The sequence below is a fragment of the Theropithecus gelada genome, chromosome 12 (assembly GCF_003255815.1).
Source record: "Theropithecus gelada isolate Dixy chromosome 12, Tgel_1.0, whole genome shotgun sequence".
Taxonomy (NCBI): Eukaryota; Metazoa; Chordata; class Mammalia; order Primates; family Cercopithecidae; genus Theropithecus; species Theropithecus gelada.
The window spans coordinates 63083890-63209686 of NC_037680.1; the positions used below are offsets into that span (position 1 = coordinate 63083890).

Below are 125797 nucleotides of genomic sequence, written 5' to 3' on the forward strand. Positions count from 1 at the left end.
ATACAAACACATGGAAATTAAACAATATGCTTCCAAATGATCAGTGGGTCAGTGAAGAAATTAAGAAGGAAATTTAAAAATTTCTTGAAGGCTGGGCAACATACTGAGGCCTCATCTCTACTAAAATAAAATAAAGTAGGTGGGCATGCTGGTTTGTTCCTGCAGTCCCAGCTACTTGGGAGGCTGGGGAGGGAGGATTACTTGAGCTCAGGAGAGTGAGACCACAGTGAACCATAATCTTGCCACTTATTGCATTCCAGCATGGGCAAGATCCTGTCTCAATTTTTTTTTTTCCTTGAAAAAATGATAATGGTAACAAAGCATACAAAAACCTATGGGATACAGTGAAAGCAGTACTAAGAGGAAAGTTTATAGCTATAAGCACCCACATCAATAAAGCAGAAAAATGTCAAATAACCTCATTATACATCTTTAAGAATGAAAAATGCAAGAGCAAACCAAACCCTAAAAGTAGAAGAAAAATAATAGTAAAGATCAGAGCAGAAATAAATGAAATTGAAATGAAGAAAACAATAGAAAATACCAACGAAGTGAACGAAGTTCACCAACGAAGTTGGTTTTTTGAAAAGATAAACAGTTGACAAACCTTTAGCCAGACTAAGAAAAAGAGAGAGAAGACCCAAATACATAAATTCAGAGAAGAAAAAGAAGATATTACAACTAATACTGCAGAAATTCAAAGAATCATTAGAAGCTACTATGAACAACTATATGCCAATGAAATGGAAAACCTAAAAGAAATGGATAAATTTCTAGACACACACAACCTACCAATATTGAACCACAAAGAAATCCAAAACCTGAACAAAACGATAACAAGTAATGAGATTGAAGCTGTAATAAAAGTTTCCTAGCAAAGAAAAGTCCAGGATTCAGTGGCTTCACTGCTGAATTTTATCAAACATTTAAAGAAGAACTAATACCGATACTACTCAAACTATCCTGAAATATAGAGGAGGAGGGAATATTTCCAAATTCATTTATGAGGTCAATGTTACCATGATACCAAAACCAAACACACAACCAAAAAAGGAAACTTGCAAGCTAATATCTTTATGAACATTAATGCAAAAATCCTCAGAAAATACTAGCAAACTGAATTCAACAACACATTAAAAAAAGATGGTTCATCATGACCAAATGGGATTTATTCCAGGGATCCAAGGATGGTTCGACATATACAAATCAATCAATGTGATACATCATATCAACAGAATGAAGGGCAAAAATCACATGATCATTTCCATTGATGCTGAAAAAGCATTTGATAAAATTCAACTTCTCTTCATGATAAAAACCCTCAAAAAACTGGTTATAGAAGAAGATACTTCAACACAAAAAGCTGTATATGACAGACCCACAACTAATATTATACTAATTGGGGAAAAAATTAAAAGCTTTTCCTCTAAAATCTGGAACAAGAAAAGAGTGCTTACTGTCATCATTGGTATTCAAAACTGGAAGTCCTAACTGGAACAATCAGAAAAGAGAAAGATATAAAGGGCATCCAAATTGGAAAGCAAGAAGTCAAATTATCCTTGTTTGTAGATGATATGATCTTTACATTTGGAAAAACCTAAAGACTCCACCAAAAACTATTAGAATTTGATAAACAAATTTAGGAAAGTTGCAGGGCACAAAATCAACATACCAAAATCAGTAGCATTTCTATATGCCAACAGAAAACATTCTGAAGAACAAATCAAGAAAATAATCTCATTTACAATAGCTACAAATAAAATAAAATACCTAAGAATAAACTTAACCAAAGAAGTTAAAGATTTCTACAATAAAAACTATAAAACATTGACATAAGAAATTGAAGAGGACCCATAAAAATTGGAAATATATTCCACATTCATGAATTGGAAGAATCAATGTTATGAAAATGTCCATACTACCTAAAGCAATCTACAGATTTAGTGCAATCTCTATCAAAATACCAATGATAGTCTTCATAAAAATAGAAAAAATCATTCTAAAATTTATATGGAACCACAAAAGACCCAGAATAGCCAAAGCCATCCTGAGCAAAAAAAAAAAACAAAAAAACAAAAAACAAAAAAACAAAACCCGGAGGAATCACATTACCTGGCTTCAAATTATATTACATAGCAACCCAAACAGCATAAGACTGATGTAGTAGCAGACATACAGACCAATGGAACAGGATAGAGAAAAAAAAAGAACCCGGAAATAAGTCCATTCATCTACACTGATCTCATTTTCAACAAAGGTACCAAGAACATACATTGGGGAAAGGACAGTCTCTTCAGTAAATGGTGCTGGAAAAACTGTATATCCTTATACAGAAGAATTAAACTAGACCCCTATTTCTCACCATATAAAAATCAAATCCAAATGGATTAACGATTTAAATCTTTTTTTTTTTTTTTTTTTTTTTTGAGAGGGCATCTCACTCTGTCACCCAGGGTGGAGTACAGTGGCCCGATCTCGACTCACTGAAACTTCCACCTCTGGGTTCAAGTGATTCTCCTGTCTCAGCCTCCCGAGTAGCTGAATCACAGGTGCCCGCCACCACGCTTGGCTAATTTTTTTTGTATTTTTAGTAGAGATGGTGTTTCACCATATTGGCCAGGCTGGTTTCAAACTCCTGACCACAAATGATCCACCTGCCTTGGCCTCCTGAAATGCTGGGATTACAGGCATAAGCCACCACGCCCGGCCTAAAGACTTAAATCTAAGACCTCAAACTATAAAACCACTAAAAGAAAACACTGGGGAGAGTCTCCAGGACATCGGTCTGGGCAAAGATTTTTTGAGTAATACTCCCAAAATATAGGCAACTAAAGCACAATTGGGCAAGTGGGATCACATCAAGTTGAAAAGCTTCTGCACAGCAAAAGACAGAATAAAGTGAAGAGAAAACACACAGAATGGGAAAAAATATTTGCAAACTACTCATCGTTCCAGGAATTAATAACCAGAATATATAAGGAGCTCAAACAACTCTGTAGGGAAAAAATCTAATAACTCCGTCAAAAATAGACAAGACATCTAAATAGACATTTCTCAAAAGAAGACATACAAATGGCAAACAGGTGTATAAAGAGGTGCTCAATATCTTTAATCATCAGAGAAATGAAAAGCAAAACTACAATAAGATATCATTTCACCACAGTTAAAATGGCTTTTATCCAAAAGAGGCCGATGAGGATGTGGAGAAAAAGGACACTTGTACACTGTTGGTAGGGGTGAAAATTAACACGGCCACTATGGAGAACAGTTTAGAGGTTCCTCAGAAAACTAAAAATAAAATACCATATGATCCAGCAATTTCACTACTACCTATATACACAGAAGAAAGCAAATATATTGAAGAGATATCTGCAATCCCATGTTTATTGAAGCACTATTCACAATAGCCAAGATTTGGAAGCAACCTAAGTGTCCATCAATAGATAAGCAGATAAAGAAAATGAGGCACATACACAATGGAGTACTATTCAGCCATAATAAAGAATAAGATCCCGTCATTTGCAGCAACATGAACAGAACTGGAGGACATTATGTTAAGTGAACTAATCCAGGCACAGAAAGACAAATTTTGCATGTTTCCATTGATTTCTGGGAGCTAAAAATTAAAAAAATTGAACTCATGGAGATAGATTGATGGTTACCAGAGGCTGGGAAGGATAGCGTGTATGGTGGGGGTAGTGGGGATGGTTAATGGGTACAAAAATATAGTTAGAATTAATAAGGTCTAGTATTTGATTGCACAAAAGGGTCACTAAAGTCCACAATAATTTATTATACATTTTTAAATAACTATAGGAGAGTATAATTGGAATGATTATAATACAAGGAAATGATAGATGATTGAGGGGATAAATACCCTATTTGTCCTGATGTGATTATTACATATTGTATGCCTATATCAAAATATCTCGGCCGGGCGCGGTGGCTCAAGCCTGTAATCCCAGCACTTTGGGAGGCCGAGACGGGCGGATCACGAGGTCAGGAGATCGAGACCATCCTGGCTAACACAGTGAAACCCCGTCTCTACTAAAAATACAAAAAAAATTAGCCGGGCGTAGTGGCGGCGCCTGTAGTCCCAGCTACTCGGGAGGCTGAGGCAGGAGAATGGCCTAAACCCGGGAGGCGGAGCTTGCAGTGAGCCGAGATCGCGCCACTGCACTCCAGCCTGGGGGCAACAGAGCGAGACTCCGCCACAAAAAAAAAAAAAAAAATATCTCACATATCACATAAGTATATACATCTACTATGTACTCATGAAAATTGAAAATTAAAAAAAATTTAAATAAATGTGAGAAAAAAATTACATGAATGTCTTCTTTTGAGAAGTGTCTGTTCATGTCATTTACCCACTTTTTAATGGGGTTTTTTTTTTCTTGAAAATTTGATTAAGTTACTTGTAGATTCTGGATATTAGAACTTTGTCAGATGGATAGATTGCAAGAATTTTCTCCTACTCTATAGGTTGCCTGTTCATTCTGATGATAGTTTCTTTTGCTGCGCAGAAGCTCTTTAGTTTAATTAGATCCCATTTGTCAATTTTTGCTTTTGTTGCGATTGCTTTGGGTGATTTCATCATGAAATCTTTGCCCATTCCTATGTCCTGAATGGCATTGCCTAGATTTTCTCCTAGGGTTTTTAGAAACAAAACTAAACATCACTGATGATTAGAGAAATGCAAATCAAAACCAAATGAGATACTATCCCATGCCATCAGAATGGTAATTATTAAAAAGTCAGGAAATAACAGATGCTGGCAAGGTTGTGGAGAAAAGGGAACACTTATACACTGCTGGTGGGAGTGTAAATTAGTTCAACCATAGTGGAAGATGGTGTGGTGATTCCTCAGACATCTAGAACCAGAAATACTATTTGACTCAGCAGTCCCATTACGGGGTATATAACCAAAGGAACAGAAATCATTCTATTACAAAGATACATGCATGTGTATGCTCATTGCAGCACTATTCACAATTGCAATGACATGAAATCAACTCAAATGCCCATCAATGATAGACTGGATAAAGAAAATATGGTACATATACACCACGGAATACTATGCAGTCATAAAAAGGAACAAGATCATGTCCTTTGCAGGAACATGGATGGAGCTAGAAGTCATTATCCTCAGCAAACTAACTCAGGAACAGAAAACCAAACACCACATGTTCTTGCTTATCTGTAGGAAATAAGCAATGATAACATACAGACCCAAGGAAGGGAACAACAAACACTGGGGCCTCTCGGGGGGTGGGGTGGGGTGGGGGGAGGGAAAGCATTAGGAAAAATAGCTAATGGATGCTGGGCTTAATACCTAGGTGATGAGTTGATAGGTGCAGCAAACCACCATGGCACACGTTTACCTATGTGACAATCCTGCACGTCCTGCACAGGTACCCCCAAAAGTTAAAAATTAAAATAAAAAAAAAGAGAAAATAACCACGAAACTAGGAGTTTAAATGATCTTATACAGCAAATGAAACCTGTGGTCTCGTGTTTTCTGCTTTTGTGTTTTCACTGTCTAATTTAGTTTTTCTTTTTGTGAAGCCCAGATCCAGGAAAATTTAAGAACACTAACTAAAAGTGGGCCATCTATTTATCCAGGCTGTGCTCAGCAATAGCGCTGAGCTGATCATTTACTCAAGCAGCTCTGGAAAAGGGTCTCTGCAGATATAGTCACTCAACAAGAGAAAGCAGTTTGGTCATCCTTTCAGGCCATAATTATATTCTAGTTCAGTGAGCAGTGGTAATTAATTGTACTTTGTGCCCAATGTTAAAGCAAACAAACACACACAATGGGGAAGTGCAGTGTCGGGTAAATGCCACAGGCATCCTTGGAATTTAAGCTAGTTTCTTTGAATGGTGTAAAGGAAGTTAATGTCTCACCTTCTCCCAGAACAAAAGCAGGTTTTAATGGGCAGCTGACCTATAACAGCACTTTCACCCCACCCCCAAGGACTTTAAATTTGATAGCTTTTGATAACAAAACAGAAGCTTTACAAAATAAAGCATTAGCGTTGTTTATATTATCTCAAAACCTATACAAAGCTTCTCCTAGGTAAGCACTTTGGAAGAAAGGCAAATAAATGGAAATAGGTACAGTTTTGTTTTTTTTTTAACTCTAAGTGAGAAGGTTGTCAAAGGAGATTTAACCCACACAGTTCCATACTGATGTGACTAGGAAAAAATGTACAAACCATTGAGGATACATTGAGTGTGGAATCATAGACTAAACGGCTAGAATAAACTATTTAATTTGTTTTTTGTTGTTGTTGTTGTTGTTGTTGTTTGAGACAGGGTCTGACTTTGTCACCCAGGCTGGAGTGCAGTGGCACAGTTACAGCTCACTACAGCCACGACATTCTGGGCTCAAGCAATCCTCTCACTTCAGCCTCCAGAGTAGCTGGGACTACAGGCGTGTATCACCATGGCTGGCTAATTTTTGTATTTTCTGTAGAGAAGGGTTTTCGCCATGTTTCCCCAAGCTAGTCTTGAACTCCTGGGCTTAAGCAAACAGCCCATTTTAGCCTTCCAGAGAGCTGGGATTACAGGCATGAGTCACTGAGCCTGGCCAGAAACTAATTTATCTTTATTTCTTGATGGAGAAACTCAATTCAAGGAATGTATGAGAACCTGCCTAGGGTTAGTCAGTGGCAGAGTTAGGATCCGACCTTTAGCCTGTGAAATTGTGTCAACAGCTCTTTCTACAACATAATAACGCCTCACAGGAGTGAATGAGGAGTAATTGTTTTATACTCTAGAAGCCCTAGAACAGAATTCAATGGCAGCTAATATTCTGTTCTCTTCAGGATTAAATTGTTTATTTCTTCCTTAATTCCAACATTTTCATGCAGCTAGTAGAAATAGGACTGCAAAGTCTTTTTGTTTTGTTTTTGTTGTGTTGTTTAAAGTAGTCTAGACTGCAACCATTGCCATATTACCGGCATGATTTTTGACACATCTGCATGTCAACTCTACCATGTACTTTTTTAAAAAAGTATATACATGTGAATTTTATTTAAAGAGGACATATATTCATGCCTAAATAAACAAGCCAAAATCATTTGCCACAAATATAAAATAATCTTAGAAATGAACAGAAAATAATGTTACTCTTGCCTACCAGAACTTCTCAGCCTAAGGCCTGCCTTTCTTTGTTAAAAGATTAGCAAATATGAGTAGAGTTGCCAACGCAAGTTAGCACCAATCTGAGCCTTTTTTTTTTTTTTTCTTGAGGCGAAGTTTTCACTCTTATTGCCCAGGCTGGAGTGCAATGGCACGATCTTGGCTCACTGCACCCTCCACCTCCCAGGTTCAAGTGATTCTCCTGTCTTGACCTCCCAAGTAGCTGGGATTAGCTCCCAAGTAGCTGGGATTAGAGGCATGCCTCCACACCTGGCTAATTTTGTATTTTTAGTAGAGATGGGGTTTCTCCATGTTGCTCAGGCTGGTGTCAAACTCCCAACCTCAGGTGTTCCACCCACTTTGGCCTCCCAAAGTGCTAGGATTAAAGGCGTGAGCCACCGTGCCCGGCCCAATCTGAGCCTTTTGTAGTAATCAGAAAGACTAAAAGAATATGAAAGGGGAATAAAATTCTTACTGTGATTAACCTTTATGTAATATCAAGCTTGTGTAACACTTCAAATAACATTTTTAATCAGCTTGGAGAAAACTACTACAGTTAATGCATTTATCAACATTAATATCTAAAATCAGGGTCCTTTAGAATCCTGTTATTCTCCAAGAGAACTATAAAAGGCAATACAGCATAGTGGAGGCCCTAGATATATTCAAATGTACAGCAGCTAAGCTCTCTAACTCGATTTGTTTGGATTCACATTCTGTCTTTACCACCTGATTACCAGTGTGACCATGGGCAACTCATTATTCTCTAACCCTCATTTTCTAAAATGGGGGTTGTTTTCAAGATTTAAACGTCTAATTGCATATAAAAATTTACAATGTTGAATAAACATTAGTTTAGTTATTGTTCTGTCACCATATTGTACACTGTTCCGAGTTTTAAGAAACTGCGTATAATGGGCATGGTGGCATGCGCCTGTAGTCCCAGCTGCTACTCCAGAGGCTGAGATGGGAGAATCGCTTGAGCCTGGAAGGTTGAGGCTGCAGTGAGCAGTGATTGTGTCACTGCACTCCAGCCTGGGCAACAAAGCAAGACTCTGTCTCAAAATGAAATGAAATGAAATGAAATGAAATAAAATAAAATAAAATGGAAACTGTGTATGAGCCTCCCATGATGGCAGGAAAGGTAAACTACCATTATTTAGAACAAAAACATTTTTAGGCAGCTGACTTTGTGTGAAGGTTAACTTTTCCTCCTCATTGTGGGAGGCTCATGTTGCATAAGAGATGCATTCCACTTTGCCCTAGCTCACCTCCAAGCCAAAAATTTTCCAAAAGGGCACACTACAGAAGGGACCCATAGTTAAATGTTTGCAAAACAATTTGCCACCCACCCTCTTCTGAGTCACCTCTTCAAGCTGGCAACCTTTCAACCTGCTGATGTTGCCACCCAGTATCAGGGGCATGTGTGGACTCCTTAAGGTTTTTTCCCAAGGCATGGTAGCAGCTGCTGGAGTTGGTGAGGGGGACAGGTCAAGTAAAAGACCTGGTCACAGATTCTAGATTGTTAGGACACTAAAGTAGAAGACTGGCCGACCGCAGTGGCTCACGCCTGTAATCCCAGCACTCTGGGAGGCCAAAGCAAGTGGATCACTTGAGGCCAGGAGTTCGAGATCAGCCTGGCCAATGTGGTAAAACCCCATCTCCACAAAAATACAAAAATTATCCAGGCATGGTGGTGTGCGTGCACACACACACACCCCCCAAACAATGTAGAAACTTAAAAAAAAAAAAAAGTACAGGACTGAGCGGAGAAGAGATAGAGGGAGCAGGCTAGGCACACATGAATAAAGAGAATACATGATGAATGAAGTGGACAAAGAAAAACCAAGATAAATAAAAAAGAAAAGAAAGAGAAAGAGTCCATGGGACAGCACTCCAGCATAAAGTACAAGGTACCCTAAAGGCATTTCTCAGTCTAAACAAGACTACAAAAAGAAGATTGTGATTTAGGGAAGATGGTAAAAAAATGGATGGCACCAAAGTGACAATAATTAGAGGAAAAATGAGGAAGGTGTTTGGTTAAGAAACAAGGCTTCTATAGACATTTCTTTTTATATTTTGTGTAAGTATGTGTTTTGTATATGTTATGTTCATATCAGTAGCTTTGAAAGCATACTTTTATGTTATCGACATGTCTTTATGTGAAAAACGACAAGACTTAAAGATTTGATTTTCTACCGTAAACCACATTCCTTGACTCTAGTCAAGCCTCCCAGAGTAACAGACAATAAAAACTAGTCTTTTCCAAGCCAGTCTAACTCTGAGGTGGTGGCTATTAGGTTTCTATTAGAAACATTAAGAAAAATAAATGATTTTAGAATCATGGAAAAAGTACTTTCCAACAATCTTGGTGCCACAGATATAAAATTTCTGAATTTGGAAAATATTTAGTGAGAGATATTTATTATAACAGTTGAAATAATAAAAATCTATTGCTTTCTTGCCACTGAGCTTAAGCAAAGAAAAAAAAAAACTATTGCTTTTCTCAATTGCTTAGAAAGTATAACTGAAAGTGGACACACTGAAAAGACTGCAGTGGAGATCCTTCAATTTCAGCCTCTGGAGATTATAGTTACTTACCCCATAAATATATATATCTACTATGTATCCATGAAAGTTAAAAATAAAAAAAAAAATTAAAACAAAGATTACAGTTACTATGTAACAACCAGAGTTCCCTTTTTTTTTTTTTTTTTTTTTTTTAAGTGATTGCCTTCCACTAAGGATATAAAGATAAATATTAACCAGTGTTGCAGTGAACTGGTTGGCCAAAGATAGCAGGTCTTAACATTGGTTGTGCATAGGAAACAACTGAGGTGCTTAAAAAAAAAAATACTGACACCTGGCTCCCACTCCCAGAGATTTGGATTTTAATAGGTGAGATGCAGCCTGGGCATCAAGAGTTTTAAAAGCTCCCCAGATTTTTCTAATATACAGCAAAATTTGAGAAACACTAAAAACCTTGCTACTGACCAGTATGGTCCATGGACCAGCAGCATTGCTATTACCTGAGAGCTTTTTACAGATGCAGAATGTCAGGCCTCACGTCGGGCTGATGAATTAGAATCTGGATTTTTCCAAGGTTCTCATGTGGTTTGGTTTGTATGTACATGACTGTCTGAGAAGCACTGCTCTAAGGAATTCTTGTCACTAATCATTTTTTCTTTCTCAGATGTTAGATAGTAATTCCCTAGTTAATAAAAGATGAAAGAAAAATAACTCAAATTTCATTCTCTAAAACTCAGGAAAAAAAGACTTTCATCTGTGACATTCTGTAGCATGATAAAAGGTGATTGCTGTGAGTTGAGATCCATATATGTAGGGTTGCCAGATAAAATATAGGATAGTCAATTAAATGTGAATTTCAGACAAGTGATTTTTTTTATTTTTAGTGAAAGTATGTTCCAAATATTGCACAGGGCATATGTATACTAAAAAACTATTCATTGTTGATTTGAAATACAAATTTAACTGGACATCCTGTATTTTCATCTGCTAAATTTGGCAACCCTGCATATATTCCCAGGAGCCTCTCTTTGCTCTCTAGGCTCTCTTAGTTAAAAAAAAAAAAAAAAAAAGGAAATGATACCATAAATGGCCAAGTGACTGCCCCCTAAGCTGTCTAGACTGATTGCCTGTAATGTTGTTTCTCATCCAGTCCAGACACAGGACTCTGACTTAGGGAAGCCAGGCTGGTGACTCATCTAAGTGGGAAATTTACTTGCTGACTCAGGAGGACATAGTTCTTGGCAAACTTTTGCCTTAGTATAAACCAAAAGGGGAAAAAAATATATAAGCAAATGTTAAATACAGGAGAATGAATTCAAACACTTTAACTGAAGGCAGCAGGCAAATTAATGGCATATTTTCTTTCAGTTGATTAAATGAGATTTTCGTGGTTTCCTCTTTTACCAGAGCTTATCCTAAAAAGTGATTTTTGAAAACAGCAAAAGGTTTTATTTAAATATGAAAATGGTAGAGAGAATAAAGATGGACTGAAGTCAGTTAGGTACAGAGCATAAAATTCATTGCTCACTTTAGGAGAAACACTGAGATAGCTGACTTGCCCATGGTTGCACTCAGGGTTTGGCATTTTTCTTAAGAATTAACTGCTAGTTAAGTCCTCTCAGAGGCCACTTTCCAAGAATACGTTTTAAATCAGTTTTCTCAATATTTCATGTAACTTGTGTATACACTAGCAAATTCTTGGAGCAGAGATGTAGGTGTGGCTTGGGTGGAAGCTCTCCCTTTGCAAGCCTGGTAGAAGAGGAAATTAAATTTACTTAACCAGTTCTGATTTTTTTCATATTTGAAAAGGTTTTGATGGGGAAAAACCTGAATAAAATAATTGTGGATATGTGCAATTCTGTTGTATTAATAATTTTTTTCTTAAATAAGCCCATAGTTGTTTTTCAGTAGGTCCAAAATGGAAGTTAGATACCAACTTTTTTTTTTTTTCTTTTGAGCTTCTGAATCTTTTCGACTGAAGTTGGACCCTTATATTTAATGACTATTAGCTATGATTTTAACAATCCTGGTTTTAGGACTAGAAAGCAAAACAACCTGTTTCCAGCAAGTACCTATAGAAATTATCATTTCAAAGCAAAGCCCATAAAAAACATACCATAGAAGTTTCATAAACACAACAATCCCTGCAGACATGATGGAGAAGGGACTAAGTATTAAGAACTATGGTGTACAGGAAAAATAAATACAGTCACAAAATGCTTTGTGACTGAATCTATCAAGAAATGAAACCTATTTTTTCTCTGCTTTGAACTTGGTCTGGCCATCTCACTTGCTCTGGCCCAACAAAATGTGGCAGAAATGATGTTGCACAAGCAAGCCTAGGCCTCAGGAAAGCTTGCAGCTTCCACCTTTGCTGTCTTGGAGCATTGCCCTGAGGAGCTTCAGCTGACTGGAGGATGAGAGGTCACAAGAAGAACTGAGATGCTCTGCTGCTAACAGCCAGCAGCATTGCCAAATACATGTATGAGGCCATTTTGGACCTTCCAGTCTAGCCATACCTTTACCAGAATGATGCTGCTTGAGTGAGCCCAGGAGATGCCAAAACAGAAACTACTAGTGAACCTACACAGAATCATGAGAAATAAGAAATCATTGTCTAAAGCTACTGGGGTTGTCAGGGGGAAGAGTTGCTATGTAGCAATAGGTAACTAAAAAGATGGAATGCTCAAATTTCACTAAGTTTAGTTTCACTAAAACTCCCCAAAAGAAGTTCTTAAAAAAAAAAAAAAAAATCAGGTCTCATCATCTCCACCCCAGAAATCCTGATTTAGCTAGGCCTGGCATCCCACTTTTAGTACAAAGACCCCGGATGGCAGTGGTCCTCAGACCGCCTTTTGAGATACACCCCCTAGCAAGATTTTCTTCAGCACAGAGGAGGCTTGAGGTAGGTGGCCATATAGCTGTGTATTGCTCCTGCAAATGATGCCACTGGAGCACGTGCACATTTGTATCATCGTCATCATACGCAGTGTCCCAGGTACCAACAGAGCGTTTTTGTTTATATATATCTAATTATAAAATGGAAATTGAAAAGATTATTTCTATTCTTCCTCACGTATCTAATATGGATTATTGGAGAGGGGGTTGAATGGGAGCAAAATAGCACCGTCCCCTGCGGAAATGGGCTTGGTGGAGACTTTGACTGATATGGGTTAAAGTCTTGATATGGGCTACACAGCAAAAATGCAGCTGAGTTGAGGCAGAAGTGGGATAAAAAGTGTGCAGATGTTTTTGAGCATTATGAAAGGGAGAGGAGAATAGGGAAGGTAGATGCTCAGGGAGGTTTATTTGAGTGGAGAACCATATAAATTGTAGGTGAATATGCTGAAACCACTATAAAAAAATGAAAATGAACGTGCCTGAGGGAAATGACTGAGTCTTTTATTTATTTGTATGCTCTCATCATAGCTACAGCATAATAGGTGTATCATAAAACAAAGGTGGTGTGAAGTGTTGAAAGCTGTAGTTTTCAGGTGTACTTGACGGTGGTCCTCTGGCAGCGTCTGGGTCCTGCTTTTTCTTAGTCTTACATATGTAAATTCAGTTGGTGTGCCATTTGAAGGGTTCCGCTGCTAAGAAACGTTTGAAAACCAATGAGTTAAAGCATGAAGGAAATGCTATTTAATTGAAGAGAAGGATTGATTATTAGACAAGTGATATTGACATTTCTGAGATGGCTGCTTTTCAGTGGCAGGTGAAAGATTCAAATGTAATCTTCCTGGGGTTCTCTTTTACCCTCAGGAGGTGAGGAGAACCCAAGAAAACTCAATAGTAGCCACTTCCCAAGGACATTTAGGGAGATCAACCTGCATTTCTTTTGCTACAGTGAAAGTGAAAGAACTTGTGGTGAAAACACACATTTCTAGTATAGTAACAGAACTTCTACTCAGAATTTTTTTAAAAAGTTATTTGTGAAATTTTAGTTGCTGAAATAAAGAGATACGTACAGATAGTTGGCATAGTAGATCCCTTCTGACTCTTCTGAGCCTGAACTCACCAAAGAAATATTTTGAACTCTGATACTCATTAAATAAGGATTGTTTTCCCTTTTTCTTGGGAAAAAGGTGAAATCAACTGTTATTTGTAGGTATCACACAAATATATGTATGTTTTTGTCTAGAATAGAAATTATATATGTTGTAGTAAGAGAAAATATATAACATTTCATAATTACCGTGAGAATCCTTTTTGTTTATAAATTATGCCTACATGTAATTTAATGTATCCGTATTCCTCAGGATTGACTAGGCGGTATTATAGTATCAAATTAACACAGAGATCTTGGCAGCTTAATGCAATAAAACCTGTATTTCACTCTATTGCATGTGAGACACATTTAGTAAAAATATGTAATGGAAACATCAGGCATTTAATTTCACTCCATACACCAGGCAGCATGAGTATAAAATAATACAAATGATGCTTTCTAGCAAATGAAATTTCTCTAAAAATAATGGTAAGTTTTGTTGTCAAGGTTAAAATACATTGTCTCCAAATACAGTACCAACCAAGGTGTAGCAAGGTTTACAGTTTTCAAATCATCCCAACCACAGAAGTAGGGTTAACTGAGGAAATGGCTTGTTAGCTGACATAGTTCCCGCAATATCTGAAGATAAATGTATAATTTATAATACAAAAAGTTTTAAGCCAACATTGTATTTTAACCACAAAAATATTATGCCAATGATTACATAATTTTCATACTTGGTTTAAAACTAACAAAAACAGATTTAATTAACAGTAAGAAGGGCTAGGGTAATATTTTTCAAGTTTCATAATCAGGATAACTGATTAATATTGAAACAAAAAAGTCGGGGCACATGTGGGAATTATTTTCCTCTTACATAAGTACCAAGAGTTATATGTGGAAAACTCCTTGAGGACAGGACATGTTACTTACGAGTCTGCAGTAGCCAAATGTTGTATTTGTATGCCTGGTTACATCTCTATCTTTGTGGAACTGCCCTTCCTCCATCTTAAGTAATAACAACATTCATCGACCACAGTGCTGTGCCACATTCTTCCCACAGGAGTTATCACCTGACCTGTAGCCAACCATAGTATCTCACTCTCTGAATACAGTGATTGGTTCAGGGGTGAGCAGTTATTATAAACACAGTCAATATAAATCATTCCCTTGAGTTGAGATACTTACTTGAGAAGAGGGAAGCTTTATCATCTATGGATTGCTAAACTAGGACGTATAACTATTTTCCCTGGTCAACTGTACAGCCTGATGCAGTCGGAGAGGGTAAGGCCAACATAAAGAAGAAAGCAGAGCTGGAAAAAGAATTGTGTTGTGTTTGAAGTCAGAACCAACGCTGCACTTCTGGGTTATGTGAATCAATCCAGTCTCTCTTTCACTTTAGCTAATATGAACTGGGATATTGTCACTTGTAATTGAAAGAGTCCTGACAAATACTTCATTTCATTCCTTTTTTTTTTTTTTTTAAAGAGAGAGGCTCTCACTATGTTGCCCAGGCTGGAGTGCAGTGACATGATCATAGCTCACTGCATCTTCAAACTCTTGGGCTCCTGCTTAAGTCTCCTGAGTAGCTAGGACTACAGGCATGGGGCACCACTCCTGACTAACATTTTTTTATTTTTTGTAGATAGTGTTGCCCAGGCTGGTCTTCAGCTCCTGGCCTCTAGCAGTCCACCTGCCTCAGCCTCTTCATTCTTGAAAGTGCTGTAGGATGTACCACAATATGCTATAGCATCTTGTATGTAGCACTGAGTCAGTAAAGGTTTTCTAATTCAATAAGCATTGGTAAATCTATCTTCTGGCATCCTCAAAAGGTATTGTTTGTGATCATGGCATAATTTTGTCAAAATAATTATCATTGTCTACTTGCTTCTCTAACTCAACTCCAAGAGGAAAAAATTTTCTCTCTCTTTTTTTTTTGGTTAAAATTTCTGCTTCCTATATGTAACACTGGATTTTCAAAGTATTGGCTACTGTACATTCTTAACTAATGTACCTATGTGAAATACCATTTAAAAATACATATGTACATCAAGCTATGTTCAATCACTTTTTTACCTATGCATTTTTCATTTTTATTTGATTTATTTTTCAAATGTTTGTTATGCCATTTTTGGTAGTCAAGAAAGATTTCCTATTGGATATAATATGTAAGTAATTATAAGATTCTCAGACATGTTTATAAAATCTTATCTAACTCACATTGTTTATGGTGATAATATAATAGAAAGATAAATGCCTTTCAAGAGACCTGTATTCTAGTCCCAGTAACACCTTTTATTGATTTTATGACAATGGCCAAGTCCTCTCTGAGGCATCTTTTTCTCGTAACAATATATACTTATATAGCATATATAGTCATATGAAAAAGAAAATTGTATTTCAAACTCGGGAACGAGATCCTTTTTAGAGTAAGAACATTTTCAACTTAGTTTTTCATTCAAAATTTTGAGACTTGCAATGTACATCCCAAACATGGTCTGAAAAAAATAGGGCAAAACAAAGAGAAGTCTTAGTTGCTCAGTACGAAATCTGAGAAAGATTTAGACATGACCTTGGCCCAGAAGGAAGACACAGGGGCCTAGGAATGAGGACAAGGGAAAAAAAAGAAGGTCTGGTGGCAAGGAGTGCACACAACACAATGGCAGGCCAGAAGGCTGAGAAGGAGACACAGTCAACGCGATGTTCCCATGGTAGGAATGGCTGAGGGCTGTAAATATGTCTACTATTCAACTGTAAGTGGTTAGCTGGTCTCCACTGCATTACTCTCAAATACTACCCTCCACCATCACTATCAGACTTTCTACAGAATTCTACTACATGCAACCACCATGCATTCAGATTCCTTTGTGGAATAAATGTAAAAGGGGCGATATTCCATTTTTCAGTTTGGATGAAGTATGTGTAAGTTTGAGTAAATAAACCAGATGCAGAAGGTGAGGTACCAGTGAGATTGGGAACCTAATGTTGGCTTAAGCCCCTTTGAGAATTCTTGGAACACTGGCAAGAATCCTGGCAACAGTGGGAATTATGTACAGCCCACACGCAATCTCACATGTGCAAGTAACATCACATTATTTACATTAAAATCAATCTGATCTGACTCAGTGTCCTTATTATTCCTGCATAACCCCATATATTTTTGTGGGTTTGCTCCTTCCAAGCAGAGAAATATCTGCTGAATCTGGAAGTCCCTGCATTTAGGGTTTGGTGTCCATAGCCTGGTACCCTGCTATCACATTTGACAATGAGACATGCGTCCCAAAGGAGAAGAGATATTGAAGGCAGTGAAAGGGAAAAGCAAGGTCAAAAATGTTGATGCCAGAGCAGCTTTTTTTTTTTCCCACTGCACTTGGCACACTAATTCTATGATGATTAAATTAATGAATAAATGAATTCCTAATATTAAAGACAGAAAAATTTGGTTAAGAGTGGAGCAGTAATGGAGAAAAAGTTTTACCATTTATTTTTGCAGCTATGGCAGTATAAAGTTAGAAGAGACTTTAGAATCTATGAAATCTGATTCTTTAACCTCTGCATCAATACCATCTATAACTATGCTATCCAGTTTGGAAGCCATTAGATACATGTGGCAATGAAAATATTTTTTAAGTTGAAATTTAATTTTTCCATCATACTAGTCAATTTTAAGAGCTCAAGAGCCATATATGGGTAACGCAAGTATTCAGACAATATAGATATGGAATATTTTCATCATTTCAGAAAGTTATAGTAGACAACACATATTTATTACATCCTTATCAAATGATCATCTAGCCTTAGTTTTCATACGTCTTAACAAGTGTTCTTTATTATTGCATTAAAGGCCAGTCATATTGTTAGGTTGTCCTTGAAGTTTCTTCCATATATATATCCTAGATATTTTAGATGTATGAACAAGATTTATTCTGTATAGAGAGTACTTCACTAAACTACGGTTTAGAAATTTTGTTAACAATAAAGGTAGTCTAAACTGAAATAGTTAGAACAACTAGACAGAATAAGAAAGTTTCTTAAGTACTCTCTTATAACTAAAGAATAGAATTAATTCATGTAACCATCTCCATACTAGTAATTTAGTCAAAACTTAGAAGAAAAGAAATCCAATTGTAGAACCCTTTATGCTTCACAAAATGCTGAAATGCATAAAACCTTTAATTTTTTTTTGTTTCTATGTGCTAAATCTAATGTTTTTATGCAATTAAGAGTTCTGTATCTAACATCTTAGTGAATATCATCGTTTTCTATTAAATCCAAATATATCCATAAAGACTGAAAGGTGAAAATCTTTCACTAGTTTTCAAGTTTTAGAGGAAGTAAGGGTGGAGATTTTAGGAAACCTCCCAGAAGGAACAAAATTAGTGATGGCACCAGACCATCTGAAAATTAGAGTATTGCTCACAATGACTTAATTCATACTTGTTTTATTAATGTCAACAATTAGAAGAGCTTCCATGGGGGCATATAAACTTTTAAAGACCCTAAACAGTGAGCTGACACATCTTTCTGTACATAATAATAACCTTGTATCATCAAAAATACTACCTGACAATGTTTCTCTTTTAGCTACTCTTCTCTTTTAGAGTGGTCAGTATATTTAGAATAGTTTTTGTCCAAATAGCTTAAGAATAAAGATTTTTGGCACTCAAAATTTAAATCTCTGTTTGAGGAATTAAGGTGAGTATATCAGTTAAGATTAGGTTAGTCAAGGTATAACTGAAAATCCAAGTCATAACAGCTTAACAAAGATAAAGGTACATTTTTCCATTGCATAATACAGGTTTACAGTTCGAAACCAGTATGATGGGTCCATGGTTACCAGAAACACAAACTTTCTGTTCCATAATTCTTAGGTCATGACCTATATTACCAAGTAGGGCTTCATGTTCACAATGTGGCTGCTGCAGCTCCGACTATCACATCCATGTCTTAGGCAGCAGCTACACAGAAATTGAAGCACAAAAAAGGTTCCTTGTGATAGTTAAGATAGCCCCCCTAAAAGAAATTTCCTATAAGCTCCACCTGACAACATCTACTGGCATATCTTGTTCATCTGAAGGAAGCTGGAAATGGTTTCTTTTTTTCTAGCTAGACCACTGTTGCCACCACACAGTATAGGGATTTTGTTACCAAACAAGAAGCAGACAATGAATATTGGATAGCTAGCTAGCAGTCTCTGTCTGAATAAGTGAATTATCGTTTCTTTGTGCTAAACTTACATTGTTGCACAGGCCATACTGTATATACTTACTTACATTGAAAACAGAATTGTGTAGCAATAGAGAGCATAGGATGTAATTAGGATGATCCTATGTTCCAGTTTGCCCTGGAGAGTTCCAGTGTATAGCTGTTGTATCAATATAATTATTATTAGTGTTTCTATTAGTCTCTAAAGCGCCTCAGTTCAACAATAAATTGCATGGTCACCTTAGCTATTATAAACTGGCTAGATCATCTCTAATACTTCCTAGCTCTGTGACCTTAGCAAATTACTTTTATAAACTCACTGTATTAGTTATCTATTGCTGAATAACAAATTTTACACCCCAATTACATTGGCTCAAAACAACAAACATTATCTCAGTTTCCATGGGTCAGTAATTAAAGAGCTACTTAGATGGATGGTCCTGGCTCAGGGTCTCACTTGAGATTTATAGGCTGGCAGGAGTTGCTATCATCTAAAGGCCTGATTGGGAAGCAGAATCCAGTCTGAAAATTATTTGTTCACATTGCGGTTGGGAGGAGGCCTCAGGTCCTCACCATGCGGGTTTCTCCATAAGGCAGCTTGTGTGTCCTCACAACATGGCAGCTGGCTTCCCCTCCAAGAGAGAACAAAAGGAAGCTTCAGTGCCTTTTATGCCCTAGTCAACAAACTCCCACAGTCACTTTCTCTTTATTCTCTTCACTAAAAGCAGTTCACTAAGTCCAGCTCACACTCCAGGGGGGACTATAGGCACATGGCAACATGTCTGGGTAATTTTTTTATTTTTTGTAGAGATGGGGATTTGTCATATTGACCAGGCTGGTCTCAAACTCCTTGGCTCAAGCGATCTGCACACCTTGGCCTCCCAAAGGGCTGGATTACAGGTGTGAGCCAACGCACCTGGTCATGATTTCTATTTTGGTGCTTTGAATCTCAGTTTTATGTATCTTCTATCATAGATTGTACCAACTCTGAAAGATAAGTATGAAAAAGGAGGCTTATGGAAATAGGACCACAAGGAAGGTGCTCAATAAATGTATAACTCCAGGAGGAAATATGACTTGATATTTACAATGTAAGTTTGACTCTAGTAGAAACAATAAATTTTAATATATATTTATGACATATATGTATATGTATACATATATGTATAGAGAGATAGCAAGAGACAGAGTATTGCTCTATTGCCCAGACTTGAGTGCAGTGGTGTGATCGCAGTTCACTACAACCTCAAGCTTCTGGGCTCAAGCGATCCTCCTGCCTCAGCCTCCCAAGTTTGTAGAAATCGGGTCTCGTTATGTTGCCCTGGTTGGTCTCAAACGTCTGGCCTCATGCTATCCTCTTGCCATGGCTTCCTAGAGTGTTGTGATTACAGGCATGATCTTCCTTGCTTGGCCAATGTATGTTTTCTTAATCTACTCATTAACTTTCTCTTCATACTTGAGTTTATATAGTAATGTCATTGAGTTCTTGCTATGCTGCCCAGGCTGGTCTCAATCTCCTGGGCTCAGGTGATCCTCCCACTTCAACCTTGCAAAGAACTAGAAATATGTTAGTTATTATTAAGTCTCTGGACAATGGAATTAATTCCTAAGGTCCTGTAAGCTCTGAGAATACAAAGACAATAAAGTATGGTTCCCAATGAGTCTTCCTAGGAGACATGGGTTCTGATATGCTGCCTAGGTTGGTCCCAATCTCCTGGGCTCAGGTGATTCTCCCACTTCAGCCTTGCAAAACAGTGGGGATATGTTAGTTATTAAGTTCCTGGACAACGGAATTAATTCCTAAGGTCTGTAAGCTCCAAGGATACAAAGACAATCGGGTGTGGTTCCTAAGAGAAGTCTTTCTAGGGGACAGGATGATGCCTAATACAAGCAATGAAAGAAGAGTAAGAAGCAGTCACTTTGAGGACATTGTGTATGTTTGTATATAACAGAAGGATGGGAGCTTGTGGAAAATGTTTGCAGGGAGAACTAATGTTGCCCAGGAAGATGGAGCCCTTTGAGCAAAGATGGCACTCTGGAGAAATGTTAAGTAATTTAATATGGCTAAGGCTCCTTTGTGAGGTGGGAGGTGGTAAGAAGTGAGACTTGAGAGCATGACAATGCATAAGATCACCCTGAGGAGAAATGCAGTGACTCAAGAACTGAGACTTGGGGAATCCTAGCATTGAAGGGGTAGTTTAGGAAACATGGCCCAGAAAGATGACACGTTTACTGCCTGCCTTCTCTTCTTTCCCATTCACCCAAAGAGCAGAAGTGCTGGCCAGAATCTTTTCTGTTAGAGATCAGATAGGAAAGGGCAGCACTGGGAGTGGAGGTGGTTATGGGGGTGAAAAGAGAACAAGTCAATCTCCCTAATAAACAGCCAAGAGAGGAGAGACAGGAGTGAGTTAGACAAAAACAGCAACAAAAATTCTAGGGCAGGGTTTAGTGGGTTAAAGCCTCCAGAGAAATGGAGAGTAGAAGAAGCAGATTTCTGAAGTTCCCATGGGTTATGATCTGAATCTCCTTTGAGGTTCTTTGAGAGAGATAAAATTTGAAATTCCTCTTAAATTACGGACTAAGTTCCTTTGTTTGCAGAGACAGAGCTGCGTGAAGCCCTGGTTTGATTACGGTTATTGAAGGACCTGTTGGATAGGCACTAGGGGAACTAAGAGAGTGTAATAATAGTCATAAAAATTTACAGCAGGAGAATTGCTTGAACCCAAGAGGCCGAGGTTGCCGTGAGCTGAGATGGCATCACTGCACTCCAGTCTGATGACAGAGTGAGACTCCGTCTCAAAAAAAAAAAAAAAAAAAAAAAAAATTTGCTATTGCTACCATGGTAAACTATTAGTCGTAAAAGTATTAATGGCAACAATAACTTTTGTTGTTGAGATAGACATAGTATTATTTCCCTTTCCCTTTCACAGATAAGAAAACCGAGGCACAGACTGGTTGGATTGATTTGCCCAGGGTCACACAACTGGTAGTTGGCAAAGCCAGGAATGGAACCCTGGCGCTTTATTTTACAGAAACCACTGGAATCAATATTTTTACTAAAGTATAGGGTAGTAGAGAATAAAATTCAAAGTACAAATTCTTTCTACTATCTAATATTTTATTTTCTAAGAAAAGGATTATATTCAATGAATACTTAATGTATACACAGAAGTTCTCCTTTTAAGTTGGAAAACTGTTATAATGTACTTTAAAGAGTAGTGTCATGGGGTGGGGGAGGGGCATCACCATTCTTTCATAGACTAAAACATTCTTTTCTCTCTCCCATGCACATAGCACCAGGTGGAATGTGGATTTTGAATCAGCATTAGCTGAATTGACATGTTCTATAATACAATTTGCAAGGCACTGTGTGAGTGGCTGCTCAAGTATGGTCACACAAAGACATGCCTGCATTTATAACCCCAAGTTTCTAAAGCCACTAGGTTAGTCTGCTTCATAGTTTCCTAATTGAAATGTATGTTTCCTTTTTTTTGTTGTTAGACAAATTCTCGCTCTGTCACCCAGGCTGGAGTGCAGTGGCCCACAATACCACAATATCTTAGCTCACTGCAGCCTCCACCTCCTGGGTTCAAGCGATTCTCCTGCCTCAGTCTCCTGAGTAGCTGAGATTACAGGGGCACACCAGCACACCTGTTTTTTTTTTTTTCTCTGAGACAGAGTCTTATTCTGTCATCCAGGCTAAAGTTCAGTGGTGCGATCTTGGCTCACTGCAACCTCCACTCCCCAGGTTCAAGTGACTCTCCTGCCTCAGCCTCCTGAGTAGCTGCGATTACAGGTGTCTGTCACTGCACCCAGCTAATTTTTGTATTTTTAGTAGAGACAGGGTTTCACTATCTTGGCCAGGCTGGTCTTGAACCCCTGACCTTGTGATCCACCCACTTCGGCCTCCCACAGTGCTGGGATTACAGGTGTGAGTAAGCCACTGCGCCTGGCTAATTTTTGTATTTTTAGTAGAGATGGGGTTTCACTGTGTTGGCCAAGCTGGTCTTGATCTCCTGACCTCAGGTGATCCACCTACCTTGGCCTCCCAAAATGCTGGCATTACAGGCATGAGCTATAGTCCATGGCCTGTTTGCCTTTTTTAAAAAAACAAATTCCTTGATTTTCAAGACTGCTCATTCAAAATAAACTCATAAAGAATGGCTCAAGAATAAGTGCTTTCAGTAATTTGTAGACCTATTTGGGGGTGTGTTGTTCACTCAAGTTTTGGTGGGTGTACATGTGTCGTCATTTCGTTGGCTTCTTCCTTTCCCTGGTCCTCTCACATTTCTTCACTCCACCCTGGTCTGTTGGACCCCTGTCCTGGAATCAGAAGTTGAGGAGTGGGAGACTTACTGGATCTAGCCAGAGTTTAAACTCTTCTGTCTTCCTCACCTGGATGGATTTCCAGGTAGACTGGTTCTCATGTTTTTAAGACATAAAAGACCCTTTGGGTTTATGCATACATATCCGTAGCCTCTTTGGTGTATTAGGAAAGAAGGTGAGAAATAAGCTCGCCTTACACATATTTGCATTTATGTGTAAGGATTTGTGTTGGATTTCCTCTCTCAATCAGTAATTTAGGCAGATGCTAGACCATGCCTTGTAAAACATGCCAAAGGTTTTGCTGCATATCTTTTAGTCAAATTAAAAAATGGAAATATTTAATACTTTTTTTTTTTTTTTTTTTTTTGAGATGGAATCTCACTCTGTGGCCTGGGCTGGAGTGCAGTGGCACCATCTCAGCTCACTGCAGCCTCCGCCTCCTGGGTTCAAGCAATTCTCCTGCCTCAGTCTCCTGAGTAGCTGGGACTGCAGGCACATGCTGCCACCCTTGGCTAATTTTTTGTATTTTAGTAGAGATGGGGTTTCACCGTGTTGCCCAGGCTGGTCTCGAACTCCTGAGCTCAGGCAATTCGCCTGCTTCAGCCTCCCAAAGTGCTAGGACTACAGGCATGAGCCACCACGCCCGGCTTTTTTTTTTTTTTTTTTAACGCAGGGTCTTGTTCTGTCACTCAGGCTGGAGTGCAGTGGCAGGCTCATGACTCATTGTAACCTGGAACTCCTGGGCCTAAGCGATCTATCTACCTGCCTTACCCCCGGCATAGCTAGGACTACAGGCATGCACCACACTCCCAGCTAATTTTTAAATTTTTGTGGAAATGAGGTCTCCCTATGTTCCCCTGGAACTCCTGGTCTCAAACAATCCTCCTGCCTCAGTCTCCCAAAGTGCTGAGATTACCAGCATGAGCACCTGGACCTGGTCCAATAAATATTATAAATTCAAATTAGGCATTTCACTTCCATCCTTTTACAGGATTATTTGATAGTTATTAATGTATATTGTGATTGAGTTTTAATAGTTACTTTGGGAAAACAGAAATTACTGTTCCAGTACTTACTTGTAAGTTGTTAAAGTCCACACAATACACTTAACCTTTATCTTGTTCAACAGATTCTGTAGCACATGAAACACTTGAAATATGTAAGAGTCACTTCTCTGGGCACTTTGCTGATTTCGTCTGCTATTTATTCACTGATTCGACATTTTATTGATCCATTACTATCTGCTTGGCAAGGTGCTAGAAAATAGGAATACTAAGAAAAAGGTTAAGGCTCCTGTCCTCAAGGCCCTCTCTCAGTCCAGTTTGGTCAAGGCTTGATGGAACACAGCAGTGGCAAACAAGCACGAGGGGCCTTATTTCACCGGTGTGCAGTCCTTTTCCAGCTCTGAAATTATGTCTATCCAAACATCCTAAATCAACAAATCAGTTTTTCTAAATCATACAAGGGCAGCTAACAAACTGGGAATAAGGCTTCGATTATTCTGACTTGATTCAAAACGATCACTGCCAATTCTTTGCCCTGCCAATCCTTTCTTTGATTACTAAGTTAAGCTTTACACACCTCACTTGCAAGAGGCTATGCTGGCTTTCTGGAAATCTGTAATTAAGTTCAGTGTTTGTGGGATGGAGTGTAATTAACGACCATTAATTACAAAGTTTCGTTCGTGAGAGCCTCCCAGACTAAGTAGCAGAAACACGAGAAGCTGATAAAAAGCTTTCCTCATTTTTAAACAAAAGTCGCACGGGACAAGGGAACGTGGACTGCCCTTGCTTCTCCCGTGGACGCGGGTGGATTGGGACGCTGGACCGTGTCTCCCCGGCCCCGCCCTCCCGCGCCTCCTCCAGTGCTCAGCCTGAGGCCTTCGTCCAGGAGCGCTGCCGCTGACCCAGGCTCAGGAGCTGGGGACCCCGGCACAGACTCCCGGGTCTCGGGACAGGCGGCGACTGCACTCACGGAAGTGCGCTGAGCTCTCCCCTGTGGAAGGGCGCCTCTCCTCCCCCACTTCCTCCTCCAGCTCCGCGGCACAGCCTCCCGGGCCGGCTCCTCCTCCTCCCAGGTCTCCTCCCAGTGCAGCCGCGGCTCTCAGGCCCGAGGTGCGGCGCTCACCCCGGCAGTCCCCAGCTTCAGAAGCGGCGGAGCCAGAGGGAAGCCAGGGGCCGTCTGCGCTGCTGTCCCCGCCCCGCGCGCTCTGCGCCCCTTGTCCCTGGCGGTCGCTCCGAAGCTCAGCCCTCCTGCCTGCCCCGGAGCTGTCCCGGGCTAGCCGAGAGCGGCCGGCAAGTTTGGGCGCGCGCAGGCGGCGGGCCGCTGGCACTGGGCGCCTCGGTGGGGCGGGGGGAGGTGGCCACCGCTCCCGGCTCGGCGTCCCGCGCGCTCTTCCACGATGGCTTCTCCGCCGCGGCGACGGCTGCGCCTTGGTCCCCGCGGCCTCCCGCTTCTTCTCTCGGGACTCCTGCTACCTCTGTGCCGCGCCTTCAACCTAGACGTGGACAGTCCTGCCGAGTACTCTGGCCCCGAGGGAAGTTACTTCGGCTTCGCCGTGGATTTCTTCGTGCCCAGCGCGTCTTCGTAAGTGGCCGCACTTGGAACCGGAGCCGGCCCCCTCCCCCACCGCGCGCACCCACCCAGCCCGTTTCTCCATTGGGATTGATTTCCGAGAGATCCCGGCGTCTGTCTGTCTCACCCATCCTACCCCTCAGAGTGGTTTACGTCCTGGGTGGAGGAAATATTTGGGGAAAGGAACTCCCCTTGGTACCCATCACCCAGTTACATCCCGCTCCTCACCTCTTAAAATTGGTTAGGGGCAGCGGGAGAGTTTTAAAGCAGACCTGTGCTTAAAAATCGGGGAAAGTGGGAAATCAACAAAGGCTGGTCTTGCCGGACTCCCCACCTCCTGTGCCAACGTCGAGGATTTGGTCAATATCATCCCCGAACTTCTTTTTCTCCTGTACCAGTTAGGCTTCTTGGTAGCCTTTTTCTGCTTTACAGGCTTAACGCCCGTCCTTTTCAGTCTCCCTAAACAAGCCCTCCCCCACTCTTTCCGCCTCTGTCTGATTGTTTCTCTTCACTCCTTTTGCAGACATTCTGATGACTTAAAATGACCATACTGTCCTATTGAATTCATTGTGTCTTATCTCTGGGACTGTCAGACATTTGCACATTTGAGGTTGAACAGATGAATTGAATGTGTCATCTGTTCTTTTTATAGTGATTCACTATTTAGGTCATTGTTCAGAAGGAACAAGGGTGTTTGCTGAGTTTTCACTCACTGCAGGTCATTTGAATATTGCAGTATTTCATAATTCAGTTATATTTTCAAGTTGCCAACGTTTCGCGTTGCAAGGGCCGTCAGGATTTGTAACAGTTATTGTCATTATTGTGTTAGAAATTGTCTCCCACTTTACTGAATGCTGACATCATTCTCACCACCCCACCCCCATGGTAGCGTTAGGAGTACTGTTTTAATGAGTGTTCACTGTGTTTTTTTGTTTTTTGTTTTTTTAATGATGTTTAAATATTGTTTTCAAGAGAGAAACTGTTCTTAGAGTGCCTTCTAAACGCTTAGACATTGTAACAACATATTTTTGTTAGCATATTTTCTGTATAAGATGTCCCTTTGGGGTGAAGTGGAGGATAATTTTGACGGTTAGTACGTGGATAGAACCATCTTCCACTACATACATGCCTAATTTGAGGGTGGTCTTAACGTTTTTCTATGACTGGTTTAGAACATTCAGCAGAATTTGGTCTTAGTGTTTTTCCGAATGTTACTGAGTATCATTCATTTTGGTAACAACCTTCGCAGCAATACAGATTGGATGCAGTTAGTGGAAACTTTGTTAGTGGAGACATTATTTTATGTAGCAAGCTTAGTTTTATTTGTTGTTAGCAGTTACAGTGCTTTCTGTGAGACCTGGTGCACAGATTTTCCAACATGATAAAAAATAATCATTATTTAGGCAACATTTACCAATTTCACATTCCATTTAGTCATTTTAGTCAGCGTTATCTTTTTAGTTATTATTTTTAACCACAGGGGTGTATACCAAACGTTATCTTTAAACATTTTTGTTTTCAGATACTTTCAAGTGTATGCCTTTATGAGACAGAACATTTTAGTTGCTCCCAAGGGTTCAATTTTAGATTTAATTTGTACAGAAATTCTAATGATTTTGAAAATATATGTCTTCGGTCAAAAATTAGCATTTAAATACTTAATACAAAAATTAACCAGACATGGTGGTGCACACCTGGAATCCCAGCTCTGTGGGAGGCTGAGATGAGAGGATTGCTTGGAAAGTGGAGGTTGCAGCGAATGGAGATTGTGCCACTACACTCCGGCCTGGGCGGCAGAAAGAGACTGTCTGAGAAACAAAAACAAACAAAATCAAAAACAAAAACAAAACAAAAACAACAAAAAACTTTAAAGTTAATGGCAGTGTTTTACAAATGTTACTGTTAATTCTTCAGCAATGCTCTAAGTTTAGTGTAAGATAAATGAGAGGCTGATAAACTTCAAGTGTTGGTTTTTTTTTTTTTCCTTTGGAAAATGCAGTAATGTTGAAATATTCATGATATTTGCTACTGCTGATTACAAGCCAGGGTGACTAATCTTTGGCCACTCATTATAATCAGTGACTATGTTATGACCTCACAGGTTTACATGACTTCACTCATAGACCTTTAATGATAAGGAGAAATTGAACTTGGGTTGGGTTTCATATAATATTTTGAAATATTCATCAGCAACTTTGTTACTGATAGACTAGAGAGGCTCTAGGTATAGGTAACTTAAAAAATGGAAACCAACCTTGAGGTTTTTTTTTTTTTTTCTTTTTTTTTTAAATGAAATGTGTATGAACAGAGGTTTTTACTCACTGAGCTTTTCAGATTTAACAAAAATTTATGTAAAATTATGCTGAATTTTCTAAAAGGGCATTTTAAATTTAACAAGCGTTGGAATCCAAAGTACATGGGATGCCATTTCCAATATTACCAGTTGCATTTATTGTTATTTGGTATTACCATCAACTTTTAAAAGAAGAAAAGCCACATAATGAAAAAGTATTTGTCAATTAAAGAGCACCTTTCTTCTGAGGGGAGAAGGATTCATGAGGAGCAGTGGTTATGACGTCCACTCCTGTTGCTTTTTCCAGTTTTGGTGTCCACATACCTTGGGGAAGCTGTAGAATTATTTTCTGCCTAATTTTTCTCTTGATAGAAAATTATTATTGAATTATCTACATAGTTTTGTTGTGAAAGTTAATGAGTATTTATTAAAGGGAAGGACAAATAAAGTACTAAGCAAAATGTTAAGGCTCCCCTCAAAAAATCACTCCAGAAATGAGTCGTGTTTGAAGTAAAAATTCCCAAAAATAGTGATTTTCAAAACTATGAAAAATAAAGCATTTGCATTCTGTTTTTTTTTTTCCCTGTAAGCATTTATGCTATGTTTGTAAAACTAAAATTTAAAGACTGTATGCAGGCCAATAATTAAAGTCATACTTTTCTTGTGGAGACTAATTGGAAAAATTAAAAATTACATCCTAGGTTTAATTATAATGATGACATCTTATTTTGGTAAACATGTTTTATAATTTGCTAAGCACTTGTATCTCATTTCATTCTATAGCCCACACCACCAGCGGGGAAGTAAGGGGAAGCAGATACACTCATTCTTACAGATTAGGAGGAAACGGAGGCAGAAGAGTTTGCAGTCTAGTTATTTGAGTAGGTTGGTGTGAGTAGAGGGTAAGAAAGGGAGGGATCTGAAGACGGTGTAAAATTCAAATCCCACTTTTTAAAATTCAGATATTGAATTTTTAAAGAAAATAACTGAACAATTTTAAAAGTCTTCAAATATATGTCATACAGTTCTCATTTTATGTATTTCTTTATTTTAAAATAATGCTATGATGAATAACACTGGATTCTTGCCTTTTCCCCCATTAAACACTAATGGAGCCTTATCTTACAGTTGACAATGTGTAGATGTGTGTGTCTTACAAGCAGAAGGTCCTTCAATGGTTCTCAGTCCTAACTTCATGTTTGCAATATCTGAAAGCCTTTTAAGTAAAACTCCTGCCCTGGCTGTATCTTAAATCTAAAAGTAGATCTCTGACTTGATATTCCAGTGGCCTGGCCTGTAAATCATTTTTCATTGACTAGCCTGTCTTAACTCAATTTAACTAAGAAGGAACTCTTCACCAAGAGATGTCAGTTGCACCTCTATTTCTATTAATGGTGGCATCATTTCCTCTGTAACCTTGGAAATAATTTCATATTCCTCCCTCTCATGTTCTATTTTTCTGTGTCTCTCCTACTTCACTACCTTAATATCAGTCAGTGATTAGTCAGCAGGCAGAAGCTCCTGGAAATTCTTCCTTTTAAAGGTTTTCTTGATTCCATCTCTGCTTTCTACTCCTTATTTCAGTATAGTTATGACAAGTGTAGTCCATGGCACTCAGGTCCTCCCCAATCCCTCTGCCCATCATTTGGCTCTTAAACCTGCAGAACATCTTATCTGTTTCTATTTGTTTTATCTTTCTGTAACATCCTTTTTCATCCTGGTATTCTGTTGCAAAAATTTTCATAATAAAGCTTCCATTGCCAGCAAGAAAGTCCAAACTGCTTAACGTGGATTAAGGTCACTTGCAATCTGTCCCAACCTGTGTGTATTTTTAAAACTTCATGTACCATTTCTACTCTTACCATTTTAACTGTTTTCACAACACTTTACAAAATGATGCCAGCTCATTTTTTATAAACTTCAGAGTAGCTCTGACTATATTGGTTGATTTTTCTCATCATAAATAATATAAATGTATATTAGGGGGCATAAAATTAGACTATAATTTTATTATTTAGAAAGCAATTCCTATATTGATTACTTCTGATTAAGGACATAACAACGTTTTATAGAGCATTATGAAAGACAAGGGAAAATATATGGAAATTGTAGTTACTGCTTCTGTTTTACATCATGTAGTTGTTAACTGGCATTTTTGTTTTTCTTTTGATTCAAAAAAGCATTTTTTAAAAAATGAAAAGCAAATCTGAAACTGGAATTGTAGCTTTGAAATAACATTCAGTACTATTTCATACACATTTATTTCTGTATACATGTATGATAGTTTTTCAGAAGTTCCTTTTGGTGAAGGCTCATTGATCAACTCAGAGTCAGCTAAATATATTAAACATGCTTTATCTTAGAAAGGTCAGTGCTGAAAGCAGACAAACAAGTTAGTTTATTTGGAGGGTTTGAAAAATGGACTTGTCATTGTTTGGCAGGTTGCCCCTTCTTGGTTGTCAAGGTCACATTCCCTGAATCAACTGCCCTTCAAGTACACTTTGGATAGGGAGTACATCCAAAGGCCATCCTCCCGATTGGTTCCTCTGAGCCTCTTGTCTGTCTCCCGCTCACTTCCTCCTCTGATACCTCTCCTTCCCTATCTCTCTCTCTTTTCTCTTTTTCTATCTCTTGTCCTTCTTTTCTTTTTCTTTTCCTCTATCTCTTTTCCTCCTTTCCATCCATCTTTCTGTCCCCTCTCCCAAACTCAATCCTTTATATTTTTAGCACTTCTTGGCGTGGATGTAAACCTTAATTTTGAAGTCCCAGAGAGTTATTTAATGGCAATGTTTCCAGTCATTAAAAAAAATGTAGAGGATGGGGATTCTGATGATGTTCTTGGACACACTTTTTGGAGGGAAATGGAGTCTATCAGGAGAGAGTTGCAGGCATAAGAAATTAAGTCACTCAGCTTCAGATTTACACTGCTCATCAGTGAAAACTCTTGTCAACCTTGCCTCACCCTGTGTATTCTCCCCACCTCTCCACTATTGATAAGAAATGTTTAAGCCAATTTTTCTACCCTTCTTTCTCTTTTTCTCCTTCCTTTGAGTTAATCACTTGACCATTAATGGCCCTTTGAAAAAACTGAGGAAAGAAAAGCCCTTTTAAAGACAGAATTTAAGTTTTACATTTTCTACTCTTTTAGGGAATAACTTATTAATGACATCAATTGTTTTCAGGACCAAGATGATAATTAAATACCATCCTCTTGTATTTTCCTGGTATTTCAGATTTTCTAAGTTTGCATTTATTTATTATCACCTTCAGAAAATGTGTTTTTAAAGTAATTATAGTGGGCATTGTTGTCTCCATTCAATAGAAAAGGGAACAAAGTTTCAAAGTTGCTCCTTCAGTTGATTTGCAGTGTCTGTAAATTTTAATTCCAAACTGTTTCCATTAGATAGTGCTGCTTAGATCACAAACTTTTTTTTTTTTTCTGGTCTGTCAGTTTTTTTACCCTAATTAAGCTGTTGTACACATTCATTAGTCATTCTTAGATGAAATTCAAGTAACAATTATTTTTATAGAGTATTTTATTAACTTTGTTTTTTGTAGTGTGTGTTCCTTTTTTTTTTGAGGTGGAGTCTCACTCTGTTGCCCAGGCTGGAGTGCAGTGGCACAATCTTGGCTTGCTGCAACCTCTGCCTCCTGGATTCAAGCAATTTCTGGCTAATTTTTGTATTTTTGTTAGAGATGGAGTTTCACCATGTTGGCCAGGCTGGTTTTGAACTCCTGACCTCAAGTGATCTGCCTGACTGGGCCTCCCAAAGTACTAGGATTACAGGTGTGAGCTACCGCGCTTGGCCTGTGTTGCTTTTTATTCCTTAGTTTTTTTATATAGCATCTTTTATCACCTTGAATCCAGTTTTCTATGCAAATATTTGTTTTTCACTATGCAACTTCCTCGTAAGACTTTAACATATGTCTAAGATAATTTTGCTTTCTCCATCTCTTCATTGTTCTCTTAAAAAACTTAAATATCTTAATGATAAGTTTCATATCGAGATGGCATTTTGGATGAAAAACTTCATTCCTCTGCTTTTTTCCCTCACAAATTTAGCATGTAAATATTGACACATTCCTTTTATATTATTCTGCCATTTCTGTGGCATTTCACCAGTGTGCAAGTCTGCACATGAAGGTATGCTTAGGAAAACTTAATGAACATCCATATTTGTACACCTGAGTACCATCATTTCGTGCCTAAAATGTGCAAATAGCCTGATGAAAAGCAACAGGCTTGTTCCTGGTCTTATCCAAGGAACTCAAGCTATGTGCTGCCAGTAGAGTGCTGTTTTCATTCAGAGAACTCTCCTACCGGGCTCTTTTTCTCTGTCTTTGTTGAAGGCCTTCTAATAACTTTCCAGCTCTCTCTGTCTTATAGTGCCAAGTAAAGAAAGTATCTGAAACCCAAAATTAAGTAGAGATGTTACATAAGGAAATTGTTTTAAGGGTAATTTAAATAATTGGATGTTTAATAGAAGATGCTTTCTGCATTTTTGAGGGGTTCAGACATAGTGGAAATGACTTATTTATATATGGCTACTTTAAGATTGAGACATAGCTATTGAATTGACTTTGCTACACCACTGTCCATTTAAACTTTTCTTGAGTTCTTATGTGGCAGGCTCAAAAGATGAATTAGAGTACCCTGCATTCAAAGAGGCAATTTATCACAAGATAGGCAGAATAGTTTTGACCAAAAAATTATAAAAGATATTGTAAGACAGGGATCCCCAGCCCTCGGGCCATGGACAAGTACTGGCCCACAGCCTGTTAGGGACCATGCTGCACAGCAGGAAGCGAGCAGCAGGAAAGTGAGCATTACCACCTGAGCTCTGCCTCCTGTCAGATCAGCGGTGGCATTAGATTCTCATAGGAGCAAACACTATTGTGTGAACCCTGTTGTGAAGTGTGCATGCAAGGGATCTAGGTTACATGCTTCTTATGAGAATCTAATGCCTGATGATCTGAGTTGGACAGTTTTATCCTGAAAGCATCCCCCTCTATGTCTGGGGAAGAAAAAGTTGGGAACCACTTCTGTAAGGTACTATTTGAAGACAATCCAGAAGTGATTTTTGCTTGTAGGTTTCCAGGCAAAGCCTGAGAACCAGTTTTCCTATCCTGACCTAGAACCTGGTATTATCCACAACACTTAAGAACGTGTACATACCTGTGCTTATATTACTCTCCTTAGGACTACTGTGGCAATGACCCAAGCAAGCACTATTCAAGATATTGACCCTGAAAAGCAAACTTACCTGAACTGTTCTTTTGCGCTAGTATGCACTCAAAAATAATTTAATTCTGATGAAAAGGGGTAATTGTGTGATTTTGGGGTCAAATTTTAGACCTGTTAAAAAATCGTGTATATAATAAATTTACATATTGTAGTTTACACACACACACACATACACACACACACAAAGTTTCACTGTGTTAACCAGCTCTGCTCTAGATAAAGAACCAATGGGGTTTTGATGATGAGCTGCTCTCTTAGGTATGGGAGGTGGGGACTCTCTTACTTGTAGCCTTTTTTTTTTTTTTTTTTTTTGAGACAGAGTTTTCCTCTGTTGCCCAGGCTGCTGGACTGCAGTGGTGCCATCTTGGCTCACTGCAACCTCCACCTCCTGGGTTCAAGCGATTCTCCTGCCTCAGCCTCCTTAGTAGCTGGGATTTCAGGCTCATGCCACCACGCCTGGCTAATTTTTTTAAATTTTTAGTAAAGATGGGGTTTTGCCATGTTGGTCTCGAACTCCTGACCTCAAGTGATCCGCCTGCCTCAGCTGCCCAAAGTGTTGGGATTACAGGCGTGAGCCACTATGCCCAACCTCTTTTTTTCTTATAAAAGATTTTTGCTGAATGAAAACTAAGTTCATTTTCTACCCGGAATCATTTTGCTGTGATAGGAGAGAGCCAACATTGGTCTTTTACTCATGCCAAATATGACTGCATGAAGCTCTATTAAACAGGGCGTGGTTTGGTTGGGAGTTACATCTTTATTTTGAATTTGTGGATTTTTAAGATAAGTGTCAGAAAACGGGATTCTTTGTAACCCTGCAATTCGTACAGCCAGCTTTTGTCTAGTGTAGATGAGATTTGGCAGCTACTACCCAGAATAAGAAATTGATTTTAAGAGTTCAAATGAATGCATTCCATATTTAAGATGTACATTCGTTCTAATTTCACAAAAAGGTGAAAAGCAATTGTAAATGTTTCCTTTGCCAGGGTAATTTAAGTGACTTAGTATTTAATGAAATAAAATTGTTATGGTGATAGCATTTTAGGATTGTTTTTGTCTACCTGTATCCTGTTTTACCTGGCTGAATTCCCCCATCTGTGTTCTGATATAGCATACTGTCTCTCAGACAGGGTTTCAGACTACAGTTGGATAACTCACAGATATCTCAAACATATTGATAATAGAATTCATGGTTTTTCTCTAAATACTTATTTTATTTTATTTCTTGAGACAGGGACTCGCTGTTTCACCCAGGCTGTTTGCTTACTTTCTAGCACTTGTAATCACAGCTCACTTCAGCCTCAATGTCGGGGACTCAAGCCGTCCTCCTGTCTCAGGACCCCAGCTCCACCCCCAAAGTTGGGACCACAGGTGCATGCCACCACACCCAGTGAATTATTTTATTCTTTGTAGAGATGGGGGTCTTACTATGTTGCCTAGGCTAGTCTTGAACTCCTGTAAGTACTTAATCTGCCTTCTGCTTCTCTGCTCTCTAGGCTTTTCTCCCATCGATGCACGCAAGAAGGAAACCTAGGTGGCATTCTTAAATGTCTTTTCTGTCATATTCAGGCCTCCAGCTATTGCTGTTCTACTCCAGATGTTTTTTTCCGTCTGTCATCTATCTCTCCACACACCCTCCTACTGCAGATCACGCTCACCTGCTCCCTGGGTTGTGGTCAGCCCTTTGCTTTCCTTGTTCCATTTTTTTTTCTCCCTCTCCCTTAACGCTTTCCCCATAAGGCATAAAATTTAGTTTTCTTTAGTAGATGATTTCATTCTTCTCCTTAAAAAACTCGGTGTCTTCAAATGAACCTTGGGATAAAACAAAGTTTAACCATGGCCAAAAGGCCCGGTTTGACTTAGCTATTGCCAGGTTCCTTGACCTTATCTTGTGCCACTCCTGGCTTGCCCTCTCCTTCAGCCATATGTTTCTTCGTAGCTCCTGAAGGTTCTTTCTTGCCTGGGTCTTTCTACTTCTGCCTTGCGTATTCCCTCCATCTTTTCATTCCACTTCCCTCATCCCCACTCCCCACTCCCCTCCATCCTCAATACACAAATGCTCCTAGGCACCCGCCTTCTGATCCTGTGCATCTTAATGTTGTGGTGAGTTCCTTAGAAATAACTTCTCAGTCTACTTTATCTAAAAGAGGACTTTCTTCCCCATTCTTTAAAGACGATTTCCTTAGAGAGACTTCCCTTTACCTAGAGGAAATCTTTCCCCTCTCATCCTTGGAGATAACTGCTCTGTCTAAAGAAGATGCCCCCTCCCTATTCCCAAAAATCTCTCTCAACTAATTTTTTGCTTACGTGGTAGGACTTGTAATAGTAATTTGTTTGTTGTCAGTTTCTTGCCTTTGCCTCTAAGAGAATTTAAGATAATTCCTCCATTAAGAGCAGGAACCAGCTGAGCACAGTGGCTCACGCCTGTAATCCCAGCACTTTGGGAGGCCAAGGCAGGCGGAGGTCAGGAGTTCGAGACCAGCCTGACCACAATATGGTGAAACCCCGTCTCTACTAAAAATATAAAAATTAGGCAGGCGTGGTGGTGGGTGCCTGTAATCCCAGCTACCCAGGAGACTGAGACAGGAGAATCACTTGAACCAGGGAGGCAGAGGATACAGTGAGCCAAGATCATGCCATTGCATTCTAGCGTGGGTGACAAGAGCAAGACTGTCTCAAAAAAAAAACAAACGAACAAAAAAAAATTAAAAAAAACAAACAAACCAGGAACCAAGGTTGTTTTATTCATCTGGTATCTCTAGTGCTCGGGACCTTGCTTTATGTAGAAGAAACACTCAATTCATGTCTTTTATGAAGGAATAGAAAACAACAAAAGAAAAGATCTCTTTAGAATTAAAAATTTTACATGGCACAAGTATACATATGTAACAAACCTGCACGTTATGCACATGTACCCTACAACTTAAAGTATAATAATAATAAATAAATTTAAAAAAAAATTTTACTCCTGATTATTGTGTCTTTGGTTTATTTTACCTTAATGACAAAGAAATTGAATAGTGGTCCTAATCTTTGACCAAGAATTGATTTGATTAATCTTACGATAAGAAATTTTTTTATTAAATAGTCAGCTATTAAAAAAATTAAGCCTAGGCAATGTAGTGAGACCCCACCCCTACAAAAAATTTTTTTAAAAATTAGCTGAGCATGGTGGCATATGCCTGTAGTTCTACCTACTCAGGAGGCTGAGGCAGGAGGATTGCTTGAACCAGGAATTGGAGGTTGGAGTTGAGCTGAGTTATGATTGTGCCATTGCACTCCAGCCTTGGTGACAGAGCAAGACCTTGTCTCTTTAAAAAAAAAAAAAAGTAGAATAAAATAAAAATTACAGCAATATTTTTAATGCAAGATAACTTTTTCTAAATGGAAAAATAATATTTATAATTATACTTTGGAATAATTTATTTAGAATATATTTATATTTTTTGCTCAACATTCAGGATATAGAAAATGCATAGCAGTTCTCACACGCTCACGCACACACACACGCGCACACACCAGAACACCAAAACAAAACTTTCCTGCCTGTAGAGAGCATACATTTTTAACAGCTTTACTGAGATATTTGACATACAATAAACTGTACATATTTAAAGTGTATGATTGACCTGCATAAATTCCTAAATGAATGTAACCCTGAACTTGCCTTATAAAGTTATCAGGAAAATAAATGATATCAAATTATGTATGCATGCAAGAGAGTACCAAATGAATGATGGAGATTATGCTCTCAGTGAATAGCAAATGGTTTTAAAAATATTTGTTGATAAGAGAATGGTTGCTCCTCATAAATCAGAAGATATTGCTCACGCTTTATTTCATTTAAACTTTTGTCTACACCTTTTGTGTTTTAGCCGGATGTTTCTTCTCGTGGGAGCTCCCAAAGCAAACACGACCCAGCCTGGGATTGTAGAAGGAGGGCAAGTCCTCAAATGTGACTGGTCTTCTACCCGCCGGTGCCAGCCGATTGAATTTGATGCAACAGGTAAATGTTGATGCACAATTTTCTTTTCATTGATTTCATTTGATTTTTTTTTTAGCAATTGGTTTAAATGTAGCCATTTAATACAATAATATATATATGCACCTCAAGACCCACAGGGAAAATTATGTAAAGACAAATGATTTATTTCATGATTTTTTTCCTACAATTTTTTTGGTAGATGAAAGTATTAAAATTACATTGTATTTCCTTTGGTTCAGATGTCTTCTGCCACAAACTGATAGTATCAACCCACAGAAATTTGGGATGAATCTATTAAGATTTTTTTTTACTTTTTCTGAGAATCGGGAGCTCATAGGCACAGAAAGACTTTTTTGCTGCTTCTCTGTCAACCAAAGTGAAGCATGATTCACTGATTATTGTAAAAGACCAAATCTCAGATCATGAATATATCCAAGGCTTGGGCTGTGCTATAAAAAGCAGTTGAGGAGGCCAGGCGTGGTGACTCACACCTATAATCCCAGCACTTTGGGAGGCTGAGGCGGGGGGATCACAAGGTCAGGAGTTCCAGACCAGCCTCAGCAACATGTTGAAACCCTATCTCTACTAAAAATACAAAAATTAGCTGGGTGTGGTGCACGTCTGTAATCCCAGCTACTAAGGAGGCTGAGGTAAGAGAATCTCGTGAACCTGGGAGGTGGAAGTTACAGTGAGCTGAGATCACACCACTGCACTCCAGCCTGGACGACAGAGGGAGACTCCATCTCAAGAAAAAAAAAAAAAAAAGCAGTTGAGGAATCTTTTGCATTCAAGTAGACTTAGGTGCCGTAAACAACACTTATCAAGGCTTTGTTGGGAAAATTATATGTTATGGTTCTGATAACAGGAGAATTTTATCTTAGGGACAAATTTCAGTGTCAGGATTGTGGGAGCAAGGAGAAAAATAGCATGCGGAAGATGAGAAATAAGTTTTACATTTTTACCAGTGAAATAAAATATGCAGAATTCTGTACACATTTATATTGGTATATTTATTTATATTTATGAAATCTTAGATAATCATTAAGGAAATAGTGTGACATTCTTCTAGTATAATAGTCTTACAAAATTTTTTATTGATTCTGATTTGCTGGCTTTGACAGAGTGCTTTAAGATAAACCTACACAAAATTAATCCTTTTTTCCATATTGTTATTTCCTGCCAGTACTAAAATATATTGATTCTGGGAAATATGTCAGTGAAACAGGAATCATGATGTGGACTGTTCCATTTGATACTGTGATCAGTGCCAAAATGATTGTTAGTCATTAAGCCAGCTATTAATGGGAACCAGATCACATGCACATGCTTTTGGGTTTTTTTTTTTTTCCATTTGAAATTATCTACATTAAACTCTGTTGTATTTTTCCATATATGGCTAATACTTGGAAAACTCCAAGAGTTTGTAAACGGCTCAATTTTACCATAAATGGAGAAATACCTGTGACTCAGAATATGATGGTTTTAGGGCATTTATTGTCTAACAAAATATGAGAACTAATAAAATGAAACCACAGTTTAGATTTTGATAGGTCGAACTGTTCAGATGTTTCTATACTTAACACCATAGGTTTTTGTGTATTGCAGGATAATTTATTGCTTCAGATAATTTTTTGTTTATTGAAAATAATATATGCACATGGTAAAACAAATTTTGAACAGTCTCAAAGCATGTACAATGAAACATTCACTCACATCAGTCTTCTCAGAGACAATCACTTTTTTGTTGTTTTTTTTTTTTGAGATAGGGTCTCGCTCTGTCACTTGGGCTGGAGTGCAGTGGTGTGATCATGGCTCATTGCAGCCTCTGCCTCCCAGGCTCAAGTGATCTTCCCACCTCAGCCCCACAAGGAGTTGGGACTACAGAGGTGTGCCACCAGCCCGGCTAGTTTTTATGTATTTTTTTTTTAAAGAGATGGGTTTTTGCCATATTGCCCAGGCTGGTCTCAAAACATCTGAGCTCAAGCAGTTTGCCCCGCTCAGCCTCCCCGAAGTGCTGAGACTACAGGTGTGGCCTACTGTGCTCAGCCTGAGGCAATCACTCTTAACAATTTCATTTATCCTTCTAGAATTTTCTTATGTCTATATATGTATGCATCCTTGAAGGAAAGGCAACTCAAAAATCTGATGCCTCCCCGCACTGTTCTAACAGTAGAAATCTCTTGTAGATCTTTCCTTATCGGTATATGAATTTACCTCATATTTTGTAAATCACTGATACTATTATATTGTATATGTGTACCTTATTTGCTTAAATTATATGTTCTACTAGTGGATACTTCGATTATTTCCAGTCTTTTATTATGAACACTGCTGTAGTGAAAATGTTATACACAAGTATTTGTACAAATATGGGAATATATCTGTATGATAAAGGAGATCTTTGGATATGTATATTTAAAGTTTTGTTAGGTATTATAAACTTTCCCTCACAGAAGTTTACACCCCTCCAGTTATGTTTTGAAACCCATGGCAACCTCATTTATTACCGTATTTTTAAATCTTTGTCAGTTTTATAGGAGGAAATAGTATCTGTTATGGTAATTTGCATTTCTTTAATTACTAGTAAGACTGAATGTCTTCATATTTGTTGGTAAGCCTTCAGTATCCCTTTTCCTGTGAGCTACTTTTAGTATATTTGTACATATTTTCTATTAATTTGTGATTTCAATAAATGAATCTCAGTTTATGGCACTCCATCCTTTCAGTGTTTAGTCCAGAATCTGGAGCCATGTTTGACATTGCATCTTTCAGTAGGTCAAAATGTAACTTTCTCATCAGTCCACTGCTAATATCCTGGTCCAAGCTCCATTGTCTCCCATCTGGACTATTGTCCTAGATTTTTTAATTAAGGCACTGCCAGCAACGAGATGGCACATTTAAATTGGGGTAATTTGACTATTTACAGAGGACTGTGCAGGTACCTGGGGATTGATTGTATATCAGCACTAGTTAAAATGTGGCCTCTAGGCCTGAAGGCAGTGGTTACCAGAATCTGAAAACAATACTAGGTATAGAGAGCCACATGACAGGAGCTGTGGCTTTTTTCAGAGGGCAAGAGCCAGCCCCAAATGACCAGGGGATTAAAACAATGAGCTCACTCCGCTTCCTCCCTTTGATTCTCTGTGCTGTTCTGTGCCTCATAAACAGTAGACACTTTCCCACCTCACCCTTACCTGGGCTGTGTTTCCTGCCGGGACATTCTTTCCCTAAATGTTCACTGAGTATCTGCTTCACCATCATTTTGAGAATGGCTCAAATATGATCTTCTCAGTGATGCCCTGACCATCTTACTTAAAATTGCAGCTCCCCCTTCTCACCTTGTACTTCCATCCTCTTCTCTATGTTTCCCAGTAGTGCTTACATTGTTATATGTTATTTATTTATTTTTAGTGACTGTCTCTTTCCCTCAATTAGAATGTAAATTCCATGAGGACAGTTTTTTATCTTTGTTCATTGCTGAAACTCCAGGGCCTAGAACATTGTCTGGTGCCCGGCACAAGTTAGTGCCCAATAAATTGAAGAGATTAATGTACGATAAGAAGTTTTTGTATAGTAAGGAAATAAATAAAGTCCTTTAGTTGTCATAGATGTACATACATATATAAAATATATTTATATGTATAATATATATATTCTTATGTATATGTATATCTTTTGTCCCTGTTTATGATATTTCTGTAATCCTTTTGTATAACTTCTGAGACCTCCCCAGTGGAAAAGAAATTAAGACTTAATTTTTTTACGTTAGTATTTTTATTCAAATGGTGTTTATTTGAATGTAAGAGGACAACATAGATTTAAATAACCCAGTCAAGAAAATGTATATCTAAAACAGCCACATTAAACCATATTGTATTGAGTTTCAAGGAAGAAATGCTTATAGCTTATAGCATCCTGCTAAACTTTCTTTATGTCTCTCTCCCAAGGAACTCTTCATCCCATCCTAGACCAAACATATAAGCATCTCTACAATACAAATGTCTTTTCTCTTTATTATTATTCAAGGGAGACAGAGGCTGAGCAGATATGTGGGGTTTCTGAAGGCAACCTCCCTGGGGCTCAGACTCTGGTTCTGCCAGTTACCAGCTGTTGATGTTATACAGGTTACTATTAGGTTACCCTCTTCTCCCTAGTAGAGTATTCTCATCAACCTGCTCCATAGGTGTGGATTACACCAAATGAGTTAATTTACATATAAGTGAAGACTTTTAAAATGCTTAGGACAGGGATTGGCATACTGGAATGGCTCAGTAAACATGAGCTGTTTCAAGTTGCTATTCCTCCCTTTTGCCTTCTTAGAGACCCTCCCTATTCCTTCATTTGCTTCTGTATCCCTGCTGCGTTCTCCCTTTTCCTTTCTTCCCCAATTTTGAGGTATGTTTAAAGTGTTTTTACCTGAAAAACTAATCAAAAACTGTTTTCCCTTGGAGATGTATCTTTTCTTAGTCATATCTTTCTCTTTTCTTTCCTTTACATCCATGATTTTTGAATACATATTGTGTCTTCATCACTTTCCATGCTTCAACCCAATAGAATCACTGTTGGGTTGTGGCACCAACCCAACCCAGCAGTGATTCTAGCTGCGATTGTTAGCAGCAGCCTATTTACTGGCTTCAGTGGATGGTTATGGTCCCTCATCTCTTTGGACTGCTCTTTTACAATCACCCCATTGGCCATTCCCTCCTTAAAGTTTCTGCTCTTTGTCTGCTTGACACGATCACATCCTTTTATCCCTCCTAAACTTCTTGATACTATTGTGGGCTTTCCTCTTTGACTCTTTTTCATCTCTCCATTATTTGTTATATCTCATGGTGTCATGAAAAGGAATAGGCCTTGTAGTTAAACAGACATGGGCTCAAATCTAGCCTCTGTCATTTTTTTCTAACATTACCTTGGGAAAATTACCTGCCATTCTCCGTTGTATAATACATTCCAGGGGTGATCATGAAGAGTATAAATTGGTTAGTTTATTTACTTTCTTGTGTTTCTGAGCCCAGAACAGATTTTAATGCTTAAAAGTGCCCTGTCCTCATGTTTTTAATATTTGGGAAATAATTTACTTTATGAAATAGTCTCAAGAAAATTAGCTGTAATTGTATGATGTGGGAGACATTACAACACTTTGTCGTTATTCACATTTTTTTAAACTTTTGGGAAGAACTTTGGTATGCCCATGTGACTTTTTCTGGCCCGTAAAACATGAGCAGAATTGTGTCATTTCTGGGTGGCAGGGTTTAAGAGCTGGGGCATTATTCTGCCGCTTCCCAGATGGCATAGTGAGTAGTGATAGTTTAAATGGTAGAACTTCTGTCAACCTGAGGCCTGTAGTAAGGAAGACATAAAGATTAGACTCTTACTCATATGTGTGTGTACAAAAAAAAACTATTGTTATTTTTATCTACTTGAGATTTGGGGGATGCTTGTTACCATAGCATCTTGGAAACTAAACTGAATAACACATATAGGGATATTAACATGGAATATTATCAATAATCAGCTGCTGGAAAATGGTTATTAAAACCACTTTCTATTCTGCATGCCAGTTTGGTCTTCCTTTAAGTTTCTAGTCTGACTTACTGAGTATCTGAGTGACTAAATGACTAGGTATCATTGCTTATGCTAAAAATGGCCCCAGATGTTAAGTTGCATTTGGATTGGGAGAAAGTATAAATAGACTAAGTACCTGATAGGGGTATCATAGCTTTGGGGTTCCTTGAGTATAGTGATTTAAAACTGGCATGTGTTTTGTGGCGACTCTGGAAGCTATGGCTATAGAGTTGTTGCAAAAGATGTCATTTCTGTGGGGACAAGAGGATTTGAAGCCCGAATGACTCCTGTGTCTACCAGGTTTTGTTTCTTCAAATCTGAGCCGTCACCTGGCAGGGCAAAGAGAAGTACTCTGGACAGCTGGGTGGACAGCTGTATAGGAAAGTTCATGTAAGGATTCTCACCAAAGAGGTATGTCTGGTTCTGTCCTGCTGGAAAGCTGTGGTTCTGTCTTACATCCTTGTAAATAGACTGGTGCTGCATATGGCCTTTGGTAGTTTTCTGAGTCTGAAAGTTTAATTGAGACTTAAGAAGCCCCAGATGATTGTTACATCAACATTTGAAGTTTGTAACTATATGAAATATTCTAGGCTAGTTGCTGTATAGTCTGTTTCTCCTTTGAAAAAACAGAATAGTAACTATATTCCTTCCTACAAAAAAGAACAAACCTCAGCTAGCTCTAGAATCACAAAAAACAATTTTACAGTAAAGTGCTTGGAGATACTCTAAATGCTTGGCATTAAGTAATATTTTGTAAAATGGTCCTTTCCTCTCCCATTTGCCTTTTAGGTCAGGTTCTGCCATATTGGTAGTCTCAGTGCACTGAGTACAGTTTCCTTTCTTTATTAAGCTGAATTTTTTGTTGATTTTTTTTTTCTTACTGATGTTATAGTATTCCCTGAGTAGACTATAAGCTATCTAAAGGCAGGGAACACATTTATTTCCACTCACCATTTATTCCATTTACCTATGGTGGGTTGCCTGTGTGTGTGTTGCATGCAAGTTTTGGACTCTTCATGAAAAGTAATAGAAATAGACTCTAGCTAAATTTAACAGAACAAGAATTTATTGGAAGGATGTTGATAACTTCACAGTTATCTGAAAAAATAGGCAGGAACCAAGAGAAGCTAACAAAAGAACAACTGGTGGATTTTATTGTTGCTGGAACTGCTGTTGCTGAATGTGGAATAGCACCATGAGAATAATTTCTTAACCATCATGCCACTTTGCATCATTTGCTAGAGTTTTAAAACTTTTATAGTAGTGTCTGTTTGGGTGAGTCCAAGTCTCATATCTGTGAAAGACCTGGAAAGCCTGTCTTATCTTTCACAACTAAGAAGATTAAGAAGATCATGAGCTGTAGAGGGAACTAAAAGGTATAGGATTAAGAGGGTGCCTTTTTCTCCTTTTGACTGGAAAACGGTAATGGGAAAGAAACATCCTTTGCAAGTAACCCTATTTATCTGTTGGGCTAATTAGTAATTCATGAACTAATTTTACTTTGTGTTTACCTGTGAGGTCTCTGGATATTAGATAGTATATAATTATCTATTTATATACTAGATAAAGGTCATTTAACTGTTACTTGTCACATGCATTAAGACATGCACTAGTAGCTAATTAAGAAAATCTGGATTTTGCTTTTAAGGTATCATAACACAACTTTTTTAGCTTTTAAGGAAGACAGATGGACACTTTTGATGTGCTTTGTTTCCTATCCTGTAGCATGATTTTGGTGGTTTGAGTTGGGGATAAGAGAGAGGCTTTCAAAAATATATTTGAGAGACTAGTCTAAAAGTTATTTTACTGTAATTCTGAACAGCAGATGCAAATAGATTCATACCAAAATAAAGGAGGCATAACTGGAAAGTATCTAACTTTGCCTGGGGGCTTTGAAGAAGGCTTCCTAGATTAGTTGGTGACATTTGAGCTAGCTAATGAAAAATGAGATGAAATTCCTTAGATGTCGAAGAGGGTTACAGCTTGAGAAACCAGTATGTGTATGCTTAGTAAAAGAAGTTAGTGACTGGAAATCAAGTAATTCCATGTGTCCTACATGTATGTATATGTATATGGGCATAAGGGTTATACGTGTGTGGTGGTGGGGTTATGGTGTTGAGGGCATGATGAGGAATAAAACTGGAAATAGCTGAGGAAAGATATAAATGAGTTTTTAAAAATATACTCTAAAGGTCTAGCCAAATAAATTTACCTTTAAATCTTAATGCATATAGAGTGTTATATTAGAGATAGAAGGATCTAGAGCTCCATAGGGACATCTTGAATTTCTGGTTCCTTGTAAATTTCACATGAACACTGCAGATGAACTAATACGTTCAGTACCCATTTTATTAATTTTCCTAGTCACTTTTTTGGTAAAATGATAGAAGTTACATGAAATAATGAATATTATCATATACATATATTCAAAATATTATAGACATGACTTTAAAAAATGTGGAGTTTCATGATACGAAGTTTAATTTAGTAGAAGGTGCAATCCAGGATGGAAAAGTTACTTGCTGCTTTGATTTTTGAATAATGGCTGTGCTTTAGTGAGCCTTCAGGAGCGAAAGGAAACCTTAGTCCAAAATTTAGATTTGCAAAATTTATTTCCAAAATGTGCTACCCTGTTAGTTTTCTTTCAAGATCTTCACTCTGGCTTGTCATCTTTATTTTTCTTTTTCCGCCGTATTTGCTTGATAGAATATATAAACAAAGCCACAACTAAGATGTTTTAAAAATTTTCTTATTTTATATGTTTATGCAATGATTGAAATATTACAACTTGCTTTGGAAATAGCAGTTGCCCTCTTGGATTTTTAAACCTTTTCATCCAGTGACTCTTCATAATTTATAGATTTTTAAATAGGGTCTTCATAATGACGGAATAGGTTTTTCCCCCTAAATTGAAAGAATAATGTGAACTTTGATATGTTATAGAATTAGTGAAAATGAAACAGTTATTTGGGGGTATGATTTCTTTGTTTTAGTCTAAGATGATTGATACGTGGAAAACTCACAAGTGGATGTGGAAAAGTAGAACTGAAGAAAAGATTAATTGCATGATTTAGTTTAGGGATTAATGATCTATGTATTTTCAGTAGTAAAGTTATTCCAAACTGTAATAGATTGCTATGCAAAACAATATTGAGACTATTCATGTAGCAAGCCTAGACTGTTCATGTAGTCTGTTATCTGTTTTGCCTTCATGGCCACATTAGTTTCCTGTTCTATTGTCATAAGTTACCAAAGATAACAAATTTGTTATCTTTAGTTCTGGAGGTCAGATGTCCAAAATGGATTCACCAGGCTAAATCAAGGTGAGAAACTGTTTCCTCTCCATTTCCAGCTGGTAGAGCCATTCGTATTCTTTGTCTTGTGGTTCCTTCCCTTATCTTCAAAGCCAGCAATAGCTACTGGGTTCGTTCTCATGCTGTATTACTTGAACATTGACCCTACTGCCCCCCACCCCCGCAACCCTTGTGATTTTAATGGGTCCACCCAGATAATCCAGACTTACCTCTTATTTCAAGGTCCTTAATTTGATCACTTCTGCAAAGTCCTTTTTGCCTTGTAAAGTCACATATTTATGTGTCAGTTTCTGGGAATTAGAAGTTGAATATCTCAAGGATATTATTCTGCCTACCATGGTGCCCTTTTATGTATTTTCTTTTTTAATTATTTGTTTTCTTTTTTCTTTAAAAAAGAGAGATGGGGTCTTGCTATGTTAGACCAGCCTGGTCTCAAACTCCTGGCCTCAAGCGATCCTCCCATCTCAGCCTCCCAAAGTGCTAGGATTACAGCTGTAAGCCACAACTGATATTGGTTATACTGCAAGCTATGCTAAGACAAGAACCATGCTTATATAAGTAGGCATTGCTGTCTCTCTTGTTCTTTTTCCCTTGGCAGCTTTGGTTATAAAGAATTCAAACTAGATTTAGAAGATGTAGGCTCAGAGTCAGACTCTGATGCCTATTAACTGTGACCCTGGGCAAGCACCATCCGCAATTTCCCCATTTGTCAAATAAGCATAATACCTACCTCTCAGGGTTGCCATGTAGATCAAATGCGATAATATTAGTCAAGCATGGTGGCCTGGTGGCTCATGCCTGTAATCCCAGCACTTCGGGAGGCGGAGGCAGGAGGATTGCTTGAGTCCAGGAGTTTGAGACCAGCCTGGGCAACATAATGAGACCCCATATCTGATTTTTTTTTTTTTTTTAAAAACAATGTCTATGAAGGCATTAGGTTGGTGCAAAAGTAATTGCCATTCTTGTCATTACTTTCAATACTTTGTAAACAAGAAAGCATTATACAGGTGAAGAAAGGATTGTTTGTGTTGTGCCCATACTAGAACTGTAGGAAACTAAATAAGTATGGAAAAGGAAAGAAATAAAGATAATTGTGGATATTTCTTAAATTGATTATAGCTTGGTTTGCATTTTAACTTCTGTTATTGTGACATTTGAGAAAATCCTCTTATAACATATTTTCCTTTTCTAGGGAAGCAGATGTTACTGATAGACTGATCCTTGGCCATGTTTCTTAGTAATATGTGTGTGTGTGTTTTTTTTTCTCCCAAAAAGATAGACTGCTAATGTGCATTGAGAAAAGAAACCATGTTTCACCACCGTATGAAAGTCTTTTTGCTGGCCGGGCGCGGTGGCTCACGCCTGTAATCCCTGCACTTTGGGAGGCCGAGGCGGGCGGATCACGAGGTCAGGAGATCGAGACCATCCTGGCTAACAAGGTGAAACCCCGTCTCTACTAAAAATACAAAAAATTAGCCGGGCGCGGTGGCGGCGCCTGTAGTCCCAGCTACTCGGGAGGCTGAGGCAGGAGAATGGCGCGAACCCGGGAGGCGGAGCTTGCAGTGAGCCGAGATGGTGCCACTGCACTCCAGCCTGGGCGACAGAGTGAAGACTCCGCCTCAAAAAAAAAAAAAAAAAAAAAAGAAAGTCTTTTTGCTTAGAAATGCAGGCTTACCTACTTATTTGTTCAGTATGTTTTTTTTGTGGTGGTGGTTGTTTTTTATTTGTTTGTTTTTTTAAAGGAGAAGCTCCTACCTTTATATTCCAAATACAGTGAATGGATGTCAGCTACCACTAACTATTTCTGTCATACCGAAGGGCATAGGTCAGATTACTATTTTTCCTGCCCAAAACAGCTTGCTGTAATGCTTGCCATTTGTTCCTAGAAGGGCCTGGCCGTAGGTTGAGAGTAAACCTTGGCTATGCCAGTTCTATGGTCAAGAAAAATGCTGTGGAATATTTTCTGGGTATAACTAGGTTTTGTATTTAATAGAGAACATAAAACATTTAGCTGTTTTCTAGCTTGTGCAGTACAATTTCCATCTTGTTGCAATTAAAACACTCAGGCAGACCCTAAACTAACCTCCTTTAAGTTTTACTTCCTCCTATTGGTGAATTTTCTGTCTTCCAGAGTTGTGTCTAGGTATTTCTACAGTTGCAGCTGTCCTGTACACTAAAAAGTTAAAAAGAAAAGTAGTTTCCCTTCCCTTGTTAATACAAAACAAATTTATACCAAGGAATTTTTAAAAATAAAAATGTTTCTCCTGATAAAATCTGTTATTCCGTTACAGAATTACACAGAGAGCTGGTAAGCACTTTAGAAATCTTGTAGTCGAATTCATTTATTACTAATTGACTGTCAGTCATACAGTTAGTCAGTATTTTAATGTTTTCTGCGTTTTACTGAAACCAAACTCACAAGCTCTTTTAAAGTCTCTTCCTTTCCCTGCTCACTTTGACCTGATTCAACCCGTTCTTTAGGACTTAACATAGGATTGGCTTTTTTTTTTTTTTAATTCCCAGTAAAGAGTTTTTGTCTTAAAATGTTAGATGCTTTCAGGATCATTTCCTTCTCATGACTACAAGGAAACAAACCAGCATTGATAAAGCAGTGAGTGTTTTCAAAAGGCCTGTATTCTTTGTGCTGCACTCCAGCAGGACCGTCGGAATTGCTCATGGAAGAAGAGGGAGATTTTGATTCTTTATTGGCTGTGGTAGTAATAACTGACTAACTCAATGAATACCAATCCCAGTGAAATGAGCTTCATTCCTGTTTTCTTCTGGTTCTGCTTTTCTGACTCTTTTTGTTTATGTGTGGGAAATAGCTGTATGTTATTTTATGTAAAAGATGTTTCTGGATGGTTTTATATAAATTAGTAACACTTTGACATGTCCATGGATTATGGCTGCAGAACTCAGTTTTGTGTATATATAAATGATTTATTTTTCAAACACTTTGGATTTGGGGACCTTGGTCTCTTGACCATTTTAAGTCAGTACAGGTAAGCTTCAAGAGACATTTGAAGACACTTTGGAAGTTTATAAAGCAAATTGTCCTTTCATTATTAGTACTATTCTAATATCTTATCACTACCTATTGTCTGTCAGAGTTTCTTAAATAAATTAACAAACTGTATTTCCTTACTAAATCAACGAAATCATTAACCACCATTTTAGTCTTCAGTAGTTATCTAGAATTTTTATTTTTTAATTAGTTATTTTATGCAATATTCTACTCTAATAGTTTGATTCTATAACATAGAATAGAGGTTCCTAGGAAGGTTAATGCTTAAAAAAAGAAGGAAGAGGTTCCTAGGAACGTTAATGCTTAAAGAAAGAAGAGCTTGTGTAATTAAAATTTTTTCTTGAATTTTATGAACTAAAACTCCTTTACATGTGTGAGATGAAAATGTAAACATAAAGTTAATTAAGAGGGGATGTGGGAGCGTCAAACTAAGCTTTTGTATATGAGGATTGAAGGATACTTATCCACACTACTTTTTAAAAAAACCTTTAAAACATTTTATAAATAATGCACATCCATTGATGAAAATATGAGAAAACCAGACCTACTTAAATCTCACCACTCAGGAAGCCAGTGGCCATAGGATATACTTTTGTGTGTGTATTTGTGCATGTGCCTTATGGCCTGTGTATATTCTGTGTGTGTGTGTTTCTGTGTGTAAATATGCAAAATACATAAAGTTATTATTTACTCTGTCTCCTATTCTGTTGGACATGCTGTTGTTTTATAACAAACCTTTGACCTGCTTATTAGTCTTAGTTTGTATTACGAAATTTTTTTTAGTTAATTTTTTAAAAATAAATGTTGAAGTCATAGCAGTGTGTGTTTCAGGATTTCTGATACATCTTTGCCAAATAGGACAATACTGACACAAGCAATATTTGAACCAAATTTAATACTATCTTCCTTTGCCTGACAGGTGAAACATATGTCTTAATTTAATATTCATTTCTGTTATTTCTGGTAAGCTTGAGTCTTTTTTCACAGGCTTATTAGCTCTTTCTGGGTTTTTAAATTTTGTTTTCTATTATCCATTTTCATTCTTGATCTATTATATTATTCATTTTTATTCTTGGTCTATTACTCTCCTGACACATCTATTTTTAATTAATTTTGAAAAAGTCATTTCATACACACACACACACACACACACACACACACATTTCTGTTCAATGCCGCAGGTACTTTTTCTCCTGACAAATTTGTCATTTTTAAAAACAGCTTTATTGAGATATAATTTACCACAACATTGACCTGTTTTAAGTGTTTAATTCAATGAATTTTTACTATATTTATAGAGTTTTATAGCTATTACTACAGCCTAATTCCACAGCATCTCCATTACCTTAAAAAGAAATGTGTCCAACATCAGTCTGTCCCCATTTGTACCTCCTGCCCTAAGCAGCTATTAATTTACTTTCTGTGTCTACATATTTTGGTTTTGAATATTTTATATAAACGGAATTATGTGATACATAGATATTCATATTATAGCATGTATCAGTGCTACATTCCGTTTTTATGCCTAACAGTATTCAACTGAATGAATAAACATTTTGTTTACACCAGTAGATGCACATTTGAGTGTTTTCTGCTTCTTGGCTATTATGAATAATGCTACTCTGAACATTCATGTGCAAATCTTTGTGTGGACATATGTTTTCCTTTCTCTTGGATAGATGTTAGGAGTGGAATTGCTGCGTCATATGGTAATCTACATTTACCTTTTTTAAAAACTGTCAAACTATTTTCAAAAGTGGCTGTACCATTTTACATTTCTATTAGAAATGTATGAGGGTTTCAGTGTCTCCATATCCGTATGGACACTCATATTCTGTCTTTTTTATATTATGATAACCATCCTAATGAATGTGAAGCCATATTTTATTGTGGTTTTGATTTGCATTTACCTGATGATGAATAATGTTGAACATCTTTTCTTGAGCTTACTGGCTGTTATTTCTTCTTTGGAGAAACATCTATTCAAATTCTTTGCTTAGTTTTAATTTAGTTGTTTGTCTTACTGAGTTGTAGGAGTTTTTTTTTTTTTTTTCCCATATTATTTAGGATACAATTTTTTTTATCCAGTATTTGATAAGCAAGTAATTTCCCCAATTTTGAGGGTTGCCTTTTTACTTTTTAAATGGTGTTTTTGAAGCACAAAATTTTTAAATTTTAATTGGCTGATATATCTACTGTTTTATCACTATGCGGTTGGTTTTCTAAATCATTGCCTAACTCGAGTTCATGAAGATTTATTTCCTAGTTTTATTTTAAGAGTTATATAGTTTTAGCTCTTACATTTAAAGATGCCTGTGATCTGTGTTGAGTTAATTTTCTGGTACGGTTTGAGGTATGGTTCCAAATTAATTTTTTTGTATATGGGTATCTAGTTGTACCAGCACCATTTGTTGAAAAGACTATTTCTTTGCCACTGAATTTGCTTGGCATTGGCATCTTTGTCAAAAATCAGTTGACTGTGAATGTAAAGCTGCCTTTGATGTACTATTTATGTACTACTAAAAATACTAAAAGTGTCACCATTATAAATACATCACCATTGACTATTGTACACATTCAGATTTTAGGCATACTAGTATCTGAATATTTGCAGCTCTGAATCAATGGAATACATTATTTCAAAATAGCATTGAGTTACAAATAAATGCATGATAACAGTAGTTGTCTGACCTCCAAATCATTTTCTCTCAAATTTCTCTTATGGTATTTATGGCTCTCTGAAAATATTTTATATAATTATGTATTACTTTTCTCCTTCAAAAGCAAAGACTTATCTGTCTCATTTAATGCTATATTACTAGCATAGAGACATAGGAGGTACCCATGATTTATCGTTTATTTAAATAAATAAATGGATAATCAAAGAGATTTCTTCCACTAACCTGTCCATTTTTACATAATAAATAAGCATGCTTTATTGGGAGATTTTTTTCCTAGCAAATTTGTTACAGGAAGTACAACTAAGCAAGTGATGTTTAAAGTAAAAAGCTGCTTAAGAAAGTCTGTGAATTGTCTATGAATGCAGGGTGGTATTGTTTTAATAGCCTTTTTTTTTCTTTTTACTTTTTTTGTTCATTTGTTTTAGCAAAAAGTAAGTTAAAGACCTGAATTATTTCATTATTCATACAAGTCATAGTAATGAATAGGAGCCAAGTGACTAAAACCACATTTAGCTTCAAAATGGAAGTTTACTCTCTTGCTTTTCTAATGCTTTAGCATTCTTGTTCACTTTGGCCTTTTCACAAAAAGGTGACATAATCTTGTTCCAAGGGATGTTCTTTTGGTATGAAAAGAAGAAACAAAACATTTTGCTTAGGGTAAGAAGGTAATTGTATCTTAAAAATAAGCACTGCCCATAATTGTTCAGCAAGTCGAATGCCGAATGTGTTGACAGTGCCTTTGGAAACACCAGGGAAAAGAGTTGGCTGCTAATAAGGAGTAGAGTCGAAAGCTACAGCAATCTGCTTTTCTCATTTGCTTCTGTCCTCAAGCATGCAGTCATGGGAGTTTGATAAAATGCAAATGACAAGTTTGAAAACCTGGCAAAACAGACATGAAATTTTCAAGTCTCTAGTGATTTACTTGCTTATTAATTTCAAGTTTCTGTAGCAAAATTTTCCTCTGTATTTTTGAAAGTGGTAGTACAGAGCTGTATGTTAATTTACATAATACAGAGCAATTTCTTCTGAACTTTATTAGAGAGATTTAAAGATTATTAAATAAATGATATTTAAGATTTAAGTTATTTAAATACTTTTATTTATTTAGATAATTAAATAAAATTATTTTATTGTGTGAGATACTCTTTTTTCTTTTTTATTTATCTGGGTGAACAGAGCTAATCTTCCAATGGCTTTTGTGATTATGGACAGAAATCTTGGTACTTTTGGCTGTTGCCTGTGAAAGCATTTCTTCCAGCCTTTGAGTTTCTGTGGTTGTCTGTGTCCTGTTTCCTTTTCAAGTGTGTCAGCATAGTCCAGGCCATCTGAGGAGGTTCAACATCATTCTAAATGCTGACTTCAGGGCTGTGATTCAGAATATTTACTTCACTCATGTGCCTCAGGGTAGCTGCCAGTTTCAGCCAGGTCATGAATGAACTTCTTGTCCGTTTGTCTGGAGAGCAGGCTTTCTTTTGCTTTCTCTTCACCCACTCTGTTTACACTTCCTCTGGGTGAAGCTTCTATGTAATGTTGAGTCAAGGATTTTAAGACTTGGTCTCCAGAAAAACAATTTTGATTAGGAAAGAAAAACTTCCTAATGAGCAAACTTCTTAAAAAGATGGTAACATGAGGTTGTAACTGTGTTGCAGCTGAAGGCATTGAAAGCAGTGGGTGATGTTTTTCTTTTTGAAGACCATTGACTAAGTTTTGGGTGCCAATGTATGCCAGTGCATTATATCCAGTTATACTGGACTACTTTGCTTTCCAAAAAGATATGTCAAATTCGTACTGATTTTGCATGAATTTTCTAGCTTAAGCTAACCCTGATGTCCTCAAAGACAGATATCCATTACTGTTATGGCAAGGGATGTTTTTGATACTTTTTTAAAGAAATAGGAAACAGAACATGGTAGCTATGCAGGCCTATGCTGCTTGACAGTGCCCAGCAGCATCTTGTGCCACCGTATACAAGTTTAAAGAGAAGTAACATTTGTTAAGAAAAACATTCATGGAGGTAAATTTTCAAAGTGGTAGGGAGAGATTGGATAACCATTAATAAAGAATAAGTTTCACTTTTCAGGAATATAATAATTGAGAAAAAATACTTAGCATAGAAGGCAACTCAAAAATCCCATAAAGCCCATTCTTAGCATGGCATAAACGCTCTTGACAAAAGTGGGAATGTAAATTACTACAGCTACTGTGGAGTACAGTACGGAGGTTCTTCTAAAACTACAAATGAAATACCATATCATCTGGTAATCCCACTACTAGGTATTTATCCAAAGGAAAGGAAATCAGTATGTCAAACAGACATCTGTGTCCTGTGTTTATTGGAACCACTGTACACAATCACCAAGATATGGAATCAGTTCAGGTGTTTAACAACAGATGAATAGATAAAACATGGTGTGTACATATATATGTGTGTGTGTATACATTATTTTTTATATATATATAATGTATATATATTCCTGTCTGTGTTCAGGAATATGTATATACAGTGGAAAAATGTAGTGTGTGTGTGTGTGTGTGTGTGTGTGTGTGTTCAGCCATGAAAAGAATGAAGTCCTGTTATTTATGGCAACATGCATGAAACGGGAGGGTATTATGTTAAGTGAAATAAGCCAGGAACAGAAAATTAAACACTGTGTGTTTTCACTCATCGGTGGAAGCTAAGAAAAAGTTGATGTCATAGAAGTAAAATGTAGAAGATACTAGAGGCTGGGAAAGGTAGGGAGAATGGCGGCAAAATTACAACTGGATAGGAGGAGTAAGTTCTAGTGTTTTCTACCACTGTAGGATTATTATAGTTAAAAATAATGTATTATCGGCCGGGCGCGGTGGCTCAAGCCTGTAATCCCAGCATTTTGGGAGGCCGAGACGGGCGGATCACGAGGTCAGGAGATCGAGACCATCCTGGCTAACACGGTGAAACCCCGTCTCTACTAAAAAATAAAAAAAAATTAGCCGGGCGAGGTGGCGGGCGCCTGTAGTCCCAGCTACTCGGGAGGCTGAGGCAGGAGAATGGCGGGAACCCGGGAGGCGGAGCTTGCAGTGAGCTGAGATCCGGCCACTGCACTCCAGCCCGGGCGACAGAGCGAGACTCCGTCTCAAAAAAAAAAATAAAATAAAAAATAATGTATTATCTAATTTCAAATAGGTAGAAGGAAGGAATCGAATGTTCCCAACACAAAAAAGTACTAAATATTCAAGATGATGAACATGCTGATTACACTGACCTGATAAGTATAGATTATATGTATTGAAACATCACTATGTACCCCTTGAATATGTAAAATTATTATGTATCGATTAAGAAAAAAAGGCTCTTGGCCAGGCAAGGTGGCTCATGCCTGCAGTTCCAGCACTTTGGGAGACTGAGGTGGGCAGATCACCTGAGGTCACGAGTTGAAGACCAGCCTGGCCGACATGGTGAAACGTTGTCTCTACTGAGAGTACAAAAAATTAGCTGGGCGTGGTGGCGGGCGCCTGTAATCCCAGCTACTCGGCAGGCTGAGGCAGGAGAATCACTTGTACCCGGGAGGCGGAGGTTGCAGTGAGCTGACATTGCACCACTATACTCCAGCGTGGGTGACAGAGCAAGACTCTATCTCAAAAAAAAAGTAAAAGAAGAAAAGGCTCTTGATAACCACTCCCTTCCTGATCATTCTCTGTAGTTACAGTGAACAACTCACAATTATCTTAAAAAATTCAAGATTATCCACTCTTCTGTGGATAATCTTGAAAAAAAAAAGATTTTCTTTCGGCTCAGAAAACATTTCCTCACTTGTACTGTGTGCCCTCGCTTTCCTATAACTCTCTACGGGTTCCTGTACTATTTTCTACCATAATTGCTTGCTCCTATGATTATCTCTTGTGTTAAATAAATGTTTCCATAAGAGGCAGACTACCATTTCATCATGGGTTAGCATAATGAATAGAGAAACACACCTAAATTTTCAGTTAGGATTTGCATCCAGAGTGGAGGGAATAAAGTTTCTAGGCAAGAGGACCTCAGACCTAAATGCCTGCAGGTGGGAATAAGCATGACTTGTTTCAGAGACTGGGGATGAGGGATAAAAGTATTATTTCACATAAGAGTAAGTGTATCAGCCAGGCATGGTGGCTCACACCTGTAATCTCAGCAGTTTGGGAGGCTGAGGCAGGTTGACCTTGAGCTCAGGTGGTCAAGACTAGCCTGGACAACATGATGAAACCCTGTTTCTACAGAAAGAACAAAAATTAGCCAGGCATGGCGGCATGCATCTGTAGACCCAGCTTCTCTAGAGGCTGAAGTGGGAGGATCGCTTGAGCGTAGGAGGTTGAGGCTGCAGTGAGCTGTGATCACACTACTGCCCTCCAAAAATAGAAATATTCCTAAATTTGAAATTGAGGGAGATGTAGAGGATTGATTAAATAAAGTATTCTGTGGCTATATAATAGGATACTACACAACAATGAAAATGATATTATAGATCTGCCTTTATAAGTGGCTTATTATGGGTTATAATGATAAGTTTAATGTTATCTTAAATATTGACTTAATATCTATTTTACATATAAAAACATGCATATATTCATGAAACAAGTCTTTAGGATAGATGGTAATGTGTTAACAGTGGTCATTTTTTTATAGTGGGGTTGTGGTATTTACATTTATCTTTATATATGGCTTTGTTTTATATTTTGGTTTGTTTTGTAATGAATAAGACTTTTATAGTTAGAGTAAATACAATAAAGTGTTAAAAAGGTGAGAAGGTACCATTGGTCTTGTACATATATTTTGTACTTATTGATTACTATGTCTTAAATATTATTTTGAAAATTTTCAAACCTGTAAAAATTTGAATTTCAGTAATACAATGAACAATGAACAATACACTGTTCACCTAGTTTCACCCATTGTTGCAGACATTGTTACACTTAACCCCTAAATACTTCAGCATGTATCACCTATAAACTAGGACATTTTCTTATGTAACTACAATATAGTCATCACATATTAGAAACGAATCATTATTATGAATAATGTAATATTAATAGTAACAATGTAATTGTTGCTGAATTATACATTATTACTGTTATCTAGTTCACAATTCACATTTCCACATTTATCCCAATAAAGTCCTTGTAACTTCGAAAAAACTTATTTGGACATAAAATTCAATCAGAGATCACATCTTACATTTGGTTGCCATGCCTTAGTGGTCTCTTTTAGTCTAGAAGCGTTTCCTACTCATTTTGTCTTGACGATATTGACATTTTTGAGTACTATCCCAGGTGTGCTGTAGGCAAGTATACTTGTATTGTTAAGAGTATAGTGATGTTTGGTCTATCCCAATGCATCATTTTGTTTTTTGACACTGGAGTTTTAGTGTACAGAAATAATTTTCTCAATAGTGAGGACTGAAGTAATGAAAATAAGTGTTTGATTGTATTGTGCCATATTGAACTCTTTTTTCTACCAACCAAATCAAGTTTCCTGGATTCTAATTCTTGCATTGTTATGTCACAGGCACAGGTCTCAGTCTTGTCTTTTATAGCATTTTACACAAAAGTGTTTCATACCATTTAATTTTCATAAATATCTTTATGCCCCACAGAAAGAACTTCTGGGAATAGATGATCATATGTATTTGTTTAATAGTTAATTATCTAACAGTTGAGCAACTGGAAAACTATTTACAATTGCTTTTTCAATTGTGTATTATGATAATTAATGGGACTAATAATAATACCAAGGCACTTCTGGGTTATCGTGTATTCTATGTTTCTGATTAGTTGAAAGTCTTTAATGTATATAAAGTGTATATGAGAAAAATAACGAGTGGAGTATTTGATTAATCAAAGGTGTACTATTTCTCAATCTGGCTGGATAAAAATAAACTGTTATATTAAGAACACTATATTTTGGGTCTTACTACTCACAATATTCTTTTTTAGGCAATAGAGATTATGCCAAGGATGATCCATTGGAATTTAAGTCCCACCAGTGGTTTGGAGCATCTGTGAGGTCGAAACAAGATAAAATTTTGGTAAGTCTTCTGGATATTTACTCACAGGTGAGTTTAGTCAGTTTATGTAGAGACACAGGAGGTTTTATATTTTCAGGCTGATAGTAAAATTCAGTATGCTCAAGGGTGCAGGGTATAACAACATAAGACTGCTCTGATCAAAGGCCACTGTGTCCAAAGAGGCCATCTCTCTTGCCCTTCTTCAACAGGCTTTCACTTCTTTTCACCCTCATTCCTACTTTGTTTTACCTGCCCCACTTGATAGTTCCTATCAGTTTATTTCCACCCAGCCAAGTATAGGAATAGTGTGGCTTTGGTTAACAAATGCTTTACTACTTCCTCTCTTTCTCTCTCCTTTTTTTTTTTTTTTCCCCCCGAGATGGAGTCTTGCTCTGTCGCCCAGGCTGGAGTGCAGTGGTGCTATCTCGGCTCACTGCAACCTCCGCCTCCCAGGGTCAAGCAATTCTCCTGCTGCAGCCTCCCAAGTAGCTGAGATTACAGGCATCTGCCACCACGCCTGACTAATTTTTGTATTTTTAGTAGAGACAAGGTTTCGCCATATTGACCAGGCTGGTCTATAACTACTGACCTCAGGTGATCCACCCACCTCGGCCTCCCAAAGTGTTGGGATTACAGGCGTGAGCCACCGAGCCCGGCCACTTCCTCTCTTTGAAAATACAACATGATGTTGAAGTGGGGTACAGAACAAAGAAAAAGAAGTAACGACCTTCCTTCCCCTCATCTCCCCCTATGCCGCTGTCCATTCCTCTGCTCTTCTTCTCAAACACTTTCTGAAATGTTTTCTATGGTAGCCATCCCAGTTCTTTACTTCACATTCCCTTTCCTATGTCACCATTGACTTTCAGGTCACTGAAATCCACTAGCATTTATACATATGTACATACATACATACCATTATGTTTTGTTTTCTCTGCTGGTATTTATTTTTATCTTTCTTGCACTCTCAGCATTATTCAGAATGGTCAACATCCCTTTTTTTTTTTAACTAAATTTTTCTTCTCTTGGTTTCTGTGAACTGTATTTTCCTGGTTTTTCTCCTATCTTACTAGCTACTCTTTTGTAGTCTCCTTTAATGGCTCCTCTTCCATTCAATTTCCAAATATTGAGGTGTCCTTGATCTCTATTTAGCTTCCTTTGCTTCTTCTAACTACAACTTTTACCTAGAGGTTCCTAGTCTCTCCTTTGGCTGTAAGTATAATCCCCAAATCTATATCTCTAGCTTTTAATTCTCCCTGGATCCTTGAAGTCATATTTCCGGACTACCTATTTGGCTTCCAAATGAACGTGGCCAAAATAGGACTCTTGTTTCCTTCCATGAAAGAAGAAAAACAAATAAAAAACTATTATATATATATATAATAGTATATATAATATTATATATACTATTATATATATAATATTATATATATATGTGTGTGTATATATATATAATGTGTATATATATATATATATATATATATGTATTTCCCAGTTTATTAGGAGGCCTGGCTTTCCACCCTATTCCACCCTATTCACTAGTGAGCACTCACAATCTGTCTCAAAAATATATCTCACATTTATCAGTAGATCTACGTGTCCACTATTTCTACCCTGCAACAAGCCACCATCATTACCCCCTTGGGCCAATGCAATGGCTCTTCTCATCCTGCTGCTGCTTCTCTTACCCTAACTGCAAGAAGGACCAGAGTGAACCAGAGCATTTTACCTTGATTAAAACAGTCAAGTGGCTTTCTATCACTCTCTGAATAAGTATGACAAGCTCATACTGTCTTAAAAACATCTCCAAAAACAAGTCACTATGTCTTTGGCCTCCTCTCACTCCATCTTACATACTAAAGCCAGGCTTGTCTTTATTTCTTCCACATTCCAAATCATTTCAGTTAGTACCTTAGTGTTTGTGTTCCCTCTGCTTGTATTAGTTGTCTTTATGATTTCTACTTGGCTAGCCCTTTGTCATTCAGATTTCAGCTTTAATTTAATTTCCTCAGAGACCGCTCCGCCTATTTTAATTATTTACATAGTATTTATTATTACCTTTATTTTTTCATCTAATTATGCTGCATAGGGAAGGATTTGCTTAGGAGGTGAAGTTTCAGCAGACTTTAAAGGATGTGCCACATTTCGGCAATTGGAGGTGAAGGATTGGGTTAAGAGTGGAGATATTCTAGGTAGAAAGAGGTGCAAAGAAGCAGGAGTAAGCAAAAGGAGCAGGCTACCCACTCTGGAACATCAAGTACATGTAGAGAAGTAGCTGCTATGACCTACTTTCACTATTTTCAGGGTACATATAGAATAAGTCAGTACTGATGTTCTGCAGTGCTTATGTTCGCACTTTGCTTCAAAAAGTGTTATAGAAAACCAATTAAACCTTTTTCACTAAATAAATTGTTACACATTTGGTAGATTACTATGCTGTTAAAGCATTCATTACTCTGCTACTCTACGTGCTATTTCAATCTAGAATGCTGAAAACAAAAAGGTCAGTTTTTTTGGAAAGTAAATAAAGTAAATACTGCACATTCTTTTGCTCTCTTAAGAAATTATTTGCTGTATAATTTAGGGGATATATTCCATATGCATGAGTGTTACTTAGTTCAAAACCTAATTTGGTCTCTACCTTTAGCATAGCATATTACGTCAAGAAATACACTACCTGAAATAACAATTTTTCTAACTATTTTGAAAAAAAATTTGGACCACAAATATGGCCTTCGGAGTAATGTGAGACAAAGACTTCTTTTAAAATCTTTATTTACCACTATGATAAGGAATTTAAGGTATAGGATAGGTTTGATTAATTTCTATGAATGCTTTGCAAGTTGGCCAGGTGTGGTGGGTGTGTTAGCTTACAACTAGCATGTTGGAAGGCTGAGGCAGGAGGATTGCTTGAGTTCAGTTAGAGACCAGCCTGGGAAACATAGTGAGACCCCATTTCTACAAAAAATTTTAGAAAATTAGCCAGGCATGGTGGCATTCACATGTGGTCCCATGCCACATTCTATTCAAGAGGGTAAGGCCAATTACTTGGGCTCAGGGGTTCAAGGCTGCAGTAAGCCATGATCATGTCACTGCACTCCAGCCTGGGCAACAGACTGGGACCCCATCTCAAAAAAAGAGAAAGTGGTGTTATATTCTGAAGTAGTATAAAGCATCTGAAACACTAAATTTTAAAAAATCTTTATGTCATGGACTAAACCTTTGATTTTAGGCCTGTGCCCCATTGTACCATTGGAGGACTGAATTGAAACAGGAGCGAGAGCCTGTTGGAACATGCTTTCTTCAAGATGGAACAAAGACTGTTGAGTATGCTCCATGCAGATCACGTATGTACAGGATATTGTACCAGCCTTTAAGAAGAGGGGTAGGAAGCCTAGTTTGTTAAAAAAAAAAAGTGTGCATGTGTCTGTGTGTGTGTGTGTGTGTGTGATAAAAACATATAGACATATTATGAGAACAAAATGAAAACAATCCTACTAAGGTAAAGAGATTACAAATGTGAAGTGAACAGGCTTACTTTTTCTAAGAACTCATTTTCATCTTCCTTCATTCGTATATGATTTTAAGAATCTGTATTTTTGATGACTAATAGTCAAAAGATGCTCAGTTGAGCTTCTCTAACAGAGAAGATGTGGACCCTACAACTAAAGATTCTGATTCAGTAGCTCTAGGTGAGGCCTGGGTACCTGAATTTTTAACAGACTCTGCAAGGCAATTCTGATAGATACCAAAGTTGGAGAACTCCTGCTTTATACTAATAATGATGTTGAAAGTAAAAAATATTATGTCTTAAAGAGCCAAAGTTTATATAGGAAGATGAACATCGAACTCAGGAGTCTTGACTCTGAATTTTCCTGCTCTTAATCAGAGTTTCTTTGTTAACCTGCTACCAAGCCCACCCCCTTTTGGTGATCCAGAGGATTTTATGTTCTTTGCTAATATTACTTGAAATTTCAAAAGGAATTAATATCATGACTAAAGATGACTTGAAGCAATTATAATTTTGATTATGCTTTTCCAAAATCTGTACATCCTCTTCCCTTTGGAGATTCCAATCCTTTTGTGCCCCGCTACCCTTTGCTGAATTAGCTACTACTTTAGATCTTCCTTGTACCAGAAGCATAAAAATAGATTACTGAAATGTAGTATAGTGTTTATGTCTAGAGCCCTTAGGCCATTATTTTTTGTGTTCCACTGGTCACCACATAGTTTATTAGAGAAAATTAGTAACAAATGCACAACATGTAAGACTCTTACTCCTATATTTGTTTTGTCCATGTTAGGTGACATGTGACACCAGGTCAAAGGGACTGTTCTGTCCTCCAAATTCTAAGTAGTTAAACCTACAGGAAACTGCAGATTATTTCAATAAACACTTATTTTCTTAGCCCAACACTTTGATCCTACCTATTATAAGTGGGAAGTGAACATTAAAAGAGTGATACCTGCCCAAATCTGTATTGTTTGTTAGGAAAGAGAAAAAATTAGGTTAGAAAACATACACTGCACAGGATGAGGGAAATTGAGGCTTTATCCTCAGGGCTTGGATGCCATCTGTACTGCCATCTTTATGTTGGTATTTTGGTTATGGTACTGTCATCTTTGGTAGTATGTAGAGAATCTGAAGATTAAATTTGTATTTTTAATTTCTTTATTGCAAAAATGTTCCTATTTGAGAAGATAATTTAATAGCTATGAAGAATGAGTTAACCATTGTATGCCAGGTTTGTTACTTATTACTTATATGATGTACACACACACACAATACACCCTTATTTTCATTTGATGCATGTGGGAACTGAGATTCACATAGTTGAAGCAATTTTATTTCCATATCTCATGGGGTTGAGAGTAGGGGTATTCTGGGCAGAAAGAGGTGCAAAGAAGCAGGAGTAAACAAAAGGAGCAAGCCACCCACTCTGGAGCATCAAGTACGTGTAGAGAAGTAGCTGTTATGACTGACTTTCACTATTTTCAGGGTACATATAGAATAGGTCAGTGTTGAAGTTCTGAATGGTCAAATGAGGATTTAAACCTAAGTTTGTCTATTCCAAAAGAACCTTTCCTCTACATTATTCACAATAGAAAATGTTTTCCATTTCAGTTGCTTCTGTATTAAGCACAGCTTTTCTATAAAGAATACCTACTGCTTTCATGACCTAGGTTTGAATAATTCCTGATATGTAAGAATACATGGAAATCTCCTGAAAACATGCATTCTAACGATGATTCCCTTGTTCACAGAATGCTCTTATTTGGTTTAGGCACAGAAAGTATAAAGTCATTTAAAGCTATATTTTCTAAGGTATCCAAATCGGGTCAATGAACTGTGGCTTGTGGGCCTCTTTTTGTGAATAAAGTTTTATTGGAATACAGCCACACCCATTTGTTGATGTGTTATCTATAATGATCTAGTAGAGTTCTGAGAGTTGAGTTGCTACACTATGAGCCTAAAATATTTACTGTTCGGCTTTTTACAGGAAAAGTTTGCTGAACCCTGATCTAAATAATAAAACCTGAAATCTTAGGGGAAGCTTAAAGAACAATCTCAAAAAACAAAAAAGCAAAGTGCATGCCTTTGTTTCTAATAGGCCTGGCGTTTTCAGTAACCCTTGATTATTGTACATGCTTTTTGATTCAACCTTTGAAATATTAAACCACCTATAGGCCTAAATTATGAAGGGCATCTTGTTCAGAGAAGAAGACTTAGGAGTGGAAGTCTGAGAACCTGGGTTATATTCTGATTTTCTGCTGACAATCCACCTATAGCTGTGGGTAATTCACCTAACCACTCTGGGCCTTTGTTTCATCATTGGTAAAACACCAATTCACACAAAGAACTTCAGAGATACAAATTTAGTGTTTTTTTTATCTGTTTCATACTTCAGTAAATTATGCAAACCAATAATTGGTTTTATGAGGTGGTGTCAGTTTTGTGGGACTACATTGCTAACTTCTTAGTAACTTTGCTTGTCTTGGTGGCAGATTGTGGGTTGTTTTGTTTATTTGTTTGTTTGCTTTTGGTTTTTTTCTTTTTGTTTGTTTGTTTTGGTGGTTTGGGTAGTTGGTTTGTTCTGTTTTTAACCTGACTTATGTGGACATCCTGGATAAGGAATTTCACTGTCTGTTACTAACTTACCTTATTACTGATTACATTTGCTTTCAGCTTTTTCATAACTGCATGATAAAACCTCAACTCTTAGCAAAAGCATAAAAAACAACCTCAAAAAACAAAAAGCCAAGTTACTTAGGGAAATTAAGTAACTCCACCATGGCCAACCAGCTAGTAAATAAGAGTATAGACCTGATCCCACGCGTGTCTACACCACTACACTGCACTGTCTGAAATCAACAATATGCTTATCATTTCCTGAGCAATGACAAAGGACATTATGCAGTAGATCAGATGTTCTTCTGTTCTAAATTGCCTAGCCACGAATCATATGATGCGAATACCCTTTCAACACCATGATCAGACTGAATCTTCTGTTCCTTCTGTCTGCCTTCTGATGCTAATATTATATGAACATAGATTTTTCTCAGTAATGATTTCTAGTTGGCTTTTCCTTTCCCTTTGTCATTACTCAGGGATTGATAAAGATATTATTAAGACAGTGCAGTGTAGTGGTATAGGCACCTCTGGGTTCAAGTCTCACTCTCTTATTTACTAGCTGGTTGGCCATGGTCAAGTTACCTAATTTCCCTAAGCATCAGTTCCATTATCTGTACAAATTATTGAGTAATAATAGTATCTCTCACAGGATTGGTATAAAGACTTAAAAAAGATAATGTCATGTAAAATGCTTTAGCATAATACCTGACTCAGAGTAAAGGCTTAATAAACCCTAGCTGATCTTACTATCAGAATCAATAATATTACTATTTGTAATGTCATTACAAGACCTAACAAGTGGGAGAAGTGTTAACCATCTGCAGGAATAAGTACCAGAGCCTGCACCAAAATAGTTTACATTCAACATGAAGTCTTTAAATTGGCAAAAGCACTCAGTTTAATATATACCTGTTAAGAAAATTTTAAGGGACAGTCATGCTTTTTAACTGGATATTCTGGGAGACCAAATAAAGCAGATAATTGTACAGTATGATAATCAAAAAAAGGATGTCTTTATAAATAGCTTGAAATAGTTCCCCAGATGCAACTTGAATAAAGGAAATAAATAGCTGACTTGCTCTAACTTGAGGTTAGAGCAGAAATCCTTAGTCTGATTCACTGGACGCTGGAAACCCCAGCCCCACATTTTCCCACTCCCTTTTGGTTAGAAAAATTTACGTTGGTTTAGCATTATACTCTTGAGGCTATTTTCTGAAAAAAAAAAAAAAAAAAAAAAAAAAAACTTTAAAAAAATTTAGATATTAAATATGTAATCTTTGGGCAGTTTCCAGGTTTTAAAAATGGGTTCAAAATTTCTGATGGGATTATTTGGCAGAAGTCCTTAGAGGTTTGTCCTTATGACTGAAAACAGATATTTTTGGTTCCTGTATTTGGGTGGCAAATAAAGTAACAGTACAACTTTTTAATGTATTTGTAACATTGGCCACAGTAAATCTTTGATAACTGAAGGATAGTGTTTTCCATTGTTCTTTGTTATCCTCAAAGTAAAATAAGGGGGAAGTGTTCAGATTCATCCTTACATGTGTTCTAGGTACTGTATTGCTCATGATTTAAATTAATTTAAATTAATTGGCTAATTGCTCAGAATTAGTCCCTTTCTGTGAGAACTACTAAAAAGGGAACAACTACACGAGAGCAAAACTATTGAGCCTACTATGGTTGGAAAATACCCGAAAGTGTCATGAAAAGATGGTTGCTTTAATTAGATCTCCATACTAAACATGTGAGGAGAGCTTTATATTTTACTTTTTGAAGAGCATTAAGTTCTGGTCTGTCCATTTCCTGAAATTCTGAGCTATGTTATTCATCTTTGTTGTTGGCTATAATGTATAGGTGTGTATGTATCTCTTTGCTGCTATTAATAATAACAAAGGTCTTAGGGTAATAGGAAGAAAGGAATTTCAGATCAGAACTTTTAACTTGCAGATCACACCTTGTTAGTGTTTTATGGAATCAGTGGAGTAGGTCACAACCGCAATAGTTTTTCTAAAAAAATAGAATGAAATAAAATAGCAAATGTTAGAGTGTATTCTATGCAATAATACAAATATTGTTTCGTAAGATTTTAAGTTGTCTCTATATGTTTTATACACACAATGTGTGTTGGGTTGTGATATAAATTATAATCTTTTTGTGGATTGTGGATAAAAAAAGGGTTTGAAATTTATCATTTTAGTTGGTTTCTTTGTTCTCTGGTGACTGGTTCAGGTATTTAATCTTTGTTTCCATATCTGAGTAAATGGTGCTGATAAACAAGCATACTCACTCTCTTGGAATGTGGTAATAACTAAGTGCCCGAGTGAATGACCACTCTCAGAAAATAGTACATTATCTTATGATTCTAGTGATACCAGGTTTTCTCATGTTTTGTTTTGTGTTCTTTGTTTTGGGTTTGTGTATATTTCCAATCTTTTTATTTTAGAAGATATTGATGCTGATGGACAGGGATTTTGTCAAGGAGGATTCAGCATTGATTTTACTAAAGTAAGTTCTCATTTAAGACTGAAAGAGATTCAGACCTACCTTACTGACTAAACTGTGGTTAAAAATAAACTGGTCGCTCAGCCCCTTTACAGCTGTTACCTCTTTAATGAAAACAGTTAATAAAACGATCCATTCATTTTGACATTCTTTGTCTTATATTATTCCCTCCCTAGTAAACATTGCTTATTTGAAATAGGGAGACATCCCCCATCACTCTGGGAATGGAGGAAAGTAGACAATCTCCTCAGTAAATGATAGGTAACTATTATGACTTAATATTAACATTTCCAGTTATATGAATTTATAGCATATTAAAGTTCTATATTTTTAATTAAAATTGTTTTTCTTACAAAAGCTGTTAATGAGAGCTTTATTACAAAATTAGAGTTACATAAAAGCTGGAAAACATGCATGTTTGCCATCTATTATGTGCCTATAGGCACTAAGTGAAGCTGACTTCACTTATGTAATGTGTAATAATTGTAAGAAATCTCATAGGCAGGGCTCTATATATTTTTAACTAAATTAATATTCTCTTCAGAATTGATATTTTTAATCTATTTTCTGAAAATAAGAATTCCATTTAAATGTTCAAAGGTAAATTTTCTGAAGTACTTTTCTTTATTTACTTTTCTTTTGTGTGTTTATTTATTTTGATGGTGGGGAAGTATGCACATTTTGAATATCAAATTGAGAGTATTCTTTCTAGAGAAATCTAAAAAATATGTTGATTGATTGTGTGTAGCCCTTCCTTAGAAAGCTTATATGTAGGCTTTCTTAGAAATGTGAGCAAAGAGAAGTGCCTTAAATGTATGAAAACAACTGAAATTGAAATAATATGATGCATAAGAACTAATAAAGCATTTTTCTTATTTTAAAAATTTGTAGGCTGGGTGCGGTGGCTCATGCCAGTAGTCCCAGCACTTTGGGAGGCTGAGGTAGGAGGATCACTTGAGCCCAGGAGACCAGCCTGAGCAACATAGTGGGACACCATCTCCACAAAGAATTAACAATTAGCCAGGCATGGTGACATGTGCTTGTGGTCCCAGCTATTTGGGAGGCTAAGGCATGAAGATTGCTTGAACTGCAGTGAGTGAGGCTGCATTGAGCCATGTTCATGCCACTGCATTCCAGCCTGAGCAACAGAGCAAGACCTCATCTCAATTTTTAAAAACAAATTACAGGCCGGGCGCGGTGGCTCAAGCCTGTAATCCCAGCACTTTGGGAGGCCGAGACGGGCGGATCACGAGGTCAGGAGATCGAGACCATCCTGGCTAACACGGTGAAACCCCGTCTCTACTGAAAATACGAAAAACTAGCCGGGCGCGGTGGCCGGCGCCTGTAGTCCCAGCTACTCGGGAGGCTGAGGCAGGAGAATGGCGTAAACCCGGGAGGCGGAGCTTGCAGTGAGCTGAGATCCGGCCACTGCACTCCAGCCTGGGCGACAGAGCAAGACTCCGTCTCAAAAAAAAAAAAAAAAAATTATATTTTATCTGTATTTGTATTTTATTAATTTTTTTCTAGACTAGGTACTGATAATTATAGTTAACTCTCCTTACTAGGTAATTTGTTTTTAATACTCTAAATTTCATACTATATTACTCAAAATTCAGAATGTAAGTAAGCCGGAGATAAAGTATATTAATAAATATTTGGTTTAAACTTGTATGATACATTTCCAAATAGGTATTATATATTTTTAAAATATATAATGTCCATCTTTTCTGTATTTATGCCTATACAACCATAACCCCAAAAGTACTCTCATACTGTGAAAGTCATTGCTAAATTAGGTGTTCACCTTCTTAAACACATTTCTGAGAAAAGGGTGTATTTTTAGGGCAGATGACTTAGAAGTGTCTTTTACATAGCCAAGGCAAAATATTGTCTGTTGAAAACTTGGAAGGGCTATATGTACATTTGGAGGGGAAAAAAATGTATCTTACCTCCAGCAAGAAGAGATTTCTAAAATATTGTGCTCAAACACAATATACCTAGAATTAGACACTTTTAGTTAGTTAAATGTAAGAAATGCTAGGCAAGCATAATTTGTATATGTATAATACACCCTGAAAATTTTATTCTGAACTTCACTCCTGTTTAGATCTGAGACACTAAAAGTATTTCCTTTAGCAGAAAATTCTTCAGTGATTATAGAAAGAAAATTTGCTATATGTAGTCACAAATTTAATATACAAAATTAAGAAGTGACTTTAAAAAATTGTAACCTGATAATACATTGCATTAGTACCTCATTTCAAATATGTGAAGCAGCCAAGATCCACAAGAAGTTGTATATTTTCATATATTAAATGAATACATTATAACTTTTCTTTTAAATTTTGTTTTAGAAAAGATACAGTGCAAACCACTGAAACTGAGTTAGATGAATTTGAGATTTATGATTTTGTTTGCCTTAATATAGATTAGATAGATAGATAGACAGACAGACAGATAGACAGGTACATATAAGACTCAACACTTTAAGAGGCTGAGCTGGGAAGATTGCTTAAAGCCAGGAGTTTGAGAACAGCCTGGGTGAGGGAAGACCTTGTTTATACGGGGAGGGGGGGGGGGAAAGCATCTTAATTAACCTGGTAGTGATATAAAGATACATTACTGTATTGGTCAGTCATATATACAAATACATATATATCTTATGTTTTTCATTGATTTCTATTTTGAGAGATACTTGTTCTTTAAATATATACCTTTTTGTTGTGTGATTTCATCTAGGCTGACAGAGTACTTCTTGGTGGTCCTGGTAGCTTTTATTGGCAAGGTAGGTTAATATTTTTTAAATTACAATTATTGACTATGTGTCACTGATTCACCTGGCTTATTGTATGCCTATGACATTTTACAAATTATTTTAAAGAAAGAAATGGAAATACAATTAAAGTATACAAACACTCCATTTTACACAGTGTTTTTTAAAAGAATATAACATATATCATATATATTAAATGTGTGTATATTCCTAGAAGAAAATAAACTAAATACTTAGAGTAAATACATACTTTTATGTTAAATATATTTTAAAAGTAAATATATATAGTAATTTTAAGTAATTTATTTTTATTGTGTGTGATATATACTTCTTCATATCTATACTCTAGGGGCCATGAAACAATCATTAGGCAGTGTGCAAAACCAATCTGTATAGGCCAACTGTAGCATTCTAAAAGTTGCAGGTTTTGAAAGTATTTTGAAGTTGCTCGTTAGGATATTTAAGTGATTATTTTCTTATTACTGATATTGAGAATGATCTCTAGGTGTTTGTGGACTTCCTAAAAATTGAAGATCTTTTCTGGGTGCCCTGACTCATGCCTGTAATGCCAGCACTTTGGGAAGCTGAGGCGGGAGGCTCACTTGACGCCAGGAGTTCACAACCAGCCTGGGCAGCAAAGTGAGACCCTGTCTCTGCCAAAAAAATAAAAAATTAAAAAATAAAGCCAGGTGTGGTGGCCCACGCCTGTAATCCCCGCACTTTGGGAGATCAAGGTAGGCGATCACCTGAGGTCAGGAGTTAGAGACCAACCTGGCCAACATGGTGAAACCCTGTCTCTACTAAAAATACACATATTAGCTGGGCATGGTGGTGGGGGCCTGTAATCCCAGCTACTCAGGAGGCTGAGGCAAGAGAATCACTTGAACCCAGGAGAAGGAAGTTGTAGTGAGCCAAGATCATACCACTGTACTCCAGTCTGGGCAACAGAGAGACACTCTGTCTCAAAATACATATATAAAATAAAATAAAATTAGAGAATCTTATTAGGTTTTTAAAAAATGTTAAACTGGCATTGATATAAAGATACATTATTATATTATTCTTCAGTCATTCTGGGAGGCCTAATTAAATTGTCATTCGAATATATGTACAACAGATTATTGCTGACAGTTTGAAAATAGATAACTGAATATTTGCTTTCTTTGTGTATCATTAGAGATATACAGTTATTTATCTCATTAATATATTGACATGTTTAGTTTCTGCTAAAAAGTACTATTTATAAGTTGAACTATTTTGTATTAGCATTCTGATATTCAAGCATTGTCAGTGTTTGGAAGAATTAGAAATCCTTTGACTGTATTGACTTGAAAGTTTCAAATTTTACTCTTGTATTCTACACTATGCTTTCCTGAATTGCTTCTTTGTAGAAAAACTCATGCTTGCTTTTGTCTTGTGGAGAGGGAAGCTAAAGAAGGAGATTTGCTGGAGGATGACAGAATGGAAGGAGAATAAGAAGGAATGAAAAATAGGAATAAGTAAAATGTTGAAAGAGAAGGCAAAGGAGGGAATAAAAAAAGAGAAAATTCAGGCATCACAGACAGGGATCAGAATGTGATCCCTGTCTCTTTCTAAAACATAGCAAAACTGAAAAATTGGAATTTCTATGGATTATACATCTATTGGGAAATAAAATGATTTAAAAAAATTATAATTGAGTTTTACTGTTTTACAACAAAAATAGCAGTTCTAAAGTACATATGAGAAAATAGGGGATATTAATACTTTCTAGTTAGGTATAGAAATACAGATTTATTTTTCTTCTTTATTGCTGACTATGTCATTCAGTGGAGGGGAAGGAAGTATCTGATGCGGATGCCTAGGAAGCAAAACTGTCAAGGAAACTAAATTTTGTGATTCTCAGTTAGGACTACTTGTTAACTCTGTCTTTTTAAGAGCTATAGCTGTGAACATGTATGAATTTTTTTTTAATGTCATAGGTATTGCATAAATAAGAATAATATAAATAGGAATGTGCAATAATTAGGACACAGTAATAAATTAGGACAGAGAGGTACTATTAATATATTTATTAAAATTTTATTACAAGTTTTATGTAATATATAGCTAGCAGACTCAGTGAATTGGCAGATAGTATTTTGTTTTAATAACATTAAAATCAGCAGATGTCACCCTGGATAAGTACGTTAGAATGAATTTTTCCACAGATCTCAGAATTGTAGTTGTTAGAATGGGGAAAATAATAATGTTTTATTCAGAAGAAATAATGAATTTTCCTCTGTTCTTCGATTCAGGAAATGTTTATTGAATTTCATATGTTCTTGGTACTGCTTAAGCCCAGATGATAAAGTAGTGATAAAGACAGAGAAAGTGTTTCTGTCCTGTAGATTCAATCTCTGTGACTGAACAGATGGGAACAGGACTGAAAATGTTAGCTGTTACACATTTCTTTCTAAAACAGCAGGAATGATAAGAGATTATTGTATCCATATTGTGGAGATAACATTTAATAAACCAGCTATCCTTTCTTGGCATGGAGGGCAAGCTGATTTTTGTGTAGTCATCTAGATTTCTTGTCTACTTAATAACAAGGTTGTGAACAAAGGTGAACTCATCCATTCAGGTTGTTTCCTAAAGATGTTTAAATTACTAGTTAAAAAGTTATCAATTGAAGCAGTCATTCTGATGATAAAGGTAACAGTATTGTGTCAGTAAATTTTTCATGTTTTAATGGATTAGTTGGGTGATAGCCTTTGATTTCATTATTCCATATATTTAACATTGCTTTCTAGTGGTTTAAGACAAATCCTGTTTTCTTAAATTTTTATTAACGGAGACTGATTTTAAGTACTGGCTTAAACAGAAATAATTTTAAGTTAAGAATATCCATTTTCAAATTGAGTATGGTCAAGGAGAATTATGTAAGGCTAATAATTAGAAGCACTAATATCTAATATTGTTTTCTTATGCAGGTACATTATCTGCATCATAAAATCATAAAGATCCCATTCAAAGGTTATTTATTTTATATATATACACACATCTATATACTTCTTTTTAGGTCAGCTTATTTCGGATCAAGTGGCAGAAATCGTATCTAAATATGACCCCAATGTTTACAGCATCAAGTATAATAACCAATTAGCAACTCGGACTGCACAAGCTATTTTTGATGACAGTTATTTGGGTAGGTAAAACCAAAATTTACTCATTTTTGGAATTGTGGTATATTTGCTTTTATCTGCTTATGGTCTTCTAAGCAGAAAAATATTTTATGTGAAATAGATTAGGATTTTTTAAAACATACAGAATATACAATTTCAAATTGTTAATGAGTACTTTGGTTATGTTACATTTCAGTAATTGAAATTGAAGAGAGCGATTATTTGTGCAGTGATAATAATAATAGCTAGCTTTTAAGATATGCTTACTGTGTTCTGGGCATTCCTCAAGGTGACTTGATTTGTATTCGCTCATTTAATCCTCACAAGTCAAGCATATTGTATTATTCTCATTTTGTAGGTGAAAACACCAAGGCACTGAGATACAAAATAACTTGCCCAAAGTCATTCGCTTGTAACTTGCTGTTCAGAGATTCAAATGGAGGCATTCGAACTCCTGAAGTTTTATTCATGATGTTAAATAAAAGTTTTGGTCTTTAGGACTTATTAACATGTGTTCTCTCTTTAAATTTCTTTCTGATATATTAAAACAAGTCATATATGACAGAAATAGTACTTGCTGAGAGAATTTATTTGTTGCTTCTTTTTGATGAATTGTAAATTTGCCATTTTTAACAGACTCCTTTGTAAAGTTAATAAGACAATTGTAGTTTTATAATAACAATAGCCTATTTGAGTATTTAACTGAGTTGTTTCATTTAAAATTTATGTGTCATATACATATGAATCTGTTATGACTAGGGGACAAAATATTACATAATTAAAGGAGTTTCTTGAAAATATTTTCAAGGAATGCTTACTCAACAAGCCTGCTGAAGATAACTTCCTTGTCCTGACGCTCCTCCCCTTTGGTTTCCTGTTTAGGTTACTCTGTGGCTGTCGGAGATTTCAATGGTGATGGCATAGATGGTATGAAGTTCTCGAACTATAATCTTTAAAAAAATTAGATTAAGCATTTGAAACATGTGGCATTGAAATTTTTGAACAGTTTGAGCGGCTGGGTGCTGTGGCTCAAGCCTGTAATCTCAGCACTTTGGGAGGCCAAGGCGAGTGGATCCCTTGAGCCCTGGAGCTCGAGAATAGTCTGGACAACATGGCAAAATCCAGCCTCTAGAAAAAATACAAAAATTAGCTGGGCACGGTGACGCATACCAGTGTCCAGATATTCAGGAGGCTGAGGTGGGAGGATCGCCAGAGCCCAGGGACGTTGAAGCTGCCATGAGCTGTGATTGCGCCTGCCACTGCACTCCAGCCTGGGTGACAGAGCCGAGACCCTGTCTCAAAAAAAAAAAAAAAGAAAATTTTAAGCAGTTTGAGCGGCTGGGTGCTGTGGCTCAAGCCTGTAATCTCAGCACTTTGGGAGGCCAAGGCGAGTGAATCCCTTGAGCCCTGGAATTCGAGAACAGTCTGGACAACATGGCAAAATCAAGCCTCTAGAAAAAATACAAAAATTAACTGGGGGCAGTGATGCACACCAGTGTCCAGATACTCAGGAGGCTGAGGTGGGAGGATCGCCAGAGCCCAAGGAGGTTGAAGCCACCATGAACTGGGATTGCACCTGCCACTGCACTCCAGCCTGGGTGACAGAGCCGAGACCCTGTCTCAAAAAAAAGAAAAAAAGAAAATTTTAAGCAGTTTTAAACCATTGTTATGGAATATAACAGAAGAAATGAGAGAGATGTTGGCACACTGGCGAGAGTCCAGGCTAGGTCTGTGCTAAACAACTTCTAGTGGCTGCTGAAATTGAGATGGTTACACTTGGCTTCAGTGCCTTTCCTTTCTGCTGCCTTTTAGCCCCCAACACTGTTAGTCATTTCTTTAGCGTTTTCCTCCTTGCCTTCAGCAAATTCATTCCTCTGGGAGAGGCTTAGTTTCTTCTTTCGTTAGGCATCCTTTGTTGCCTTCTGGGCCATCTCTGTACCGTTATTATCCCATCCTCTCATTGTCCATCCATCTTCCTTCAGAGCTCCATTTCGGAATCACAGACTTTACCAGATTTTGATCACATTTCTGTGCCACGGCCATATCTACCCCACTTCAGTTTGCTCTGTATTATTTTTCATTACTGTACATTTAGTTTTTCTTTGTTCTTAGGTTACTTTATCTTGTCTATTCTTGTTTAACAGTATTACAAATGACTTGAAGGCTTATTTGCATATGTTTGAGAGCCTTCAAGAATTTGTATTTGGTAAATTTTGATTTTATAGTTTAAATATGCTGGGCTATTTATTACAGAGTACCAGTTTTTCTAAATCGATTGTTTGTTTTGAACTGAAGTAGTAAAACTTAAAGCTTGCTGATATAGTCACTTCTTGTCTGCAACTTCCAGTGTTGTCTTAAAAAATGAATAATTTGTTTTTTTGTTTCAGACTTTGTTTCAGGAGTTCCAAGAGCAGCAAGGACTTTGGGAATGGTAGGACAGTTAAAAGGTATTTTTTTTAAAATCTCTAAGTTATCTTCTATTTTACTGGATTTCATATATTTCTGTTTTTCCTTCACAGGTTTATATTTATGATGGGAAGAACATGTCCTCCATATACAATTTTACTGGCGATCAGGTATGCTTCCAGAATATGATCGCCCTCTCCCACTATAAAGGCCACATGTACTCATTGGAGTAGATTTGTGAAATATAAAAGTGTAAAAGTGAACTATAATCTCATCAAATAGATAATTCATCCAACTCTTATCATTTTGGTCAAACTATTATCATTTTTCTTTTGAGTGTGTGTGTGTGTGTATAAACAAAAATTGGTTTACTCTGTATTTTTCATTTTGTCTTGCCTTTTTCACTCAATATTTTATTATCAGAGTTTCCTAATGTCTTAAAACTTTCTTTGGCAGTATCAGAATGATTTAATGATTCCATAACATTCAATATTCTACATATAAGATGGGCTTTACATATTTCATCTTTGCTTTAGCCAAAGTAATTTGGATATTTTGGCTTGTTTTTGTCTGCCTTTTTGTTTTTTTAGGAAATACAACATCACATACACACAAAACCACAAAGACTTTCTTTTTCTTTACTGGTAACATTAAATTCTTTTCTAAGGATAATCTATGCCTTATAATTTTATTAGATGCAACAGAAAGCATGGCACAGGTATGTATTATAGATATTACAAGTGAACTTCATTTGTCCTACATGAAATAAGATATTTCTCAGCTAAAAAATGCTAGTGCTTTTTAAGTATTAGACATTATCTGCAAGGTCAGGCATTTTATAATATTCTCTGTTGTATGTCTCAGATAATTATACCATAAGTTGGTAATGATGAAGAAAAATTTAAACAGTAGGTAGAGAAAAATCTTTCTCAAAGCTTGCAGATCTGGGATCCAAGCCTTTTTGTTCACTTGAGATTGTTGGGCTTTGGGATAGGATTGATAGGATGACTGACTAGACTCATGGTCCCCAGAAACCTCTTCCCATTTCTGTGGCAGTCAGGATTGAGGCACAACCTGGGGAGCCCTGCAGTTGACAGGCAGTTAGGGTTGCTGCAGGGGTGTTCCCTTTGTTCAGTTGTGACTTCTCCAGCTCAAGCAGCTTCTCCTGTCTGGTGACTATGTATGAGTCTGGATCCTACTGCATGCAGTCAGTGATACTTGCTTTATTCTTCTTCTACTATTGGGAAGTGGGGGTGACTAGAGAGGAGTGGGAAACTTGGCTTTTATATGGGTACAAACCTGGGTTTTCCATGCTCAGTCTGTTATTGCATTGGATAAGGTATTTGCTGCTGAAAATTTGGTTCCTTATTTATAAAAATAGGGATGCTGGCAACTTCCTCATGGGACAGTTGTGAGAATCAAAAGAAAACATTTGAATCATAGTGCCCGGGACAAAATGTGTCTCAGTAAATGCCATCCTTTCTTTACACTTCCAAGCCAAACACTGTAGGTCACTAAGGCCCATGAATATTATTCTGTTACACTCTAGTCAGCACATCAACCTTGTACCCCAAGCACAGTATGTTTTATTTCATCAGCTTTGATCTTGTCATTTAAAACAGAACACACCTTTCATTTTCCCAATTACACTGTATCAACCCAAAATAGATAATGTAGGAATCTCCCTTATCATTCTCTCTTGATAGCTGAGCCAATCAAATTTGAGAAGCATTGCTAACTTTCCTTGTTTGGTTTGTTGACTCATTTTTCACCTTACTTTGTATTTAATCTGTCATCTCTTTTAGTTTTGTTTTGCACTTTGAGCTCTCTTTAGAGCTTTCCTTTTTCACATTTATTTACAGCTAAGCTGCTCACCCTATGAAAGCCAGTGGTGTCCTGTGGTAGGGAAAAGGACATTTCTGCTCCCTGTGCATTATAAGCTCATAATAAACCCAAACACATTTGTACTGTGTGTAATTCAAAAGCAAAACCATGTGGCAAGTAATCGATAGAGGTATGACACAAAAATGAGCTCCTTTCAATATCTTTCCAAATAGTAATTTTTAAACAGTAGTAGTAGTTTCACATAGGGGAGCCAATTATTATCTATTATGAATAATTATTTCTTAACCTCATGACATAGGCATCCATATAAAACTTGTTGGGTTCAATCACAACATTTGTCTGTGACTATATATCTTTGTTGGTGTGCTTGTGTCTGATATGTTTTGGGAAATGGAGAGAAAGGGAGATAATAGGGTAGGCCCAAGGAGAATTGATAGTCCTTAGACTTAAATGTCATATGTCAACAACACTGGAATGATATACATGTAATATATTGTGTCCTAGGAATATATTGTATCTAGGAAAACAACAAGCCTCATTACCTGATTGTCATTGTGTTGGTAGAATAAACAAAAGACAAGACATTTAGATTGAAGCACTATATGCAGAGAAAAAAAATAACCCTTTCTATTTGGTACATATCTTACAAATGTTAATTGTCTAAACTAATTGAATGAAATATAAACATTTCATTTTCATCTTTTCATCCAGATGGCTGCATATTTCGGGTTTTCTGTAGCTGCCACTGACATTAATGGAGATGAGTAAGTTTAAAAAAATGTTTCCAGAAAGTTATCTTCTCATGTTTATGAATACTTTACTCAAACTAAACATTTTTTTCTGCTGTTTTTGTATTCCTTTTCTGCTAATCTTTTTGTTTAAGGAAACAATTTGAAGCAACCTTAATCATGAATTCTAGAAAACCTCTATGTTTGTGGCCGGGTGTGGTGGCTCATGCCTGTAATCCCAGCACTTTGGGAGGCCAGGGTGGACGGATCACAAGGTCAGGAGATCGAGACCATCCTGGCTAACACAGTGAAACCCCGTCTGTACTAGGAATACAAAAATTTAGCCGGGCGTGGTGGCAGGCGCCTGTAGTCCCAGCTACTCTGGAGGCTGAGGCAGGAGAATGGCATGAACCCAAGAGGCGGAGCTTGCAGTGAGCCGAGATCACGCCACTGCACTCCAGCCTGGGAGACAGAATGAGATCCGTCTCAAAAATAAAATAAAATAAAATAAAATAGAAAAAAAAAAAAGAAAACCTCTATGTATGTTCTGTTTTTTTCAGTAGCTTTTATAACATGAACAAATAATTGTATGAATTACTCATAGTTTCTTAAAAGAATTAAAGGAAGGTTTGAATTTGAAATGGGTGCTCTGGTAATCATTTTGTGTTTCACTGTGGGTGTGAGAGATGCAGAAAGAGGAAAAGTGAGTTGTAATAAGAAAGAAAATGCCTACTAAGATATGAAATGTGATCTTGCTTTGGTGAGAAGATTCTGTTCTTTTAGTTATGCAGATGTGTTTATTGGAGCACCTCTCTTCATGGATCGTGGCTCTGATGGCAAACTCCAGGAGGTGGGGCAGGTCTCAGTGTCTCTACAGAGAGCTTCAGGAGACTTCCAGACAACAAAGCTGAATGGGTTTGAGGTCTTTGCACGGTTTGGCAGTGCCATCGCTCCTTTGGGAGATCTGGACCAGGATGGTTTCAATGGTAAGATCAAAGTTTAGCAGCTGCAAGTCCCTGATTTTCTGTGTCCCCCTGGAAAAGTCCTGTAACTCCATCTGTAGGAGTCTACACAAGCAAATCTCCTTCCTGGAAAGGTGGATTGTGTGTCAGTGAGTAACACCCCAAATTTAAAGACAGATTGCTATTTTTCTTTAAAAATCAGAGCAAAGATTTCAAAAATTGACTCTCATGAGTTATTATTCACTCAGCCTCAAATTAGAAGGTCAGAATGATTACTTTCTGAAATGAACCTTCATTCCCCTGGCACCTCCTGCTAGCTGGTGGCTTCATGTGTTTCTGCATCCTGCTTAGCAGCAGTGCCCTCTTCTGTTCATTTGGCTACAAGTGTTAAAAAAATGCTTCTAGGCACATTGTCAAGGCAATGCTGACTAATGCATACCTCAAAGATATGATTTCCCATTAATAATTTTAAAGCCATAACTTTGTTGTAGCTGTCCAAAATGTTCTGAGGGATGTTATATCTCCCTTCATGGTGGCATATTGAAAGTATAAGCCTATTCTTTTATAATAGTACCATTTTAATAGTTGTCGATATCTTTAAAAAGGAAAGTTTGCTTTTACTTTAGAACTCTTTTCAGAAACATGAAATATTGGTTACAAATTACCAAGAATTTTTTTAAAAAATCTATTAAAAACCTTTCTAGAGACCACAGAATGGATAGTTGAACTAGTTTGTGTAATCAACAGTATAGTAAGCATATGCCTCCTTAAAACTTAAAGGAAAGGTATACATTAAGAAGAAAACTTTAAAAATACAGATGACTTGTTGTATGTCTCAAATAATAGTGGAAAGGTAAATGTTGTTTGCCCTCAAGATTTCACACCTGTCTTGTGGGTAGGTGATATCATTTACTAGAAGTGTCATCTGGAAGATTAACCCTAGATGTTTCTTTCTTTCTTTTATTTTTTTATGTTGTTTTTATTTTTGAGGCAGCATCTCACTGTCACCCAGGCTAGAATGCAGTGGTGCAATCATGGCTCACTGCAGCTTCGACCTCCCAGGGTCAAGAGATCCTCCCACTTTGGCCTCCTGAGTAGCTGGGACTACAGGCTCCTACCACCATGCCCTGCTAATTTTTTTGATTTTTAGTAGAGCTGAGGTCTTGCCATATTACCCAGGCTGGTCTCTTTCTCCTGAGCTCATGTGATCCTCCTGCCTCAGCAGCACGAAGTGCTGGAATTACAGATGTGAGCCACTGTGCCTGGCCAACCATAGAAGTTTCAGTGGTATGGAACATCTACTCAAAGGTACATTTGCTACCTAAAATAGAGGCTTGAAGATTTTTACCGCCAAGAGAACTTGGCATAAATCAAATGGAGCTACGGTATGAAGTTCATAATAAAATGTGAAAAGAACACTATAGAACAGACCAAATCATTACTTAATGATAACAAAAACTACATAGGAAACACAGGGCTAAGTTTGAGGTTCCACCATGAATAAAGTTAATGAATTCTTTGCTATGTAGCTGAGCCTCTGTCGCCCAGGTTTTCTGGGAAGCCTGGTCATGTTTGCTGTCACCTTGTCTTGATGTTATTCCAGTTACTTTAAAGAAAGTTTTCTCATTATCATGATCTAGCCAACATCTCTTCCAGCTTTCTAAGTTTTTGTTATAATGTATTATCTGTCAGTACAACAAATATAGACAACAGCTTAAAAAATGTGAAGTTTTACAGTGATTTTACAAAGGGGTAAAATATAGATAGATACCATAGAGGATGATTATGGTCTCCCAGGGTTTCTCCTTGGGTCTTACTGTACCAAGCAGTAGACCGTGAATGATAATGTCTTTAGTGAAAAATTATCTGAGCTGTATTTATGTGTAGTATTTAATACATATGTGTAAATATAGTTACATTATGCATATATATGTTCTATTAGTTATAAGTTAGATCTTTTGTTGTTGTTCACACATGCAGACATTAAGTGTCATTGCTCCTGTATTCCTATATTCCTATCTTTCCACCTACCGGCACTCTAGGCATCATCAAGAGGGATATTGAGAACAAAACAATAAAGTTATGTTCCAAAATTTTATATAGCCCAAAGGTAATTATGTGCAGTTTTGATCAGTACTGTTCCAGGAAAAGCAGAGGAAATAAAGAAAAACAGGAAAGAGCAACTAAAATGATCAAAGGAAGAAATTGATTGTGTGAAAGTGTAGGATCTTCCAGACTCAACAGATGATAGTGAAGAGAGAAGATGATTAACATGTATAAAATAATGAAGGGTTTAGAAAGTTGCAGATAATTTTTATTAAACAATCACTCAACATTGGAGCCATCTTTTGTTGGAAAATTATATTTTAACGAATACTTTATATTTTTATTATTTATTGTGACAGGGTCTTCCTCTGTCACCCAAGCTGGAGTGCAGTGGTACGATCACAGCTCACTGCAGACTCGACCTCCCAGGCTCAAGCAGTTCTCCTACCTCACCCTCCCAAGTAGCTGGGACTACCAGTGTGCACCTCCATGCATGGCTAATTTTTGTATTTTTTGTAGAGATGGGGCTTTGCCATGTTGCCAAAGCTGGTCTCAAACTCCTGGGCTTAAGCAATCTGCCTGCCTCGGCCTCCAAAGGTGATAGGATTAAAGCATGAGCTACCATGGCCAGCCTGTTTTAATAAATACTTTATTAATGCATATGTCAGTATAGAAGTTATGCTTATCTTTGTTTTTGTTTTGTTTTGTTTTTTTAGACAGAGTCTCGCTCTGTCGCTAGGCTGGAGTGCAGTGGCACCATCTCGGCTCACTGCAACCTCCACCTCCTGGGTTCAAGCAATTCCCTTGCCTAAGCCTCCTGAGTAGCTGGGACTACAGGCACCAACCACCACGCTTGGCTAATTTTTGTATTTTTAGTAGAGATGGAGTTTCACCATGTTGGCCAGGATGGTCTTGATCTCTTGACCTCGTGACTCACCTGCCTTGGCCTCCCAAAGTGCTGGGATTACAGGTGTGAGCCACTGCACCCGGCCAACTTACCTTTTAAGGCTTAAAAAAGGATAAAAAGAATACTTTTACGTAACTGAGGTACTCATTTTTAAGGATAACAAATTCTTAGTTGGTATTTACTGCAGGCCAGGCACTCTTCTAGGTGGTAAAAATGAGCATAAATGAGAGTCTACTCATGTCTTTAAGAAACTCAGCAACTCAATATCCAATGGGGACAGCATATATGTGTTAAAAAAAAAAAAAAGGCACCTCAATGTGATCATCAGTGTTTGAGATCCCAGGCTTAATGGTCTCATATAAAGGATGAGTTATCAAGGTACCTTATTATCGATGTTTCAGAGGAGCCATGAGACAGTGAGGCATGGCGTATTAAGGAGCTGTGAGACAGCTCGTGTACATTAAGGAAATTGAGGCAATTTGTTATGGCTGGTACTTAGAGTCTGTGATAGGCAAGATACAACATGTCCTTGGTCTCATGAAGCTTATGTTCTATAGCTTATTTTGTGTGGTCATTGAATAAGTAAACAATGGGGAAATCCAGATAGTGATAAAGTTGGTGAATTTTTTAGAAGGCAAGGTAATATAATAAGTTTTGGGATAGAGAGGGTGATAGAGGAAGTAGGGGGTTGAGAGGGGTGTCGCACTGCTGCGTAGGGTAGCTAGGGAATAGCTTGCTGACAGAATGACATTTGATCTAATGTCAATGACATTGATCTATCATTGAGACAAATAGAAGGAATAGAGTTGTAAAAGCTCTGGAGCAAAAGCTGTTAAGGCAGAGAGAACAGCAAATATAAGTCCATAGTTGGCAACTAGCTTGGGGTGTTTAAGAAACAGAAAAAAAGGCCAGGATTGCTGGGAAGAGTAAATAAGGGTAAAAAACTGGATGGTGTGGGGGTGGGGATGGGGAGAAGAATGAGATTTGCATACTAAATAATGGGAATACCAGGTAGGGTTTAGAACTTACTCTAAATGCTTTGGGAACTAATTGAAGGATTTTAAGAAGGGGATGGGTGTGACATGATATGGTGAATATTTGGCCCTTTAGAAGAGAAAGTTATAGAGGCAAGGGTAGAAGTGGGAGGCTTCTTAAAAGGCTGTTTAAAAGCAAAATACGGCAATGACTTGTGTAGGGTGGCAGCAGCAGCAGAGAGAAGTGGGCAGATCGGTAATATATTTTAGAGGTAGAAAAGATCATTTGGTGTTTGGGGTTTTTTAAAGCTTTAAAATGTTATTCATTTATCTTCTTTCAGTGTAAGTTGAGCAAGATCAAGATGAAGTCACAACTTTCAAATTTCTGAGCAGATAGGCTTTTGTTCAGAAAAAACAATACCATCCGTAAATAAATTAACTAGAATTTTGAGAGTGAAAATAAACTTTAGATGAATCTTTTGACGTGTCCTTCTCCCATTCCCTACCTCCTAGTTTTAACGAGGAAGCATTTGTGGTCCAGAAAGTTTAAGTGATTTGTTTAAGGTCGAAGCCAGATCATCTGGCTCTAAATTAATGTCTTTTCTGTACAGTTTTGCTTGAGTTTCCTTGAATTAGATTATTGCTTGTGGATAAAGAGTACCCTACTGAACTTCGAATTAATATTTATCATGATAAATGGGTTCTATAAATATTAAGATCTGTAGAAATAATTACAAGTACTGAAACATTTTTCTCTTCATCCTTGCCCTCTTCCCCCTCTTCTCTCGTTCCTTCCTCATTCTTCCCTTTCTTTTCCTCCTGCTTACTTCTGTCATGCTCCTTCCCCCTCCTCTTTTCCCCCACAGATATTGCAATTGCTGCTCCATATGGGGGTGAAGATAAAAAAGGAATTGTTTATATCTTCAATGGAAGATCAACTGGCTTGAACGCAGTCCCATCTCAAATCCTTGAAGGGCAGTGGGCTGCTCGAAGCATGCCACCAAGCTTTGGCTATTCAATGAAAGGAGCCACAGATATAGACAAAAATGGATATCCAGGTGCTTTCTTATCAACACATAGAGCCCTTAGATTTTTCAGTCCTAATAGCAAATAGTATTAGTTACTGTTCTTGATTTATATTATAAATTATTGCAATTCAGTATTTCATGTGTTGATCAAACCTCTAAAATATTCAAGGCATCATTCCCATCACCTAAGAGGATATGAATAAAAGTCAGCTCTCTTTCCTGGGAGTGTATACAGTACACTCTGAGTTTCTCCTGTAGTCTTTAATGAAATGTCAGAGAAGAGTATTACAGAAGCTATAAACAAAAGCTAAATGCTCATTCTAAGCTGTTTTAATGTTACCTATCTTTTTTATTTTTTTAATTATGTAGAATTTATGTACTTGACTAATAGTTGTGATTTTTTTTTTTTTTTTAAGACAAGGTGTGGCTCTGTTGCCCAGGCTGGAGTACAGTGGCATAATCTTGGCTCATTACAGCCTCCACCTTCTAGGCTGAAGCCATCCTCCCACCTCAGCCTCCTGAGTAGCTGGGACTACAGGCACACACCACCATGCCTGGCTACTTTTTGTATGGTTTGCAAAGAGTGGTTTTTGCCATGTTGCCCAGGCTGGTCTCAAACTCGTGAGCTCAAGCGATCAACCTGCCGTGGCCTCCCAAAGTGCTGGGAATTAATACATGAGTTAATTTAAGCTCATTTTTGTAGCTCATTATTATACCATTTCTGAATGTAAAAAGAGACTGAGAAAGGCAGTTTGCCCAAGTTGCCCCCTGCATGGGTCCAATAGAGCAAGCAAGACCTTTTTCTGGTTCTTATACACTTTGAAGCATTATAAATGTATCTAGGATCAAAATAGATCTTTTCTTTAAATGAAATACAGTGTAGAAAATTTAGATGACCTTTGTGTTGAAACACTTAATACGAGCTCAATATACAAGTATGTTGATCTGTTTCCAGAAATAAGACATGAAGTTGATTCTCATAAATTAATATTATTTTACAGTTTTTTTGTTATAAATGCAATATATTTATTATAGAACTTTTAGAAAATATATCAAAGCATATCTTTTTAATTTTTTTCCTATGCAGTCACACACATTTTTTTAAAAAGGAAATCATGGTTTTATATGCTGTTTATAGTGTGTTTTATTCAACGTTTCAGGAACATTTCTTTATTATTCTTCTAAAACATGAATTTTGTTTCCCTTTGTAACAAATAGCTGTATCATATCTTATTTACCTTATTTTGTGGCATTTTTATCTTTCTTTATAATTCTTTTGCATATCTCTGATTATGTCATTAGGACAAATTCAAGAATCACTGTGTCAAGTGTGTGCACTTCTTTTTTTTAAGGTTGTTAATACACATGGTCAAGTTACCATCCCACTCCCCCCACAGGAAGGTTTTTGTCAACTTTTTAAAGCACTCACCAGCAGTCAATGAGTCATTGTTTTCCCACACTTGTGCCTCTTTTAAAATAATTTTTAACTGTATAACAGGTGGACTGGGTATTTTAACTTAACAGTTTGTGATTCTAGAAATAAGGCATGCGTTTGATTCTTTTTTTTTTTGAAACTAAGTCTCGCTGTGTCACCCAGGCTGGAGTGCAGTGGTGTGATCTCTGCTCACTGTAAACTTCACCGCCCGAGTTCAAGCGATTCTTCTGCCTCAGCCTCCTGAGTAGCTGGGATTACAGGCAGGCGCCACCACACCTGGCTAATTTTTGTATTTTTAGTAGTGATGGAGTTTCACCTTGTTGATCAGGCTGATCTTAGTCAGGCTGGTCTCAAACTCCTGACCTCGTGATCTGCCTGCCTCAGCCTCCCAAAGTGCTGGGATTACAGGCATGAGTCACCATGCCCGGCCATGAGGTTGGTTCTTCACTATACACAAATAAAAATGACTATTTTTACTAATAATCTAATGTATAGTTAAGAATCAACCTCATGTTGTTATTTGTGTATATACATATTCTGTGAATTTCCTTTTTGTGTCTTTTTTTCTTCTTTGCTACTGGGATGGTATTTTGTTTTTCTTTCATTCATTCATTTTTTTTTAAATTTTCACAGTAACTTAAATGTTACGAATATTAACTCCTTAACGCTTGTATGTATTTTCTATTTTGTCACATTTGCATTTTGAGCTTAAAGTTTTAAACTTTTATGTAATCAAATCTCTCTGTTTTTATGTTTTTTTTTTTCATGTGCTTTTCTGTTTAGAAAAGACTTCCTCGAATTTAGCTTGGGTATACTGTGAGATAGAGCTCTCATTTTTCTTTTCCTGAACTGTGAACCAGCTGAACCAGTGGCATATGAAAACTAATGCGTTTCATTCTTGCTGATTTGAGTGCTGCTATCATATTTTATATTTATATGTATATACATATATATTATATATAGGAAATAGAAAAGAAATTTTATAATAAGATTGTAAAATCCACAGGCATCTATAAAGCTTTTTCCTTTGGCAGTATGTATGTTTGGCAGGTGTATGCTTATCGTTGCTACTTTTTACTAAATATTCATTTAAAAGATTTATCTCCACCTAGATGAAAGTCTACTTTATAATAAGCATTTTCCACTGATGGTAGTTTGTTTACAGTTTTCATATATTTTAGCCTTTTATATGATATCTTACAACCTCTTAATGAATAGTTTTGAGAATATGTTCAAGCCTTTTTATGTTCATTGAACATTTTATAGAATGGTATATACATTTTAAAAACTATTATCATTATTAACATGTTTTTCCACTCTTTCTTAAGACTTAATTGTAGGAGCTTTTGGTGTAGATCGAGCTATCTTATACAGGTGAGCATTTTCTGTATCCTGTAATACAGGAATATTCTGAATTATTTGAACTTTTTTAACTGTCAGTGTTTGAATTTTAGTTTAATTTTCTTGAAATAATGATAAAATTTGTTCTTTCTATTCATGATTTGCTGCAGGCAAATAGTATTATTTTTATTGATACGTAATAATTGCACATATTTGTGGGGTACATGTGATATTTTGATACATTCATACAATGTAATGATCAAATCAGAGTAATTAGGATATTCATCATCTCAAACATTTATCATTTATTTGTGTTGGAAACATTCAGAATCCTCTCTTCTAGCCTCTCTTGTAGCTATTTTGATTTTTTCTTTTCTTTGGAGACAGAGTTTTGTTGCAATGGGACCATCTCGGCTCCCTGGAACCTCTGCGCCCTGGGTTCAAGCCATTCTCATGCCTCGACCTCCCAAGTAGCTGGGGTTACAGGCACATGCCACCACACCGGCTAATTTTTGTAATTTTAGTAGAGACAGGGTTTTGCCATGTTGGCCAAACTGGTCCTGAACTCCTAGCCTGAAGTGATCCACCCACCTCAACCTCCCAAAGTGCTGTGATTACTGTCATGAGCCACTATGCCCAGCCAGCTATTTTGAAATGTACAATAAATTATTGTTAACTATAGCCAATCTGTGGTGCTGTTGAACACTAGAACGTCTGTCTTTTTTTCTTTTTTTTTTTTTTTTGCCCAGTCTGGAGTACAGTGGTGCAATCTTGGCTCAATGCAACCTTCGCCTCCCAGGTCCTAGTGATTCTCATGCCTCAGCTTCCCGAGGAGCTGGGACTACAGGCATGCGCCACAACACCTGGCTAATTTTATGTATTTTTGGTAGAGACAGGGTCTTGCCATGTTGCCTGGGCTGGTCTTGACCTCCTAGCCTCAAGTGATCCACCCACCTCAGCCTCCCAAAGTGCTGGGATTACAGGTGTGAGCCACTATGCTTGCCCGTTCTTTGTCTTTTAAATTATGTTCAAAGGTATTCTCCTGTAGTTTTAATCTCTCTAAAAATTGTCTGGGTTTACATTTTCCTATAAGAAGCAGGAAATTAAGCTCATGCTTATGTCTTGGTATTCTCTGACCACAAGGTTAGTATCTAATGAAACCCGAAATGAATATTTTTATTAGAGCAATATGTATGAATTTATATATTTCTATTTCCCAATTTCTTATATATCCCCAGTTATTCTCTGTATTTCATCAGTTCCTCATGACTTAGAATATCAGTTGGCATCCCAGGTAGTTAAGATGTTTACATATCTATGATCTGAGTTTATAAATGGCAGGAATACTCACATTAGTGCTGTGTAGAGTTTGTGATGGGTCAATTTAATTGTATACTATACAATTAATTGTATACTATACAATAACTATATACTATAGTAATTGTAACTATACAATACTTAACAGATTTCAGAGATTTATCATTTTGAGACAGGCACATTAATTGACTTGAGCCAGCTGTATCTTTGTATAGGATTTCAACCTGTGTATCTGAACTCAGGAAAACTGTATTTATTTTAATTTATTGTTTTTAGTTTTTTAAATTGCTGTTAATTATATAATGTATGTGGTAAAAATGCAAACAGTACAAGAAGGGTATATTAAAAAATGTTTTCCCTCACACCAGCTAATAATTTATTTGTTTCTTCTATTAGAAATATTCTATGCATTAAAAAATCATATTATGTGTGTATGTATGTATATCAGTAGACATCCTTTGTACATTTTGGGGTGTTTTTTTTTTCTCTCTCTCACTAAAACTATATGTTGGTTATGTCTTAGAGGTCATTGCACTCATTTTCTCCATGGTAGTGCAGTGAATTTGGTAGATATCTCACAACTTATTTAGCCATCCTGCTTTAGTGACTGAATTCATATAGGTCAGCCATTGTCCCACTTTGCCTGGAACTGAGCAATTTCTCAGGATGCAGGAGTTTCTGTGCTAAAATTAGGACAGTTCTGGGCAACTGAGACATTTGATCACCTACAGTTATGTTGTTCCTGTTCCTTTTACTATTACAGACAATACTTTTAGTAGACATTGTACTATATATGTAGTGAATATGAACCAAAAATATTTGGATCAACCTAACTTTATAAATAACTTTTTTCTTCATCTTCTTTTTTTCCCCCACTAGGGCCAGACCAGTTATCACTGTAAATGCTGGTCTTGAAGTGTACCCTAGCATTTTAAATCAAGACAATAAAACCTGCTCACTGCCTGGAACAGCTCTCAAAGTTTCCTGGTAAGGGTATTTGTTTAATAATAGTTATTATTGTGATTATTGTTCAAGCATTGTAAGAACAATTGAAAAGTGAAGGTGGTAGGGCTGAAATATTGCTAAAACAGTTTCTGTGAGTATACTGTTTTTTCTATTCTTTTTTATTTGAAGCAAGGTCTGCCTCTGTTGCCCCGACCGGAGTGCAGTGGCACAACCACAGCTCACTGTAGCCTCGACTTCCCAGGCTTAAGTGATCCTTCCACCTTGGCCTCTCTAGTAGCTGGTACTACAGGCGTGTGGCACCATACCCAGCTAATGTTTTAAATTTTTTGTAGAGATGGGGTCTCCCTATATTGCTCAGATTGGTCTCGAAGACTGCTGTGCTTAAGCAGTCATCCTGCCTCAGTCTCCTAAAGTGCTAGGATTATAGGCGTGAGCCATTGCACCTGGCCTTATACTCTATTTTCATGTTATAAATTGGATTATAGAAATAGTGCTCCAAAAAAGAGCTGTAAAGATACTCTGTAAATTAGTATGAAATTAATTTTTAAAGAATTATGCATGGTCAATGAATATTTTCAAAAAGAAAGAAAAGCTAATAAGATCTCAGTTCATTTATATGTAATTCCAAACAGGCCCATGAACACTTAAATTTTTAAAAGATATCTTGTTTTTCAGATTTAGTATCTGTGAACAGCAGCTGTTTGAAAAAAATTATTTTGCTCTAGTATATTTTCTGCTTATTCCTTTACTAATTTCCAAAGAAAAACATAATATTTTTTCATAAGTTAAATGTCTGAATTCTTCTCTACTCCATTCTTTCTCTCATCTTTGTCATTTGTATGCTACTTCAGTAATTTTTGCTCTGTTTTCATTTTTTATATATATATATATATATATATTTTTTTTTTTTTTTTTTTTTTTTTTTTGAGATGGAGTCTCGCTCTGTCACCCAGGCTAGAGTGCAGTGGCCGGATCTCAGCTCACTGCAAGCTCCGCCTCCCAGGTTCACGCCATTCTCCTGCCTCAGCCTCCCGAGTAGCTGGGGCTACAGGCGCCCGCCACCTCGCCTGGCTAGTTTTTTGTATTTTAGTATAGACGGGGTTTCACTGTGTTAGCCATGATGGTCTCGATCTCCTGACCTCATGATCTGCCCGTCTTGGCCTCCCAAAGTGCTGGGATTACAGGCTTGAGCCACGGCGCCCGGCCCATTATAGATATTTTTAAAGTTGTCTCATGCTTTACCTCACAGTACTTAAAAGCAAAATGTAGAAACGAGTATCTTTCTCATACATATCAATATAAATATAAAACTAATGAAAAATCTTGACCCATATACTACCAAAATCACCATGAGTAGTCACTCATGAGTTCCCACTTTGGGAAACACTATTTATGTTCCTTACTTACACAGAAAAGTTGCAGAGAACTTATGATCAAGGAGGAAATGACTGGTACCTAGAAAAATTTTACATCAAAAGAGCCAATTAAAGATATTTTTCCTGAATTTGTTTTTTAATATTTTTGAATTATTGTTATAGTTATTACAGTTTTGAAATTTTTCATTTCTTTAATTGGATTACATTAAAAATTCAGTAATATTTGCTCTTCATTTTTATTGATTGGCAGTGAAGTTGTTTTCAAGATTTTGCTGTAAGTTTTTCTGCTTTTCTACCCTGCATACCTCTGCGAAGTTGCCAATAATCTGCTTCTAATTATGTTAGTAATTCGAAGGCTTCAAATGCACTAACTAGAGCAGTAACATCATATGATTTTTGAGTATGGCACATAGTAAGAAATAACATTTTGCATTATAAACACATAAAAGTTATTAAATCAAGCATTTCAGAAAATCATACTTACCTTCGATACCTAAATCAGTTTTATTTATTAAAAATTTTTTCTTGCCGGGCGCAGTGGCTCATGCCTGTAATCGCAGCACTTTGGGAGGCCGAGATGGGCGGATCACGAGGTCAGCAGATCGAGACCATCCTGGCTAACACAGTGAAACCCCGTCTCTACTAAAAATACAAAAAATTAGCCAGGTGCCATGGTGGGCGCCTGTACTCCCAGCTACATGGGAGACTGAGGCAGGAGAATGGTGTGAACCCAGGAGGCGGAGCTTGCAGTGAGTCGAGATTGCGCCACTGAGTCTCAAAAAAAAAAAAAATTTTCTTAAGATGCTGAACACAACTCATTCAACCGATTTCAAAACCTGCTAATAAATGTGAAGAACACTGCTGTAAAGAAGATTGCTAATTAAAGAAACCTTTAGTGGGTCCTTTTATCAACGGGACAATTTTTAAAATCTAAACTGTCGGTTAGGCACTGTAGCTCATGCCTGTAATCCCAGTACTTTGGGAGACCCAGGCTGGCAAATCACCTGAGGTCAGGAGTTTGAGACCAGCCTGGCTAATGTGAAACCCCATCTCTACTAAAAATACAAAAATTAGCCGGGTGTGGTGGTGCATGCCTGTAATCCTAGCTACTCGCGAGGCTAAGGCAGGAGAATTGCTTGAACTCAGGAGGCAGAGGTTGCAGTGAACTGAGATCGTGCCACTGCACTCCAGCCTGGGCAACAGAGTGAGACTCTGACTCAAAATAAATAAATAAATAAATAAATAAATAAAAATCTGAACTGTCATTTCCCGCCTTTAGATTTATCAACAGGTTCTATAAGCTTGAGAGGAAGTTAGGACATTCTTTCTCTTTTTCTCATCAAGGTACCATGAAAGGAAGTGTGCTTAAATTACTGAAGGATGAGTTAGGTTAGTGTATAGAGTTTCATGTTTTTAGAATAATACTAAGACATGAAGAAAGATGTAAGGCTTCACAATACAAACTATATATTAGAAATATTAGATGTGGATGATAAAAAATATGTCTAAACTGGATTATAGGATTTATGTATGTTTTTTATTTTTCCACAGCTTTAATGTTAGGTTCTGCTTAAAGGCAGATGGCAAAGGAGTACTTCCCAGAAAACTTAGTAAGTGTTCTATGAAAAATAATATTATTTTAATGATACTGCATACACAGCACTTAAAAAATATTTTAGGATATTCAAATAGTTACTTGAATTGTTATAATTTTTTATTTGAATGTTTATGTTTAAAGGCATTTAAGATTTCAACATAATTATTATATTCTTTGGTAACTCTTAAGCTAATTCAAAACTAATACACTTATTTATGGACATTATGAGCTAAATAGCCCACAAAATGGGAAACATGACCTTTGGAAGGTTAAGCAGTTACAAATGTGAGGTAATGAACTCTGGGGAGGCATGAATGTTATGTTTGTAAGTAGATGATCTGCTGAGAAGTCTGTGTTTTATGTCTTGGGGCAGCCCCCAACAATCTCAGGAGTAGAGGTGGTTTAGAAATAGTGAGAAGGAGGAGAAAAAGTTTTGGTCATGCAGTTTAATTCACACAGCAAACTCTACTCTTCTTTTCCTAAAATGGTTGATGTGGTCCTGAGAGCAAGATAGTAGTGTTAAATAATTATTGCAAAGGTTTGTCAATATGTTAATGGCAAGTGGTAAAGAATAATAATAAAGCAGAGAAGAAACTGAAACTGTTGGGTGTGTGTTTGTGTGTAAAAGTTTACACAGGGCAGCCAAGCAAGGTCTCCCTAGGAGACAACTTTTCAGTAGAGACCTGACGGAAATGAGGGAGCTTTGGGATGTGTGGAGGAGTGTTTGACACAGAGGAACTAGCAGTTTCAGCAGGCCTGAAGCAGGAGATATGCTCAGTGGTTGAGAAACAGCATGGAGGACAATGTGGCCAAGTAGAGCAGAACATGAAGCAAAATAACCCCGGGTGTTCACCCAAATTTGAAATGGTCAACTTTTAGAGAAACTAGCAACGTGACTTCTGGTTTTAAAGATTTGCACTCTCTTAAGAAACTACTTAAAGAACTGAATCTTACAAGGCAGTAATCCTAATTGCTACATACTTGTTTTACAATGATTCTTGATGTATTTAACTCTGTTTGATCACTTGCTTCCTGAAGGCATATTCATCTGACAATTTGATATGATAGCTTCACTGGAAGCAGGAGTTTCAAGTGGGGCAAACTGTTCATTCATCATAGTGTTTAATATGATGGTATGAGTACATATGAGCAAATACTTCTTAATCAAAATCAGCAAGACTCTTGCTACTTGAATTTATGGTGGAAGTCTTAATTCACATGTTTCATCCTCTGGATTTCCTCCTCTCAGCTTAAATTAAATGATAGCATTTCTCCTGTCTGATAATTGGCTTACTACTATCATTTTTGGGGGAATTAGTTATGACATTACTTTAGGGAAATAATTATTATTAAATTTTTTTCAGAATTAATATGTTATAGTCTCATTATAATGTAATGACATTTTAAATTAATTAGAAACAGTTTACTTCTTAAGGAATAAAGATCTCTGTTTACATGAAAACTCTAGAGTAGAATAGATAGGTGTCCATAAAGAATATGTTGGTTATAAATCCTTTGGTTTACGTAGATTTCCAGGTGGAACTTCTTTTGGATAAACTCAAGCAAAAGGGAGCAATTCGACGAGCACTGTTTCTCTACAGCAGGTCCCCAAGTCACTCCAAGAACATGACTATTTCAAGGGGGGGACTGATGCAGTGTGAGGAATTGATAGCGTATCTGCGGGTAAGAGAGAACTTTTCTGCTAGCTTGTTTTTCCTTTTCAGTCATTAGTTTTTCTTTTTTATCTAAATGATTTTCACTTTCTGTAAATTAGTGTTAGATCAAAAGGAAAAACAGAAAAATACACAAAGGAAATTTAGCTTTGTAAAATGTCAAACCTGAATGATGGACTTCTACTTCTGGCAGATTGGATATTCCAAATGGCCTTTCCACAACAATACTACTGAACAAGTTATGAAAAACATATTTGTTAAATGCAACTGGACTTTCAAGACAGTAAAAGAAATCATCAGGGTCCAAAAAAATAATCAATCAACTAAAAAACTCCAGTTGCAAAAATCTGAATTGTGGAGTATAAGCAAATATATGAGCCAGAGTTGCTGGCAAAGGATGAAGCCTAAGGAGAGGGCAGGTGGTAATTGCAGACACCAGCACAGGAATTCTGACATATGTATAAGGCTGAGTGTTTTTACCACAGAGGTGCGTCCTGATTCCAGGAAGAGCCAAATGTAAAACCTTGCTGAAGGGGAGCTATCCAGTATGGGCCCCAGGATTTCCACAGGTTAAGTTTGATCAAATATGAATTCATTAAACACACACACACACAAAGAAGCCACTAGAAGAAGCATCAGATTTTAGACCCGCAAAGGCCAGTTACAGAGTACAAATTTGTATAAAATGTTTAAAGAAACAGGCCGGTGGCTCAAGCCTGTAATCCCAGCACTTGTGGGGCTGAGACGGGCGGATCACGAGGTCAGGAGATCAAGACCATCCTGGCTAACACGGTGAAACCCCGTCTCTACTAAAAAATACAAAAAACTAGCCGGGCGAGGTGGCGGGCGCCTGTAGTCCCAGCTACTCGAGAGGCTGAGGCAGGAGAATGGCGTAAACCCGGGAGGTGGAGCTTGCAGTGAGCTGAGATCCGGCCACTGCACTCCAGCCTGGGCGACACAGCGAGACTCCGTCTCAAAAAAAAAAAAAAAAAAAAGTTTAAAGAAATAAAGGGGCTGGGCACAGTGGCTCAAGCTTATAATCCTGCACTTTGGGAGGCCAAAGCAGGAGGATCTCTTGAGGCCAACAGTTTGAGACCAGCCTGGGTGAGACTCTATTTTATTTAAAGGAAAAAACAAAACAAGACAAAAACATCAGTAAATATTTAGACAAGAGCATAATTAATGAACTTGATTTAACAGACTTATATAGAACCTACACCTAACAATGAAAGAATATAAAAACTGACCATGCATAGGCCATAAAGGAAGTCTAAACAAATTTGAAAAAGTAATTTTATAGAATACATGCTATCACAGGGCAGTGGTTAGAAATCCATAACAAAAAGATCAACTGGGAATTGGGAAGTGTGATTTTTAGATAACTTATGGGTCAAAAACAAGATCATAATGGAAATTTACTTGGAACTATATTACAGTGAAAATATGACATATCAAAATGTATAGGCTATCACAACAGTAGAATATAAAGATAAATGTATAGCCTTAAATGCTATTTAATTTAAATGAAAGTTAAGAAAAAATGAAGGTAAGAAGAAAACACCACAAAATTAAGAATTGAAGTGGGGCATTACAGATAAGGGAGGAATTAAAAGAATATTATGAATAACCTTGGGCCAGTACATGGGAAAACTTTTAGACAAAACATGGAAATTCTTAGTAAAACAATACAACTCTCATAAGAAGAAACAGAAAACCTGAATAATCCTCTAAACACTTAACAAATAGAATTGGCAGTTAATCTTTACAAAACGACAAAGCCCAGATAGTTTTATAGGCAATATCTACCAAACATTCAAGAACAAGATTTCTCAATTTTAAATAGCTCTTTGAAAGAATAAAAAAACAAAATATTTCAAAGTCAATCTGTGAAACTAGTGTAATTGGTTCCTGGACTGGTCAAAAATAGTACCAGAAGGGAGAATTTCATTCTAGTCTTACAATAGATGTAAGATTACTAAGCCATTATAAGCAAATAATTCTTAGCAGTTTGTAAAAAAAGATACATAAACCAAGTTGGGCTTATCGTTTATCCTAGAGTGGGTTAATATTAAGTCTAAAAATGTAATTTGCCACATGAATAGATTAAAGAAGAAACGTGACTGTCTTAAGTACAAAAAAGGTTTGAGATTAAATTTTAAAAACGTCATGATTTAAGAAGCAAGACAAATATCCCAAGTCATGGCTATGAAGAAATAGAATCTTACATTTAAACAAAGTCCACAAATACCTATTAATTGGTCAAGATGTGAATTAAGAATTCTTATACATTGCTGATGGCAGTGTGAATTGTTTTGAAGACTTTGGAAAATGATGTGGTACTATAGAGCTGACAAATACACTTGTCACTATGTGTAAGGATAATCACAGCAGTTTCTGTAATAGCAAAAACAAAACCCATAAACAATAAAAATAGCTTTCGACAGAATGGATAAATGAATTGTGGTATATTTACATGATGAAATAGTACTCAACAGTACAAAATTAACGTAGGCTACATGCAATAGAATGGATGGATCTTAATGAGAGTGTAGGACAAAAAGCAAGTCACAGAAGCCTACATGTGATCCTATTGAGAAGGAATGCAGAAGGAGGAAGAGAAAAACGTATTTGGGTAGCTTAAGCAGTATCAATAATGTTCTTATTATGTTGGGTGTGTGTGAGTGCTCATGTTAACATGTCTCATACTTTCGTGTGAATCAAATAGTACATTGTAAAACAAAAATTGACTAAACGTTCTTACTTGATAAGGATAATCTTTTGGATATTCTATTTCTACATAAGTATAATTTTCCAGAGAATTTTGTTAGAATTGAAGGCTCAGGGATGAATACAGCTGGCTTTGTAATGTGCACTTACGGATTTCTCCAGATAATTTAGGTTGATGTTATCATTAATTCAAAGCCTTTCCATTTCTAGGATGAATCTGAATTTAGAGACAAACTCACTCCAATTACCATTTTTATGGAATATTGGTTGGATTATAGAACAGCTGCTGATACAACAGGCTTGCAACCCATTCTTAACCAGTTCACGCCTGCTAACATTAGTCGACAGGTACTGTACTCAATTTACCACTAATGTGATATTTTGTGATTTTTCCTTACAATTCATGTTATTAAATATTAGAGAAAATTTCCTTTATTATGTTGATAGATGTTTAGTCAAAGTCAGAAGGTTAGGAATCTGAATTTTCTATTTTTTTTTCTTTTTTCTTTTTATTTTTTTGGGAATCTGAATTTTCAAGTCAGAGATATTTAAAGCCACTTAACATAGATATACAGAGAAAGACAGGATCACATTTCATATACGTGAAATAGGAAAATAATTCAAGGAGAACAGCAATGTGCCAGTTTGTTTACATATTTTAGTATTTCGCTAAAGATATTTGATGTCTATGTTATCTTTGATATTTTAATTTTAAAAAGTGCATATATAGTAAATAAATAATTCTTTTCAGAAAACCAAAGAAAGCAACAAAATTTGATAGGTGGTATTCTAGTTTTAGAAAATCTTATGTATAATGTATTTAAATACTGTTAATTCTAATTACTATTTCTCCTTTTTAAATTACATGTTCATGTTTTTACATTAATATTTGTTCTTTCATAGAACTCTTTGCCCTAAATTTAGGTTGTCATTTTTTTTTTTTTTTTTGTCTTTCTAAGATCCCATAAGCTCTTTTTTTTTGGTTTGTTTTCTGTTTTTGTAATTTGAGATTACTATATGTGACGGTAACAAAAGGCAAATTAAAATATTTTTAAAAGTCTTTTCTAATTTTTATATTTTAACAATTTCATTCTGTACATTAATAATCATGGTATATGTGCCATTTTCTAGTATTCATTAACACAGAACTTATAACCATACTTCTGTGTTTATATTCTTTACATTTTTTATTTTTATTGAATGTACAATATTATGTTGATTAATAGTTTAATAATGACCACCTGAGCCTCTTAATGTCTGTCATTCAGTATTATACTTTCTTTAAAAGTTAATTGTTACTTGTCCCTTTATATAATGTGCTTTCATATATGGGTTATGGTTATTTTCTGTTTATAGTTTTATAATTTTTTAGAAATCTTTTATTATCATTGTTATCACTACTTCTGATTAGTTTTCCAAACTCCCCATCCAATCTCCTTAATGCCAATACCGTGTTAAAGCCGGCTAATCAAGTAGGCTAACTTTTGAAACCTCTTGGAGGGCAAAAATAACTGCAGTAATATTTGACTTCCTTTTTTTCCTACCTATTCTCATTCTTCGTTGTTTGAAAAAAAATTTTTTTTGATCTTCTCTGTGTCCTACATTTGTTCCATCAGTGACATATTAATTTTTAGGTATGTTTCTTTCTACATGCTTAGCTTTGTTATTCACTCTTGTTTTTATGTTAATTACTCCACCATTTTTATCATTTCCTTTTCTCTAAAACGGATCCTTCATTTCGCTGGTTACATTACAAACTCTTCTCTGCACTTTCTTTTTGCTGTCAAATAGAAATATAAAGTTTTAATTGTAATTTTAAATTTGTAATTTTTAATTTGCTGGTTAGCAACATTTTTTAAAAGGTAGAAAACGTATAGGTGAAATTTATTTTAAAAATATATCTGTATTAGTTTACTAGGGTTGTCATAACAAAGTACCACAGAATGGGTGGCTTAAACAACAGAAATTTATTCTCTCCTAATTTTGGAGCCTAGAAGTCTGAGATCAAGAGTCAGCAGGGCTAATTTCTTCTGAGGCCTCTCTTCTTGGCTTGTAGATGGTCACCAGTCACCTTCTTGTGTCTTCACATGGTCTTCCTTTCATGTGTGTGTCTGTGTCCTAATCTCTTTTTAAGCATCAGTCATTGGATTAGGGTCCACCCTAAAGATATTTTAACTTAATAATCTCTTGAAAGACTATATCGCCAAATACAGTTCCATTCTGAGATACTGGGGATTAAGGCTTCAACATATATATTTTGGGGGGACACAGTTCAGCCCTTAACAATATTTAAAATATTGTCATTTTTACATGGAATCGCTTAAAAATTATCAGTGGAATATTTTGCATTCTATTTCTTACTGTCTTCAAAATCCAGAGTGTGTTATACACTTTTAACACATCTAAATTCAAATACTTAGGTTTTATTAGAAATTGTTTTTGTATTTAGAACTCATGTAATTAACAGTTGAAAAAGTAGATTCAAATACTCAAGTTGTTCTAAAGATACTAAAAGTTTTGCAGTAAGAGAATTAGGCATCAACTTTTAAAATTAAATTAATTAAAATTAAATAAAATTTAAAAATCAATTGCTCAGTGACATCAAGCCCATTTCAAGTGCTCAGAAGCCACATGAGGCTTGCAAGTAGCTACTATATTGTACAGTGCAGTTCTAGTGTTTCCCTTTCTGCTCTCTGATCCTTTGGTGTTAGAGATTTAGTGTTTTCTGCAGAAAGAGTTGGGTTTTTTTTCCTCTCATGTTTTTGATTCAAATACACATTAAGTCCTTTTTTTTTTTTTTTTTTTTTTTTTGAGGTGAAGTCTTGCTCTGTTGCCAGGCTGGAGTGCAGTGGTGCAATTTTGGCTCACTGCAACCTCCGCCTCCCGTGTTCAGGCGATTCCCCTGCCTCAGCCTCCTGAGTAGCTGGGACTACAGGCACCCACCACCACACCCAGCTAATTTTTTGTATTTTAGTAGAGACGGGATTTCACCATGTTGACCAGGACAGTCTTGATCTCCTGACCTCATGATCCACCTGGCTTGGCCTCCCAGAGTGCTGAGATTACAGGCATGAGCCACCATGCCCGGCCTCAAATACATATTAATTTCTTACTTTCTGCAAGATATAATATATATAACTGTAGAGATTTGGTTGTCTGAGCATGGAAGACATTGCTTTTCCATTTCTGAAACTATCTTTCCTGACAGCATATTTTAATACTATGGCTGCTTCAATGCCAGCTAAATCCTTTTCTTCACCTATAGAGTGATGTTAGCCAAGTATCTCTATATTACAGTTTCATTAATATTTTATACATATGTCTCATTGCAAACTTAAGATACTCATCTAACATTCTAACTGGGCATGTTATACATACATACCTTATCACTAGTTAATTTGTTATCTGCAAAGTCCACACTTTCTTCCTGATATAATCTAATCAAGCCTTGATTTATATTTGGCATGATGTAAAGAATCACCATATAGTTCTTCTAATGGTCCTTTTTGAAAAAGGCTTATAGCAACTGCATATATCTAGGTAAATGAATTAATTCACATATATTTTTGTGTTTCCTTCAAATTAAAATGACAGTTAAGAATCTCTATCCAATGTACAGCCACTTGCAAGCCTCATGTGGCTTCTGAGCACTTGAAATGGGCTTGGTGTCACTGAGGAACTGATTTTAAAATTTTATTTAATTTTAATTAATTTAATTTTAAAAGCTGATGCTTAATTCTCTTACTGCAAAACTTTTAGTATCTTTAGAACAACTTGAGTATTTGAATCTACTTTTTCAACTGTGAATTATATGAATTCTAAATACAAAAAAATTTCTAATAAAACTTAAGTATTTGAATTCAGATGTGCTGAAAGTATATAATACATTCTGGATTTTGAAGACAGTAAGAAATAGAATGCAAAATATTCCACTGATAATTTTTAAGCGATTCTATGTAAAAATGACAATATTTTAAATATTGCTAAGGGCTGAACTGTGTTCCCCCAAAATGTGTATGTTGAAGCCTTAATTCCAGACATTCCTTGTTACTTGGAAGTGTACAATCATCATCAATCATCATCCTTTATTTGAGGGACTCCGTTTTTCTTTTCCTTTAAATCTTTTTCTCTCTTCTTTTTGTCTACTTCTGTGCTTGAAGCAAAAATGGCCTCATCTTTATTTTCCATTCTTCTCTTTTTATGTTTCTTCTTTCACATCCTACCCAGCTCCTCTGCTTTTTTCCCAGTGTTTCTCTCTTTTGGGTTTTTCCATTTTGCTCTAGCTGGAACATTCTTCTGGCCAGATCTAGAGGGGAAAAAAGTTCAGGTCTTTGCTTTTTTCACCTACCCTGATTGGCTATCTATAATGCTTCAAGCTCCTTTTCCTTCATCTTTTTCCAAATGACCATGCAATGCTGGACTCATTTTATTTAGTTTCTTTTGCCCCTTGGTCTCTCTGCCTGTCTGCTGAATACGTACAGCTCCTTATTCTTTTATCCGCTGCAGCCCTATTTCCATGATATTGGTGGAGGCACAGTCCATAATGAGAAACTCTAGAAGGGAGTCTATTTTGCCTGACATCTCACAACTTAGCTAGCAGCAGAGTAAAAATGAACCCTCATTTCTTGACTATTACTTTCTCTTTTACACCAGTCCTCATTCAAAGATGATAACAGCTTAATTTGAGATAGAACTGAAAGGTTCCAAGGAACTGTATTATATCCTATGAATCTTTTTCTTCTTTCTCATTCTTGACTGGGTACACTGACCTGTTTAAAAATAAGTGGCCATGGTCTCTTTTGCATTAAGGTATACAAACAAGCTGATGAGTACATGAAAATATGTACATGTGTACATACGTGTATAACCACATAGATATTGATAAACACTGCTTATGCCGCCTGCATTGGTATTTTTCATGTAGAAAAATAAAATGTTTTTTTCTAGGCTCACATTCTACTTGACTGTGGTGAAGACAATGTCTGTAAACCCAAACTGGAAGTTTTTGTAGATAGGTAAGTTTTTCTTGGAATAATAAATAATGTAGTAAGAAATTTAAATGGAAGGGTACATTTTTCTATTCAAAGGACTAACATATTTTAACGAGAATTAGTTATACTGGAGGGTAATGCATGAGTTTCTATAATACTAAAGCTATCAATATTGAGCTTCTAAAGAAAATATCTACTGTGTTTTCACTAGTTGCCTAGGTTGACAGGCATTCAACTTTGGGTAATATCACAAAGTAATATTGTATCATTTTAAAGATACATTTCATTGCGAATATACTTTGAACTCAAGGAATATCCTTACCATTTTGTATGGTATATGAATTATAAAGAATATTGTGAGAATTATGACACATGATTAATTTAGCTTTTAGAAAAATATTGGGGAATTACAAAGTACATATAATTCACTTCAGTCATAGATATGAATGATAGTGATATATTAGTGGCATCAATGTTTATTTTTACTGAGAGAACATTGGATTTGCACCCAGTGTGCTATTTTCTGTTTTCTATCAAGCTGTGAAGTAGTCTTAAGATATCTTGAGACACTGTTGAACATGTTGGTGCTGTGTATTTAACTCTTGTTTCTTTGAACAGTCATACTTTCCCCATCTAGTCTTTATTTCTCAGTCTGGATTTGTATTGTTAACTTGTAGTGATCAAAAGAAGATCTATATTGGGGATGACAACCCTCTGACATTGATTGTTAAGGCTCAGAATCAAGGAGAAGGTGCCTATGAAGCTGAGCTCATCGTTTCCATTCCACTGCAGGCTGATTTCATTGGGGTTGTCCGAAACAGTGAAGTAAGCAGACTGCCTCTTTAAAAATCGAAATGCACTCACAGATCTTATTAACATTAATGAGCTGCTCCCCTATTTAGTGAAGCACAAGCTTAGCTATTCTACCTAAGGCTAAATTGCTAGACAATGGAGTGCCTCTCTTACATAATTCCTTTTAAGCCTAATACTTTGCATAATGCATTGATATGACATTTTTAGAATTGTAAGCTAAGTGCCTGGAAACGAGGTTAGATAGATAAAGTGTCTAAGCCTGTCCATCAATTTATTTGTCAGAGGCTTTATGGTTATGTATGGTAGCCCTCTAGGGATCTTTTAGAAACACTTCTGCATTTCCATGTGGCAATTGTACCCAATTCTGGCTTTTTCCTTACCTCCTGGTTTGCTCAACTAGATTTATTTGCTTAGGACAAGAAACTGAAATATCCAACTGCACGATATTTTATTTCCTTTTGTATCCTTTTTCTTTGTCTATCAAAGGCCTTAGCAAGACTTTCCTGTGCATTTAAGACAGAAAACCAAACTCGCCAGGTGGTATGTGACCTTGGAAACCCAATGAAGGCTGGAACTCAAGTAAGACAATTTAATTAAACAGATTTTTTCTCCCCGGCAAATAGAAAAGCATATTGTTCTCTGGGCTCATAGTAATTTTTAAAAATAAACGCTTCAAAACAATGTCCTTAAATTAGTTTCGATATAACAGTTAAATGATTAGCAGAGTTTTGCTTAGTTTTAACTAAGATACGAAACAATTGGTTGTACTCTTACACGGTTTGCAATCAGCTGCTCTGTGCGCCTCCTTCACTTTAGTAAATGGATGAGAACATGATTTAAACTAAGGACTGAAATAATAATTTTGCTCTTTTCACTGATGCCTTAATGGATCCTGAAAAGCTACTCTGGCAACTACTAAGACTGTCAATCCTAGGTGAGCTAGATTCCATCACAGGCCCCACACAGAGGATCAAAGCAAAGGTTAGTTGAATCAGGCTCCCCTTCAGATGGTAGAGCAGGGTGCCCAGGAGCTTGAAAAGCAGCAGCCAATGGCTCACTTTCCGAATCCTCTAAAAAGTAAACAAAATATACCTTGTAGAATTCCTAGTAGCAAGGACAAAATGGCAGTATATGCTGTGTGACTTTTTCAATAGAATTTAATTAATGACATATTGATACGGGTACTTTGAAGATATGTAGTAATATAGTTCTAAGTATTCCATGTTTCTTTAGTATGTCTTCTATTACAAGTCATTATTATTTCTAGATGTACGGTATCTTAGGGAAGAGAACTTGAACAAATTACCCTAAGTTCAGTTTTTCACATGTATTACATGTTTTATTAACAATGAGCATGCCTTTTATTTTCTCATATTCTCATTCTCTCTAGCTTTCTGGTTATTATATAGTTTCTGCTTATTCCAGGTAGCCAACTCCAGATTTGTGGAGTGGGAGACAGTATCCAGGAAGTACTGTTTTTATGTGTCATTGATCCCCAAGAAGCCTTTTTTGTACCTGGTGGTTCAGTTGTTTTATTTAAAATCTACCAATTTTCTGCCTGCAGGAGTTAGGATATTTGGTGTTGGGAGTGTTATAAGAAATGTATGGAGAAATTCTGGTTGTGGCCCTACTCATGCCTTCTTTAGCCAGGTTCTCTTACTCTAGTAAATCATCCATTTCTTCTTTTCTGGGCTATGAACACAGCACATACTTTGGTTGTTAGCTTCCTGTTATCAAATCATTGCACCTAGTTGCTAGACTTTCACTGGATCGACAAACATTTACTTTTGCATTTTTTAGAAAGATAGTATTATAAGGAGGTATAATTATGATTAATAATTGTTAAATTGGCTGTCTTATGGATTGGCCCAGGTATATTAAGTAAAACAGATTTGATAGAAAATAAGATTTAATTATCTTTGTTCAGTTTTATTGTAAGCTCAGAAAAACCCCATTTTAGAACATTATTTTTTATTTAGACATTGGATTTGAAATTTTGCTAATTAGACATTGACTAACATTACTATCTTTTCCTCTCTCCTTCAGCTCTTAGCTGGTCTTCGTTTCAGTGTGCACCAGCAGTCAGAGATGGATACTTCTGTGAAATTTGACTTACAGATCCAAAGGTATGAAAACAACTTATATTCACTTATAACTATCAAATAAATATTATTTGTTGTAAATATACTATGTAATATATTTTAAATATAGAATAGCACAGATTAAATTTTATTGCTTGATTATAGCATTTTAAAATCAATATTTACGTTATAAGAATAACTTTATTGTCAAGTTTGAGTTTGTAAAACGAAATTTAAAATCCAGAAATAAAACGTTCATCTTCTTGGAATTAAATGTTAATGAAAATAACTATTTTGAGGTATAAGCTTTATACACTTGTTTCTTTTGTTAATTTTTAGTTTCACTGGATTTGCCTCTGTATGTTTTTGGTGGTTATGCCTAATTCAGTTTTAAGTATTTTTTTTTTCTTTTTCAGCTCAAATCTATTTGACAAAGTAAGCCCAGTTGTATCTCACAAAGTTGACCTTGCTGTTTTAGCTGCAGTTGAGATAAGAGGGTCAGTATGAATACTTAGTTGAGTATCTCATTCTCATGATTGCTTTTTAAAGGTAACTATCAGGCCTTAGCCTCTTCTGGACAGTAGACACTACATGTTTAGTGGTGGTTTTACTAGGGCTTTAGCTCCTGTAGAAATAAAATCCTAGGTATGTTCCAAATCCCCAATACTGGGTGATCCTCAAAAGGAACAAAACATGGCAACAACATGCACAAAATAAGTTTATTGAACTTTTACACAAATTGTCAATTCACCTGTTACATGTACATTTCGTAAGAGCAGTTTTTGTGCATGTATGTGTTCATTAGTTTTCTCTTGAAGTATTTTTAAAAATTAGATCTAATTTTATTCACTTGAGTAATGAATACAGGGCACTTTTGAAAATGGACTGACTATATCATTTTGATATTCATGGTAGGTTTTCTTTGGTCATTGTTTAGAGTCTCGAGTCCTGATCATATCTTTCTTCCGATTCCAAACTGGGAGCACAAGGAGAACCCTGAGACTGAAGAAGATGTTGGGCCAGTTGTTCAGCACATCTATGAGGTTTGCAGTTGTTGGATTTTACCCAAACCTAGTGAACGAGCCAATGAAGAGAGGAACAACTAAGCTACTTAAAAAAAAAAAAAATTCTATGTAATTTTTATGTAAACTCTACGTTGGTTAATTATGTGTCAGAGATTTGTTTGAATATTTTCCTTTTTCATAAATTCATTTTTATTTGACAAATAGCTTTGTTTAAATAAAGCAGTTTATATAATTTGTTGTTTAAAATCAATTGTTCTACTTGAATAAAAGAAATAAGTCACTGGTACTTTCTCATGGGCATTTTGTAGTTCTGGCTAAAAATGAAAATACCTATGGCAAATAATCAAAACTGTATTTCTATAGAAGAAAATTTTCTTTGTCATCCTTCATTAATAACTTTTTAATATTTCACCTTTTGTTTATACATATATATATATTTTTTTTTTTTTTTTTTTTGAGGCGGAGTCTTGCTCTGTTGCCCAGGCTAGAGTGCAGTAGCCCGATCTTAGCTCACTGCAAGCTCTGCCTCCTGGGTTCAGACAGTTCTCCTGCCTCAGCTTCCCGAGTTGCTGGGATTACACGTGTGCACCACCATGCCTGGCTAATTTTTGTATTTTTAGTGGAGGCAGGGTTTCACCAATGGGGTTTCACCATGTTGGCCAGGCTGGGCATGAACTCCTGACCTCAAGGGATCTGCCCGCCTCGGCCTCCCAAAGTGCTGGGATTACAGGTGTGAGCCACTGTGCCCAACTTTGTTTATATTTTTATCCTGACACATATTACTCTGTGTTAGAGACAAATGTTGAGTTTGATAATTTTTGCATAAAAATAGCCACATTGTAATTAGAGGTTAACTGTGGAAACTGTGCTGTTGTTCATAACCTATTGCTAACATGATTTCTAAAGTTGATGTAGGGGAAGGATTATGGAATAGATTTTTGCCCAAGGTGTAGATACATTTTCTTTTTTCTCCTTAGCTGAGAAACAATGGTCCAAGTTCATTCAGCAAGGCAATGCTCCATCTTCAGTGGCCTTATAAATACAACAATAACACTCTGTTGTATATCCTTCATTATGATATTGATGGACCAATGAACTGCACTTCAGATATGGAGATCAACCCTTTGAGAATTAAGGTAATGTGCTTAATAGCAGCTCTTCATTATAATGATATTTCATTGCCTTCTTTCTAAACCTATAAAAGAAATTCATAAAATAAAACAACTATTTTAATATAAAACCCACTCTGCAAAAAATTGTTTAGTTCATAAGCAGTACACTCAGGGTAAGTTCATTTGTATAATGGGTAAGAGTTAATTCTGTGATGTCCTAGTGAACCGTATCTTCATGGAGTGCTTACTGAGCGTCATGAGATGTCCTTCAGGGACTCAGTTTGACCTTGGCTCCATCACATTGTTGTTTGTTCAGGGCGTAATATCACATCAAGGGTGTTTTGTTGTTAAAATTGCTACTTTGGGATAAGCTTTACCGTTTTACTCATGATTCTTTTGACTTTTGGATATAGTCATCTCCATAGATTTTTACTAGAAACAATTATACAGTATGGTCTAAGGAAAGGTAAAGAAACAAAATAAAAAATATACCCATGATTGACATCACAAATGTACTGTGGAATTTCAGGCCATTTCTGTGTGTTACCTCGAGGTAAGCAAGGGCTGAAAATAATGGTTAGGGAGAGCTAACCTTTTTGGTACATATTGAAGACTAATCTTTATTTTCTGTCCTTACTGCTCACCATATACAGAGTGGTAAATATTCTATCATACTAAATTTTCATTCACTATTTTTTTTTTTTTTCCGAGACGGAGTCTCGCTGTGTCCGCCAGGCTGGAGTGCAGTGGCGCGATCTCGGCTCACTGCAAGCTTCGCCTCCCGGGTTCACGCCATTCTCCTGCCTCAGCCTCCTGAGGAGCTGGGACTACAGGCGCCCACAACCGCGCCCGGCTATTTTTTGTATTTTTAGTAGAGACGGGGTTTCACCGTGGTCTCAATCTCCTGACCTTGTGATCCGCCCACCTCGGCCTCCCAAAGTACTGGGATTACAGGCGTGAGCCACCGCGCCCGGCTCATTCACTATTTTTTATTCGTATCTAAGAGTTTATATCAAAATGCTGATATAAAATGTTTTTCATTATCATTTACCACCATTTTGTTAATGTGATTGCATTAGATTTCATCTTTGCAAGCATCTGAAAAGAATGACACAGTTGCTGGGCAAGGTGAGCGGGACCATCTCATCACTAAGCGGGATCTTGCCCTCAGTGAAGGAGATATTCACACTTTGGTAAGTGCCATTTCAAGTACGTGCACTATAGACATTTAAAAATATGTGACTATAGAACTGACGCCAAAGAACATTTCAAAAATAACAACAGCTGTGCTTGAACAACTACATTTATTTTTATACCATGCATTCCTCTTACTTTCCTTTTTCCTAGTCAGATTAATGCCATATTTTCTTCAAATGATCTATTTTTGTAGATGGCTAATAGAACTAGTTTATGTCCCAACTTAATTTTCCTACTCTAGTTCTTTAACTGTCCTCTTTCTTGGCCTCCTCCTAATCTCTGAGGCTTTAGTACGATACTAAAAAATCCAGAAGGTCCCAACAAAAATACATTGGAATAATAATTAGCATTTGATTAACCTTTGTTGAGTTAGCCTATATAATGGCTATAATGTTTTTAAAGGCGATTGCTTTTTTTTTTTCTTTTAATCAACAAATCTCCAAATCTCTAGTAGAGAACCTGGTATAGTGTTTTTTGTTTGTTTGTTTGTTTTTTGAGACAGAGCCTCACTTTATCACCCAGGCTGGAGTGCAATGACACAAACACAGCTCACTGAGGCCTTGACCTCCCAGGCTCAAGCAATCCTTCCCTCTCAGTCCCCCAAATAGCTGGGACTACAGGCGCTCACCACCATGCCCAGCTAGTTTTTGTATTTTTTGTTGAGATGAGGTTTCACCATATTGCCCAGGCTGGTCTCGAATTCCTGAGCTCAAGCAATCTGCCCACCTCAGCCTTCTAAAGTGCTGGGATGACAGGCATGAACCACCAGGCCCAGCACTGCTTATGTTTAATAGTGATCACTGGTTACTTTTACAACACCAAATTCTGTGGTTCTTGTTAGTTCTCATCCAGTTCAACTGCCTAGTGACTTTCGTTCACTTAATCACTTCCTTCTATTGACTCTCATGGCTGTAAATACCATCTGGTATAGATGCCTTTGATTTATATTTCCAGTGTGATCTTCTGCATTGAACTTCAGATTCCAATATCCAACTGCTTACTAGAAACTGCTTTTAAATATCTAATAGGAATCTCAAACTTAATTCTCAATATATACCCTTGGGTTTTCCCAAGTCTGCTCTTTCCATAAAGTTCTTAGTTAATTTTAGTAAATATCAGCTACATTCTCTAACACCTGGACCTCATGCTTGACTCCTCTCTTTATCTCAAATCTCACGTCTTGTATTTCAACAAATTGTATCAATATTTACTTTCAAAATGCCTAGAATCTGGCCCCTTCTCACTAGTTTCATCACTAACACAACCTAACCCAGGCTACTTTCCCTTCTCAATTGTACTATTGCCAAACTCCTGGTTGGCCTCTGTATTTCTGCCTTTCTCCCCACTATACTTTGTATGCCATAGAAGCCACAGTGATCATTTTAAATACAGGTCAGGTTGTGTCACTCCAGTGCCTTCCCGTCTAACTCAATGAGAAAGCAAGAGGCTACAATGACCTTTAAGCCCAACATTAACAGGCCCTTCCTGCCTCTCTGCTTGCATCTCCTCTCCTTACTATTCTGTTTCTCAAATTTTCCACCTTGCTCTTCATTGAGCAGATAGCCCCAAGCATGTTTATTCCTCAATGCTTTGAAATTGCTCTTCCATCTGCCTGAAATTCTTTGTCCAGATATCCTTGTAGCTTATTTTCCCATATCCTTCTCATGTCCTTAAAAGTAAACTTATGTCAGAGGAATTCCCTGACCAACCCATGGGAAATAGAAACTGCCTTCTACCTCCCAACCCCACTTTTGATCTTGCACTTTCTGTCCTCTTTCAGAATCTGCTTTTTTTAAATTGAGACAAAGCTTACATAAAATTAACCGGTTTAATGATTTTAAAGTGTATAATTTGGTGTTTTTTAGTATAATTACAACATTGAACCACCATTACCACTATAATTGTAAACATTTTTGTCACCCCAAAAAGAAATGCTGTACCCATTAAGCAGTTTATCCATTCTCCCCTATCTCCCTGGTGACCACTAACCTGCATTCCTACTGATTTGCCTATTCTGGACATTTCATAAATGTAGTATCATACAACATGTGGCCTTTTGTGTCTAGCCTTCTTTCACATAGCATGTTTTCAAGATCTATGTTGTGGCATGCCTTAGTACTTCATTTTTATGCCTGAATAATACTCCATTGTGTGGACATACCACCTTTTGTTTATCCATTCATCAGTTGATCAACATTTCGATTATTTCTACTTTTTGTGTATTTTGAATAGTGTTGCTATGAACATTCGTGCATAAATTTCCATGTAAACATGTTTTTCAGTTTTATTGAGAATAAACATAAGAGTGTAATTGCTAGGTCATATGGAAACTCTATGCTTAACTTTTTGAGGAACTGCCAAACTATTTTCCAAAGTTGCTGCAGCATTTTACAATCCCAGCCAGCAATATATGAGGGTCCTATTTTCTCCACATCTTTGTCAACACTTATTATTTTCTGGTTTTGTTTGTTTTAAAATTTTTATAATCAGGATATCCTGGTTGGTGTGAAGAGGTAACTCATTGTGGTTTTGATATGCATTTCCCTATTGACTGATGATATTCAGCATCTTTTCATTTGTATATCTTTTTTAGACAAATACCGATTCAAATTTTTTGCCCATTTTTAAATTGAGTTGTTTGCCTTTTATTGTTGAGTTGCAAAGAGTTCTGTATATATTCTGGATACTACCTTCATTAGATTTATGATTACACAGGTTTTGTTTCATTCTGTGTGCATTGTCTTTTTAATTTCTTGATGGTGTCCTTTAATGCCCCAAAATTTTTAAATCTGAAGTTCAATTTATCTATGTCTTCTTTTGTTGCTTGTATTTTTGTTGTCATATTTTTGAAACCATTGCTCAATACAGGCCATGAAGATTTATACCTAGGCTTTTTTGGTTTTATAAGTTTTACACTTACAGCTCTTACATTTACATCCCTGATTCATTTGGAGTTAATTTTTGTGTATGGTGTGAGGTAGGGGTCCAGATTTATTCTTTTGTATGTGGCTATCTGTTTGTCTCAGCATCATTTGTTGAAGAAATTATTCTTTCCCCTTAAATGGTCTTGGCAGTCTTGTTGGAGATGAATTGATTATAAATATATGGGTTTATTTCTAGATGTTCAATTCTGTTCAGTTGACCTATATGTATATCCTTAATACAAGTATTGTTTTGATTACTGTAGCTCTGGAGTTCAGGTTTTGAAATAGAGAAATATGAATACATTTTCTTCCTTTTAAGATTATTTTGGTTATTTAGAGTCCCTTGTGATTCCTTATGGATTTTAGGATCAGCTTGTCCATTTCTGCAAACAAGGTAGTTGGAATTTTGGTAGCAATTTTCTTGAGCCTGTCTCAATTTGGGGAGTATCTTAACATTACATATTTCAGTTCATGAACATGGTATGTCTTTCTTTTTATTTATTCTACAATTTTTTCAACAATATTTTGTCATTTTTAGTGTACTTGTCTTGCACATCCTTGGTTACATGATTTCTGTGTATTCTTTTCAATGCTCTTTTATTTTATTATTATTTATTATTATTTTTGAGAAGGAGTTTTTGCTCTTGTTGTCCAGGCTGGAGTCCAATGGCATGATCTCGACTCACTGCAACCTCCGCCTCCCAGGCTCAAGCAGTTCTTCTGCCTCAGCCTACCGAGTAGCTGGGATTACAGGCGCTCACCACCAGGCCTGGCTATTTTTTTGTATTTTTTAGTAGAGATGGGTTTCACCATGTTGGTCAGTCTGGTCTCGAACTCCTGACCTCAGGTGATCCACTCACCTTGGCGTCCCAAAGTTCTGGAATTACAGGTATGAGCCACCGCATCCAGCCTATTTTTATTTTTATTTTTTAGAGACAGGGTCTTATTCTGTCACCTATGCTGGAGGACAGTGGCATAGTTATAGCTTACTGCAACCTTGAACTCTTGGGCTCAAGCAATCCTCCTGCCTCAGCCTCCTGAGTAGCTAGGACTATAAGTACACCCACCACCCCTGGCTAATTTTTAAATTTCATTTTTGTAGAGATAGGATCTCACTATGTTGCTTAGGCTGGTCTTGAACTACTGGCCTCAAGTGACCTTCCCACCTTGGTTTCCGAAAGTGTTGGAGTTACAGGTGTGAGCCACTGCTCTTGACCTCAATAATTTCTTTTTTGGATTTCTTATTGATAGTATACTGAAATATGGCTTATATTTGCATATTGATCTTGTGTTCTGTACCTTTTCTGTACTTGTTTTTTTAGCTTAAATTGTTTTAATATGGATTATTTAGTGTTTTCTATATGTAAGATCCTGTCATCTACAAAGAGATAGCTTTACTTTGTCATTTCTAATCTGGATACCTTTTACTTTTATTTTTATTTTTATTTTTTTGATAAAGAGTCTAGCTTTGTCACCCAGGCTGGAGTGCAGTGGCATGATCTCAGCTTACTGCAACTTCTGCCTCCCAGGTTCAAGTGATTTTCCTGCCTCAGCCTCCCAAGTAGCTGGGATTACAGGTGCCCACCGTCACACCTGGCTAATTTTTGTATTTTGAGTAGAGGTGGGGTTTCACCATGTTGGCCAGGCTGGTCTCGAACTCCTGACCTGCAGCGATATGCCTGCTTCAGCCTCTCAAAGTGCTTGGATTACAGGAGTGAGCCACCGTACCTGGCCTTAATTTTTCTTAATTGCACTGGCTAGAACATTCTGTACAATATTGAGTAGAAATGGCTTGATTTCTATTTTCTTATTTGTGACCTTAGGGAAAAAGAAGTATGAAGTATGATGTTAGCTGTGGGCTTTTTATCAATGCCCTTTATCAGGTCAAGGAAACTCTTTTCTATTCTTGATCATCAGCAAATGGTATCACTACTGGGCGGCATTGTCGTGGGGTGTGTACATGTGATATGTCTAATACAGTGTATAGAAGCATATAGAAGGTATTGAATATTTATTTCTTTTGCCTGCCAACCTTGAAGTTACTGATTAAAACATTAAATGCGTCAGAGGCCATCAGCATGTGATTTGATTTTTGTAGGCCCTCCATGGAATACCCATTAAAAATTCTGTTTTCTTTTCCACAGGGATGTTGAGATCTGGTTTTTATATCTTACAAATATCACCATGTTCTGAGTTTGCCTAAAGAATATTGAGTTCTAGTCATAGAATGAATCTTTTAATATTATGGATCTTATCTTTCTATAACAAATCACATTGAAACCAACCCTTTCATTTACAAGGAACTACATGTGTGGCAAAAAAAGAGAAAAGAAAAGAAACATACCAACCCCTTCAAAATAAAAAGCATTCATAGACTCAACTATTAGCCTATCTATTTACAAGACAAAAGAATCTGGATAATCTCTTTGACCATCACACAAAAAGAAAAAAAAATGGTGAATTTTCAAATGTTGAAGAGATGATAGAATGACCTTTGCTTTTAAGTGAAGGATTTGTTTTGGCAGGGTTGTGGAGTCGCTCAGTGCTTGAAGATTGTCTGCCAAGTTGGAAGATTAGACAGAGGAAAGAGTGCAATCTTGTACGTAAAGTCATTACTGTGGACTGAGACCTTTATGAATGTAAGTAGACAGGTGCAGCATTTAGCAAACATACCCAGTGTTTTCAAAGAAATATAAAAGGCCTGATATCTGGAAAATCATCTAATTGTTATTTCCAAACAGAAAGAAAATCAGAATCATTCCTATTCTCTGAAGTCATCTGCTTCATTTAATGTCATAGAGTTTCCTTATAAAAATCTTCCAATTGAGGATATCACCAACTCCACATTGGTAAGTCATTGGTTTAGGTGAATACAGTAAATGTACTCAATTCAAATGCTGTACATGTTTTTATTTTGTTTTTAAAAAAATGACAGCTTAACTCTTTTGATAATTTAAACTGATGAAATTACATGATAGCATTATTACCTAGTTTAATATTATCATTTTACTCCCCTACCTTGGAATGATTAAAGCTAGACCTTTCAGTTTAGCATCTTGTCCAGCGTAAGAAATTTCTTAGTATATACTACATTATATTGGGGAAATTTTAGGAATTTTCCTTTACAAAGTTAGAAAGTTGGAAATTAACTGCAACAAGTGAGGCATTTTGGAGATATTTAAGGAGTAAAAATGGGATCAGCACGTGATAAACTGGATTGGATTATTTAAAAATCATTTCAAGCTGGGTGTGGTGCCTCACACCTGTAATCCCAGCACTTTGGGAGGCTGAGACAGGTGGATCATTTGAGGCCAGGAGTTCAAGACCAGCCTGGCCAACATGGTGAAACCCCTTCGCTACGAAAAATACAGAAAAATTAGCTGGGTATGGTGGTGCATGCCTGTAATTCCAGCTACTGGGGAGGCTGAAGCATGAGAATCACTTGAACTCGGAAGGTGGAGGTTGCAGTGAGCCGAGTTCATGCCCCTGCATTCCAGCTTGGGCTACATACAGGGCAAGACTGTCTAAAAAAAAAAAAAAAAAGATTGCATTTCAGATGCAATCAGAAGTCAACCTGTCATTGGGAGTTTCATGTGTGTATGTGCATGCTCTTGATACCAAATGTGAAATCACTAAATTATCATATGCAGGAAAAGAATATACTGTGAATTCCATTAAAATAAAATATAATATTTTCTCAGATATTTGTTGATTAAGTCAATGCACTGTTTTTAAAACTAATATCTTTATTCCTCGATAGGTTACCACTAATGTCACCTGGGGCATTCAGCCAGCACCCATGCCTGTGCCTGTGTGGGTGATCATTTTAGCAGTTCTTGCAGGATTGTTGCTACTGGCTGTTTTGGTATTTGTAATGTACAGGGTAAGTAACGAACTTAGAAAGAGACAAAGAAGGAGAGAGAGAAAACAGAAGAAAAGGGAAAGGGCAGAAGGAAAAGAAGAATGAAAAGTAAGGGAAGGAAGAAAGGGACCTGTAATGAATGATGCTTGATGAGCATTACTTATTATTTGAGGGAAGATAAATTCTATGAAATACAATTTAAATTTTCTTAGTGGCAATATAGTCACTCAGAAAATACTTTTCGTGTTCTACACTGATATGACAGTAATAACGGTTTTTCTTCAACTGACAGATGGGCTTTTTTAAACGGGTCCGGCCACCTCAAGAGGAACAAGAAAGGGAACAACTTCAACCTCAGGAAAATGGTGAAGGAAACTCAGAAACTTAACTGCAGTTTTTAAGTTATACTACATCTTGACCCACTAGAATTAGCAACTTTATTATAGATTTAAACTTTCTTCATGAGGAGTAAAAATCCAAGGCTTTACTGCTGATAGTGCTAATTGGCATTCACCACGAAATGAGAATTATATTTGTCAACCTTCTCCTGATAAAGAAGTTCAGACATACATTTAATAATATAGAGTGACTTGTGTTTTTAGGTATTTAAATAATAAAATTTCAAGGGATAGTTTTTATTCAATGTATATAAGACAGATAGTGCCTGATTTACTACTTTATATAAAATAGTACCTCCTTCAGTTACTGTTTCTGATTTAATGTATTGAATTTCATTTGTTGTTGTTGTTGTTGTTTTAAAGCAGTCCAAATTTGGACCTCAGCAATCATGTCTTTTGTATAGGTACTTAATGTTAATACATATTACACTACAGTTTACTTTTCAGGATACTAAAGACTTTATAACTGCATGAACTTCGATTTTTTTAATCCCTTAAATCGTGGAACTTTATAAACACATACATGATACCATCAAAATTCTTGCTTTTAATAACAAAGGTACAATATTTTGTCTTAATATGAAAATTGGGTAGATCCTATAACACTTTTGTTTATATTAAATCCACAATATTTTATTACATTTTAACTTGTATAAATTTTATGTGAAATCCTTCAAGCCAACCTATGCTAAAAATTAGTTCCATAATCACAAATGCCTCTTTTGTGTAATTGTTTAATTTCAACTGAATATCATAATGCTTAAAGCCATATGGAGTTGGAAATTATTTTCAAAGCATATTTATTCCATTGTTTTAGTCTGGCTATTTACAGTATAAAAAAAGCATTTTTATTAAAATACTATGTAGTTCTTAGAGTAGAGCAGAGTTTTTAGTTAGTATTAATTTATTTTCCCCCTATTCATGTATTTTTCCTTGTATTTCCAAAACTGTTACTGAGAATGGGTCAATATCAATGAGGAATCCTTACAGTTGACAGGAACCTGGACCCCTTACCCCAACTTTATGAGTAATGCTTGGAATAAAAACTCTTAAGGTGACTCACTGATTTACTTCTAGCAATAGCATAATGTTACAGGAATATTACCCCTGTTTAAGCAAGGTAATGTGTAAAATCAGTCTTAGCTATCAGAATAACTTCTAAAAAAATTTTTATAAGCAGTTCAAGTTATTGAAAACCTTTTAAAGCTTTCTGAAGTTTGTTAGTATAAATTACTTTTCTAGGATTTTTAATAAAAGCCACATAGGTAGAAAGTTGTAGTTTTATATGGCTCTGTAGAGTGGTGAACCTTCTAGAGGAATATATGATTTATTCACAGTTCCTCAAGGCCTGGGGATGCTGATCAGTTATACCTATTTTTGTGCAATTACATCATGTTGTGCATTAGAAATAGAGAGTTTAATAGCTCTTTAACTGCTGTCCTCATTAGGTAATGATAAATATTTCCCTTAAATAATTGACTATTTTGCTGTGTTTTAAAAATAATTGAAATTTATCTTGCCATATCTCATAATTTCCTGCAGAAATGACTGAGCTAATCTTAAGAAAATATTCATAAAATAGGAGCACATTTAGTTGAGGTATACAAGGTAGGACTGTAGACAAGACTCTCTATTTAGCTTTAGTGAATTTCAAAAGTAATGGGTCTTGAAGTATAGATTTTTATTAGTAGCTTGAAAAAGCTTAATCATATGCAGTAAATATTTTTATTACCAATAAATTTAAATTTTTTTAAGAAAAATATTTTTATCCTAGGGCCAAGTGTTGCCTGCCACCAATCAGTAAGTTAGTCTATAACAAATTTTACCTTAACAGTTTTACCACCTAGTAACAGTCATTTCTGAAAATATGTTGGATAGAAAGTCACTCTTTGACAAAAGTGTTAGGATTTGCTTTTGTGCCATCTATTCATTTTATGGCATCTATCTTGAAAATAATCTTGTGTTGGATATTGAAAGATGCTGTAATTTGGAAATTAACATGATTTCTTAAATTACCTTTATGAAATATAGTTTTGTATAATAGCATAGATTTTCCTTCAAAAAATGAACATTTATATATCTACAAAAATATGGAAAAGTGTAATTTGAAAGCCTACTTTCTGAAGAAAATGTTGGGATTCTTTTTATCATGATTAAATATCAAAAACTTGCCCTATGAAAACTTTAAATTTCTAAAACATTTGAAATACTACTGTATTTGTGATTTATTGAGAATAAAAATCCATTTTAAAGTATAAAATTCTTATGATCTGATTCAGTTTTAAGAAAGCATATAAATGAACTAGAAGATATTGAAAACATGACATTGTTAAGAAATATACTGATTTTGATTTTTATATAGGTATTTATTTCAAAATTGATATTTTGAGAAAAATACATGTGAATCATTTTTTCTCTTTCTTTCTCTTTTCCCTTAACGATTATCACTGTAATTCTGAATCTGAAAGGTAAAACAATTAGTCAAAATATTATTGCCATCATTCTACCTGTGTTATTAAACTACTTATTCGTGGTTAATTCTCATTAACACTTACGTTTCCATAAAGAAAACTCAAGTGTTAGTAAAAGAGACTTTACTGGCTTAAGAGGGCTGTGAAAGATTTTTGATAGTGAATCATGACCCTAAGGGAGAGATTTGTGTGATAAAAGCATTGTATATATAATAGATTAGTGATTTTTGTAAGGCAAACAGAATTCCTAAGTTGGTAGAACTTCCTAAGTTGCAAAATATAATGATGAGCTTGGTGGAGAAGAATGAGTCGTTCTTGGAATACCTGTGTGCAGCCACTACCCATCTCAGTATCACCTTGTTTGTATTCTTGGATAGCTGGTATATATAGTAGTTTGATGACTAATTTAAAGAAAAACACCTAAAATTTGAAACATGATTGTAGGATCAAAAAAGGTAGATGAAATTACTTAATACTCAGTGTTTCGGAGATTATTCCTTTTAGTTTGTTGGTTGACTGGTTTGAGCAATAGAAATATGCAGCATGCAATATATGCTTATATTTCATTGTAATTTCTGATATATAATGAACTTCTTGGGAGAGGTACTGAATCTTTGATGTTTTTTGTCATTTTTCTCAAGTGCAATATAACAATGTAACCAAATCTAGATAATCTCAAAGTTGTCATTAATGTAGTAAGCCTAATATAAACAAATATTTGTATTATTTTTGTTAGCAGGAAAGAGCGATTAAGTGAGGTTATTTACCCCTAAATGGTCCATTCTGCATTGTATTTCAGGCTGGAAATGAATTATTCTTTACTAGTTTTGAAACACTTTGAAATATCCTGAGGTAACTTGGAAGCTGTGTAGTGTATCAAATTAATTTGCTACCTAATAACATAGAAAGTAAATATGTTTGTGGTCACCCACATTGGGTGAGACAGAAAATGAATCTGTTCTAAAATTTGTCATTTGCTAACTTGATTTGAGTTAGTGAAAACTGGTGCAGTGTTCTGCTTGATTTCCAACATGTAACTTGTGACTGTACAATAAACATAAGCATATGGTGCCACTTTTGTGTATGGGGTTTATCCTTTCTATGATGTGGTTTTGTTTTTTAATTACATGAGCTAGCAATGATGAGCTAAAAGGATGACCTCAGAGAGGTAGCTTTCTCTAAAACTTCAAATCTTGAATGTCAATTATTTGAGGAAAAGAAACACAAAAAGAGCAAAATGTACCACATTAAAAGCCATCCTTAGAAAGGCAAATATGTATCTGCCTGAAATACAAGAATTATTTTATTTCTAAACAAACATTTCTAAATTCATTATGCTAACCTTTATTATTTGTACATTATCAGATTGCTTTTAAAATGCACATTTACATCTTTCTTTTATAATTTTTAATTATAGTGTATATATGCCATTGCATATATGCAATTGCAATATACATATGCAATTCTAGTATGAAAATACCTATTTTCATAAATGAAAAGTACCAAGAAAAAAATTAAGTTTTGAGATGCTTGGGAAATTACACTGAAGTAGCATAATACACCACCACCATAAATTCCTATGGAAATGAAATAAGAGTATTGCCAGCATCCAGAAGCCCCCTTCTATCTCTTTCTAATCATATCTCACCCCTGCCCTGCAAAAGTATCCACTGTCCTTGCTTCTAACATTATATGCTTAGTTAGATGTGATAGTTCCCCTGGACCAGCAAGTCATAACTACCCCTCTCCTGACCACTATACTTGATATTTTGGCTGTAATTAAGATGTAAAATGTACAGCACCTACACATGGAAGTATTTTGAGTGTGAGAATTAGAAAATGGGCAGAGCCTTTCTGTCCTGCCTGACTTACTAGTTGCTCTTAAGGATCAAATGAGATAACACAAACGAAATGATTTTATTTTTTTGAGACGGGTTCTTGCCATGTTGTCCAGGCTGGTCTCAAACTCCTGAGCTCAAGTGATCCACCTGCCTTGGCCTCCCAGAGTTTTGGGATTACAGGCGTGAGCCACCACATCCTGTCTGAAATCATTTTGAAAACTGTTCAAACCACTTGAGTTCAAAGCTCTTCCCAGTCACTTGCAAGTTTACCCTCTGTGGGAGTATCTTGGTCCACAGAGGGTCAATTTGTGAGGATTTTGTGAAAATGCAAGAAAAGGGGTTATCAAAGGCACATGTTAAGTGCTTATCCAGTAAGTCTCATCCATCATTCACTTGATTGGTCCAAGAAGAAAATTTTGAACCATGAAATTCTCTTTTCCCAGATTAATTTTAAACATTATTTGAACCTTATAATGGTGATTAATCATTAATGAGGAAAGCCATTATAGAGAGTTGTATTAGTCTGTTTCACACTGCTATAAAGAACTGCCTGAAACTGGGTAATTTATAAAGGAGAGAGGTTTAATTGACTCACAGTTCAGCATGACTGGGGAGCCTCAGGAAACATAATCATGGCTAAAGGCAAAGGGGAAACAAGGCACCTTCTTCACAAGGCAGCATGAAGGAGAATGAATGCAGGAGGAACTACCAAACACTTATAAACCATTGGATCTCATGAGAACTCACTATTAAGAGAACAGCATGGGGGAAACTGCCCCCATGATTCAATTACCTCCATGTGGTCTCTTCCTTGACATGTGGGGATTATGGGAATTACAATTTGAGATGAGATTTTGGGTGGGGACACAGCCAAACCATATGAAGAAACATTTTTGAACAGGCCTGAAATATGATAAAATTCAACCACCAGCAGCCATGTTGGCAAAAAGTGACAGAACTGTATGCATTTTAGAAAGAGAAGTTATACCACTTATTTCTAGGAAGTAGCTTTCTTTGTTTTTTTGCTTTGGTGATATGTCTATTTATTATGAATAATTTATATCATAACAGCTAATATTATAGATACTATATTGATACCCATTTTACTGATTTGAAAATCAGCTCAGAGAGTGATTAAGCTCTCACACTAGCATGTGGTAGAGATTTATGCCCCCGGGTTGTTCTCTCTTAATGTGTTCTACAGTAGTGTCTTTCCTTGCACAAACCACCTAGACCCTCCATACCTTTTTATTATACCCTTTATAATAGACATCATGATATCTACCTCATTATGTAGTGTTATCTTTGGAAATATTAAATATACGCAAAGTACTTACATATATTAGTATATTAACATATTAGAAGATAGAATGATGGCTGGCAATATTTTCATACTACTGCCAAAAAGAGGTGATAAGGGCTTAAATAAACCAGGCTAGTAACAATTGGGAATAGAAAGGAGACATTTAGGATAATGTATGATGTAGAATCCATAGGTTTCTGGGTTAGGTGATTGGCTGGACTAAGAATTGAGACAGGAAATAGGAGCAAAGGGGCAGAGATTTAGGGAAGAGCAGAGAGTTTAGGAGGGGAAAAGGTACATTACATTTGAGGTACTTATGGCATATCTAGATGGAAATTTCCAGCAGGTTCCTGTAAACATAAGCCTTGGTATTCAGGAGAAAGATCAAAGCCAGAGAAATAATATAGGTATTAGTAGAAGTTAATGGATGAGATTGGATGAGACGGTTCAGGAGAAATGTGTAAAGTAAGGAGACAGGAAGAAGGCAGTGCACTGAATTTTTACATTTAAAAGGAGGATGGGATGGCCAGGAGCCGCGAGGATTGGCTATAGAAGTAAAAAGAAAGTCAAGAAAGACTGTGACACAAGACCATAGGGAAATGAAGTAAGATGAATGAAGAAGAGTAGGTTATTGGTGACCTTACAGAGAGCCATTTCAGTGGCGTGGTCAAGCACTAAACCCAGATTCCAGTGGGTCAAGCAATGGATAGGCATTAGGCTTGGCTTGGCTTAGAAAGGAAGAGAAAGGGCTGTAGTTTGAGGTGAAAGCAAAAGTAGGAAAGTTCATTTTCCAGATGGAAAATACTTGAGCAGTTTTATACATTAAGGGACAAAATACATTTTAAATGAAATGATGTGGATAAGGAAAGAAGGAAAGCAGATCTAGAACATATTGGGAGAAGGAGGGTCAGAATTAGCATCAAGAGATGAGGTAGAACAATCCCAGGGAGTATCTGGGATCAGGAGCAAAATCACAAGTTGAAAACAGTGGCCTGATGTTTTGTTTGGCCTCAAAGTATTTTAAAAATAAATGAACTAGTTGGCACCATTAATGTATTATGAATACCCCAAAGACAGATATTCTGAATTCTAAGAGCTGCAGTATTCTTGAGGATAGGAGCCTGTGTTCTTGCTTGGATACAGCGTTGGAACCGAGCAAGGTCTGCACTAAGATGGTAAAGCAATTTGGGGGTTACCATAAATCCTAGAGAGACTTCTGTTTATTTCATGAGACTAAGTTCTCATTACTCATTTGCCTAGCCATTGTAGGAATTTGAGTTTGTAACTCCTGATGAAGAGCCTGCCGAAATCATGAAGGGGTCAGAATTACCTGCTGAGTTTACCATACCAAACACTCTTTGGCTAGGTTATACCCCAAATACCCTTTGCATTTGTTCAGTCTGTTACTTGTACATAAGCTAGATCTAAAAACAAGGCAACCAGCTGGGCACAGCGGCTCATGTCTGTAATCTTGACATTTTGGGAGGCCAAGGTAGGAGGTTTGCTTGAGGCCAGGAGTTCTAGACCAGTCTGGGCAAGACAGACCCCCCATCTCTACAAAAAAAAATTTTTTTAATTAAAAACTTTCTTGTAAACAAAGCAACTTGATGACAGGTATCATAATACTTTGATATGCTTGATTAGAAAAAAAGATTATAAATAATTTTAGTGACCAAGAACAGAACCATAGGCATTTAAAGTTTAATAGAGGTTTCTAATTTCAATAATGGCAGGATAGCTTTGTCAGGTAACAATGATAAATTCTGAACAAAATACAGTGGAAAACAATCCTTTGAAGACATTGAAGTTACTGAAAGCAGGCAGAAATTGAAGGGGATTTAACTGTTAAAGAAGGCAGCTACACTTTCCCCTGAAGTTACTCCCTATGGTGCGGATAGAATACAACAGAAAGCTGTCTTTCTTTCCTGGAATGATGAGACTGCCACTATGGCTAGAAATTGAGGAGAAAATTCCACGAAAGGAAGCAGCCACAGCGTGGGAGGTGGGAAATATTTCCCTCAAATCCTTGGCTGAACCCAGCACTGAGTGAGGCTATAAGGGGCCCAGAGGAAAACAACAGAGGGAGAGCTGAAAGAACAGGGCAGTTATTCCAGCTACTACTGTCCACTGCACGAGAAACAAGAGATGGAAGTTGAAGTCTTACTCAGTTACAGGGCTTGGAAAAACCTATCTTTCCATTGAAACCCCATTGGATCTATGCCTTAGGAATAAGTAGTACATCCAAAGATTAATTAATTCACCCTAGGATGAAGGGCAAAGCCAAAACAGGCCCACCCTACCAAACCATAAAACCAAGCTTCCCCAAGTTTATGATACACTTGTAATTTAACTGACTGCTGGTAAAGACTTACTTTCAGGGGAAGATGACACAACTTAGAGACTCTGCAATGTATCATTCACAATGTTGTGGAGGGGAGGAGGGTGGGGAAGAATGGGAAGAAATGGGAAAATGTGAGAAAATATAACCCAGAGTTTTGAGAAAAATCAGTCAATAGAAACAGACCCACAAACAATTTAGCAGACATGACTTTAATTTTGTTATTTTTATATTTAAAAACATTTTATCTTTCAGTTTGTTTTTATTTCAATAGCTTTTGGTGTACAAGTGGTTTTTGGTTACATGGATGAATTGTATAGTGGCAAGGTCTGAGATATGAGTGTACACTTCACCCGAGCAGTGTACATCATACCCAATGTGTAGTTTGCTATCCTTCACTCCCTCTCACCCTCCCCACTTCTGAATCTCCAGGGTCCATTCTGTATGCCTTTGTGTACCCATAGCTGACATGACTTTAAATAACTATGATGAAAATCCTCAAAAGTCTATAGGAAAGCATGAATATTACGGATGAAGAGATGGGCATTTCAGGAAAGACTGGGAAACCAATTAAATACACTTGAATGAATATTTTAGGATTAAAAGTAATATCTGAAATCAGAAATCCATTGGAGGGGGGATCAAAATAGAGTGGGGTAGCATAGAATAAAAGATCAATGAATTTAGATAAACAGAATTTATCCAAACTGAAGCACAGAGCAGAAAAAAAAGAAAAAATAATTAATAGCCTCAATGACTCGTGGGACAACCTAACTAGGTGGGAAAACAGTCTCAGAGAAAGAATGGGGCAGACAAATTATTTGAAGTCAAAAATTCCAAATTTGATTTAAAAAATAGCAACCTACAATTCTGGAAGCTCAGTGAACCCTAAACAGGACAACTTTTAGGCACATCAAGGTCAAACTCCTAAAAGTCATAAGTTAGAAGTTTGACTCCACCCCTTCTTAATGTTAACAATGCCCAGAGAATTCATTACTTGGCCAAGGCAGTTACTAGCAGGATTGGGACTAATGCTTACACATTCAAATTCCTGGTCCAGGATGCTTTCTGCTGTGCAACATTACCTAGATTACTAAACATAGCTCATAAAATAGAATTGCTGTTATCTAGTGAATATGTTGCAATGCCTGAATATCAATTGGTGCAACAATAATATTTTTCCAAGTAATGTTTTATTCACTCTCTAAAGTGTTCTGACTTTCCTAGAAAGTTATTTGGCTATGGTCCCTTTCATACCATTTCCTTGTCAACCCCATTTTCCTGAAGCATGACAAATATATAATCAGTTTTAATAAAAGTAGTATTTAGGTTTCGACTTTGGTCATTACATAGTAATTTACCTTCACATTATTTAAAAATGCCTACTTTGTTTCAAAGTAATTAATCTCAAAGTTATTTTACTTCCTTTCTCAGATATTAGGTGTTAAAATGGAGTCTTTAGGGGTTACTTTTTAGTTAATCCTGTATTCAGAATATTAATTAGTTACCACTAAGTTATTCAAAAAGTGTCAACTGATCTACATTATTATTAGTAGTTTTCAATTTGGAGAATTATGCTCTTCACCAGAGTAATAGAAATTATTTTCGATCTTGTGTATGGTACATGGTAAATTTTTCATAGAAAATTCTGGTGGCTTATACTTTTTTTCATCTTTGAACAATGCAGATAAAGTTGTTTTTGAGATTATAAGTGACATAAACATCTTTAAAATTCAGGGATATTATCACCTCTTCTGGAGACAAATCAGTAATTTTGAATTTTTCAGTATACTTTAGTGAGGAAGCAAAAAGGAAAAAAAGTATTAAATAAGTAAATTTCCTATTTTGTAATACCAATTTTGACTTTCTGACTTGCACCTTGACTATTAAACCAGAACCAACCACTTCACCACCATGTGGTGCTAAATTACCAGCACAAACTGAACCAGAAAGGTCTTCTCTCAATCATTCCACAAGTATTTAATGATTCCCAACAAACAGAGATGACATACTAGTAATTAATTTTACTTATTTCCAATGGACAGCCCTAGCCTTTCAAGGGAACCCTAAAGCAGCTGCAGTATAGCAGTGATTCAATGACAGAACTGAGAATCTGGTTTATTTACCATACAGAAATAATCCCATCTTCTCACTTTTAATTCTCCAAATCCAGCTCTTCTCCCTACCAATTCTCTATCCTCTCCTAGTTGCATGCAGTCTTGTCACTGGATAAACTTCATTACTTTATCATGTATTGAATGATAAATTAGTTTTACATTGCTGACAAATCCTTTTAAGGCACTTTGGATTTTAAAGTCCAACTATGTGTAAGGTAACATATTCACAGCTTCTATGAATTACCTCATGTACATCTTTGGGGGGTATTTTTATGTCTACTGAAACGAGGTCAGTTGTCCCATAGAACTGATATTTATGGTTTATTTTTAATAAACATAGAAATTGACCCTACTAGTCTTAAAACTTGAAAAATTTACATTTGTGTTATCTGAGTTCCTTTCTCAGGAAAGCACCAGCAGGCCTCCCAGAGAGTATCAAGGAACTGAAACGTAACAGATCATGGCATCTGGACAATGAAATTTCAGACCTCTTACTTGTCATGATTGCCTAACCAACCACCTGCTTCCTGTTGACCAACTTCTCTTCCTTATTCTTCCCTAATCCCCATTTTCCAACACATAGTTCCATTTCTTCCCTGCTATATAACCCTTAATTTTAGTCTAGTTTTTGAGGAACTGCCAAATTGTTTTCCACAGCAGCTGCACCAGTTTACATTTCCACCAGCAATGTGTGAGGGTTCCAATTTCTCCACATCCTTGCCAACACGTGTTTTCCATTAAAAAAAATTATAGCCATCCTAATGAGTGTAAAGTTGTATTTCATTGTGATTGATTTGCATTTTCCTAATGACTGTTGATGTTCAGCATTTTTTCATGTGCTTATTGGCCATTTTTATATCTTCTTTGAAAATAATGACTATTCAAGTCCTTGGCCCATTTTAAATATTGTTGTGTTGTTTGTTATTTTGTTTTAAGTTGTAAGAGTTCCTTACAACTTAACATAGAATGAACATAGAATGACTTGGCACTCTGATTGTGTGGCAAGGGTCTTTGAGAACTTCCACTTAAACTAAACCTGCAAATTATGGTGGTGTATCATAATTGTGGTTTATGACTTCCGACTCTAGGATGTGGTTGAATACTCAAAGAAAAATTCTTGGCCCTACATCAAAAGATTCATGAACGAATATATATTTATTTATCTCGGGTAAAATAGGTGGTTTAAGATATATTTAGGATGTATTGACTTTGGTCTCTTGATTAATGTTTTTCATTTGCCAAGTACTAGCCCCAATTGCATCGGATAATATGGCTTTTTATATTGCACAGAAATTAAGCATAAACTACACAAATAATGAAGCACTTAAAAACCATTTAAATACTCTTGATTGACAACACTTATCTCTTGAAACAGTCCATAGTAGTGAAAGAGTTGAGGTCCACCCTCTACTGGGGTCCATGACCCACTGGCTTTGCCTCCAGAAGATCTGCTTCTACTATATTAAAAATAACTTGGCTACCCCAAGGCAGGATGACAGAAATCCTGGCAGCATTCCTTTCCTTCTCATCCACCAGTCAGGTTTTTGGAGCC

At 36.6% G+C, this 125797-nt stretch overlaps 1 protein-coding gene across 3 annotated transcripts; it reads left to right on the forward strand.

Annotated features, from left to right (window-relative positions):
- The first annotated feature begins 24272 nt into the window (after window positions 1-24272).
- On the forward strand, window positions 24273-117720 carry ITGAV (integrin subunit alpha V). Of its 3 annotated transcripts, none has more exons than XM_025404084.1 (30): window positions 24273-25777; window positions 37179-37309; window positions 57823-57914; window positions 61123-61237; window positions 66467-66528; window positions 69265-69310; window positions 72342-72467; window positions 73327-73371; window positions 74832-74875; window positions 74964-75020; window positions 77407-77459; window positions 78207-78409; window positions 83179-83370; window positions 86104-86149; window positions 88313-88420; window positions 91327-91385; window positions 92901-93055; window positions 95983-96120; window positions 100720-100787; window positions 101441-101588; window positions 102063-102155; window positions 103623-103702; window positions 104074-104154; window positions 104595-104700; window positions 105660-105818; window positions 106874-106987; window positions 112441-112554; window positions 112657-112764; window positions 113676-113798; window positions 114070-117720. In XM_025404084.1, the coding sequence occupies exons 1-30, from the start codon at window positions 25593-25595 to the stop codon at window positions 114163-114165; spliced, it is 3147 nt and encodes a 1048-aa protein (XP_025259869.1). In that variant the 5' UTR covers window positions 24273-25592; the 3' UTR covers window positions 114166-117720. The 3 variants fall into 3 exon arrangements, with proteins under 3 accessions (XP_025259869.1, XP_025259870.1, XP_025259871.1); XM_025404086.1 differs by lacking the exon at window positions 24273-25777 and adding an exon at window positions 35235-35406; XM_025404085.1 differs by lacking the exons at window positions 66467-66528; window positions 69265-69310.
- The last annotated feature ends 8077 nt before the right edge of the window (window positions 117721-125797 follow it).

Bases quoted from the DNA above. Each gene is read 5' to 3' on its own strand.
- ITGAV (XM_025404084.1), top strand. From the start codon at position 25,593: ATGGCTTCTCCGCCGCGGCGACGGCTGCGCCTTGGTCCCCGCGGCCTC. The intron at 112,555-112,656 runs GTAAGTAGACAG...ATTTCCAAACAG, and splicing joins GGACTGAGACCTTTATGAAT to AAAGAAAATCAGAATCATTC. The intron at 112,765-113,675 runs GTAAGTCATTGG...ATTCCTCGATAG, and splicing joins ATATCACCAACTCCACATTG to GTTACCACTAATGTCACCTG.